We start from the raw sequence: 144,179 nt of genomic DNA, 5'->3' as shown, positions 1-144,179 counted from the left end.
CTCAGGGACGGTCCTGTCGCCCTCTCCGGGGCTGCCCTCTTCAGTGTCAGTCTGCGTGTGTGTGACCTCCAATTCGGAATCTTTGCCACCACTCATCTCCGTCGTCTGTGGGTCAGTGCCCTCTGCCAAAGCTGAAATAGAGAGAAACGCGGTGTGAGTAAGTGCCACACTCACGTACTGAAGGACAACAGATCTAGGATTCCATTACATACATTGTACATGTAGCACACATCCTGCACACATCCCACCCCTACTATCTGCAGACATGTCATGCCATGGGACCACAGACCTCAACGGCATATCCTGGAACCCTCAACTACCAAGCAAGTGGGCTGTCCACCTGGCGGGCATGGATGCCAACGCCTACTCCGCTAATGGCACCAGCATGGTATTTCAGATAAACATACGCACCACGGAAGCACTACTGTGTCTGAGCAGCAATACATGCATTGCAGGTCCAAGTAACATACACATACAATCTGCTCACCGCTAGTTTTCTGTGCCTCCCCACTCAGCTGGGCGGTCAGGTCAGGATGCGTCACAGCAATGATACGGTGCATAAGAGGGGTCATGGTGCGGCGGGCCAGACGTGTAGATTTTTAATCATCCCCAGTGTCATCTCCGCCACATTCTTGCTAAGCCTGGAGATGTCGTCCCAGCGCTTGTGGCAGTGTGTGTGTCGTCTATTGAACCCCTCCACTGCCCGTACATCACGTGCAATCGTCCTCCACATGGCCTTGCGAAGGTGCAGCTTTACCTGCCATGATGGGAGACAAGAGGGTAACGTAAGTGGACACTATGACATGCACAAACATCGTAGTAACACGTTTCAACATGCAGCCATGCTCAGCACTACACATGTAAAGGTCCCACAGCACACCGCCAGGCCTGCAGAAGACAGGAGCCACAGAACACCTCATGACCAACAACATGTACACCACTGTACTTACCACCTGTCCGGGCGCACCGTAGAGCCGTTGGTAGTGGCTGAGCACACCATCCACAAGGACATCCATCTCCGCTGCGGTGAAGGGACGCGACCAGGTCTCTCGCACTCCCTGCATGGCAAGGTCCTGGACTGTGACACAACAGCAGCAGCCGTTGGTCAGCTCAGCAGCAGCAGGTCGAGGTGATGGTCACAGGCAGCAGCCGTTGGCCAGCTCAGCAGCAGCAGGTCGAGGTGATGGTCACAGGCAGCAGCCGTTGGTCAGCTCAGCAGCAGCAGGTCGGGGTGATGGTCACAGGCAGCACTGGATCAAAGCAGTGAATGTGTGCTTGTGTAAGTCACACATATATAGGGCCCAGAGACCATGTCAGTGGCACACGTGGCCAGCTATTGGTTCCCCCTGGATGCCTCATTCGAAAAGGCCCAATGACAGGCCCTGGTGTGGCGGTGCACTGTTTCCGCCATTGTCGATGGCGCATACGTGCCCCGCGTTACCCCTTCCCATTGGCTGCCTGTGCACGTGCCGTCACGGACACACATCGGCAACCGCACGTGCCCACTTCCGCGACGGTTGCATCTTTTGCAACAATGTTCAATCAGTGGCGCCACCATGGCGGTGCACGCCTTCCGCGGGGGAGGTGCAGGCCAACACATACTTGTAATTATGAAAATCGAAATGGCAGGTCATGACCCCCCTTACAGTCACATTGCATCATCCACCGTAGACCGACCGTCCCTGCCCGGTGCACACCCGCCGTGCCAGGCATGTCACCCACCGCCGTGCCAGGCATGTCACCCACCGCTGGCCCAGGCCGGTGCACACCCGCCGTGCCAGGCATGTCACCCACCGCCGTGCCAGGCATGTCACCCACCGCCGGCCCAGGCGGGTGCACACCCGCCGAACCAGGCATGTCACCCACCGCCGTGCCAGGCATGTCACCCACTGCCGGCCCAGGCCCGTGCACACCCGCCGGGCCAGGCATGTCACCCACCGCCGTGCCAGGCATGTCACCCACCGCCGGGCCAGGCCGGTGCACAACTGCCGGGCCAGGCATGTCACCCACCGCCGTGCCAGGCATGTCACCCACCGCCAGGCCAGGCATGTCACCCACCGCCGGCCCAGGCCGGTGCACACCCACCATGCCAGGCATGTCACCCACTGCCGTGCCAGGCATGTCACCCACCGCCGGCCCAGGCCGGTGCACACCCGCCGGGCCAGGCATGTCACCTACCGCCATGCCAGGCATGTTACCCACCGCCAGGCCGCTCACCCACCGCCGGGCCAGGCCGGTGCACAACCGCCGGCCCAGGCCGGTGCACAACCGCCGGGCCAGGCATGTCACCTACCGCCATGCCAGGCATGTCACCCACCGCCAGGCCGCTCACCCACCGCCGGGCCAGGCCGGTGCACAACCGCCGGGCCAGGCATGTCACCCACCGCCGTGCCAGGCATGTCACCCACCGCCGTGCCAGGCATGTCACCCACCGCCGGCCCAGGCCGGTGCACACCCGCCGGGCCAGGCATGTCACCCACCGCCGTGCCAGGCATGTCACCCACTGCCGGGCCAGGCCGGTCACCCACCGCGGCGGTGGGTGACCGGCCTGGCCCGGTGGTGGGTGACATGCCTGGCCCAGCGGGTATGCACCGGGCCAGGCTCGGCAGAGGGTGACATGCCTGGCACGGCGGGTGTGCACCGGCCTGGCCCGGCAGAGGGTAACATGCCTGGCACGGCGGGTGTGCACCGGCCTGGGCCGGCGGTGGGTGACATGCCTGGCACGGCGGTGGGTGACATGCCTGGCCCGGCGGGTGTGCACCGGGCTTGGCCCGGCGGAGGGTGACATGCCTGGCACGGCGGGTGTGCACCGGGCCTGCCACGGACGCTGTACGGTGGATGATGCAATGTGACTGTAAGGGGGGTCATGAACTGCCATGTCCATTGACATCATCAGAAGGATGTGTTGGCCTGCACCTCCCCCGCGGAATGCGTGCACCGCCATGGTGGCGCCAGTGATTGAACATTGTTGCAAGAGAAGCATCCGTCCCGGAAGCTTGCACATGCGGTAGCCGATGTGTGACCGTGACGGTCCGTGCACATGCAGCCAATGGGAAGAGGGAACACGGGCCGCGTATGGCCATTTGAAAAAATCGCGGAAGCAGTGCACCGCCATGGCGGTGCCAATGATGTTATTAATTGGACCGCTGCACCGTGCTGTATAGTCCGTTATTGCGTTATGAGGGTTGTGACCGTGCTGGCGAAACTGCATATGTCATGCACTATATCATGTGTGTTCATACTATGCCCATTGATGTACACTCAATGTGCTACACATGTGCATGTGAACGTGTTGACGTCTTGTATTTCCCTACACACGTTTCAAATTCTTTACATCTACACAGTACATCAGGCCTGTCTCGCCACATTCAGAATCTGTTGACAGTGTGTAGTTAATGTGTGCTAATAACAATGGTGGGGGTACACATGCATTCTGTGTATGCGTATGTGTGTTGCCTGTTGTTTGAGCATGCATGTAATGAGCGGATGCTCACCATTGTCAGTGTTGTCATTGGTGCATGATGACATGGAGTGTGTGTAGCATTATTGTTTTGTGTTTGCACGTGCATGTGTGTCTGTGATGAGGCTTGTACACATTTGGGTCCTTACACATGTCTTGTTGGCAGTAATGTTGACATTAGACTAAGTTGCATTGTACATGTTGACACACTTCATGTTGCTAGTGGCTGCACATTGTTCATAGGGCACTCCGTATTGTCGTAACTTTCTGAGATGTCACACATATGACTATTGTCCACAACATTTATCTTCTTGCTAGTGTTGGCTTACATGTGATGGAGTTGCACAGCCATGCGTTGTTTGTAAGTTGACTTATTTACATCTACTCCCACACAGGAGGGCTCCAAATGTCCATCGCCCATACACTGTGCCGGAGGATATGGTTGACGAGGAGGTGATCAGGAAATTCCGGCTAGATCGACGTAGATTGATGGAGCTTGTAGACCAATTGTCTCCTCATCTGCAGCCACGAAGGACGTATCCTGGTTCCATTACACCCACAGCTAAGGTGATGGCGGCACTACACTTTTTTGCAACTGGCACCTTTCAGTAAACAGTTGGACATGCCGGGGGGATGTCACAGTCCATGTTCAGCATGGTACTTCGGGATGTTCTAAAAGCCATGATGCTGTGCAAGGATGACTACATCCATTTCCCACGGCCGGCAGAGTTGGCAGCAGTCAAAGCAGACTTCTATGCACTGGGCCAGATACCACACGTAGTGGGTTCCATTGATGGCACACATATCGCTCTCATTCCACCACGGGCACGTGAGCCGGTATATAGGAATCGCAAGCACTATAATTCGCTCAACGTGCAGGTGGTGTGCCTGGCCGACACCATCATCTCCCATGTGTGTGCAAGATTTCCAGGCTCCGCACATGACTCCCACATCATGCGGAGAAGCATTGTCCCCCAACTGATGGCAAATCTGCGTCCAGGACACGCGTGGCTTGTTGGTGAGTATGCTGTGGGGACATTTGTGATTTCTGTGTGGCATGGGGTAACCACCAATTCTGATTGTGATATTTGTGTCTGTCATCCCCCTACATAGGCGACTCGGCGTACCCAAACCGGCCCTGGCTCCTGAGTCCCATACGTAATCCTACTACAGTGGGTGAAATGCACTACAATGATGCCCATGGAAGGACACGTAGAGTGGTGGAACGTACTTTTGGACTGCTAAAGTCCAGGTTTCGGTGCCTGAATAAGACCGGAGGGGGCCTGCCTTACTCACCAGGCAAAGTATGCAGGATCGTGATTGCCTGCTGCATGCTCCACAACCTGGCAGTGCGCAATAACATTGAACTGATCTTGGACCCTGAAGACCAACAAGTTCCTCGGCCTCCCATCCCACCCATGTCTACTGATGAGGATAGTGGTAAGGAGGAAGGTGTGGACCAGAGGCATCAGGTCATTGATCGCTATTTCCCTTGAATGTGAGTGACTACCTCTTGTGCCGGGTGACAATGCGTTATGTATGTTTGCTGGTGGTGTGTGGATGTGGTGTTCATCAGCAGCCTGTTCTGGTATGTTATGTTTGCATGTATGTGTGTTTATTTCTCTGGACATGCAAGTCTCCATGATGTGTGTCCTCTCATCCACTGAATTTGTGATGGGTGTGGTTTGTGGAATTTTGCACTGCTGTGTGTTGTGATGGGTGTGATTCACTTTCCTGACGTGTGTTTGCTGTCTCTGATTTTCCCTAGGTCACTCCCACAGCGGCAGGATTCAGTACGACATGGTTCCCTGCACCTGGTCAGGTCTGTTTCTGAGACAATCATGTGAATAAACATGGAGGCAACACATCATTGAGTGTGTAAGTGAAATTTATTTACAGGTTGTGCATTGGTGCTGGTGGATATATGCAAGTAAGTGTTGGGTGGGGGAGTGTGAGCTGAAGGTCATGGTAGATGAAATGTCCGTGCTGACACCCCATTGGGTGATGTCGGGCTAGTCCAGCAGACCTGTGCCAATACTTGGCGTAGTGGGACAGGATAGTTTGCTGGTAGATGGCAGCCTCAGGCAATGTTACAGTCATTGTCGGCCCCTCTTTGAGCGTGTAGATGGAGCATCCCCACTGCTCTCACCTCCATCCAGCCTCGGACGGCCCCTCCGTCTTGGAGCCGGTAAGGAGTCAGCTTGTGGGGCAGGTTGCTCAGAGGCCACATCCGTGTCCAGGGGCACAGGTGGCGGTGGCAGTGGTGTTGCTGACCGTGGCGGCTGGACACTTGGTTGAGGGGGGGTGTTGCGGTCTAACCATTCCCTCCACAGTGATGTGTGCTGGCCCAGGAGGTCCACTATTTGGCCAAGGCGGCTATTAATGGAGCGCAACACATTGGTGTTATCAACCGAGTCCTGGTGGGCACGATCAGCCTGTCCCTGCCCACGCTCATAGGAAGCCTGGACTCTGCCTAGGGCTTCCAGTGTCTCAGCGCCAGGATGGGGGGGTGTCCTTCCCCAGCTCGCCGGTGTGAGGTACTCCTGCTTGGGGGATGTTGCCTCGGCTCTCTCCTTTCCCGTCCACTCTCCCTGCTTGGCTGGGATGTTGATGGCCCTGCGTCTTGCGGTGGGTCAGGCAGGGTGGCACAGGCAGGAGTGGTGGTAATGGTGGTGGTGGAGGTGGTGGTGGTGGGTCTACAGCTCACTGTGGCAGGTGTTGCAGGAGTGACACAGGCCACGGTTGTTGAGGCAGGGATTTCCAGTGAGCCAGATGGCCCTGGCAGTGTGCATTGGCCCGCTCCCTCCTCCGCACCGGAGCTGGCTGTGGCATCGTCCCAAGAGAGTCCTGGATGTGAGTGAGGAGAGTGTTGCGGAGGGTTGCTGGTTTCACCAGTCAAATTGCGATCACCTGAGGGACAAGATTTTAATGATCAATACTTTGGACATGACATGTTTTGTTTGCCATACATTACTTTTCAGTGTCCTCTCTCACACACCCCACCCTCCACCACCTCCCTGTGGACATGGGGGCCTGTTGGGAGTTGTAGTTGTGACCTCTCTCACACACCCCACCCTCCACCACCCTCCCTGTGGACATGGGGGCCTGTTGGGAGTTGTAGTTGTATCCTCTCTCACACACCCCACCCTCCACCACCCTCCCTGTGGACATGGGGGCCTGTTGGGAGTTGTAGTATTATCCTCTCTCACACATCCCACCCTCCACCACCCTCCCTGTGGACATGGGGGCCTGTTGGGAGTTGTAGTTGTGACCTCTCTCACACACCCCACCCTCCACCACCCTCCCTGGGGACATGGGGGCCTGTTGGGAGTTGTAGTTGTGACCTCTCTCACACACCCCACACGCCACCACCCTCCCTGTGGACATGCGGGCCTGTTGGGAGTTGTAGTACTATCCTCTCTCAAACACCCCACATACCACCACCCTCCCTGTGGACATGGGTGCCTGTTGGGAGTTGTAGTTGTGACCTCTCTCACACATCCCACACGCCACCACCCTCCCTGTGGACATGGGGGCCTGTTGGGAGTTGTAGTACTATCCTCTCTCACACACCCCACCCTCCACCACCCTCCCTGTGGACATGGGGGCCTGTTGGGAGTTGTAGTTGTGACCTCTCGCACACACCCCACACACCACCACCCTCCCTGTGGACATGGGGGCCTGTTGGGAGTTGTAGTTGTGACCTCTCTCACACACCCCACCCTCCACCACCCTCCCTGTGGACATGGGGGCCTGTTGGGAGTTGTAGTTGTGACCTCTCTCACACACCCCACACGCCACCACCCTCCCTGTGGACATGCGGGCCTGTTGGGAGTTGTAGTACTATCCTCTCTCAAACACCCCACATACCACCACCCTCCCTGTGGACATGGGTGCCTGTTGGGAGTTGTAGTTGTGACCTCTCTCACACATCCCACACGCCACCACCCTCCCTGTGGACATGGGGGCCTGTTGGGAGTTGTAGTACTATCCTCTCTCACACACCCCACCCTCCACCACCCTCCCTGTGGACATGGGGGCCTGTTGGGAGTTGTAGTTGTGACCTCTCGCACACACCCCACACACCACCACCCTCCCTGTGGACATGGGGGCCTGTTGGGAGATGTAGTTGTGACCTCTCTCACACACCCCACCCTCCACCACCCTCCCTGTGGACATGGGGGGCCTGTTGGGAGTTGTAGTACTATCCTCTCTCACACACCCCACACACCACCACCCTCCCTGTGGACATGGGGGCCTGTTGGGAGTTGTAGTACTATCCTCTCTCACACACCCCACACACCACCACCCTCCCTGTGGACATGGGGGCCTGTTGGGAGTTGTACTACTATCCTTTCTCACACACCCCACCCTCCACCACCCTCCCTGTGGACATGGAGTCTGTTGGGAGTTGTAGTTGTGACCTCTCGCACACACCCCACACACCACCACCCTCCCTGTGGACATGGGGGCCTGTTGGGAGTTGTAGTTGTGACCTCTCTCACACACCCCACCCTCCACCACCCTCCCTGTGGACATGGGGGCCTGTTGGGAGTTGTAGTCCTATCCTCTCTCACACACCCCACACACCACCACCCTCCCTGTGGACATGGGGGCCTGTTGGGAGTTGTACTACTATCCTCTCTCATACACCCCACCCTCCACCACCCTCCCTGTGGACATGGGGGCATGTTGGGAGTTGTAGTTGTGACCTCTCACACACACCCCACACACCACCACCCTCCCTGTGGACATGGGGGTCTGTTGGGAGTCGTTTACATTTTGGTGAGTATGTAGCCCACATGCATGGGTTAGAGCCTGGGAGCTTTTTCTTCTCAGTTGTGTGAGGCAGGCCATGTCTATGTGCTCAAGGTGCTTGGTTTGCACTTACCAGCCTCTTCTCCTTCCTCAATTCCTTCCAGGCTCTCTGGGTGCAGTATGCCCAGCACCTTTTCCTCCCAATCAGTATAGGGTATGGGCTCTGGGGGTGTGCCGCCGCCAGTGTGATGTGCTCGCAGATGGTTTTTAGCACGGATGCCTTTGATCCTGGTTTTTAGGTCATACCACCGCCTCTGGATCTCGTGCTTTGTCCTTGGCACGGTCCCTGACGCATTCACCCGAGTTACTATCCTGTTCCACATGTGATTTTTGTGGGTCACGGTGGTCTGCTGGACTAGTGTCCCGAATAAGTGGGGTTCAACACGGATGATTTCATCCACCATGACCTTCAACTCTGTCTCCGTGAATTTCGGGTTTTTCTTGGGTGCCATGGTGTGTGGTGCTCAAGGTGTGGGTTGATTGGTTTGGGAGGTGCAGGTGTGTGGTGTGTAGGAATGGTGTGGTGGGTGTTTGTGTGGTGGGTGTGTTTGGGTGGTGGTTGTATGTGTGCAATTTGTGTCTGCTGTCCGTCGTCTCGGGCCTCTTGCTAGCAGCTATGCTGTGATGCAAAGGATTGTGGTAGTGGGTGGGAGTAATTTTATAGTCTGTGTCGTGGTTGTGTCCCAATGGTTGTTGGCAGTCAGGTGCTAGGTGGGTGTGTTGACTAGTGTGGATAAGTAGGTGCTTGGGGGGATGTCATTGTGGCTTGTGATTGGTGTGGGTGTTTCAGGTGGGTGGTAGACCTGTTTCGTGTGTTTTCTATTAACATCCGTCAGACATTTTGCCATTGGTTTGATGGTAGGGATGTTGTTCGTGTTGGCCTTCCGCTGGGATGCACAGTTTCTCGTTGCATTGTTTCCGCTGCGGCCGTGGATGGAGGTGCGTACCGGGGAACAGGCGGCGTTATCCTAATCACGCCCATGGAGCCTCCGCTGGTATTGCGGTGGTTGTGGCTGTTCCGGCGGTCATGTTCGTCTGCGGCGGTGGGTGTTTCTTAGGTTCCGTCCGCTTGCGGCGGTCTCCGGTGTACTCCGTTCGCCGCGGACGGAGTTTGATGTGGTCCATCCGCTGCGGTCGGACTTTAGTCCCATTTTCATCCTAATTGCTACGGAGGTTTCTCCGCGGAGCGGTCCGGAGTATCTTGGCCGCTTCCTTGGCGGACGGAACCAGTTTCCGTCCGCAATCCTAAACGGCCCCTTAGTTTGGCCTTCCAGACTATCAATTGTTTATCCATATCATCTGGAAATACTATATTCAGTGCTTCATAGATTTCCACGATTTTAGGAGTGGGCTTTCTACATAGATTCTCTATAGCTTGGCTGGTTTGAAATTTTAACCGACTCCCCCCTTTCTTTAATAAAAAATCCCTGACCTGCAAGAATTAAAAAAAGTCCCTGTGACTAATGTCGTATTCGATGCGTAGCTCCACAAAACTCTTGTGTCCGTTTGGTGTATAAAAACAGCCCAGCTGTCGTATCCCTGCCTCTATCCACCTAACCATACATCCGTCCTGGAAAATCTCAGGAAGATCGTTATTGCAACTCATGGGGGTGTAACATGAGTAGTGACCCAGCCCCAGTAATTTCCATACATTGCTCCACACTTTGTATATACTAGAGATGGTCTTAAATTTGACTTTCTTAAAATAGCTGTCATTAACATGTCGCCATAGGCACCCCTCACACCCCTCCCCCAGGATTATTTCTTGTGGAGTCGGTATAAGATGGTCGCTAGGTTCTTTGGAGATAAGTGTCACACAATATTTCACCACAGTTGCCCAAAATATAGTTTAAAGTTGGGCACTGCTAGTCCCCCTCTTTCTTTAGGCAACACAATCCATTTAAGAGCCCAACGGGGTCTCTTAAATCCCCAAATAAATCTTAAAAACATAGACTCGATAGTTTTAAAATACTGGGGAGAAAACTCCAGACAAACTGCCTGAAAAAAGTACAAAAATCTGGGCAGGAAAAGCATTTTAACTACATTGCATCTGCCACCCATGGTCAAATGTAGATTATCCAATCGAGCAAGCTCTTTTTTTGTATGACAGATCAGTGGGTCTAGGTTGATCCCAACAATGTTTTCAATGTTTGCGCTTATGTTAACACCCAGGTACACTGCATGATCTGTGACCCTGCTATCCCTCATCCTGATTTTACCATTGAGGACAATCTGGGTTTTACCGGAATTTTGCTTGTATCCAGAAACACTTCCGAACCGCTGCGCCTCCTCCTCTATCACATTAATAGCCCTATTAGGATCGCTGGTGACCACTGCGATGTTGTCGGCATATGCTAGGGTTTTGTGTCATGATTATGTACGCAAATAGGTGGTATTAATGCATGATTTTCAAGTCTGCGAATGAATGAGTCAATATAAATTGCGAATAGGAGAGGTGAGCAAGGACACCCCTGTCTTGTCCCCCTTGTGATAGTAAATTTCTCGGACAGGGTCCCATTAATCAAAACGCTGGCGCCTGGATTGATGTATTACCCTTGGGTGGCTTTTATGAACCCCTTGGTGATTCCACAGTGGGACATGGCTGCCCACAGTAATTTCCAGGAGACCCTATTGAACGCTTTCTCCGCGTCAAGCAGAATGAGCGCCATAGGGTCTCCTGTCGTCTCTGCATAGTCAAATTGGGAAATCACTCTTTGCACATGATCTATTGTTAACCTCCCTGGGATAAACCCGTGTTGGGGAGCTGACACAATTTTGCATATAATTGGTGCCAATTGGGCGGCCAAGAGTTTAGAATAAATTTTGGAATCCCCGTTTATTAGTGTTATAGGATGGTAAGATCCCATTTCCAGGGGGTCCTTATTCTTTTTTCGGGAAAACCATGATTTTAGCAACCAACCAAGCGGCAGGTGGACCCCCCCCTGAAATATAGAGCTAAATAGTTCCAGCATGACTGTTTTAAGTTGATCTGCAAATTTAACAAAAAAAACTCTGTTGGAATCCCATCCATACCTGCTGCTTTGCCCATAGCCAGCATATTCATGGAGAGGAGTATATCATCCCAGCAAAGAGGATTATTTAGACAATCTTGATATTCTTTCTCAAAGCAATTACTCACAATTAGATCTAGATATACTTCAGGATCCTCCAGCCCTCTTTCTGGTTCTTTATACAGCTCTTGATAACATTTCTGAAATGATGCTCTCATTTCAGATGATTCCGATCTCAGCCCGCCTTCTAGATCCTTAATTCCCTTTATTACATTAACTGATACCTCCTCCCTGGTGCGAACCGCTAACTGATGGCCGACTTGTTCGCTGAGCTTATATGTTTTTTCCCTATAGATTGTGGCTTTGGCTATGGCTTTTTCTGTAAAGATCTTGGATATGGAATTTCTGGCAATGGCTACCCGTGCCAATTCATCATTCGTTACTCGTCCCTCTTGAGTAGCACTAATCAGATCTTCCTCTGCTTTGCTTAAATTCTGAAGTAGCGTTGACAAATGTTGTTTCCCCTCTCTATTGGCCCTAACTGAAAACTGGAGCATTTCTCCTGTGATACCAGCCTTCAGGGTGTCCCAAACCACCTTAATAGGTGCACTACCCATGTTATACGTTAAGAAAATCGGAATCCACTCCCTCAGATGTTGACAGTATTTGTCATTCTTTAAAAACACCCATTCAAATGTCCAGGTCCTTACTATGGGATTGCTTTTATTGCATGCTAGATCTAATTTTAATGGATTGTGGTCCGATAAAACTCTCTACTGTGCACTTAGCTTTCAGGGAATTGGAGATAAACATGTAATCAAGTCGTGCATGGCGGGAATGTGGATGGGAGTAATATGTAAAGCCAGGATCCCCAGAGTGTTTTAATTGTCGATCAGCCCATGTAGTACACAAACATCTTTAAGAGACCTGAAAACTCTTGGTTTCCCCCCTTGATATTTATATTCTGGGCCCATCGACCAGTCTCCTGGCAAGTGTACGTTAAAAGTCCCCACATACGATTAAGGGCAGGGGCCAATATACTAATTCATTAGCGACACTGACCAAGACATCTGGGTCATCGCTAACGTTGCCATAGATAGTGCATAGTGTCATCTTATTTTCTCCGTTATTATAATGACATTCAGTCATGGCCTATCGTCCAAATTTGTTGGACAATGATCTTATCAATTGGAGCCCCCCCCTTTTGCTAGAATAGCCACCCCTCTTGTTCGTGCCCCCTGCATTGAAGCGATAATGAGTTGGTACCCTAATGTTTTAAGTAGATACTGTTGTGACCCCTCAATGTGTGTCTCCTGTAGGAATACTATATTAGCCTCCATTGCTTGCAGTTCCATAGCCACCTTCTGTCTCTTCTTTGTATCATTAAGACCACATATATTTATCGAAATAATTCTTAACCTTGCCATACTATTATTTGATCAGTCGTCAGTTGTTTGCTATAATAATATTGCTGCCAGCTAAGCACGTTTCCTCCCATTTTCTTAATTTTGTGACCCCTCCACCCAACATCTATTTCCACCCATCTTGTACTTAAATTCCCTCGGTCTTCCACCCCTCCCCTCCCACTACCCTCCACCACTTTTCAAGCCGCCAGGCTCAATCCTGAGCCTGTGTGATAGCGTCAGGCCAACTTCACCCACACTCCACATCCCTCCTTCCCTCCTGCCCTTATATGTAAACAGTGCCCTAGCATGTTGCCTACATTTTCTCATCCCACAGGACAAGAAAACACAGATTCCTGAAAGAAGAGAGAAAGAAGTAAAAGAAAAAAACAGGGTAAGAAATATAGGTCGGATACAGGAATAACTAGATTGACAGGCCGGAGAGTACAGGGTTCGTATTGCTAGCAGGCTAATATGTCAAAGTATTGTATAACAACAAGAGAGAGAGGGAACTGAGGCACTCTTATACCGCCTGTAAATTAATTAACAACAACAAAAGAGTGACTATAGTGTAACCATGAAAAACCTGGTAGAGCACAACAGCAAAGGACAGCCACCCAAGTTTGTAAAAGAACCCTCACTCATCGACCTGGTCGGTGACATGCTTCATCATAGGGTTACACCAGAGAGGCCGAATGCCTCCCTGGTGTGCTTCTACGCCTGGTTTACAGCGGAGCAGGATGCTGAGATACGTGTGTACATGATGGTGAGAAGGGAAGTGAATTTAAAAGATGGCTGGTTCTGGCCTATCAAATAATTTATTAAAGGCTGACCAGTGACCATTAAAAGAAGTGAAACGAATGTCAACTAGTTCAGTAGTGTAGCCAGTAACATCCGATTTAGGTATGTGAAATTGGTCAACATGTTTCTGCTTGTAAATGCAATTAGCTAAGCATTCTTCAGGACCTACTATCAGTTCCACGGCGGTATGCGCACCCTAAGCCGCACCCTAACCTGAGGAACTATATGTGTAGTACAACTCACAGTTATACCGATGTGGTCTCGCTTATAGTCGAAGACCAATAGAACATTAGCTTATGAAGCTGATTGCTTCATGGGTCCAACAGGGAGGGGGAGCAAACACCAGGGTATTTCCCAGATCGTGCCCTCCCGTAGGGGACCTAAGGCGGTCCACCCTGGCCCGGATAATATGTCAAAGTATCAAAAAAAAGAGCTACCTCCGTAGTCCTGCAATAGTCTAGCTTTTATAAAAAAAAAATCAGTGGTTGTTCCCTGATCCCCCCGTATTCCTTGCAATGATATCTTTCAGTGCTTGTTCTGCCTGTATCTCTGAAGTAAAAAACAAAGTGCAACCCTGTGAAACTACTTTCAGTTTGGCCGGGTTTTGGAGAAAGGCAAGAGCCCCTGCCTTCTGGAAGGGTGTAATCAGTTGTCGTAGTCTCCATCGCCTTTCCACCGTGGCATGTGCAAAATCTGGTTTCGCGAAGAATGAAAAGCTCTCCCAGTTACTTTTTTTATTTGGCCGGGCAAGATCATATACTGCCTATCACAATAAGAAATTGCCAAAAAATATCAGAATAACTCTGGGGAAAGTATGATCCGTACGTGGTCGTTTAGGGAGTGAGAGTGGGAATCTATGTACATGTTGGATCCCTGTAAATGATAATTTTTAAATGTATTATTTGTTGTATTTGTTTTTTACTGATTTACTACATTGTTTTAATCTATTTATTTTTAGATATTTTATTTTTTAAATTACATTACATATTTTTACTATAAATTGAAAAAAAGTGTTTTTAAAAATATTGAATATTGTAATATTTTCTTTTTTTCTTTTATATATTTTTTAATTTATATATATTTTATATAGCAGGCAATGATGTCCTATGGAAGGAAATTCAAGTTACTGGGAAGTATGGTTAAAATTACTTTTCAGGATCAGTACTGGGCTGAAAGATGCAGCACTGAGGTCTCTCCTGATAACAGGTGAGTAAATCGGAATTCGTAGTTCGGCTGATTTTAGAGGATTATTTTAAAGCTCCAAAACTCCACACTTAAAAGAATTTCCAAGATAAACCAGCCAATGTTAGCCTATGGAAGGAAATTCAAGTTACTGTAAGTATGGTTAGAATTACTTTTCAGGATCAGTACTGGGCTGAAATATGCAGCACTAAGGTCTCTCCTGATGACAGGTGAGTAAATCAGAATTCGTAGTTTGGCTGATTTTAGAGGATTATTTTAAAGTTCCAAAACTCCACACTTAAAAGAATTTCCAAGTGAAACCAGTCAATGTTAGCCTATGGAAGGAAATTCAAGTTACTGTAAGTACGGTTAGAATTACTTTTCAGGATCTGTAGTGGGCTGAAAGATGCAGCCCTGAGGTCTCTCCTGATAACAGGTGAGTAAATTGGAATTCGTAGTTCGGTGGATTTTAGAGGAATTTTTAAAGTTCCAAAACTCCACAAGAATTTCCAAGTGAAACCAGTCAATGTTAGCCTATGGAAGGAAATTCAAGTTACTGTAAGTACGGTTAGAATTACTTTTCAGGATCAGTACTGGGCTATTTGGCCCTCAGGGACCATCAGTATTGAAAGAAAATTAATTCCCCAACTTAAAACACGCCACGGGCGCGTTTGACCAGTGGTGAAGGAAAGGGGCGTGGCCTCAGGTGACATGTCTGCAGACACGCCCTGCAGCCTCGGCTGGTAGTGGGAGTACCGGCCGGGCTGTGACGTGGGGAGGGCGAGGGGCAGGGTGGGATGTAATAAGGTATGGATTACGGAGTTTAATAGGTAAGTAAACATATAAATAAATAAAACTAATTTTGTTGCGCGCACTGCATCACCAAATGCGATGCAGTGTGCGCAACAAAGTTTGTTTTATTTATTTACATGATAAATAATACTACCCACCCTGACCCTCCCCCTCCCCACGTCAACACGTCAACGCCCAGCCGGTACTCCCACTACCGGCCGTGGCTGACACCCTGGGCGCCTTTTAAGTTGGGGAATTAATTCCTTCCCAGTCCTGAGGGTCCCTGGGGGCCAACTAGCCTGCAGGTATCTCCTGTATGCGCCAGGGGGCTGCCTTGCAAAGAGGTGTTCAGAGGTCACGCCCCTTTTTACAACACTCTGCAACGCAGCTCCGTACGCTTACTGGAGGCACCTAGTGGGCTAGTTGGCCCCCAGGGAACCTCAGTATTGACAAGGAATTAATTCCCAAACTTAAACCACGCCACAGGGTGTGTTTGCAAACATGTGAACTCTGGCCCGCCCCCTCCCTTCACCTGTGTAAACACGCTCTGTGGCACGTTTTAAGTTGGGGGATTATCTCCCCTTGAATCCTGAGGGTGTCTGGGGCGCAACTAGCCCACCAGCTACCTCCAGTAAGCTCCAAAGAGCTGTGTTGCAGAGAGGTGTAAAAAGGGGCGTGTCCTCAGAACACCACTCTGCAACGCACCCCTCTGGCGCATACTGGAGGTTCCTGGTGGGCTGGTTGGCCCCCAGGGACCCCCAGTATTCAAGGGAAATTCATTCCCCCTCTGCAAACGCGCCAGGGGGCATGTTTGCAGAGTGCTGCATGAAGGGGGCGTGGCCTCTGGCACGATGCCGGTGTTTTTTTTTTTTTTAAGAAGGGGGACTATGTAGCCCCCTTCCTTTTCTATTTTTTTTGCCCTGGAGACCCCATCCCCCAGGGCTTGCTCCCTATTTTTTTATAAAAAAAATGGGGAGGGGGCTGCGTGGCCCCCCTCCTGAGGCTTCTTTTAGCCCCGGGGACCCCATCCCCGGGGCTCTGCCTCATTTTTTATTAATCAATCAATCAATCAATGACATTTATATAGCGCGCTACATACCCGTAGGGTCTCAAGGCGCTGGGGGAGGGGGGGTGCCGCTACTGCTCGAACAGCCAGGTCTTCAGCTTCTTCCTGAAGGAGAGGTGGTCTCGGGTCAGGCGCAGGTCGGTCGGGAGGGAGTTCCAGGTCTTGGCGGCCAGGTAGGAGAAGGACCTTCCTCCTGTAGTCGCTCTTCGGATGCGGGGGACGGCGGCGAGGGCGTGGTTGGCTGATCGGAGGTGGCGTTTGGGAGCGTAGAAGTTGATCCGGTTGTTGAGGTAGCTCGGGCCTTGGTCGTGTAGGGCTTTGTGTGCGTGGGTGAGGAGGCGGAAGGTGATTCTTTTGTTGACGGGGGCCAGTGAAGGTCTCTCAGGTGTCCGGAGATGTGGCTGGTTCGTGGGATGTCGAGGATGAGTCTGGCTGAGGCGTTCTGGATCCGCTGGAGTCTCTTCTGGAGCTTGGCGGTGGTACCGGCGTAGAGGGCATTGCCGTAGTCCAGTCGGCTGGTGACGAGGGCCTGGGTGACGGTCTTCCTGGTCTCGGTGGGGATCCACCAGAAGATCTTCCGTAGCATGCGTAGGATGTTGAAGCAAGCCGAGGAGACGTTGTTGACTTGTCTGGTCATGGAGAGGGAGGAGTCCAGGATGAAGCCCAGGTTGCGTGCATGGTCTGTCGGTTTGGGTGCGGTGCCCAGGGCGGGAGGCCACCAGGAGTCGTCCCAGGCGGTGGGTGAAGAGCCCAGGATGAGGACCTCCGTCTTGTCAGAGTTCAGTTTCAGGCGGCTGGTCGTCATCCACTCGGCTACTTCTTTCATCCCTTCGTGCAGGTTGGCTCTGGCGGTGGCGGGGTCGTTGGTCAGGGAGAGGATCAGCTGGGTGTCGTCGGCGTAGGAGATTATGCTGAGGTTGTGTTGGCGTGCGATGGCCGCGAGGGGGCTCATGTAGACGTTGAAGAGGGTGGGGCTCAGCGAGGATCCTTGGGGGACGCCGCAGATGACTTCGGAGGCCTCTGACTTGTACGGTGGTAGGCGGACTCTCTGTGTTCTTCCAGCGAGGAAGGAGATGATCCATTCCAGTGCCTTCTCCTGGATTCCGACGTTCCTGAGGCGTTGCACTAGGGTGCGGTGGCAGACAGTGTCGAATGCTGCGGAGAGGTCTAGGAGGATGAGGGCCGCTGTTTCTCCGTTGTCCATCAGGGCTCGGATGTCATCGGTGGCGGCGAGGAGGGCGGTCTCGGTGCTGTGATTGGCTCGGAAGCCGGACTGTGAGGGGTCGAGGGATCCATTCGTCTCGAGGAAGGCGGTCATCTGCTTGTTGACGGTCTTCTCGATGACTTTGGCGGGAAACGGGAGGAGCGAGATGGGGCGGTAATTCTTGAGTTCGGTGGGGTCCGCTGTGGGTTTCTTGAGTAGAGCGGTGAGTTCGGCGTGCTTCCAGCTCTCGGGGAAGGTGGCGGTGTCGAAGGATGTGTTGATGATGTCTTGCAGGTGGGGTGCGATGACGGCGTCGGCCTTGTTGAAGACGTGGTGGGGGCAGGGGTCGGTCGGTGATCCGGAGTGGATGGAGTTCATCGTGCGGATGGTGTCTTCGGTGCTGATCGGGGTCCAGGCGTGAAGGGTGGTGGTGGGGGGTGGTTGTTCGGTCTTGGTGTGCGTTGTTTGGGTGTTGAAGCTGTTGTGTATGTCCTTGATCTTGTTGTGGAAGTATGAAGCGAGGGAGTTGCAGAGGTCTTGCGATGGGGTGATGTCGTTGTTTCCTGCGCTGGGGTTGGATAGCTCTTTCACGATGTTGAAGAGTTCCTTGCAGTTGTCTGCGTTGTTGTCCAGCCGGTCCTTGAATGCAGTTTTCTTGGCGGCGCGGATCAGCTGGTGGTGCTTCCGGGTGGCCAGCTTGAAGGTGGTCCTGTTGTCTGGTGTAGGATCCCTTTTCCAGACTTTCTCGAGGGCTCGGCAGTTCTTCTTGGAGCTCTTGAGTTCGTCGGTGAACCACGGGGCTTTCTTGCTGCCGGGTCTGCTGGGCGGGGTCCTCATCGGGGCGAGCTCGTCCGCGCAGATGCTGATCCACTTCGTGAGGTTGTCGGCGGCCTGGCTGGGGTTCGCTGAGCTGGCAGGAGGGTGCTGGCTCAGGGAGGTGGTGAGCTGGTCTGCTGTGATCTTGTTCCAGCTTCTGCGGGCTGCCTGTTGCTGGTGGTGGTGGGTCGTTGTTCTCTTGAAGGTGAAGTGGACGCAGCTGTGGTTTAGTTTAGTTTAGTTTAAAGGAGTTTGTAGAGCGCTTGGTAACACCTCCCGGTGTGTCCCCGCGCTATGGAGCGAGAGTGCAACAACAAAGAACAGAAACCAATCACACAGCAAAGAGGCAGGTTTTCAACTTCTTCCTAAACATCATTTCATTACTCTCCAACCTGGTATCTAGAGGCAGGAGGTTCCATTGCTTGGCAGCTAAGGTGCGGAAAGATCTGCCTCCCATTTTGGCTTTTTTGGGGCATGTAGTTTTAAGCAGACCCATTCCTTTGGATCTAAGAGATCTGTTAGGTTCATATACAGACGCCAAATCAGACATATATGCCGGTGCTCTGTGATGAATTATTTTATGGCACCAAAGCATAGCTTTAAAAACAATCCTCTTACTGATCGGTAGCCAGTGGAGGGCTGCTAGAGAGGGGCGTGAAGGAGCTCGGCGGGGAAGCCTTAGCACCAGGCGAGCTGCCGAGTTTTGTAAAACCTGTAGCTTTTTTATGTTTTTCACTGATGTCCCCATGAGCAGCACGTTTCCGTAATCAATACGGGACGTTATCAGTGCCTGCGTCATGGTACGCCTGGAGTTAATGGGTAGCAGGTCGAGGGTACGGTTGAGGGTTTTCATTACCCCAAAACATTTACCAACAGTCTTCTTTACGTGACTGTCAAAGGACAGTTTATTGTCCACCCATACACCTAGATTCTTCGCCTCTCGTGCAGGGGAGGGCAGAGGACCCAGACAGCTAGGCCACCACTCTGACGTCCATTTGACCTCAGTGCCTCCAATAATGAGGACCTCTGTTTTTGTCCCATTGAGTTTCAAACAGTGTTCATTCATCCACATAGCCAGTTTGGACATGCAGGCATTGAAGTTATCAGCTTCCTTAGAAGGGGCTTGAGTCAGAGATATGAGGAGTTGCGTGTCGTCGGCGTAGGAGACAAGCTCCACGCCGAACGACTGCACTACCTCTGCCAGAGGGGCCATGTAGAGATTGAACAGGGTGGGACTCAGGGCAGAGCCCTGAGGAACCCCCTGTTCAAGCATCACCCTATCGGAAAGGAAAGTCCCTTTTTGAACCTGGAAGCTCCTATTAATCAAGAAAGATTTCAGCCACCCCAGTGCCTTGTTGGTAACTCCCGCTTTATTTAGACACTGTAGCAAGATGGAGTGTGCTACAGTGTCAAAAGCGGCACTGAGATCAAGCATGATGAGGGCCATTGTCTTTCCCTCATCTGCTCCCTCACGTAAGGTTTCAGTGGCCCTCAGGAGAGCTGTCTCCGTAGAGAAGCCTGTTCTAAAGCCCGACTGAGATTTATGGAAAACATTATGGGTCTCAAGATGTTCCATGAGTTGACTGTTAGCGATTTTCTCTGCTAACTTGGCCACATAGGGTAGCAGGGATATAGGTCGTAGGTTATCCATTATGTCCATACTGATGTTCGCTTTTTTCTTGATGGGTAATACTATAGCCTGTTTCCATTCCTCCGGAAGGCAGGAGGTTGTAAAGGAGGTTTGTAGTAAGTGCCTGAGATGGGGTTCTAGTACAGGAAAAGCTTCAGCTAAAATTTTCGGGGGTTCCGGGTCCCGGGGAGAGCCCGATTTGATTTTGTTGCTCATTTTGGACAGAATTTCATAAGAGGGAACTACAAAAGAATTGAGACATACAGGTGTATTTACAAATTTATCATTTTCAATGAAGCCGTCCATTGCAGCTCTGTGGCGTGGCTGAAGTCGATGTCTGTGCTGGAGGAGAAGACTGCGTCGAGTGTGTGTCCGGCGAGGTGGGTGGGGGTGGACACCAGCTGCTTGAGTCCAAGATTGGCGAGGTTGTCGAGCAGGGTGCTGGTGTTGCGGTCGTTGTTGTTCTCCAGGTGGAAGTTGAGGTCCCCCAGGAGGATGTAGTCGGCGGAGGGGAGGGCATGCGGGCTGACGAAGTCGGCGATGTCCTCGCAGAATTGTGTGCGTGGTCCCGGGGGTCGGTAGATCAGGGTGCCTCTGAGGGTGGTCTTCGGGTCGGTGTGGATCTGGAAATGCAGGTGTTCCGCAGTGGTCAGGGAGTTGTCGGTGCTGGTCGTGAGACGGATGGTGTTCCTGTGGATGATGGCGATGCCTCCTCCCATCTGGTTGGCGTTGCGGTCCCTGCGGACGATCTTGTAGCCCTCTGGGATGGCGATGGCGATGTCGGGAGCTGAAGAGGCGTTCATCCAGGTCTCCGTGAGGAAGGCAACGTCAGGTGCTGTGGCGTCTAGGAGGTTCCAGAGTTCGACGGCGTGCCTGTGGACGGAGCGGGTGTTGAGCAGGATGCACTTGAGGTGGGTGCTGCTGGAGGTCGACTTGGCGGGTGCAGGAGCGAGGCAGGTCCGGATGCAGGTGAATTTGCAGGCGTGGCAGCAGAAAGGTCCGTGGGTGCGTCGTGGTGTGGCTAGGTGGCAATCTGGGAGTCGGCCGGTGTTGAGAGCGATGAGGGAGGCGGCGGAGTACGTCAGGCGGGTCGGTCGAGGTCTTCGTGGGCCAGGGGTCCTGGCACTGGGCGCGGTCCAGGCGCGGACGGGCGCAGACGGGCTTACCTTTGGCGCGCCTTTGGCGCACAATCGGCGCGCCCGCTGCGCGTCAACGCTGCGCGTTCGCACGGTCGCCATATAAGGCGAAGTGCGCGGGTGGGCGGAGCAGCTGGGAGGTGGGAGCGGGGAGGGAACAGAAGGAAAAAAGGGGCGGGGTCAGCGGTGGTGGCGGGAAGCGGGGGGCGGCGAGGGAGGCGGGAAACAGGCAGAACGGGCAAAATCTGCTAGAAAAACGAGCACAAATGAAGTCAAGAAACGCTAACACGGGCAAAATCTACAAGATAATCAAGCACGAATGAAAGACAAAACAAGTCAAGAAACGCTAACACGGGCAAAATCTACAAGATAAACAAGCACAAATGAAAGACAAAACAAGTCAAGAGACGCTAACACGGGCAAAATCTACAAGATAAACAAGCACAAATGAGAGACAAAACAAGTCAAGACAAACGACAGCAGGGTCAGCCGGCAGCGAGGCAGGCAGCGAGGCAGAGGGCAAAGCGATGGGGCACACGCAGCAGCTGGTGGCCGTGCGGCGCGGGGGTGTCCCACAAGTGGGTTAAACATTTGTTGTGGAGGGGGCCGTGTGACCCCCCTCCCGGGCCACTTCTGGCCCCGGGGACCCCATCCCCCAGGGCCTGGCCTCTCGTTAGGGACTGTGGGAACAAGCACTGCATGACCCATAAGCCTTTGCAGTTATTCACCTGAAAGCAGCCCATTTGAGGGCGGTTAAAAACGAGGTGGGCGTGTCCACTCCACGAACCTCCTGTTGATCTTCTGATGAGGGCATTAGCCCAGAAACGCGTCAGGCTTCATTATGCGACACGAGGACTGTAATTACAGAAGGACAGAGTGTAGCTTTTACCCTTACTATTACTGCGAGGAATATGCTTGTGACAAACTACTGGAGTGTGCAGCCTTGCCTGCGGGCAACTTTGGAGCTTTGAAAATGTACACGGCGGCCCGGCCGTGAAGGCGCGCACCACCCCATGTCACAGGGGGCCACGAGTCTCGGAGACTCCCGAGAACCAAGTGGACCAGCAACAGGGGATTGATGGCTCACCCGCACTTCGAGGCCCATCCAGGGTACCTAATACAGTTTAATTATCGTGGCAGACATGCACTGCATGGCCCATAAGCTTTTGTGGTTATTCACCTGAGAGCAGCCCATTTGAGGGTGGTTAAAAACAAGGTGGGCGTGTCCACTCCACGAATCTCCTGTCTAGCCTCTGATGAGGGCATTAGCCCAGAAACGCGTCAGGCTTCATTATGCGACACAAGGACTGTAATTACAGAAGGACGGAGTGTAGCTTTTGCCCTTACTATTACTGCGAGGAATTTGCTCGTGACAAACTACTGGAGTGTGCAGCCTTGCCTGCGGGCAACTTTGGAGCTTTGAAAATGTACACGGCGGCCCGGCCGTGAAGGCACGCACCACCCCATGTCACAGGGGGCCACGAGTCTCGGAGACTCCCGAGAACCAAGTGGACCAGCAACAGGGGATTGATGGCTCACCCGCACTTCGAGGCCCATCCAGGGTACCTAATACAGTTTAATTATCATGGCAGACATGCACTGCATGGCCCATAAGCCTTTGTGGTTATTCACCTGAAAGCAGCCCATTTGAGGGTGGTTAAAAACAAGGTGGGCGTGTCCACTCCACGAATCTCCTGTCTAGCCTCTGATGAGGGCATTAGCCCAGAAACGCGGCAGGCTTCTTTATGAGACACGAGGACTGTAATTACAGAAGGACGAGTGTAGCTTTTACCCTTACTATTGCTGTGAGGAATATGCTTGTGACAAGCTGCTGGAGTGTGCTGCCTTGCCTGCGGGCAGCTTTGGAGCTTTGAAAATGTACAGGGCGGCCCGGCCGTGAAGGCACGCACCACCCCATGTCACAGGGGCCAAGAGTCTCGGAGACTCCCGAGACCCATGTGGACCAGCAACAGGGGATGGATGGCTCACCCACACTTCGGGCCCATCCAGGGTACCTAATACAGTTTAATTATTGTGGCGGACACGCACTGCATCGCCCATAAGCCTTTGCGGTTATTCACCTGAAAGCAGCCCATTTGAGGGCAGTTAAAAACAAGGTGGGCATGTCCACTCCACGAATCTCCTGTCGAGCCTCTGATGAGGGCATTAGCCCAGAAACGGTTCAGGCTTCATTATGCGACACGAGGACTGTAATTACAGAAGGACGGCGTGTAGCTTTTACCCTTAGAATTGCTACGAGGAATATGCTTGTGACAAGCTGCTGGAGTGTGCTGCCTTGCCTGCGGGCAACTTTGGAGCTTTGAATATATATGTATATATATATATATATATATATATATATATTACCTACTGGCGGTCGCCAGTAGGTATATATAGTTAGGATTTTTTCCCTATGGGATTTTTGAAAATTCTATGTCTAATAACTTTGGCGTTTGTGGACGGAATTGGCTGAAATTTTCAGGAAAATGGAACATTTTGTTTCTGAGCAGCCCCTGAAAATTTTGGGGGGGTTCGTCCAGGGGGGGCCGAGAAAAAAGGGGGGTCCCAAAACGTGTTTTTAACATTGAGTTTTCCATAGGGCGGTTAGCCTCACTTTTAGCCCGAACGGCTGAATGGATTTGCACGAAACTTGGCAAAATTGTAGGGACTGGTAGCCCGATGTGCCTTTTGTAGGTCTCAATATATGTGCTCCAGTGGATTTTGAGAAATTAACGTTTAAAAAAAGATATATATCTGTAAGCGCGCTCTGGGCAGCGCTCCGGTCCGCGGACCTTAAGCGTACCGGAACTTCGCGTAGCTAAGCTGATTGGCTCTCCGGTGTCTGTCAACATTCTAAACAGTCCGGAGCGGCCGCCATCTTGTCTCTCGGTAGGATTGAGAGACAAGAGGAGGCCAAAACAAAGGGGGAAATAACCATAAGGGGGCATACTAGCTCCTCCCTGACCCCCTAGGTTTGATGTGGAGGCTTTAAAGGGGCCCCGCTAAGCAAAAAAAAAAAATTTTTTTTTTATTTTTTTTCGTGGTTAGCGCCCGGTACGCGAACCGGGAAGCGTTCTGGGGAGCGTATCACAATGAAAAATGAATGATAGACTTTTCAAATGCTGTATGTTAATTGATTGTTGGTTTTGTTGATTATTTATTTATTTTTTTTAAGTTTTTTTTATTGTGTTTCATAATTTATTAAACTTTCTAACATTTCATTGTCAGAAATTTCATAATCATGGAATATAGATTGTAGTCTCTGAGGTTGTAAAATGTCCTCATTTGCAAGGAGGTTATCTACTGCTTGTACACATTGCAGTAGTTCTTGGTCCCAAGATTCATCCATAAATTCAATCTCATTTGGATCAATGATTTCTGTGTTGGACTCTGGAAGGACAATTTCAAATGAAATGTTTTGTTCACTTTCCATTTTTCCTGAAATTTGCATAAAAAAATATATATTAGTAGAGGTAGGGCACAGTTGGGATTAATTTTAGATAGGCAGTTTTTAACAGAGAATTTATCTTTGGGCAGTGTATAGTATCAGAGTGGAAGTAGGAATATAAAAAAGTGTATCTAAATTTATAAGTACTACAGAGGGATAGTATATAACTAACAGAAAAAGTTTGCCATATTAACTTAAAGTGCTCAATATACTTCAGTTTTAAAAATAACAACTTACCTTTAAAAAGAAGTTGAAGTTATTAATGAAAATTCTAATAGAAATGTACACCAGGAAGTAGTAGTCAAAATGGCTGTGTTTCCTTCTCTTCCTTTATATATATTCGGGTACATAACCAATTAAATGTCAGGTAAAAAAAGTAGAAAATGAAAGTAACATTTTAATTGGTTGTCAATTCCAACACTTCAGATGTGTTTTGTGAAGTAATTTACCTCACGGTATTTAGTGAGTTCTATAGGCTAAATGGCTAAATGGAATTCCAATCAAATTTGTGAAAATGGTAGGGATTGGTATGTAGTATGAGCTAATCTATATTTGGTGAAATTGTCTCAAGTGGCTTTTGTGTGAACTACTTTCCCACCTTTTTTGATGGTGCGCTTCCCAGGAAGCGACCCGGTACGCGAACCGGTGAGCGCCCTGGTACGCGAACCTTAAGCGTAACGGGAGTCCACCATTTTGTGTTTCGGTCGAATTATGATACAAGATGGAGGGCAAATAATGTTCAGAATAGGTAGAAGGGGGCATGGTAGACTTATCTTGACCCCCTAGGTTTTGTGAGGGTGGCTGAGGAGGCCCATATGTGCGAGAAAAAAAACATTTTTTTTTAAAATTTCGCGAGGTTAGCTCCCGGTACGCGTACCGGGTAGCGCCCCAGGGAGCGTACTTTGTTGAAAATTAGTAAAAAAAGTTAGAGTAAAATAATAATTGTGAGTGATTAGATGTAGGGTAGCTCTGAGAAGAGCTTTTGGGTTTATGGTACATTTTGGTACTTATAAGTAGGTACCAATGCACATTTTTAAATTCAGAGTGAAAACTCTGTTGCCCTCATCTGAGAAGTGAACTCCATCTCCTCTGTAGATATCTTGCATGTAGTAACGCAAGTTATTGTTGTACAGGGAGCCCATTCCATGGTCTCTCATGTAAGCTGAAACAGATTTGTTTACATGCTTCCTCGACTTCTCAATTTGTGGACAAAATTGGTTTGACCACCTCCATTTCTGTCTTTGGCATATATTTGAATATACCAAGGCAGTCTGAGGAAAAAGTGCCATTAATTGCTCAAAGGTGTCCTTTAAAAGCATTTCCAGACCTACACCAGTCAAAGTGCCCAAGTCATTACCTCCACAGTGCACAATTAACAGGTCAGGTTTGGGCAAATGCATAAAGGTTTTCACCAATGGTATCAATTGGTGACATTTTAATCCTCTGTGGCCAAACCACTTAATTTCCACATCTTGTAAATTGAGGTTAGGTAAATTCCTGCTTTCAACGTACCTTTGAGCCCAGTGAATATAACTATGACCAACAATCCAGACAGAAAACATGGTGAGAGAAGGTTCTCCTGCAGTCAGATGAAGTGTGGCAATGAAATGGCAGTTGAAAAAATGTGAGTTTGAAATGAAAAAAACTGTGGAGTTTCTGTGTTCATGAAGTAGTAACAGTGATTGGTGGATTTTGATTGATGAAAACAGAAAGTTAGGGTGTAGAGATGTGTTCTTTGAAAGATGTATTTTGAGTGGTCAATAAAAAATCATTAAATGAAAGAAAGCACTGGATATGCAGGTGCACTGAGAGTTCAGAGTTCAATTGCAACATTGTTGTGTGAATTTGCAAACACCAGAGTTTCTCCAAGAGGTGGTTGCTATGGAAAATAGGCAGAAAGGGCAGAGGGGGAAGGGTTTTCATTTGAAAAAAAGTGAGGGAAGAGTTTTGATTGGGTGACATGAGAAATATGTGTGAAGAATTACACCATTTCTGTGCTTTTCATAGCTGCAGACTCTGGAGTGCATACCTTTTGCTCTGCTGAAGACAAATTGGTGTGTTTCTGAGACTGTTTTCAAACTCAAAGTATTTGCTAAGGTGAGAAAATATTTCTTTACTTTAGATAGAGAATAGTGTGCTTTAAGGAGAAAATTATGATTTATGTGGCGCAAATTGCTTGTAAATATGCTCTCACATGTGCATGGAAAATTTAGATTTTGAATGTTTGTGTTAAATAGCTATGTTAAAAGTGACCAAACCATGCTGGGAAGGCAATCAAAAAACGCTTTCATGTGTTTTAATGACATTTTAAGTCATTTTCTGATGTGCAGTGTTTAGAAATTATGATTTTAAAATCGTTTTTGGGGAAAAGGAATTGTTTATAAAATCATGACAAGGACATAATGGTGTATGGTTCTTTATAAGGCAATTGACTGTTCCTGATGTTATTTTTCTCATTTTAGTGTAAGACCTTTCTCTGTGGCGCAAATTGCTTGTAAATATGCTCTTACATGTGCATGAAAATTTTAATTATCAATGTTTGTGTTACATAGCCATGATAAAAATGAATCAACAATGCAGGAAAACCAATCAAAAAATGCTTTAATGTGTTTCAATGACATTTTAAGTCATTTTCTCATGTGCAGTTTTTTGAAATTATGATTTGAAATTCGTTTTTGGGAAAAAGGAATTGTTTTTAAATGCATGAGAAGGACATAATGGTGTATGGTTTTTTATAAGGCAATTGACTGTCCCTGATGTTATTTTTGCCATTTTAATGTCAGACCTTTCTTTGTGGCGCAAATTGCTTGTAAATATGCTCCCACCTGTACATGGAAAATTTTGATTTTGAATGTTTATGTTACATAGCCATGTTAAAAGTGACCCTACCATGCAGGAAAGCCAATCAAAAAACGCTTTTATGTGTCTTAAGGACAATTTAAGTAAGGTTATGGATACATTTATGATGACTGGTGCAATGAAGTAGAAATCACTTACTTCATTGGTAGGCATTTACAATAAAATGTTCTCCTCTGTTTTGTTCATCAAGCGTAACTTTAATCTGCAATCCTGAGTAGGCCTCACCTTAAACAAACCTCTGGATAGGCCACATATTATTGTCATCCTGATTTAATCATTTATAATGCTAGGGATAGATTTATGATAGGTGTATACCTCTTTTGTGCCACTTAGAAAACATTCTCCATGGGGAAATGACTTAAAATGTCATTAAGACACATGAATGTTTTTTTTTTTTAAACGTTTGCAAATTTTTTGGGTCACTTTCAACATGGCTATGTGTCTGCAACAGTCAAAATCTAAATTTGCAATGTACAGGTGGGAGCATATTTACAAGGAATGTGCTTCATGGGGAAACGTTTGCAATTTTTTTGGGTCACTTTCAACATGGCTATGTGTCTGAAACAGTGAAAATCTAAATTTGCAATGCACAGGTGGGAGCATATTTACAAGGAATGTGCTTCATGGGGAAAGGTCTTATAATGTAATATGGGAAAAATGACATTAGAGATACTGAAATGCTTTATAGAGAAGCATACACCATTATGTAATTGTCATAATTTTGCAAACCATTACTTTTCCCCAAAAACGATTTTCAAATTATATTTTGAAAACACTGCACATGTGGAAATTACTTAAAATGTCATGTACATATGGTGGTTCATCTGTAACAAGATAAGAAGCTTAGGGATACATTTATGATGACTGGTGCAATAAAGTGGACATTACTTACTTCATTGGTAGGCCTTTACATGTATTATCTCCTCTGTATTCTTCATCAAGCGTAACTTTGATCTGCAACCCTGAGTAGGCCTCACCTTAAACAAAGCTCTGCATAGGCCACACCTTATCGTCATCCTGAATTAATCATTTAAAATGCTAGGGACAGATTTATGATAGGTGTATGCATCTTTTGCGCCACTGTGCGTCACTTTTGTGACGCAGTGGCGGTGCAAAAGATTTGCTATGAGGCGAGAAAATTACAAATTGATGCATTTAGGCAGATGTGTCATGGTGTAAAAAAAACGTGCCACATGAAACCGATGCAGCAGTGGATGTGCCAGTCATTTTGCGCCGCTGTTCCGCCACCCATGGTGTGCTGTATTTACAATGCGGCGCAGCATGGGGCAAAAATGGCACAGATGCGTGACGTATCTGTGCTGTAAAGGTGGCGCATTGCTGGAGTTGTATCGTAAGTGCGATGCAGCTCCAGCAAGGATCAGGGGTGCCCCATCTATACAATGCTGCGTCAAGACCTATGCAAGCTTCAAGCAGGCGCAGGGTTTTGAAGCAGCTTTCTCCTATCTGATTGTAAATGCGGCACACCATGGGTGGTAAAACAGTGGTGCACATTAACTGGTGCATGCCTGGGGATCTGCCATTTAATATAAATCTGCACTTTAACATTTGAGTATGTGCAGGGAACACAGAGTCGTTGAGGCTTATCCAAGGTTAAGAACAGATGAGTCCTGTTCAGTGAAAAATTAGACATAGGCTTCACCTGCTCAGCATCGCTGGACATGGTTAAATAATAGCTGCAAAATGTTACTCTTGTTAAATAATTTTACTATTATAATCTGTGAGATTTGTCTCTTACTCTGCAACATCTCATTGTTGTTATCTTTCTTTAAAGATAAAGACAACCTCAACATGAGCGACAATCTGCAATCAGTTGATTTTGACCTCATCATTGAACTTGTAATTGAAACATCAGTGGATGTTGATCCATTGGATGATTTAAATCCTGAGGATGAAGAAGAGCGTGATGAGGATGCAGATTTGTCTGAATTATATGATATCGGATGGGAAGCTGACTTGCTTCAGCCTTTGGAATTATAAACATTTATTTTTAAAATTTATAATCAATAAAAAGTAAAAAGGTAAACCGTTTAATTTAAAAATAAAAACACCTTCAAAAACAGGTTATGTGTAGTGTTTTCAATAAAATATTAAAATATGCTCATAAAATTAGATCAGATTCACATATAAAATAGCATAGGTAACATAAATATAAATGTCATTTCTTTTCTGGTATTTCTGTATTGTAAAAATGGCAATGACTAAAAAATCTTCAAAATAAAATGTCAAGTAGTGTGTTATATTTTTGATCACTATTAATGATTTACTGTTTGATAATAATGTTTAATAACATTTTTTAGTATCTTTTTCCTCAGATTCAACTGCAGATCATTTCAAGATGCCTACAAAAATAAGAGAGATGAAGGCTGCAAAACGTCAAAGACAGCAGGAGAAAAAAAAAATGCAGCAGTCCTCTAACAAAAAGATTTCTCAAGCCATGAAGAAAGCACCGGGTAAGAGCTCTAAATATTTCATAAGAAATATTTGTAATAAAAAAAATATTAGTACAGAAAATGTTTCAATCCATAAAATGACAAGTAAATCAAATGGAAAGAAAAGGACAAATGAAAATGTTACTGCTAGAGCAAGAGATAAATCTGTGCATGATAGTAGAAGGAAACAACAGTTTACGGAGATTCGTAAACGAATGTTCCGTAACAGGATAATTGGCAATTTGTTAAAAAATATTAAGAAAGGTCAACAGAAATTAGTTTTTTATAGGAGAAAAAAAAAAGTTGAGAAAGTTATTGATCAGGCTTTTGAAATTAAACGTAAGTTATTTATTTTGATAATCAATAGAATTAGGAAGCTAAACAAGGCAATTTTTGATTTCAAAAGAAATAGTAGATGGAAGAGAATAGTTAATCGTAGTAATTTTTGTGAAGTTTTTTCTGGAGAATGGATACATAGTTCAAGCTGTGAGGCATTTTTTAATGAAGAGAGTTATTTCCAGGATAATGATTTGGTGCATGCAGTTGACATCAGTGGTCGTGCTTATGAAGTGAAAGATGGTTGTCCAGTTGAAAAAGAAAAACTTGTGACAACAGAGGCAGAAGAGTTGTTAGGTAATGAGGTTTTAGGAAGACGTGCTAAGGGTCCTGTGTACACCTGGAAGTGTAGTAGTATTTGCAGTGTGCGACAGGATTCCATCAATTTGCTTTGTGATTTTGTACGGACATTTAACAAGAAAAGTTTGAAGCAGAAAATAAGGTTGTTGCAAGAATTAGATCCTTGCAGAGTGAGAGAAGTGACAGGTTTGCATGGTCATTCACTGGCTTGTCTTTCCAGGAGAGTATGCCAGAGTGTTTTTCATCATTTCAGGATGCTAGCAGTGCATCATAACAAAGTGAGGAAGTTAGTTAGACTGTTGTATTATGCTAAGAGTCCAGCAATTATGCTGAAACAATTATGCGCTGCTCTTTTGCATGGTTCTGAAATAGATGTGAAGAATATATGTGAAGAAATTGAGTTTTGTTACTTTGGAAGTAAAGAGGAGAATGTTGAAATTGAGCAAGAAGTAGAGGGTCATTTGGAAGATAGTGTACAGGTTTCCAGTACAGATAATTTCCAGAGGGAAATTGCGACGTTTGACATGAAATCAAGTGAGAGGCCTAATTTCACTTGTGTGTGTTGTAGACGCACTTATTATAAGAATCAGACTAAGTTAGTGGATTTATATGCAAAAAGTGAAAGGGAAAATAATAGTGAATGGAAGGATTTTGCAACATACTTGATGGTAGAAAATTGTTTTGATTTGGGATTGGATCAACGTGTGTGTACTTATTGTTGTAACAAATTAAAACAAAACCAGATGCCTGCTAGAGCAGTTCATAATAATCTGGAATTGGTTGAGATTCCTTCTGAATTGAAGGATTTAAATACTTATGAATCTATTTTGATTCAAAGTATCCATCCCTTTCAGGCTATTGTAAGAATGGAGCCAAAGACAGGGAAATTGCCTCCATCAGATTTACAGAGAGGATTAAAGGGAAGAGTTGTTTATTTGCCTCTAGATTTGAAGAAAAACATTAACACAATTGGAGTAGAAAAAGTGGAAGAGGAACCTCTGGTTATCTTAGTTAATGGGGTTCCGACAAAGAATAAGAAAATATGGCAAGATTTAGTAGATGTTAGGAAAGTTAAAAAGGCAACATTGTATTTGAAAAAAAATAATAAATACTATAAGAATGTATATGTTGCAGAAGAGGAAGTAAGTGAGGAAGAGGATAGCGATTTGTGTGCTGGTCAAATTGAGAAAGTAGAACCCTCTACTAGTGAGGAAATATATGAACATTATAGTGTTCATCCTTTGCATTCAAAGGAAGTCATGGGGAATGCTATTGAGTTGTTTCAAATGAAACAAGCCAAAGGGAGTCCCATTAGTGTTTGGGAGGAAAGTTTGGAAGCTCGGTGTTTCCCACAGCTTTTTCCAACAGGTCAGGGAGGAAGATATGATGAGCGACCTCATCAAATTCCTGCTTCTGAATACCGGACTTTGCGATTGTATGCAGGAGATGCTAGGTTTCGACAATGCATTCCTTATTTGTTTCATCTCCTGTTTGAAAGTGATCTGTCTGGACTGTCATATGCAGTGAACCACATCTTGAAAAGTGGTATACACATGCAAAACATCTCAGCAAGTGATTTTATGGATAAAGTGAATGTCCAAGATAGTATTTTGGAATCTCACCTGATTAATCTCATGGCGTGTCAGCGTGGTACTAATGAGTACTGGTACCGTCGTCATGGTGATTTAAAATGTATGCTGAGGAACTTAGGTACTCCCACATGGTTCCTCACTCTGAGTTGTGCCGAGTATGGCTGGGAAGACTTACTTCAATTTCTACGAGAGGCAAATGCTAACGTAGAAAACATCGAATTCAAGACACCCGGAGAACTGTGCTCTTTGGATCCAGTCAATGTATGTAGGTACTTCAATCATAGATTTGAAGCTATGATGTCTTTCATCATGAATAAGAAGAATCCACCTCTTGGAGAGGTGTTGGATTTCTTCTGGAGAAAGGAGTACCAAGCAAGAGGAGCTCCTCATATACATATGTTGCTGTGGATCAAGGATGCACCTAAATTTGGAACGGATCCAGAAGACTCAGTGATGAGTTTCATCCAACAGTATTCTACGTGTGCTGTTCCAAACGCAAAGGAGAAGAAAAGCCTAAGAGAAAAAGTTCTGCGTTTCCAAAGCCATCGATGTGGAAAGTACTGCCGTCGTAAATTCCGAAACAAAGACAAGTTCTACACCAAATGTCGTTTCGGCTTCCCACGACCGGTGATTTCTAAAGGAAGAGTAAACAGTTTGATGTCTTCGCTGCGACATAATGTGATGAAGAAATCACCTAAAAACACTTACAATTTGAAGAGGAACGAAGAGTCCAAGTATATCAACGACTACAACCCGGTGATTTTGTCCATGTGGAATGCTAACATGGATATACAGTTTGTGGCTGATAACTGTATGGCTGTGGCTCGGTATGTGACGTCGTATATCACCAAAAAAGAGAAGACAGAATTGAAGGATATGTGGGAGGACATTTCCCATGAAAAGAGCCTCAGCAAGAAGTTGTACAGTTTCAGTCTGAAGATGTTGTCGCATCGAGAAATCGGAGCGTACGAATGTTCTGACCGGTTGTCTTCAGCAAGTCTCTATGCCAAGTCCAGGAGTATCGTTTGGGCGAGTCTTGGTCTTGCTGCAACGCGTAATCGAGTTCTCAAACCTGTGCGGGAAATTGAGTATTTGGCGGAAAAGGAGCCAAACAGTACCGACATTTTGAAGACAAACATGTTGGATACATATTATCCAAATCGAAGCAGTCACCTAGAGAATGTTTGTCTGTATGAGGTTCTGCAAAATTACATGTTCAAGAGGAACATCAAAGAAGATACTGAGAAAGGAGTGTATGCTGTAATAGGAAGTGAGGGATGTCTGGTCAAGCAAAGAAAATGCCACTTGATAAACCATCGAAAATTGAGTGGCGAATCTCCTGAAAAAAAGGAGTTTTTCTATTTAGCACTTTTGCAACTTTTCAAGCCTTGGCGTGCAGAAGAGGAACTGCTTGGAGATTTCCTCTGTTACGAAGACTCTTTCAATGCCGCCAAGGAGACCATAGAATGTCCTGCTTTTCCCAAATATGTAGAAATGTTGAATGCGGAAATTGAGCAGGAAGCAACGATTGCAGCCGAGATTGCCAGAGACAGTTCTCAGGACAGTCAGAGTTCTGCTTCATTGAGTCAGGATCCACTAGGAGGACCTCTTATTGAAAATGAAGCTGCCACTGCTATGAATGAGGTGGAAAGAGCCATGGCACATGCTCAAGAGGATGCGGTTAACTTAGAAGAGTTGGAAAGGCAACTCAACGTTGAGCAGAGGAAAATATATGACGAAGTTACCATGCAAATTGATCATGGATTAAGTCATGATAAGAAAGAGTGCTCATGTACGTCGTTGAAGCCTGTCCGACTGTACGTTAGTGGAGAAGCGGGAACTGGAAAAAGTTTCCTCATTAAAGCAATTTCATGCTATTTGCAGGAAAGGACAGAGTCATCACTGTCTTGTGTTGTCACTGCTCCAACTGGACTGGCAGCACATAATATTAAAGGGATTACTTTACATCGTTTACTGATGCTGCCAGTGGAGCATGACAACAAATTAGAATATCACAAGCTATCTGGAGATGCTTGTTTTGAAGTTTCAAGAATCTTGAGGAAAATGAAACTTCTTATCATTGACGAAGTAAGCATGGTTTCCAATGTCATGCTTGCCTTTGTGCATTTGAGGATGCAAGAAGTTCTCAAAACAGAGTATGATGTGTTATTCGGTGGCAAACACATCATTGTTTTTGGAGATCTTCTGCAGCTGACACCAGTGAAAGGGCAACCTGTGTTCAAAATGCTCACGCATGAAGATACCAGGAAGTGCCTAGGCAGCATTGGCAACGTCAATATATGGTTAAACTTCAATTATGCTGAACTGCATGAAAATATGCGTCAGGCAAAGGATGAAGTTTACAAGACTATTCTACAAGATGTTAGAATTGGAAAAGTGACCGAGCATGGGAAAGAAGCTTTACATGCACGATTACTGACAAATTTATATCCAGAACAAGATGTTGTGCCTGAGAATATTTTTCAGAAAATTACTGATAAGAAATCTGGAATATGTTTGATGCCAACTCTTGCAGAATGTGCAAAATTTAACAACAAAATGTTGCATTTAGAAAAGCAAGAGATTGTGAAAGTGGAAGCTATTGATAGAGTAGAGCATATGGGATCAACAATTATTTTGTCTGAGAATCTGAAAACAAAATTGGATTCATTAGAGAAGAGTATATCTAAAACTGCAGGTTTTGAAAAGACTCTGAATGTGTGCTTGAACTGCCGTATAATTTTAAGAAGGAATTTACATGTTGAAAGAGGTCTGGTAAATGGATCAATGGGTAATGTTGTTGATTTTGTGAAATACAGAAATAGAGATGGAATTGAATTTTTAAAAATTAAATTTGATGGCATTGAGGAAGTACAGCTAATTGCTCGTTGTTCTGCTAGATTTTTGCTTGTAAAAGACTTATATGTTCGCCGTAAGCAGTTCCCTGTTTGCTTGGCATATGCGGTGACAATTCATAAATCGCAAGGTTTAAGTGTAGACACTGCATTGGTGAATATTGGCAGTTCTGTGTTCAAGGAGGGTATGGCATATGTGGCATTGTCACGAGTTAGAACTTTATCGGGATTGTACTTGATTGACTGTGATGTCAGAAACATTTGTGCAGATCTAGATTGTGTTAAGGAATACAATAGGTTAAGAAGAGAGTATGCGCCACATTTGCCTCAGTTTCCTTTGTTTGAGAAACGTCTGGTAGGCCGGAAACGAAGAAATGAGAACAATACTGGAGAGGTTGTAGCAAAAAGACAAAAAGTGAATGAACCTAAAATTACAAGCAGAAACAAAGAGGATTCTGTTGAAGATGTTGTTGGTTTTCAGTTTGAAAACAGTTCTGGTGTCAACTGCTATGCTAATGTAGTAATTAATGTTTTGTTTTCTCTAAAAAATGTAAAAGAAGAGATTGTGGTCAATTCTGATCAAAGATTTTGCAGTTTGTTAAATTCTGTGTTAGAGAAATGTACCACTGATAGAAGAAACATAGAAAGTGTGTCTGAAATTAGAAATCTGTTAGATAGATGTTCAGGCCAAACACAATTCTCTCAAAATATTCAGCAAGATTGTCAGGAGTTTTTAATGTATATGCTTCATGTATTACATGCTGAAGGTGTAGATGTAGATCAGCTGTTTGGGCTTTCTTATCAATGGCAGCATGACTGCGAGAACTGTATGGTATCAAGTACTACTAGTGTAGACTCAGAAAGATTTGTATATTTAACTTTGCCAGACAGTAAATCAGTCTCCTTTAATAAGCTAGTAAAAGGAGCTAATCACAACATGGAGTGTAGCCAATGTAAATCTGAAATGATGTCCACATTATTTATACGAACATATGGCCAGTACATCATTTTAATGTTCCAACGATGTAGGCCTGATGGAACAAAATTGACAACTTTAATAAAAAATTTTGTAGCTTCGCAGTTGTCAATATCAGGAAGGACTTTTGTAACTACAGCAATTATATATCATGACGGCCCTTCAATATCATCAGGACATTACACAGCTTATTTAAAGTCTAGAAATGGCTGGTCATTCTGTAATGATTCTGTTGTAATTTTCAAAAAAAAATTGCCGTATGACCTTAAAAACTCTTACCTGGTGTTTTTAAAACCAAAATTTTAGGAAAATATTCTCGGGATATGATCTGTGGAATTTCAAGAAGTTCTAATGGCTCCTACACAATTTGGCCTTGAGGATAAGTGTAGTTCAGAGACATAACTTCTAATCATAGGATTGGACATCATGGACATGTATGTGCAGTTTAAATGAGTTCAGAAAAACTGTTTCTTTTCATAAGCTAATTAAAGCAGCCAATCAAAACATGGAGTAGAGGGAATGTAAGTCTGCAATGCTGTATACTGTTTTACATTACTTTGTGATTAAAAGTGATGTAGAGAATTAAATAATTGTAGTACTCATAGAGGTAGTGTAAGTCTGCTTCATATTAAGCAGTATCAGTGTCATACGAAATGTAGAACATGACTGAGCAAGAAGGGGAAGATATTACTATTCCAGGATTGTGAAAATGATCTTCAACATTTTAATTCTGAAAGTTGCGGGAATACCAAATGATGGGATTGGCTAACAAGAAATCCAAGAGTTATACATGGCTCTGACAAAATTTGGCCTTGTGGAATCTTGTGGTAGAGAGCAAGAAGTCATTTATTGTATGTAACATGTTTTTAAAAACGATGGAGATTTTCTTTCAGAAACTGGTGGGCTGAAAGTAATAACAGCACAAAAGAGTATAAGCTATTCATAGGACATCCTTGGACGTCATGGAAAGTAAGTTAACTTTAAGGAGTTCTGATTTTTGATTTCTGATCTTGTATGGGTTTTTTAAACACAATCATTTTGATTGTGTTTTTTTTTCCCCGCTGTTACATGATGAATACCTTCAAGTCACTGTTTTTAGTGAATTTTGATACATTCTGAGAACAGCAAAAATAAACCATTTAACATGTATAATTAATTCTGTAATGTTTCCATTTATGATGTATATGTAGAACTGTGTAGAAGGCATGGAGAAGGTGAGGCTTCTGTAAGTGTCAAAGTTGTTGCATGCAGTGCTGCACTTCTGCGTATTTTTTGATATGCTAGACTACATCTGCACAATGAGATACCTAAGCAAAGGAAACAGAAGTGATGTGATTGTGAAATGAGCAAAATAAATTGCATGTATTTCAATTACATCACCTGTGTTTCCTATCATTACGAATCACATTGTGCAGATCAAGTTTAGGTCTGTCCAGGGAAACATAGGAGGTTTGGACTTTGTTGAACATTGCAGTGGACATGACTCACTTCATTGGTAGACCTTCACATGTATTATGTCTTCTATTCTCTTCAACAACTCGAAATTTCATCTGCAACCCTGAGTAGGCCTCACCTGAAACAAAACTCTGGATAGTAGACATCTTATTGGCATCCTGAAGCAATTATTTTAAATTTTAGTGTCTTGCGACACTTTTCTGAGACAACAGCAATGCAAAAGATGCACCATGTTTTAAGATAGGTCTCACTTCATCTCCATCAAGATAGTGTTACTTTAAAATGTATATCTTTAGGACTGTGTAGCTTCTGTAAGTGTCAAAGGTATTGAAAAACTGTTTGTCCTTCAATCTTTGCCCTTGTCTTTTGTAATTTTTCAATACATGTTTTTATATTTTTCAAATGTTTGTTCTCTCTTTCACAGATTGAAAGTATAAAAATAAAAAGTGAGGAATTTAACGACAATTATAAGGTAAGTATTTTGTACTCTTTTCGTTACATTTCTATCACATTGAACTACTATTAGTTCCACTGCTTCATTTCTTTAATCCTCAGTTTCCTGCCTTTGCTACTTCCCTCATTCCTTTCTCTATTACCTACTTACTCAACTCCTTCCACTTTTTTTCTCAGTCCCTCTCTTCTCATAGTTCCTCACTCTTGTTCACTCACTCCGTCTCTATTACTCTTAGTGTCTTAGACTGATCACTGTATCACTATTTGTTCATAATGCTTTCTCTGTGTAGTTGAAGCACACTAAGGGTCATATTATGAATGCAGCCAATAAAATTATTGCTCTTTTTATTGGCAGAAAACTGGTGCAAAAGCGGCTTTAGCGGCAGTTTTCTGCCGCAAAAGCAGCTTTAGCGACACATTTCTGCCTATAAAAGCTGCAAAACTTTTATTGCCTATGTTGATAATATGCCCCTATGTTATTTACATTAGGGCTATATTGTCCAGTATAACAATCAAAATTGCTCTCCAAAGACACCAGGCAAAGCAGACGCTCCCTCAAACAGATCACCAAGCGCAATTTACCCTACTTACAATCTAGCCTGTTCTCTGTCGAGACTTTAGCAATCTTTAGAGCACAAGATAAGATTTTTTTACATGGAAGAGCCATACGTATTGCAATTCTACTTAAGAAACAAGCATTGGCATAGACAATAGGTCTTGCCTTTGGGACCTTATACGTGTTTAGCCATGCAACAGTTGATGTTGCTGCACCAAGGATATTATGCTGCATAACTAAAGACTTAGAAGGTCCAAAAGTCGATACCTATTGGCTATGCCAATGCTTGTTTTTCTTTCAATTCGTTATCTATTTTGTTTTTCACAATTATACCATCTTCTGTCTGTTCTTTGGTAAATAGATCTATTAAATAGTATCTCTTCTTTACTCCCTATAGCTGTCTTTCTTGAAACATCACTCTCTGTTTACTTTCCTTATACTTACTCTTTTTTTTTAAAAAGTTTTTTTTTTGGTTAGCTCCCGGTACGCGTACCGGGAAGCTAAACCGGAAGCGAACCAAAAGAAATAGAGCTTGCCAGAGTGCTAAACATTCTAGCAATTTTTTTGGAAAGGGAAGGTAGTTCTGAAAAGAACTTTTTTTTTTATATTTTTGTTGTTTTATATTTTTTTTGTATTTTTTGAACATTTTTTGTTTTTTTTTGTATTTTTTGAACGATTTTATATTTTTTTTGGGTTTTTTTGGGGAGGGGGAACAACAAAAAACAGGCGTTGAAAAGGGCTCAACAGGAGCAAAAAAAAATTACTGGGGGCGGTTAGGGCAATTATGATTGTCATAAGCCAGGTTGATGGCATTAATACTCATGTTACCACATGATATCAACGCACCACAGTGCATACAAGTATGTTTCATGTGCCCAAAATTCTCTTGGATGTTTGGCACAGTTTCCCGTGCCTCTGCTGGTGTCAATGATATTGACGATGTTGACCTGGCCACAGGAGTTGCTGTTGGGTTTTGTTCCATATCCCGTATTTCCGCCCGGCTGTAATTAAGTGGATGCTTCCTGGTCATGTGCCGATGCATGGTATAGTTCCCAAAACTATACTTTTTATCAGTCCCTCTTGATAATTTCTCTTTGCAGATGAGGCAGGTCACATACCTCGCATTCACTTTCTTTTGCCCTGGAGGGATTGAATAAAACTGCCAGATGAAACTGGCTTTCCTATGGGAAACCCGGGGCACCTCTTCCAAGAACTGTGGTTCTTCTCTCTCCTCTTCCTCTAGGTCTTCCTCTTCCTCCTCTGTGTTGGTGATCACCTGGGGAGGTGGTCCTCTCTTCCCATGAGGAGGTGGAGGTGGTGGTGGGGGTGCACCAGCTGAAGCAAGTACTGAAGTCATTTCTCAAGTATTAATAAAGGTCTTCCTCTCACAATGATGAAAGTCAGAGTGAGGAAAGAAGGAGGGGTTTTCATCATTTGGAAAAAACAATACTTCTCAACCAATGAAAAGTGTTATTTTTAGGTCACCTGACCTAGCCTTCCATAATTATGAAACTAAAAGTGAAATGAACCAATGAAAAGCTTTATTAACAAGTCACATGACTCTAACTTTCATGTTACGCGCCTCGGTCCGCGCCCGGGGCACTTCCGGGTGCGCTAACGCCGTACGTCATAAGACGCATTACGCGGCAACGCGATACCGTAACTATGTTGATTTGTTACCGGTTCGCGGACCGGATCGCGGAATCGAATTGAGCTAACGGGAAGCTTCCCGGTTCGCGGACCGGGAGCGAAACAAAAAAAATATTAAAAAAAAATTATTAATAAACATATAAAATATATTTTTGGATTTAAAGAAGAATACATTTTACAGCTATAGATATTAGCTTTTAAAAAACCAATGAAATTCACTGAAAAAACCATAGGTTATAGACCATATATAGTTAGGAATTAGCATTTACAAAACCTTGAAAATTCACTGAAAAAACCATAGGTTATAGACCATATATAGTTAGGAATTAGCATTTAAAAAACCTTATTTTACTCACACAAAACCATTGAAATTCCATATATAGTTAGTTGCACTAACTATATATTGCGCACCCGCAATCCACTGCTGATGATGTCACATATTACATCATTCATGACATGGTCAGTGACATCACTGATGACATCACTGATGACATCTCAAATGACATCACTGATGACATCTCACTTGACATCAATGATCACATCACTGATGATATCATTCATGTGACAATACAATGCATCTCCTCACATTTTAATATAACCTCTGTTTCACCCAGTGTTAAAAACAGAGTATAATTTTTGAAACCATTGACACACCAATACTAGTTACTACATACGTACTCACTGATTCCTACGTCTACACACACATTCACTCATTCACCCATACAATCATTCATACATACAATCACTCATGTTTACAACACAATCATATGCACTCATACACCTATACAGACACTCACACTCTGCCACTCATCCATGGAGTTACTCACACACCTAGTCAGTCCTGTAAAGAATCAATCACACTTCCATTTTCTACTCTATACAGTTAAACATAGAGCACCTTACGTTTTCAACCATATACTAACACATACTTACTCTCTTATACAATCATTGATACAAGTACACATTGATCTGTACAGAGTCACACACCTCCCATCCAGCCACACACACACTCAGTCTCCCATGCAAATACTTGGGCAATCAATCAATAACCCATATAGTTACTCATATAGCTACTGATCAACACATGCAGCAGTTTACAGAACAACAGACATAATGATGCACAAATTAAGACAGTTTAGTCACTAACCCATGCACTCAGTGAGACACATTTAATCACTCACTCATACATTCAGTCATGCACCTACTAAATCCTTCGTCCAGACACTTATACATCCACTCATTCTTCAATATGTAAGACATATTTTAACTTTACAGAAACATAGTCACTGGATGTTGTCATCAGTGATGTCATCAGTGATGTCATTTGAGATGTCATCAGTGATGTCATCAGTGATGTCACTGACCATGTCATGAATGATGTAATATGTGACATCATCAGCAGTGGATTGCGGGTGCGCAATATATAGTTAGTGCAACTAACTATATATGGAATTTCAATGGTTTTGTGTGAGTAAAATAAGGTTTTTTAAATGCTAATTCCTAACTATATATGGTCTATAACCTATGGTTTTTTCAGTGAATATATATATATATATATATATATATATATATATATATATATATATATATATATATATATATATATATATATATATATATTACCTACTGGCGGTCGCCAGTAGGTATATATAGTTAGGATTTTTTCTCTATGGGATTTTTGAAAATTCTATGTCTAATAACTTTGGCGTTTGTGGACGGAATTGGCTGAAATTTTCAGGAAAATGGCACATTTTGTTTCTGAGCAGCCCCTGAAAATTGGGGGGGGGGTTCGTCCAGGGGGGGTCGAGAAAAAAGGGGGGTCCCAAAACGTGTTTTTAACATTGAGTTTTCCATAGGGCGGTTGGCCTCACTTTTAGCCCGAACGGCTGAATGGATTTGCATGAAACTTGGCAAAATTGTAGGGACTGGTAGCCCGATGTGCCTTTTGTAGGTCTCAATATATGTGCTACAGTGGATTTTGAGAAATTAACGTTTAAAAAAAGATATATATCTGTAACAGCGGACCGGGCAGCGCTCCAGGACGCGTACTTTTCGCGCAACGGAGCTTTGTGAAGCGAAGCTGATTGGTTCTCCGGCGTCTGTCAACATTCCAAACAGTCCGTAGCGGCCGCCATCTTGTCTCTCGGTAGGATCGAGAGACAAGAGGAGGCGAAAGCGAAGGGGCAAATGACCATAAGGGGGAATAGTAGATCCTCGCTGACCCCCTAGGTTTGATGTGGAGGTTTTAAAAGGGCCCCGCGGGGCAAAAAAAAAAAATAATAATAATCGAACGGCTGAATGGATTTGCACGAAACTTGGTAAAATATTAGGGACTGGTAGCCCGATGTGCCTTTGCTAGGTCTCAATATATGTGCTCCAGTGGATTTTGAGAAATTAACGTTCAAAAAAAGATATATATCTGTAACAGCGCTCCGCTTCGCGTAACGGAGGTTTGCGACGCTGATTGGTCATTCTGTCACTGGGCTATAGTTGGGCTACATCTGGCTGATATTTGGGCTACATTTGGTTTTTTTCGTCTCTGGCGGCCATCTTTGGGCTACATTGGGCTACATTGGGCTTCATTGGGCTTCATTGGGCTACATTGGGCTACATTTGGGTTCCAACATATATATAGGCCAATGTAGCCCAATATATATTTTTCAAAGTTAATTTTCGTAAAAAGCACTGGAGCATATATCTTGAGACATAGCAAAGGCACATCGGGCTACCAGTCCCTACAATTTTGCCAAGTTTCCTGCAAATCCATTCAGCCGTTCGAGCTAAAAGTGAGTCCAACCGCCCTATGGAAATGAAGGAAATGAATGGGTAATTTGTAATTAGCAAATAGCTCATCGCAAACTAGGAATGGTAAAGAATCGCTATTTATTCCTTAAAGTTCGCTATTTAGGAAATGCAAAAAACTTTGATGATACATATGGCGGTTCATCTCTAACAAGATAAGAAGCATAGGGATAGATTTATGATGACTGGCGCATCACCAGGGATGTGTTAGTCATTCTGTGCCGCTGTTCCGTCACCTATGGTGTGCTGCATTTACAATGCGGCGCATCATGGGGCAAAAACAGCACAGATGCGTGATGTATCTGTGCCGTAAAGGTGGCGCATTGCTGGAGTTGTATCGCAAGTGTGATGAAGCTCCAGCAAGGGTCGGGGGTGCCCCTGTCGCAGGGTTTCTGTTCTCACACAGAACTGTGGACAGAGGATTGGAACCTCGGCGAATTAGGGTGTCCCAAAACTCACCTTAGTAATCAAAAACCCCTTAGCAAGCTAGGTACAGTGTCACATTGGATATAACAAACTCTCAATGTTAAGACAATCCAGAATATGAACTTATAGTACCTCAGGATACGTGGAACTCATGAACAGTCGGTCGTTATATATTTCTTAGAAACCAGAACATGGAGTTAAGAAGAACACATGTGTATTTGAAATGTTTATTTACTAATGCCGTCTTCTCAGGCGTAGTATCTTAGATAATACAAGTACACATATTATCAGTAGCAAAATTACCAGCATAGTTACTAGTACATAAAAAGCGAATGGTGACAGTATGTTAACATGCTGTAAATGAATAAGAGTTAGCAACACTTATAAGCAGCCGCGGGCCGAGGAGGGAGTTACGGTGGGGCAGGGAGGCGGGGAGGGGGAGGGGCAGGGTGGAGAGGGCTCCACCCTGCTTCTCCCCCTCCCCGCCTCCCTGCCTCACCGTAACTCCCTCCACGGCCCGCGGCTGCTTATATCTCACCCTCCCTAATACACATATTATATTATTTGCTAAGAAGGTCTCTTTGTGTTGGTTTAGGGCGTGCCCATACTTTAGTGTCTTAGATTTGAAGGAATCACATCAGCATACACCAGCTCTCTCTTCATGTGAACCGCATCAAGTGTTGTGTATGTGTGTTCGGCAAAGCAATATAAAACCCGCCTCATGCCCAGAATTGCCAGAAGTTGCACTTATGTTATGAGTATGAAGTCGTGGAGATCAGACCTCATAACAATTCTGTATCGTGTTGTTCTTGAAACTTTAGCACTCGCTGTACAGATATAGTTTAACAAGCAAAGCAGATAGTAGAGCAATAACATATTATTCTCATGTAAACCACGATGAACTACTAGGTTGAAAGCTAAAGCAACAACTAAGTGTCGTGTGCAGAAGTTGCAAAAAAGGAAAAATGGCGTTTAAACCGGTAATGAGCCCATGCTAACTTAACACGGTGTAAAGATATCCAGGACGTAGATGACACCTCCCCATGATCCGGAAACGAACTGAATAAGATAATAGAAGTGCCATCTCATGAGAGCAGATTGCAAGTTTATATGTGGACGGTCCGCAAGGTAAAGCATTAAAAACTAGGAAAATTTAATGCTAAAGAAAAATAAAACAGCCAAGTACTTTATCGAGTCTTAAGCCAATAGGCAAGGTAAATAATAAAAACTTGACAAATAAGTCAATGAATTGTCAATGAAATGCTAGTACTCAGCATATCAAACATGAAAAAGGTCTATGACATAACTGTGTATGCAAAATAAGCTGCAACAGCCTCCAATAGGAAGTCACCGTCTTCATCCGAAAACAGTTCAGCCATCCAATTTAAAAGCGGAAAAGAACATACGTGCTCTCCCAGCACCGGATCCTCTATCACCATCAGAGGACAGCTCGGTGGGTTTTCAAGAAAGCTCTGTTCCAAGAAAGACTGTGTTGCCGCCAGTAAATTCCAGGGACCAATTAGTCCATGCATCAATGCCACAGCCATAATCCTTTCGCCAGGACAAACCAACTCGTGAGTAATGATAGGAGTCATCAGCTGATTAAAGTCGACGTCAGGAGAAACCGGTCCGCAGAGACACAAATCAATGGCCCAATCGAAATCACAGGTCAGGCAGTGAAATACAGGCTGGACACAGGTGAAGTAGGAGAATCGAAAAGATAATCCATATGCCGTGCTTAATATCGCCAACGGCATTGTGCCATAATATTCTAGCATGCGATTGCGGAACAGTGTCAGCAGCTGCAGGGCGGGAGGTTGCATAGGAGGGACATCCATATTTAAAAATGTAAAAAAGCACAAGAGCGTCCGCTGGTAATGCAAGTAAAAATGGCAATCCACGAAGCAGAGTGGAAAAAATCGAATGAAAGAAAGCAGGGATGACTCCAAAGATTTTCTCAAATGAAGTCACGAGACCACTGGTAACAACTTTAAAAAAGTGCGCCAGGGCCTTTGTGGAGGATGCGTTAGAGATAGTCCGAACCATCTTGCTGAAATGGAAAGGCAAATCTGAATTGAAAAGGGTCTGCACCTCTGTACGGGTGTTCGCTATGTGAAGCACGAAAGTTTCACGGGCCGAACTCAAGGCCACCTCTCTCTGAGACAAAAGAGCTCTTATTCTTGCCATGCCGTTGAAATCTGCTCCCAAGGTTGGTATTTGTGGCGAGATTGAAAACTCCCTATGTTCATGTGTGGGAGGAAATAGAACATTTCTGCAGCAAATAACCCGTTCACTTACTGTTACGATAAAAGGAATACTTTTAATTAACCCAGAACAATCTTCATTATTGAGCATCAAATAACTACCATTTTCCAACAACTTGAACGTGGGGATGATAGCAGGAACTGGCGTGCCTTGCAACACGCAAGCCATATTTGGTCGGTGTTTGTTGCATGAACCGTGTAACTGTATGTGCCTACACATTAGTGAATGATCTGGCGTCTCAGTGCATTCCTCTCCATTCAGATAAACTTCTTGATCATCTTTGAAACATCTGTATGTGTATGGAAGCGACCAGACCTCATGAAGAAAAGCACTACCTAAAGGTTCATAACGACCTATTGGTATATATTTCATACAATTTGAAAACTTATATAAAGCAAAAGGCAGCGTTATTAAACCGTGGATAAGGCACGTTGCCAAAAAACCCGCAATCCTCTGCTGATGATGTCACTGAGCATGTCATGAATGATGTAATATGTGACATCATCAGCAGTGGATTACGGGTAATAGTATCTCTAGTTTACTCCCCTATAGCTGTCTTTCTTTTAACATAAGTGTCTGTTTCCTTCCCTTATACTTACTGTTTTTGGTTCGCTTCCGGTTCGCGTACCGGCGAGCGAACTGGGAAGCGAACTAAGAGAAATAGAGGTTGGCACAGTTCCAAATATTGTACCAATTTTTTAATAACGGGGAGGTAGTTCTGAAAAGAACTTTTTTTTTATTGTTTTTGTTGTTTTATATTTTTTTATTATTTTTCGGAACATTTTTTTACTTTTTTTGAATTTTTCTGAACAGTTTTATATTTTTTTGGGTTTTTCTTGGAGGGGGCAATGAAAACGATTCATTGTAAAGGGCTCAACAGGAGCAACAAAACAAAAAAAGAAGTATTTATTATTTTGGGCGTTTCGTACAAACTTGTATATGATAGTCAATAGCTCTGTTGATCAGAGTGATGCTTCTTTCTCCGTAGGAAATGAATCCATCGCAAAATACGCAGATGTGTTTTACTTCACCAAATTTCATTTGTATATTTGGCACCATCTCCCTGCCCTCTGGTCCCGTTACTTCCGGTACAACAGATCTTCTGGCCATAATAGGGAGATTATCTAGGTCGTTCCGAAACTGTGCAGCACTGTAGTTGTTAGGATGCCACCTAGTCATATGGCGATGCATTGTGTAGTTTCCGAAACTGTATTTTTTCTCGGTTCCTCTGGACAGTCTATCTTGACATATAAGGCAAGTTACGTATCTTGCATTTACTTTTTTCTGACCTTTGGGAATTTTAAAAAATTGCCAAATGAAGTTTTCTTTCCGGTGAGACGTCCTGGGCTGCTCAGGCAAAAACTGCCTCTCTTCGTGCTCGTCGTCCTGTTCCTCTTCTTCCTCTTCTTGTTGAATTATAACTTGAGCAGGTGGTCCACTCTTCCTTGGATGTGGTGGAGGTGGTGGGGAAGCACCAGCTGAAGCTACTAAAGAAGCCATTGCTCAGTGATCACAAAGGGTCTTTCTCTCACAATGATGAAAGTCAGAGTGAGGAAAGAAGGAGGGATTTTCATCATTTGGGAAAAACAAGAGTTCTCAACCAATGAAAAGTGTTCATTTTAGATTATATGACCTAGTCTTACATCATTAGGAAACCAAAAGTGAAATGAACCAATGAAAAGTGTTATTACCAAGTCACATGACCTGCTGTGTTTACGTTAAGCGCTTTGCAGGGCCTCCCGGTTTGCTTCCAGAAACCTGCGCTTTGCGACTCGCTTCGCGTACCAGTTCGCTAACGTAGCACGTCATATGACGTATCACGCGACAACGCGAAACGTCATGCGGACGGGAGGCGTCACGATGTTGTTTTCTAACGCGGCAGTTGCGGTAAAGAAACGTTTACCGGCTCGCGGTCTATTTCGCGGCATCAAGGTCAGCTAACGGGAAGCTTCCCGATTCGCGAAGCGGGAACGAAGAAAAAAAAATATTTAAAAAAAAAATTATTCATAAACATATAAAATATATTTTTGGATTTAAAGAAGAATACATTTTACAGCTACAGATATTAGCTGTTAAAAAACCAATGAAATTCACTGAAAAAACCATAGGTTATAGACCATATATAGTTAGGAATTAGCATTTACAAAACCTTGAAAATTCACTGAAAAAACCATAGGTTATAGACCATATATAGTTAGGAATTAGCATTTACAAAACCTTATTTTACTCACACAAAACCATTGAAATTCCATATATAGTTAGTTGCACTAACTATATATCGCGCACCCGCAATCCACTGCTGATGATGTCACATATTACATCATTCATGACATGGTCAGTGACATCACTGATGACATCACTGATGACATCTCAAATGACATCACTGATGACATCACTGATGACATCTCATTTGACATCAATGACCACATCACTGATGATATCATTCATGTGACAATACAATGCATCTCCTCACATTTTAATATAACCTCTGTTTCACCCAGTGTTAAATACAGAGTATAATTTTTGAAACCATTGACACACCAATACTAGTTACTACATACGCACTCACTGATTCCTACGTCTACACACACCTTCACTCATTCACCCATACAATCATTCATACATACAATCACTCATCTTTACAACACTATCATATGCACTCATACACCTATACAGACAGTCACAGTCTGCCACTCATCCATGGAGTTACTCACTCACCTAGTCAGTCATGTAAAGAATCAATGACACTTCCATTTTCTTGTCTATACAGTTAAACATAGAGCACCTTACATTTTCAAACATATACTAACACATACTTACCTTCTTATACAATCATTGATACAAGTACACATTGATCTGCACAGAGTCACACACCTCCCAGCCAGCCACACACACACTCAGTCTCCCATACAAATACTTGGGCAATCAATCAATAACCCATATAGTTACTCATACAGCTACTGATCAACACATGCAGCAGTTTACAGAACAACAGACATAATGATGCACAAATTAAGACAGTTTAGTCACTAACCCATGCACTCAGTGAGACACATTTAATCACTCACTCATACAGTTAGTCATGCACCTACTAAATCCTTCGTCCAGACACTTACACATCCACTCAATCTTCAATATGTAAGACATATTTAAACTTTACAGAAACAAAAAATCACTGGATGTTGTTATCAGTCATGTCATCAGTGATGTCATTTGAGATGTCATCAGTGATGTCATCAGTGATGTCACTGACCATGTCATGAATGATGTAATATGTGACATCATCAGCAGTGGATTGCGGGTGCGCGATATGGAATTTCAATGGTTTTGTGTGAGTAAAATAAGGTTTTGTAAATGCTAATTCCTAACTATATATGGTCTATAACCTATGGTTTTTTCAGTGAATTTTCAAGGTTTTGTAAATGCTAATTCCTAACTATATATGGTCTATAACCTATGGTTTTTTCAGTGAATATATAGATAGATAGATAGATAGATAGATAGATAGATAGATAGATAGATAGATAGATAGATAGATAGATAGATAGATAGATAGATAGATAAATAGATAGATAGATAGATAGATAGATAGATAGATAGATAGATAGATAGATAGATAGATAGATAGATAGATAGATAGATAGATAGATAGATAGATAGATAGATAGATAGATAGATAGATAGATAGATAGATAGATTGATTGATTGATTTAATAAAAATATTTGTACTTGTATTTAATATACTCACCATTGTAGTAGATATGTTGGACTAAAACATTTTTAAACTTTACATTATAAATAAATAAACTCAGTATTTTTGCGGCTGATGTATTTACTGCAATGTTTTATTATACAATCCCTTTTGGGTGTTTAGTAGTGGGAAAGAAAGAAAGAAAGAAAGAAAGGAAGAAAGAAAGAAAGAAAGAAAGAAAGAAAGAAAGAAAGAAAGAAAGAAAGAAAGAAAGAAAGAAAGAAAGAAAGAAAGAAAGAAAGAAAGAAAGAAAGAAAGAAAGAACGAAACTGTGTGGGCTTGGCTTAAATCTATGCTTGTGACGAACTGGCCTTCGTGACATTTAAGAACAAAGCAGGCCAGTTCATGCTAGCAAAAGCCCGGCCCCCTGCTCATCAAGCCTGATTAGCATTCAATGGTTATGATATACATTGAGCGGAAGGCTATGGGAAGCCTGCTGCGGGAGGGGGGGACGATTGCTTTGCAAATAATGGATGAGTGCAGGGGAGAAACGTTAAGTGTTCACGGTTGTGAGTTAATCCCAAGGTAATATCAGTGGTAGCTGGCAGGAAGCTCTTAATCAATCTAGGAGATGCCCTTGAAAAAAGTTCTGGCTCTAAACTGGGATAATCACGAGAACCTTCCATCACTGGAAATGACAAAGTTGGAAGCCATTTTCTATTTCGATTCCACCAGCGGAATAGGATAACAGATGGCTAATTGCTGCACGTTACGTGTAGGTCACTTGGTAATGAGCTTTCTTGAAGTTCAGGTGTGGCTTTTATCCCCATCTTTAAGAATTCAGAACATCAGGAGTTTAATAAGTAATCTGTTTTATAACCGTATGGCTGTTCAGGGGCATCCTGGCATGTCGACAATATTTATACCTTGCTGAGGGCATTACGCCATGGGCCCGAGATTAGATTTTTCTCCCTGTTATCATTCCAGGCCCTGCTTACGTTCGGAGGGAGGCACGTGAACCCTCATTTCTCTGCCCTTACAACTCGAGCACCAAGGTCGGCGACTTATTGTGTTTTCCCCAGCTGCCTTTCTGTGTGTAATTCCCTTCAATAAAGAGCCGCCGAGACGCCATAAAAGGATTAAATACACTTTAACGGGAATTTGGTCGACATTGAGTTGTGAAGATTGCAACAGCCAAGGTAAATTTAACGCACATTGTTGTTGCAGCTCAGGCAGGCTCCCGATCAATTTCTGCAGCGTATTCCATTTCAGAAACCGCACTGGACAGAAGGCTATTTTGCTCTGTCTATTTAATTTGTATTTATATTATTACGGAGCGGAATCGGATCATGTCATAAAGCACTACAGCCATGAAGGACCGTGCTTCAAACAAGACCAATAAATTGTATTTGTCTCATAACAATGTTGCCTTGTCTTGCTTACTAGTTAGCCATGAAGACATTTACGGTAATACATTTTCTTTGTTGTACGATTTTTATCTAATAATTACTGAGATGATACTAGGAGACTCTGCTGGCGAGATCAATGTAAGCAATATACTCACCAGGACTTTGAGTGGGGTGTGAAAAAAGGGGGAGGATTCTAAAAAGGGTCATGGACTAAGAAGCTTAACTTTGAATGCTTTTAAAGGGGCATGGCCTAAGTAATTACGTATGTCGATTAAACATGTGAAGTAAAATCAGGTGCCTCAGACACCATGCCATCAGACTAATATTTGGATCCCTATATCTAAAGGCGTTCTGGTATTGCATCCAGACACAGGGTACTTAACTGGCAAATGGAATGAGTGCCTGTGCCAAAGCTCTGCTCAGAAGCCCGAGCCCGCTGGGGAACCGAATACCAAGGTTGGTAGTCCTGAATCCACCTCATGCATTTTTTATCCCCAGTAGACACTTCCTGTCCCTCTTTATCTCTGTAATAGGCTTCTGCTTTTTCCCTTCCTGACTGTTTTCCGTCTTTCTCGTATTCTGTATTTCTGCTTTGTTTACTTTTCCATCTCTTGCAGCAAAATAAGTGCTGGTTCTCAAAAATAAATGCCGGCCACCAGCTCATTTTAACCACTGCAGACACATTACACTGTAAAAGGCACGAGACTAAAGAAAGTTGACTCATTGAATCTGCCAAGTGATTAGTAGCAGTATGAGGTAAATGAGAAACAATGATATTGATGTGAAAAATTAGAGCTGGAAATGTTTCATGAGACGGTGAACCAGTGGTCGACGTGCATTAAAAAATGTATGGGAACTGTGATGCTGCACGCAAAGGGGAGGGGTAGGGGGTGGAGTGAGTGAGTGTGTGGGCTTGGCTAAAAAACTAAATATTCTGTAACTATTTTGGTCTTTCACCTTCCGGTAACTACATATAAAACACACAGCTTAAATGAAAATTCATATGTTAATCAGTGGAAAATGCACGATCATAGATTATGGAACCTCTAATAGTTAGTGCACTGCCCCAAATCCTGGTAGGTGCAATGGAGAAGAGTGACTTATGTATGTTTAGTGCTACAAGGTCCCAGTCTGTGACAGAAAGAACTGTGAACATGTAGGCCATTATTTTAAACACACAGTAAAGGCTGCTACAGAATCCAAAAAAGGTTTAAGATAAAAAGTGTTTCCAAAATATGATTTTTTGCACGCACTTCACAGCTTAGCTGGTAGCTCCCTCAAAATATACATAAAAAATAATGAATTTTTGTCATTAGGAAGCACATTTTTTTGGAAACTGTCTTTTTAAAGCATAAATTTCACATCTTAGCTGGTATCTCCCATACAATACCTCTCAAAAAGAATAAATATGTGTCACCAGGAGTATTCAAGTGATTCTATCAATTAAAGCCAATACCGTCTTCCCAACCCCCTTTACCTATCGAGATTGACACGTTGTGCACATTTAAATTTCTTTCAGGCAGCAGTACCCTGGCAAGAAGGCTAGTTTAGCTGCACATGCGGCCAGCACAGTTAAGAGCGATTCGGTGGACGGGAGGGGTGGGGCGGGGCATTGTGGCGTGGGGGGGAAGTCAACACCTGACGGGAAAGGTAAAATTAAATAAAAAAACAAACAAAACCACTTGCCTTGCGCTCACTGCCCGACTCGGCAATGCGGTGAGCACAAAGTAAGTTGTTTTATTTCATTTTACCGTTCTTGTCGTCTGTCGACTCCCCCACCACGCCCCACTTCACTGCTCTTACCTGTGCCAGTGGGGCCTGTTTAGGGGTCTGCCCCTAGCTCGGTTTTCCAGCACAGGAGGATCCCTGTCTTACAATTCAGTTGAAGCATTTCAGCTGTCGGAATTAACTGCCCTGGGACAACTGACTTTTTACCTAATGTAGGGGGTTTGCTTTCTTAAAATTAAAAAAGTATAGGCACGTCATGCCCCTCAGATCCCTCCCACTTTAACCACTGCTAGGAACTAAATATTACTAGGGTGTGTAAAAAGAGGAAGAGGCCTTCAGAGTTTGACAATACCCCTGCTCTTCCCTTCACACCTCTCTCCTGTGTTGCCTCTCTGGGAGAGACTTACACAACTTTTCTCCCCTCGTCTTTCTGAAATCCCCTGTCTGCATTTTGCATACCACATCTCTTTCCTTTCCACACCATTTTTTCTACCGCTCTTTCATTCCACCATACCTCTACACACACTGTGGACAATCACTTCATTTTCTTTTACTTTCACCATGTCAATATTTCAACAGCTGTATAACTCCTTTTCACACTCACTTTCGCTGATCCTCACTCTAATAAGTGGCACGTTTTACTGTTGCTCTGTCACCTCTGCAGAGGGTCCAATGATTGTATGAGCATGTATTTCTAACACTTATATGACCCACTGAGAGTCACTGTGAAAACCTGACTTGAGCCTCAACTCCATAGCTCTCAATCATGGATGATCAGGCTCAGAGTATGCCCAATATAAGATGTTGCATTTTAAAACGAAAAGAACACAGCAACTAAGTTAATTAATACATGTGGCTGGTGATTTACCAACATTTTGTGCTGGGTTTGCGTCATAAAATTGACGAAAACCAGCCGACATTTTTTTTCTTTTTTTTTCCAGCACAAAATTTATTTTGTACTGGAAAGTGACAAAAAGTAAAGCAAATTATCACAACATTTTTGGCTGCTGCGCTAGATGATAGTTCAGTAAATCTGATATGTAAACAGAAGCTGGCCTACGCACAAGGATTACCTAATGTTTTTTACAGTCATTGTTGATATACTGTTATTTGGAAATCGAGCCCTGGTTTTTTTCCTTTAAAGGACATCGATATAGAGTTCATTGGGATCCGTTTGAAAGTCAGTTTTTTTTAAATTAATGGCCGGGCTGAGACCTGAAGTGGAACCCACCGCATTAAGCCTAAATCACACATACAGTAATGTGGCTCCTTATGGCCGGATCACACTAGTAACGGGTTTTACACTAGTGTTGGGCAATTTTGTACCTATACTTGGCTCGTTTACAGCATATCAGTCTTGACCTGGCTTTTGCACCAAAAGTGTAAGTATTGTTTTTGCACTTGTCGAAGGTCCGAATTTCACAGCAAAATTACCTGCCACTGGTGCAAATTTGTCTGAAAGCATTGCCATGAACAGTGTAATTTAAGTGATCTGGCCCCAGTAATATTAACCCCAATCGGGTTCCATTAATTGACTAATACCACCCTGTAGAGACGCCCTATATAAAACTCTCAAAGAAAATAAATAACATGCGATAACAATGAATTAACTGAATACATGCAATATATTTTAGAGTTGCTCATTTTTAAGGAATCTACCTAACAAGCCATTCGGCTGTGTATATGAGTACAAGTAATTAAATCTATTTTTTTCAGTCAACGCAGTGCTCTTTTTCTTTGCGAACATTAACATCAAATGTGCTATAAATCCATCTACAGCTGACTCTAAACTTTAATAGAGTGAAACACTGCACGCTGGGAACCTTGAGTGCCAGGCCTATTAAGGATCCTATTGAGAGGCTGCTGTGAATTAGGACCTGCCTCTAATGGATTCCTGGTCCAATTTGCTGTGGCTTCACCTCTTATGCTCCATTATGAGTATACGGTAGGTGATGCCTGCAACGAAAGCCTTTTAAACCCATAATGTGAATATACACTGACTTGTCTATTAGGAGTCCTAAGTATTCAGGTTATAAATAATGCAGTGTTCTCTTTTCTGTGGAAAGGAAAGTGATGGGTTAGGACATGAGCATAGAATCTGGCTTTAAAATCAGTCGACTAATTTTGCAAGTTTGGAAACAGCTCATTCTGTATTTCTCATGTCTGAACATAACTTAATAGACAACCAGTCCTGATTTAAAGGATACATTTTAAACAGAGAATGCAAAAATTGTTAGAGAAGTTTGTTACAGAGTTCCATATGCATACAACATTCTCAGCTATTTCCACCACACAATTAGAAGAAAAACTACTCATTAGGCAATAAAAGAACACATTAGAAAATGAAAATAGAGCAACAATCACCTGGGGATGCCATCACTGAAAGAATATGTTTTTATAAGGTTAGTTATTGAAAGGGATGACATAATATCAGATTGCCTGGTGATGTTGAAACCCATACAAAGGTCCTAGAAAAGATGTGAGCAATATGCTGCTTTTGAGGTTGTAGGCAATTGGCAACATTTTTTCTTTGTAATCCATCAAAAAGACATTTTGCCTCACTGATTCCATCTCTCTCCATCAGTACCGCTGTGACAATACATCGCTTTTAGTTGGTTATAATAAAACAACAAAAAGCGATGTACTGCACATCCATCAGGGCCAGGTGCTTGTCCTTTTTTCCACTGAGACACCCCAGACAGGTAGTAACCGTATGCAAGCCAATCTTGGTCCTGCGCCAATAGGAGCAGTCCAACCCAAACTGCCTGGCCTCGTCCTGCCCCTCTTAACAGAAAGGTAGGCTATACTACACCAATTTTAGCTTAGTCTCATCATTAGTTCCAGTTTGAATCCCAGGGGTATAAACTCTAGTTGGCCCTCAGTTGCCATGCAAGATGAATATCCTGTGTGGAGTACTCTGCTCAGGATAACAGAGCTGCTAGCGAGATGGCTACTAACTGACATCTGGTAAGCTACGAGTTTGAATCCTGGCAAGGCTAATTCTGTCTTCCATACTCACAAAGCTGATACCTATTTTATTACCCAGAAAGCTATGCTTCCCTAGCTTCACGATAGCTGGATCTGTAACTATGCCAACGATTAATTCAAGCCCAATCAACTAACACTCTCAAAGGGAATTCAGTGACGATCTCCCCCAATAAATAGTTTATTACTCTAACCAAACACTGCATTTAACTAACAAATTAATTTTCAAAGTATGCTGGTTACAAAGTCACGTGCTATTCAACAGTTTTGAATGAGGGCGTATGGAATGATTTAAAACTTCAGGGTCATTCCATACGCCCTCATTCAAAACTGTTGAAGTACACGTGACTTTGTAACCAGCACCAGCATTCCTTTGTAGCTGCTAATAGATTTTTGTGTTCAGCAGGAAAAGGAGTGTCAGGTATAACCTATCTATGCATAAAATATGGATAGTGGTTAACTCATACATTGTGGTCTAGCTCTAAGAAATCTCATAAATACTGTGCTTAGAGAAATGCATTTTATTTTAAACACTGTGCCATAACATATAAGGCTTAATACTGTTCCTGTGACCAACATATATGTCTACCCAGTAATCCTATATGAGAACCAGGGTTTAGAGTAAGCATGAAAGAATAATATCGTTTGGGAATAATAAGTGGAGCATATAAATAGTAATTTGAGCAAAGGCCAAGGGTGCAAGAAATGACAGTTTTTTTTTAATTTCTCGATTTTGAAATTAGAAGGTGACAATACACAATACATGCTGCAGCTGTGCAGTGAACAAGGGTACTAGGGAAATAGTGTATGATAATTATATACAAATAAAAGTACAGAATCACAATCCTACAAAGCAGTCACTGTGGCGCAAATATAGTATGGTTACCTTGAAGTAAAAAAAAATCACTGACCAGTTAGTTGAAGTTTCAACCTTAAAAGTGGAATGGGGGTGTGTGGCCGGCTGCCGAACGTAATGGCCACCGTCTTCTAGAGCTCAGAGCCCTCTGGGGGGAAAAACAATGTAAATCTGTTACATTGATCCGCACCTACCTTCAAAATGACCTGCCGAGGTGTCGGAGCACTGCCTGCACCTGGACGACGACTCGCTTGGCTCCTTGCGCTGTCGCTGCAGTCTGTGGCCGCTTGAAACCCCTTGCGGCCTGCACTCACGGAAAGACAGGGGACTGCTGCTGGGGCGCAACCCAACGTCGCTGTGTGGCAGACGAGGATCCGAATGAACTCCGCCTAAACCCGGGGAGCGTGCTACTTGGAACCAGGTGCCTTCGTTGCTGTGTGCGGTGGTGTGGGACCCTCTTGAGGCCTGCTCTCGTGTGGCAAGTGGGGGACGGCATGGGGAAGATGTGGGCGGTGGGCCCGGTAAAGCTCCCAGCTGTGACGCGAACAGAACTTCTCTCCAGCATTGACGGTTACCATCTGGGGCCTGCCGTAGACGCGGCCACATATCCGGACCCCTATGGTGTGGAGGACCGACCCAACTCCGCGCTTCTCTTCGGATACTGTCATTCCTCTGTACCGTGTTAGCGCCTGCTTGCAGCATTAGGCTCCACGCGGGGCTTATCCCTCGCCACTGGAGAAGAGACCTGAGAGCTCAACCTGGGACTTATTTCCTGGACACACTTGAACTGTGGCTCCTACGAATATTGCACAGCGCTCAAAAATTGAAGTCTTCACAGTTCCTCCAGCCTCTGTTGTTGTTGATTGTGGGAGGCAGAGATCCTAAACTGAGCTTCAACAGGGCACTGGCCTACGCGCTTTACCCTGAACTCTCCAAGATGCCGCCATCTAAACGCACACCATGTGCTAGTCTAGGCCAAGACCTCTGGTGTACGAACTTGCGAACCATCCCGGAAGTGCCATACATTGCACCCAGTACCTGCCGTCGATCAATGGTGTGTCTTTTGCCCACAATCCCATTTTGTGTCCCGGCTCCACTCCTGACCCATCAGACAGCAGGAAATTCGACAGGCTGAGTGCACCATTTGGTGACACAGTCAGGTGGCGATTACTGCCCTCAGTCAATTGGTACCTGTGGAGGTGGTCACAGGAGCGGGGCGAGATGGGTTGCCGGGCCAGCAAGTGAACCAACAGAGCAAAGTGGATAAATACGCTTACACCCAATCTGAGGGGTACACGACCGAACTGAGACAGGCGCACCACCTGTCAACGGGGGCCACACCAGGGAAAGAAATTACACTGCAAAACATTATGTCCAACCTAAATAAAGTCCACGTCTCTTTAGAATTTCGGATTGACACAGTCTCCACTGAACTTACACTTATCCACGCGGACTTTTGGAAATTGAGTTCCCGTGTAACAGAAGTTGAGTCCATAACAGTAATTGTGAATGCAGACACAGCCGCATTTAAAAAGCAAGTGCAACACTTGGAGCTCAACAACAAAACCATGGCGGTGAAGCTGGGGGATCAGGAAGACCGCTCCCGTCACAATAACATGCGCCTGGTGGGGGTGCCGGAGGACGCAGGGGCCCGGCATTGGACCTATTTGTGGAAGATATCGTACAAAATCATCTACAGCCCAGAGGTCTCTCCAATTACTTCTCGGTTGAGCAGGCCCGGCGGGTCCCCGGCGGTAAACCACAACCTGGGGCGCCCCCGCGACATATACTCGCACGGATTTGTAATTTTTGCGACTGGGACATTATCCTCCAGGCAGCAAGAGCACTTCGATTCCAGCAGAGTACAATTTCCTTTTTCCTGGACTATACCGCAGTAGTGGCCAAACAACGGCGGAATTTCCTGGCAGCGAAACAAGAACTCAGAAGCTGTGAGATTAAATACTCTATGTTTTTTCCAGCAAAATTGAGGGTGGAGGCAGATGGAAAGGCATGGTTCTTCACTAACCCGGAAGAGGCACAGGATTGGCTTGAGGGCTGGCGCCCGGTCCAGCATCGGGGGCCTTCTGGTCGGAACAATGAGCGGAATCATTCCACGCAGCGCTCCATGGCTCAGATGACGAATTCTCTGGAAGCAGAACTCTGGTCAGAGGAGGACTGACTCACTCCTGTTAAGCTCTCACACTGGGACAGGTTCTACATAACTCCCTATCTGCGATGGATATTCGCTTCCGACAACATTTAAGGCCGCAAGAACATGACGATGGAACATTGTCGCTAGCACCAAACACAGATCCATCGCCTTGGTGAACCGACGATGAAGGACATTAAAGACGGGCAAGTGACTGCTGATCATTTGTTAAGACTTTCTGTATGCTATGGCATAATGTCCTCTCAATATTTACTAGCGTAATAGTTGCAAAGATCACTAATCCAGTGTTTGACCGCCCCGGAGAAGCACAAAGGGCTCTATCCCCCCCCCCTTACATAGGAAATTGATTATGGGTCTTAGGCACTCTGCAAAGTTGGGGTGGTGGGTAATTCAACAGCCGTCTTTCAGAGAATCAGAGTGGGGGGAGGGTTTTGGGATGTTCTGGGACAGTTCATTTTTCCTTATTGTTTTTGTTCCTATATGTTCTTGGGCACATGACCTAACCATGCTTAATATGCCTACAATTTTTTAACACAATCAACCAACACCTGTACAAGCGACACGAAGACCTGATGCCACAGTCACATGAACCTATACTCCCCATGACATCCTCCAGACAGTATTTACTGCTCATCTCCTGGAATGTTAATGGTCTCCAAGATAAACTAATGAGGGGACTAGTCCTACAATATTTGAACTGTAAGGCACCTGCAATAACCTTACTTCAGGAAACCTACTTGACAGGGACAGTGTGTAAGGCCTTAGACAGATGGGGTTTTAAACTAGCTGTCCATTCAGAATTCACATCCGGTTCACGGGGAGTAGGAATTATCCTAAAGGAACAATACCCGATCATTATTAAGCACACATACAAGGTTGACCAAGGCTGATTTGCGGCGATCTCGTGTCACTGGGAAGGTTGTATAATCAATGTAGTCTCTGTCTATATTCCGTCTGCGCTCCAGTCCTCGGATTTTATAGCAGTCAGTGATTTCCTCCTACGCCTCCCACATGGCTCTTTAATAATAGGCGGCGATTTTAATGCCACTGTGAATGACATTCTAGATCGCACACCCCCACGACAGCAACACCGCTCACACTCGGCACTGACAGATTTTCTGGACGCGATGGGGATGGTGGATGTTTGGCATGCCCAGTTCCCCTCCCTGAAAAAATATACTTATCACTCGGGGGCCCACAATAGCCTCTGTAGAATCGACTATTTACTGGCACCTGCAGCCGACCTAGGGAATTTTCACGCAGTAACTCACTTAGCTAGAGGTATTTCTGACCCTTCCCCAATTAGCGCCCTCTACACTTGGTACTCTAAAGCACAGAACCGTATATTCCCTATATATCCCGGATATTTGAAATCCCCGGAAATAGGGAAGGGGCTGGCTGGCACCACTAAGCACTATTTCACTGAAAATGTCTCCTCCGTTTCTTCCCCTACCATCCTCTGGGAAGCATACAAAACAGTGCTCCGTGGACAAGCCACTTCACTAATCACACATCACAAGAGGGAAAAAGTTAAAACTATAGAGATGTTAGAAAAAGAAGTAGAGGAGTTGGAAAGCTCCCACAGTCAGGACCCATCAGACGCTAATGGCCATCTACTACAGTCCTCCAGGGTGCGTTTCGGAGTACGGGGTGAACTGTCAGAATCTTTTTCTGTAGAGCGCGGCGTCAGGCAGGGATGTTTCCTTGCCCCCTTCCTCTTCTCCCTCTTCACCAACCATGTGAGCTACAAAAATCTCTGAATAGCTACGCAAAATTCATAAGTGACCTAGACCTTCACATAAACATAAAGAAAACATATGTTATGGTAGCAGGCCAGGTCAGGAAACTTGGCAAAAGCATCTTCCTCAATAATGAAAAACTAGAATCTACCTCCCAATACCCCTACTTAGGGATTACGATAGATGGTAACCTCAACTGGCGAGCGGCCATAGAAGCACGTAAGCATCAACTTTTGCGCTCTATTTCTGCTCTTATGAAATTTTCCCAGAAATTAGGGAAAAAGCCTCCGGCTGAACTACTCCAAATCTATAGAGCCAAGTGCCATTCCATCGCACTTTATGGGGCGGGCCTATGGGGTCACAAACATACAAAAGCCCTCCAGGCAGCGGAGAACACTTTCATAAGATTTTTATTGTCAGTCCCTAAAAGAGTCTCCACTTTTGCCTGTCATGCAGAATTGGGACTACCACATATCGAGGACCTGGCCAAAATTGTACCCGTACTTCTCTGGCGCCGAATATGGGTATCAACAAAAAACACTTTCACCAAAGACATTCTTGCGGATTGTATGACTCTAGATCGTGTTGAAAAAATAGACTGGTTAACATACGTAAAAAATCTTCTCACTGACCTAGGAATGGCTGAGTACTACCACAATCCTGAAATGATTGTTGAAATTCCAAAAAAAGAGCTCAAGGCAAAGGCGTTGAGCCACTTTGAAGAGTTACGTATTACTGTGGAGATTAAGAAACCATCTGTACAACACTCTCTAGCGGTCATGACTACCTTGGAAATGGAACCATATTTAACCTATGTTGATTCGCAGTTTGAACGATTCCTATTAGCGAGATTCAGGTTGAATATTTTTCACAGGGCTGTAGCATTTCCTAACAGAAATAGCTGGGAAGAAAGTTTAATGGCGTGTCCATGTGATGAACTATCCGAACAGTCAACAATTCACACCGTACTGTTCTGCAAATATTACTCCGCACACCGCAAGCTTTGGCTAACCCCCCTGTTGAGAACTTTAGGCCTCAGAAAATGTCGTCCCGCCATGTTGTGGCTACAATTTTTAAGTTATGAATATGTATGTAAAGTTGTAAGCACCTTCTTAAAATTTATTTTTAAACATAGGCTAAATCTCCAAAATAATAACTATTAAATTACCCGATCAAGTAACAGTGACATAAATTTTAAATGATCTGAATATGCATTAGTACTGTTAAAACGCATGTAAATGAAATGTATAAATGCTTTTATGGTTTTTCATGTAAAACTGAAACCGAATAAAGATTTTACTACTACAGTTAAAGTAACAAGAATACAAGGAATTTCTCTGGAAAGCAGCGAAAGCACATCTCACCAAAACCCAACATACCATTTACGAGACTGGAGACAAGGCCGGAAAACTCCTAGCCTGGCTCGACAAAAAATAAAAGGCTGACGGATGGGTGGCGGAACTGCGGCTCCCTAAGGGTGGTTTGACTCGAAATCCCGAGTGTATAGTAGACCTATCAGCGGACCACTTAAAACAGGTATATGCCTCCACAATCACACACATATTCCCTATATATCCCGGATATTTGAAATCCCCGGAAATAGGGAAGGGGCTGGCTGACACCACTAAGCACTATTTCACTGAAAATGTCTCCTCTGTTTCTTCCCCTACCATCCTCTGGGAAGCCTACAAAACAGTGCTCCATGGACAAGCCACTTCACTAATCACACATCACAAGAGGGAAAAAGTTAAAACTATAGAGACGTTAGAAAAAGAAGTAGAGGAGTTGGAAAGCCAGGACCCATCAGAGGCTAATGGCCATCTACTACAGTTAAAGTAACAAGAATACAAGGAATTTCTCTGGAAAGCAGCGAAAGCACGTCTCACCAAAACCCAACATACCATTTACGAGACTGGAGACAAGGCCGGAAAACTCCTAGCCTGGCTCGACAAAAAAAGAAAAGGCTGACAGATGGGTGGCGGAACTGCGGCTCCCTAAGGGTGGTTTGACTCGAAATCCCGAGTGTATAGTAGACCTATTAGTGGACCACTTCAAACAGGTATATGCCTCCACAATCACACACACGCATGTTGACGCGGAGGAGTTCCTCCGAGATATCAAACTTCCTAAATTGGAAGACGTGGAGGCCCAGACCGTGGAAGGTGAACTCTCCGCTGAAGAAATTGCGCTGGCAATCAACAAATTACAGTCCGGCAAAGCACTGGGACTGAACAGTATCCCCATCGAGTGGTATAAACGTAATTCGACAGCACTCAAACCATACATGGTGGCAATGTACAAAGACTGTTTAGGAAAAGGGGGGTTACCCCATGATCAGAGAACTGTGACAATAGTGGCCATCCATAAACGCAGAAAACCAGCGGAGGACTGTTCCTCCTACAGTCCTATATCGCTCATCAACGCTGAGGCCAAGATATTGGCTACAGCCTTGGCTAATAGACTCACGCCATACCTAGCAAAACTGATACATCCGGACCAATCCGGGTTTATGCCCGACAGAAATACAGCACTAAAACTTCGGCGCCTACATATTGTGCTTCTACGTAGTCATACTATCCAGGAAGAAGCCGTGGTGCTATCTCTAGATGCTCCTATGGCCTTTGATACAGTCGAGTGGCTGTTCCTCTTTGCTGTTCTCCAGAAATTGGGCTTCGGACTGAAATTTTGCTCCTGGGTCCACTTACTATACACTGACCCAGTGGCCCAAATAGTAGTCAATGGGCGTAGGTCAAGAGAGATTTCATTACACCGCGACAGGGATGCTCGCTATCACCCCTTCTCTTTGCTTTAGTTCTGGAGCCTTTGGCGGCCTGGGTTCGTCAAGACTTGGTTATCTGGGGAGTAAAATGGACTGAAGACCTGGAAGACCGCATTTCATTTCATTGTATGCGGATGATATCCTCTTGTATATGACCTCCCTGCATTGCTCACTATCTTGTCTACTAGATAGTTGTAGCTCTTACGGCCACCACTCAGGGTATACGATAAACTGTGCAAAATCTGTCTTGTATGTCCTGATGGGACCTCCCCCACTTCTCCCCACTGGCTGCGCAGTAAAAGTAGTAGACAATACTTTCAAGTACCTAGGGATCAACATCAATCAAGACCCAGAATTATTTATGACTTTGAATCTCCAAGCCCCTCTAAAATGCCTTCAAAAAGGCACTAAACATTGGCACTCCTTACCAGTACCACTGCTAGGGAAAGCGGCCCTTTTTAAAATGATGCCTCTCCCCCGGTTCTTCTACACCCTCCAAAACACGCCATTTCCAGTCCTGAAAACATACTGCTGGGCCTTCGAGGGACCATAGCCAGCGCGCATAATTATGGTCTAACTGTATCGTTCCTGGTAAATGGTGGCATCACACTCCCTAATATACAATCCTATTATTGGGCCTCCCACATAACAGTCGTGAACCAATGGCTTCATGTCACCTACACAGACCCTGCCTATGCCCTCGACAGCTAGGACCGACTGGACTGCATCGAGCACTCTATAATAAGACCTGTCCACTGCTAGGTCCGACGCACCACACACTCCAAATGTGGAAATCAGTGCATAGAATACTTGGGTGGCACGACACGCTCACACAAGAGACGCCCTTATGGGTTACGGACAAGCTGGGGAGACTAGGAAAAAACAAAGGCTCCCACAACTGGGACCTCAACAGGATATCGAAGGTTGGGGATCTCTGGGTGAAGGGAAAAATGACCCCGTTCACACAGCTCCAAACAAGATACAAGCTGGCACCAACTGAACATTTTCGTTATCAACAGATTAAACATGCCCTTGAGGCGGTACTCCCCCCAAACACCACCCTGCCAGAAGCGTCCCCATTAGGGGACAGATTACTGACAGATTACTTAGATAAATGAGCAATCTCCCTAACATACAAAAAAATTATCAATAATTTGTCAGACCCGATGGAAAGGGTTCAGAAATAGGTGGCCGGCAGAAGTGGGCGAAATGGATGACACAGAATGGCAGGAGGTGCTCTCTTCCCCCAGAGAGGTAGCGATTACATCTAAACTACAACTAATACATCTTAAAAGTCTTCATAGAATTTACTACACCAGAACTACCCTTTTCAAAATTGGTAAAATCGAAAGCCCGCTATGTATGAGAAGTTGTGGGAAGATTGGTACATTCTTCCATACGATCTGGGATTGCCCCATGGTGATGGGATACTGGGAGGCAATCATGTCACTGATCACGAGGGTTAGTGGATGTTCAGTACCAAGAGAGCCCAAATGTTGTTACTTAATATCTGGAACGCAACAGACCTAAACCTAATACAACAGACCTGGGCCACTCTGGGTATCATGATAGCAAAAAGAAACATCGCCCGCAACTAGGGTGGGGTGGCTACCCCTACCCCAGCAATGTGGTGTATAGACATGAACACAGTGATGGTGGCGGAAAACCGGAGTACATACACAGGGGATGCCCCAAAAAATGGATCACAAAATGGGGAAAATGGAATACCTATAGGGGAGGTATTTGCAAATTACCATTAACTATTCGGGAAGAAGACTCAATGGAGGGAGGCAATAATGCTGAAGGTAATGATGTCTAAAAAACACATTGAACGACCTGCTTATAGGTACAGTGTATATAAGATTGCAAACATTACATGTATGTGAATGGAATGGTCATGAGAATGTAACAAGTACAGCGATAACTTGATTGTGCCCTTTATTTCTTTAAATTAAAACAATTTAATAAAAAGTGGAATCGGAAAGGTTATCCTCAAAATCAAAAAATGTAAAGCAAGTCACCAGGACATTTGATTGCATAGACCCCATTGCTGAGTTGCAGTAATTGAAGGCTTTTGTAACCCATGGACCAGCGTAGATCCCCTGTGCTTCCTATACTGCAGTAGCTTTAAGCAAGTAGCTGTGTCTTCAGAACCATACCATAATTTCCATATTTTATAGTTGAGAAGACACCAGAATTCCAGACTAGGTAGGTCATTTAGAGTTTGCTTTTCTTCTGCCTTACTTATAGATGAGTGAAGTTCCAGGTTTCCAGCTGCAGCGCCTTATTTGGTTACACTATTGGAAATCTTTGAGCTTAAGTCCTCTCTGCACACGGTATTCAGGTAATAGTGACACACGGTCATAGTCACAGTCACCCCAACCTATTTAGGATAGGATGATATCAATTTATCTGTCTGCCTGGGGATGACATGTAGATGCCAGTCCCTAAAAGATGATTTAAATATAAACTCCAACATGGAGCAGAAATTCTCAGTCCGCCTTAGGGTAATTTTTTGGTGTTTCCTAAAAAAATAATCACAGTTTGTGAACTTGAAATTGAAAATCTAAGAAATGTTTGTTAAGAAGGGCTAAAACTAGAACATGTCTCCTTGCCAAACTCTTTTGAAGTGAGATTGACTCTAGGCAGATGGAGATCTTCAACTGGTGGTCCTCCCTGAGGGAGAAGTGGCCATGGCCTACACTGACCTGGCAGGCTGGTAGGCTGCCAGCCAGACTCTAATTCACCTATAAACAATGGCTTACTATGTCCACTGCTATCTTCCTGAACAGCTACACTTTTTCTGTGTCCAGTCCCTCACATTTCAGAAGTTAAACAAACAGAGTAAGATAGGTCATTCCAGGGGGACAGGCGATTAAAACAAGTAAGTCGAAAGCACAATATAGTATGTGCACGACACCAGACTGATTCAATACCTGACTTTATATTAACCTATTGATAACTAGTCAATGATAAAGGCATAGATGATAAAAAAGCAGGCCACTTGTGGAGTTCGTATACAGTATATTTGCCAAAAACCGCCGAGCCTGTGGTTCTCCCTCCTTCTTCAGAGACAGGGTAGCTACTTGCCTCAGTTGGCTCTGCATTGGGAAACCTGTTGCTGGTATTTCATTCACCACAGAGCCGGCAACTATACTGCATTGGAGGGACTGTCCTATTTAGGACGAACCTTCTGGTGTATTTTTTAAATATTTGACACCACTATGTAAATCATTGTGTCCCAGCAGAATTGCAGACCTTCCGCTTTGGTCTAAACGACCATTCTAAGTCATTAATAACACTGATGTCTCTGAAGTGCCAATATGTAGGTATTATCAGTAGGCAAGGAAATTATTATTTGCTTGTTAGAGGCATATCATTTCTTCATTAAACTCTGGAAAAATGATGTGTGCCATTGTGTCCAGTTTTTTGGTGTTATACTTAACACTGTTATTTGCTTCCTGTATATTTTCGGGGCCACTCAAGGCATGACTGGCTGTAGCAGGCACTAGCATTTCCCCGGTGGGCCACCAGGGTGGGGGCCGATTTTGTTACCGGGGCCAGTTTTGTAGCATAGCTGGCTGCAGTGTTTTACACACGTGCCCCAGCCAGCCCCACCCCGCGGCTGGCCAGACTCAATTGCCCGCACCGGTTTGCATTTCAACTCAATATCTAAGCCAGGGACAAATGTTACTAGTGACAGTAATTAATCTGGAACTGTTTGAGCACCTGTCAAGGCTCTGTAAAAAGGATTATAAAAGGAGCTATAACTGGATACAGTGCTCTTAATGTTCCGGCTTAAGCCAAATTAGAACATTGGAATGTTGGGAGGTCCATTGAAGACAATGGAGTGCTCCATGCTTTTACGGGCCGGTAAAGGCCCGCAAAGCAACATTCCAATGTTGTTTTCCAAGGCATCTTGGAGCCAGAGGGGATTTAAACCCCTCGAACTCTGAGAGGCTTTTGTTTTATTTGTCGGAACATTCTGCCCTTTAGTGGCAGAATTTTCTAACAGCCTTATAGCCCTTCGTAGCTGGGCTATACCGGCTATTAACGTCCCGCTCCCTTGATAAAGTCCCCTGCCTTCGGCTCGAGCCTTTAACGCTGGAGCGAGCCTTTAATAGCCGGTATATTTCACTATGGTGGGCTATAAGGCTATAATAAAGCTATTTGAAATGAAATAAGATACAGTGCTCACCTCTAGACAAAGGGTGAGACGTGAGGACACTTTTTCAAATGCAGAGCAAGATGACCCACTTCTTATGCAATCATTGGCATTGTGGGGCACTCACAATGAACGGAATTGCTCTGGGGTATCTGACAAAGCCAACTTTTAATGGACAGGAGGTGGATATCGAGGCATACAGTGATGAACGTCAAAGGATAGAGGGTGCAAATACAGGCGGCATGAAGATGATACTAAAATATCTTCCTGGCAGCAGCTGTTACCTTTGTGATCAAGACTCATATAAGATAGTGATTTCCTAAATGTTTTTAAGAACAAGAATGATAATAGCATGAAGCAGAAACTCAAGGCAACTCCAAACAAGAGATAAAGAATATCCATTCCGGTTATGGAGACAATTTTGCAATTGCTTTATGTTTGCTCTATGTGGGGCACTCACAATGAACGGAATTGCTCTGGGGTATCTGACAAAGCCAACTTTTAATGGACAGGAGGTGGATATCGAGGCATACAGTGATGAACGTCAAAGGATAGAGGGTGCAAATACAGGCGGCATGAAGATGATACTAAAATATCTTCCTGGCAGCAGCTGCTACCTTTGTGATCAAGACTCATATAAGATAGTGATTTCCTAAATGTTTTTAAGAACAAGAATGATAATAGCATGAAGCAGAAACTCAAGGCAACTCCAAACAAGAGATAAAGAATATCCATTCCGGTTATGGAGACAATTTTGCAATTGCTTTATGTTTGCTCTATCGACTACCACCAAAATCTTTTTAGTGTACAAATTTTACTGATAAAATCATTGAGCACATCACTGATTATTTTCTCTGGTGTGGTTGTGGGTGTGGTGTGGTTTCTCTGGTGTGGTCACTGCTTGCATTTGTAGCCAATGGGAACAGTGCTCTACCAATATGGCATTGCTACTAACAAAAATTATAACAGCATACATTTATACCTAAAGTGCCATTTGCTAAACATTCTGACTTTCTTGGATGTCATTTAAACTTGGATGTGAAAAAATGCCCAAAGTGTATTCCTTACTGTTGATAGAGACATAGGCTTTTTTCTTGGCCACCTCATGAGTGACTGTGGTCAGTTAAATGCCGGAGGCTAGTATCACTGATAATTCTTGAAACTGCATCCATGGCAGGTATAATGAGGTCAGATATGTTGATGTTGCAGCCCACTGCAGGCTTCAACTTCCCAGAATAAAGCCCTTAGTGGGAAAACTGATAGGATGAAAGCACAGCAGATGCATCATTTCTAGGAAGGCTTTGCACTTTGTCCCATCCGTCCATGATGAAAATGTTTTGATACCTAACTTTGCTGTAAATGCCCCCACAACACTGATACCTTGAGAAAAAGGCCTAAACTTAGTCTCCAGTTTCCAGTTACAAGATAGGATCCCTACAACTCCCGCTTGAGTTCTACAGCCCATATGTCGAGGTACATTTGTCCTTGGGAACTTTCTCTTGCTGTGTGACGTTCTATGTCCTCCAGTCTGTGAAAGGAAGTTCCACTGGAGCAAGTAGGAGAAATCCAGTTGTAACTGATCTTCTGGAATTCTTCTGGGCATGCATTAGTTTACTCTTCATCACAACCTTCTACTCAATCATGCCTCAGGAGGAACGTTTCACGGGAGCAAAAAGGCTTCACATAGACGACCTGGATTTCTCTTTTGGTATTCTTCCAGGGATGTCAGAGGTTCCTCTGTGTCACCTTCTTCAGTCTCATTCCATAAGGGGAACATTCAACAGGATCACAAAAGTTACACAGAGAAGACCTAGACTTCCATAGTCATTTGTGTCTGCAGGAGAAAAGTATATACAGAATTTAGAAGATATCAAAAAGTTTCATTTAAAATACATTAAAAGTTCATTTAAAACAAGGGATAAGTAATGTCCGATATGGGTGAGAATGACAGGTGAAGCTTGCCAAGACATTATGCCAACGAGTGACCACAGACTGTGGGCCCCTCACAAAGTTTTTAAGAATCAGAGTCCTTTTTAGTGTGAACCACTAGAGTCATTAAATAAAGCTTTTGATAACCCTTTGATAGCTTTACAATAAGCAGTTTGTCTTAACTTGGAGGCAGTGTTTGAGAAAAATCCCAAACCAATTTAGAAAAATAGAGACTATTATATTAAGCACAATGCTGCCAAATCAACAAAAACCCAATAAGTGGAACTTGAGATGTGCACTTTTAAAAGTTTGGATAGGAAATAGAGCCAAAAAGCACAAAACACCAAACACAGTTATCTGATCACACTAGACTGGGTCAAAGTCAAAAGTTAAGGCCAACCGTGATGGAGCGCAGGCAGGATACAAGGATCAGGTTAATTCCGGTGGAAAGCTTACTGTCTAAGTTAGAAACTTTTACGGGAAAAAATCATTGTCGAATAGTAGTCAGAGGAGCAAGCATTAAACTGGAGCTGACAGCAAGTTGCTGAAGATTGGGGTCCATTGCGGCCGTTGACAAAGGTTGGAACGTTTTCAGCAGACAAAGTCTGAAGTCCATGCCTGAGAATACCTTGACACCATTTGGATCCTGCTCAGCATCAGATCCTATGAAGACGGCTATGTTCAGACTTTTCTGGAAATCATATTTCCTTCAGCTGGGCAAACTAGCATGCTGAGGCTGACTTGCAATTTGATGTCAATGACTGTAGCTTCAGAGGCGCTTCCGGCCTCTGATTTTCTCGTCAGAAAGTTGGCAAAAAGTTTCTAAGTCCTAATTCTTGCAGTTTGTGGACAGAAGGAGTACACTCTAACACCAGCCACAGGTCCAGAACCTTAGGGGCACCCCTTAGGGATTAAGACTCACTCCAACAGAGCCCAGCAGCAGGATCCATTGCAGGGCAGTTGCAGGCAGAGAAGCCACTATAAGCTTGCTCTGTCCCTGTAGCTCAAACATTGCTGTTCAGCGGTAGGATTCAGTACCTGTGGGTTTGCCATTCGACTCTGTGCAAAAATTAAATTATCCCCTGTTATACTCTGACATCAAAATGTATTTTTGATTGTTAAATTCTGCTTTATTTTTTATTTGGCTTTTTTTTCTAACTTTTTGATAAATTTTACTCCTATCATCATATTTTGCACCTGTGATTATTGCAAAAATGAAGGTGGATGTCAGCAACACTGAAAGCTTCACTTTGGCAGAGCTGAAAAAGATGTGTAAGGAAGGGGGCTGAAGCTAACAAAAAACTCCAAAAAACTGGAGAAGATGTCAACATGTTGCCGGATGCATCAAAAGGGCAGAGGGGGATTGTGCAGAGGATGAGAGAAGAAACATGGGAGGAAGAAAATTACTTAGTAATGGCTTCTAAAGAGAAGGGCATACGGGAGTGTTGTCCCCTGGTTTTCCAGGGCCAACAGTAGTGTGTACTCCCATAACCTGTCCCTTCAGGATTAGAGGACAGGCAAGCTGTGAGAAAGGTGAGGCTGCAACTGGCCACCTGGCCATGAAGGACAAAAAAGCTGACCAGGGAATTGAGGAAAGCTGAAGCAGCTGCTCCATGGGCCTTGGAGGAGAAAAAGGCAGAACCCGAGAGAGCCTTAAAGGAAAAGAGGAACTAGAGGAGAAAATAAAAATTCTGACACATAATATGAGCCAGAAAGAACTGGACCTAAAAGCCAGAAGGATCACAGAGTCAACTGAAGATGGTGATAGCCATACAGGGGTGCCTACTGGATTTAAAGGGTCCACATCGACAAATATCTGTTGCCTAGCTTTGTGATGGGCGATGACATCGACAAGTGGTTTGAAGCCTGTGAGGTAGCATGCCCAGTATCCCAGAGGAGGATTGGGGTCTAGTCGTGGAAAACATATGCCATTCACTGAGAGGGATGCCCTACTGGCCCAAGATGAATCTAACAGCATGAGGTATGCCTGCATAAAAAAGCACTTGTTTTAAGCCAATTAGTCAAATATTCTTTATTCGGTTTCTGCAACCCTATAAGTAATATACAAATCACATTAAAATTACAACAAATTGAAATTAAGTGCCAGTGTGCAACCTAAAAATGCAATCTTAGTACAGCCTCACATTTTCATAGGTCTCAATCAGTATATACAAGATCTAAATTCATGAGAATTACATTTAAATCTATATAAAATATTAAATGTAGACTGAGTAAAATAGTCCATATATTTAAAGGCGATTGCATACAAATTATTAAAAATTTTAAATTAAAAGTGCCATTGTGCAACCTAAAATTGCAATCTTAATAAGATCCTCACAGAATTTCATCTTACCAATTACATCTTACATCTCATCAATGCTAATAGACTTTAAAAAGTTATTGTCATAGAATGCCATACAGTGTAATATAAATAATGTAAATAATCATTTCATTGTACAACCTAGAAGTGCGTTCTTAGTAACCTCCTCACAGAGTTTCATCTTTACCAAATGCATCTTACATCTAAATCAATGTTAAAAAGGGTTTCCAAAAGATATTATCATAGAATATCATACAGTGTAATATAAATAAAAAGTTCTTACTATATTCCTTAATCACACTGCAGTATAAATACATTTTACATCATTTAACATATGTACTGTTTTAAGAAGCTGGAGGTAATACTAAGCCGGCCTGCATTTTCTATTATTCAAAACTCTTAATAATGGAATAATAAATTATTTCTGTGGTTTAAAATATAGCTGACAGAAAAAAAAAAGTGTAGCATATTCTGGAATGAATTAGAGTCACATGGACAAGGATCAAGAAGGGAGTCACAATATACTTTACTAGGGTGGGAGACCAATAGATGAGCAATACTGAACCTTTATCAAATAAGATAACACCTCTTGGAATGACAAAAAAGGAACAACGGGTATGGCTCTAAAAATTCAGTGCTGATAAGGTGAAAATACTCAACTACTCTCTTCTTGCTCAACTCCATACATTCCCTGTGCTTCCTTAAAACAATTTAAAGATCTTGCTTTAACAGAGAATTTGAAACAGTTGCAGATTACAGAAACAGTCCACTCTCCTCATAAGTGTAAGCTGTGTTTTGACATAACAAAGCCATGGTATTTTAAGAATGTGGTCAAGATATTGCTTGATTAAGTGCAAGTTAATTTAATTTTTTGACCAAATAGAATGCCATACCATAATTGGGGCAATTAGGATACAATATATTATAGATACCAAACTAAATTCCATTTGGCATAGTATAATCAGAAAGCTGGTGGGGACTGCCAGGAGTCTTCTGAGAAAGGAGTTTTCTGTTGTCTGCAGAGGTGAAGCATTACAAAAGCCCCAGACTACTGCCCCATACATTATAACAGAACAAAAGCACACAACAATTAGTGCGTTTAGATCTCAATTTCCTTACAAACCCAAATAATGCCTCAAGAGTTTGGGCAAAACACCTTTTCATAACCTCAATAAAGTGGTGCCAAGTGCCTCTTTGATCGAGTGGGACACCTAAATAGGAAAAGGTTGGTACATGGAGCAGCTTATCGTTAAAGGGAGTGAGTTTTCCCAACTACTATGACGTATGATGCAGCTGTATTTGTCTTTAGGCCCAGATCACTCATAAAATCATTAAATCTATTTAGAAGTATTTGAAGGCCAATACCAGTTCTAGAGATCAATGCACAGTCATCTGCATAGAGCAGACCTGGGAGATCTCTAGCACTTACCCTCGGTACTTTGTCAGCCCCCTGATCACAGCTGCCGACAGCCTCCTCATAAAGATGACTCTTGAGATAATTGATATATAAGCAGAACAAAAAGGGAGGTAATGCGCACTCTAGCTTACTCCAAACCTCATTTTAATAGGTGCAGTAGGTTCACCATCTGCCCCATATCTGACTCTCCCAGTCACATCTTGATGGATCTGTGCTAAGAAATGGACCAAGGATATCTAGATGCCCATTACCAGTCAAAAGCGGATGTTAAATCCATAAATCCTAAATGGAGAGTGACATTTTTTACCAGCGTATACATGCTTATGACCAGGTGGAGATTGAGACACTGCTCAACGGTGCCCAATCCTCTCCAGAAGCCCTATTGGATGTCTGCAATTGCCCACTATCTGCCCTTGTTGTCAAGTGTGGTCTCACCCCAGAGAAATACAGCTTAAAGTTTAGGGATAGCCAGAAACTGTCTCGTCAGTCCAGTGTGAATTTTGCAGATTTTTTCTGTTAGAAGGCACTAAATGTTTGATTGAAGGGCAGTAAATTGAGAGGGCTGATGGACTGTACAATCTATTCATGAGTGAGCACTTGTTCAGTAATTGCCTTGCAGATCTGCACAACATCTGAATGATTTAAAGCACACTCGCCCAAGAGAGTTTGCAGAGGAGGCTGATCTCTGGGCTGGTAGCAGAGTGTCAAATATGGTACTTGGGATGGACGCCAAAAAAAAAGGACAGGGAACCCACCAACACAAGGAGGGGGAAACATAGAAAACCTTTATGAGTTCTCTAAAGTCCCCAAAAGAGTTTTTTGGGGAAGGAATCCCAGCCAATCCGGAGCAGAGACGGGACAGTTCAGGTTTTTTTTCAATCCAAGTGCTGTGAGTGTTACCTGCTCGTACACAGAAAGGGGGATGACATCTGTCCTACAGGAAGCAGGGCCCCACTGGTGCGCCTACTCCAGGAATGGTCAGTGTAGTGCTGTGAGTTAGTTTTGGGGGGAGTGTAGAGGTTACCCTAGTGTTCGTGGGTGCCAAAAAGTTGATGTCTAAGGTGCACATGCCTGACAATATAGAAAGTATAGGCAGTGCCTTACCATCAATAGACAGAGGATGGAGGCTCTGAGAGAAACAGGACCCAGAATGGCTGCTGTTAGGTGTTATCTAGTGTCCTCAGAACAGGTGGTCACTGATATAGTCCACTAGGTTGTGACAACAGACAAACCCCTGAGTCACTAACCAGTGGCTCTGGTTCCCTTCAAATAGGGGGATGGTCACAGGATCCTTAAAGGAAGATGTGATTCCAGCCATACCTGCTGACTGTCTGTAAAGGGATGACCAAGAGCATGCCATTTAGAAAGATGGATGACTTAGAGATGTTGGCTTTTTCTGATTATGTGTGTCTGACCACAGGGTCCATGGCAGCCCATCTGGAGAGTCAGAAGGACATGGAGCCTAAAAGGGTGGCCAAGGCCAGAGATGTCTGACCAATTAATTGCATTTACAATGAAGGCATTATAACAACAACGTCTTTACAACACAAGTTTTACAAAGATGTATTTTTTTTACGAGTATTTCTTTACCATGGATGCCTGTACAACATTCACAAAAGTTACACATATTATGCATGAAAAAGATGCAGTATTGCCAAATCTGACTCCAGCTCATTGTTAGTGCCAGTTTTCATTTGGTTTCCATACACTGGCAGGCCATACACCTTTCCAGACCTTACTTGATGTGGCATTGCGTGTAATCCTAGAAATGTTTGGGCTGTTCTTGTCCTATTACACCCCCTTGCATAACATATTACGGGCTTGGTGCTGTGTGATGAATCACCTTTAGCACTGAGCTCTCATAAAATTTTTGTGAAATATAGACACATACAAAATTTGATCAGCTCTAGGGGGTGCCCCTCTTTGCCTTATGCGAGCGCATAGACTAAAGATTAATAAATATTTGACTAAATTTTGTTTGTGTAGGATATGAATGGGTCCTTGACTCTGTAATTAACTTCTCCTGGGTCTTGGAGTAAAAATAGCATTTCCTCTTTCAGAATGAATGTAAAAACAGGCTCTATTCGTCTTTTTCAAAGCATTATATTGCATTGATCAACGCCATTTTTATAGTCTTTAATTGGCCAGATTAATCAAGGTTTTGCATCACCCTTGCGACACGCAAGGGGGCCTAAGTGTGAAGACTAAACCTAAGTGAGATTTATCAAGGCATGCAAGCCCACCTTATGTGGCCGGGCATGGCTTGATAAATCTAGAGTAACAAAAGGCACCACAAATCTGTGCCTTGAGTCACTATGCGGCTGGGAGGTGTTCCACAGGTGGAGCTTGGGTATTTGCACGCATCCAACCATTGATTTTGGTGCATTCCCAGATTTACCGTTAGTGGTAGACCTTGGAGTGAGTCTAAATTCTATGCCTCATCAGGTGAGGCATACCAAAGAGTAATATCTTTATTTCTTCTCCTTTTTTCCTCTTTTTCATATGTGCTGCATTCTGTAGCACACATAGAAGGAGGAAATGCCTCACATAATTGTTTTTGTGCAGGAAAAACAATCCTGCATGCAACACAAGCACCCTTGCACCATGACACATGAGTGCCTGCATTAGCACTAGGCAGCCAAAAGTGCACCAGTGCTAGGAAAGGAAAGGAATGCACATTCCTGCCCTTTCCTTTTCACTACTCGAGCTGCAGCAAGGTGGCTTGCTGTGCTGCACTGCGTTAAAGAATGATACATCTAGCCCTTAATGTGTACACACACTCATGTGAGGAGCTCAACCGTAGATTTCGCAGATTATTGGTGTCTTTAGAGTCAGAGGCAATAATTTCTTCTGCAAACCTGCACATGTTAAATAATAAAAGACATTCTAATCCAGCACATGAATCACATTATAGTACAATAATAAAACAAATGAAAGTGAATGATTTCAATTTATGTTGTTTTTTTAAAGTAAAACTAGTTGGGTAGAAATGACCAGCGAAACGACAATAAATGTTTCGGGAATTTAAATTACCTTGCAATAGTCTCTATTATGGCATATGTACATTCCAATCTGTATTGTTTTTGGGATACATTGAGCACCTCGGTCTTCTAGGCAACTTATTTTGCCGGTGGTTCAAAATGCATTGATGCTAAAGGATGCAGCAATTCAAAATCACAAAACAAGAAAACATTCAGACACAAGTGCACTGAAAGCATGAGCGCTGAAGAGGAGATAATTGCTAACGTGTAATCTGTTTAGGCTTGTTTTCTCCAGTGTAGCGGAAAATATCCATTTGGCACACGCTTATTTTGCTACATTTTACAGCTTACTAAATTGCAAAATTATGAAAATGTGTGCAGACAAAAAAGGGTCTGCCTGCCTCCCTGTCGTCTTAGTCCCGTGATCCAATGGGAAAGTCAAATGGTCTGCCTAATGGTTTCAGGTGCTGCACATTGCTCAGTCATTGCTTCCGATTACTGTCAGTAATTACGTACAAACACTGGACTGATTGCGCAACCTGATGCTGACATCGCGATGCATAAATCAATTCCAGCAGGTGCCCTATTGCATGAAACGGAGATCATTCTGAAAAATCTGATTCCAAAGGAGAGATTACTTACTGCCAAAAGCAGAGCCACATTTCATATTAGTTTGACGGCAACCAATATTCTGGACGCTATCAGAAACTATTCGTATGTACCCCACACGTCCCCGCATGAAGCTACCATGCAAAAAATATAATTATACTCTGTGAGGTATCTTTCATATTCGGCAAGTCCCCGAGTCCTCAAATGGCGGCTGCAACATGTACTTCCCAGTCGTGTGGAAACATCCAGTAACAGTACTTTGGTGCTCCCTCGGTAGTACAGTGTTGCTAGCTATCTAAACATTTTGAAGTTTAATTTCTCTGAAACAGCTGAATTGATTTTCAGCACATCAAAAAAATCTTTCTTTCTGGAAGCTTTTTCACCCATTCGATAATTTGGTCTCACATCATGCATGTGAGAACGATTTGTTTGGAAGCCCCATTGTGGGGACCCATTCTCTGAAGTTAAAGTAAAAAATAAAAAATCTAAGGGGGCATGGTAGGGGTACTATGACCATAAGGATTTCTGGCGGGGATGCAGAGAAACCCTCTCAGAAGCCAAAATGTTGTATTTCTCTTTTCTGTGCTGTGAGTACCATGGTTCTCCAGTGGGACCCAGTGCCGCCCTCCCATGAGATACCACAAACCCAGAAATCTGGGCGTCATATTTGACGCCGAATTATCCTTCGATCAGCATGTCAGGAATGTTGCAGGAAGGTGCTTCAACATCATTAAGTCCTTAAAAAAAGTTTTTTGACTTTCTTCCCACCGACTCAAGAAAGGCGGTGGCAGTGGCCTTAATTCTTGCACGCCTTGACTATTGCAACGGATTAATGGCAGGCGCCAAAAAAGCCACACTGAAAAAACTCCAAGGTGTACAACATGCAGCAGCTAGACTTGTACTCAAGTTACCCAGGAGATTGTCAGCCTCGGCCGCCTTGAAGATTCTTCATTGGCTGCCACTACATAAGAGGATACTATTTAAAATCCTAATCATAGCCTTTCATGCATTCAATTGCACAGGCCCAAGGTACCTCATCCGGCGATACCCTCAGTACAATCCCCTTAGGACCTTAAGATCCTCATGCCAAAACCTGATTAAGTTGCCGAAATTCAATTATAAAACTAAAGGAGGCAAGACCCTTTCAATTTTATCCTCCAAAGCCTGGAATGCTATACCCAAGAACCTTAGATCCTTAAGTCACGAAAGCCAGTTTAGGAAGCAACTCAAAACATGGATTTTTACCCTCCCAGATGATTATGTATTGGCTGCTATCTAGCTTCCTAATTATAACACTTGCGCACTGTTTATCTAGCGCCAGGATGCTCCTTTCGGAGCGATAGCCGCGCTTTACAAATACACAATACAAAATACAAATACAAATACAAGCCTCCTGTGGGAGCCGCCGTGCATGAGTCACTTCTGGTACCACTTGACTGTGCAATCTTCAATACTTGATGCTTGAACTGTCCTGTGGCATGGTAATGCTGCAGCAGCTGCATAGGTGGAGTACATAAAATAAACATAAAAAATGTGGAGCGGGTGGTTGGCAGACCATGGTGGGTTAGCAGCCAATAGAGGGCGGGTACAGGGTGTGGCTGAATGAAGGCCATTCATAGTGGTGGGATTGGCTGGCTGTGAGGTTGAAGGGCAGCTGGTTTAGTACCTATGAAAGTTGGGCGAAGAGCCTGGCCACTTGCTAAGCCCAGCAGCCAATCCCTAGACGCCCATGTTCAAAGGCCATGAGCAGCAGGGTTTTGTCATCTATGGGGTGTTTGGCTTGGGGACAGGCCAGAGGTTGTGCCGTGCACTCAACAACTGGTGAGCACAGCTGCGCTCAGCAGGGCAGTTGTGTGTATATGATTTAAAAAAACAGCAATTCTCACACACACAGACACACACATGCATAAAAACCCAAATGGTCCCCCTCATACCTGGGGTAGTCTGCCATAAGATTGCTCATGGGTTACTACACATATGCATTTTCCCCACTTCCTGTAATGATTCTTTCAATTTGAAAACAAATACGGTCCAATATGAAACAAAAAAAGTGAAATATCTGAGGCAGTGTTAGAGTTGGATGCAGATTAACTTATAGGCAATGAGTAGATTTTACGAATGTTCTTTTCTTTCAAAACTCTGCAATATCTTCTGACAATTCCAGGGTTTGCGACTGTAAGAAAGGCTAGAGAATTTTCAATAAGTTCTAGCTGAATTGCTACCAAACCATTGATAAGTCAGATCACCAGGCAAACAAGATTTCCTCAACTCGGATATGTGCAAAGATTTGAAGATTTTCCCTCAGTAATGTTTGTAAACTTCAAGTACCTTGTGCATAGTCTAGTACTAGGGGAAGTTGGTGCGAGAATCACCAAATTTGAAATGCTGTTCCCATTTTCACATGGAATAGGAGGTATTTACCACACCCAGCAAATATTGCATCTTTCAGTGTTCTGAATTTTTTTTCGGTCTACCCACAATCAATGATTATGATGGAATTGTTTGAATTACGCAAAATAAGGTTAACTGCACAAATTGATATGATATAGTGTGAATGGAATGTCAATGTGTTTAAAGAGATAGGTCCTTTAGGCAACAGCAATCTTCCACCCTAATATGCAGTCTTACCTCCAGTGCTATACCCAGAAACCTCAGGTGATCACTGGGAGCAAATATGAGGGCTGCATCACCTCAAAGCAAAGAGTGTTCTGAGTATAGAGATTTTTTTATTGTAGTTGTGTGGGCATACCAAATCGCACAATTGCACCAAAGAGATTCACACACATGCAATGCAACAAGCATAGTATTTCATTGAGTAAGCTTGGTTCCCCTTGCACGATTCAGAAAAGGGGGTGGTGATGAACAGAGTGTCTGAATTAAGCAGACCACTCTTACCCAGTCCAAAGATCAGGGCTTGATCCATCACCGTTATTTAGCTCACTGCCCCATCCCAGCTCAGAACCTGGCTATATGCAAATTAATCTGTCCCTGGCCCAGTGCATCATGGGAACAGGGCAGACCAAACTACCAAGCCAATTCTTCACCAGAAAGGAGACAAGCTACCGGGGACCGGTTTCTGGCATTTCAGCCTCGTCGGCCCGGCTTGCTTGAATCCTGATGGAGCAGTGAGCAAGGGACTCATGTCTGAGTATACCCTGCCACACCTTTAGTGGCCAAAAACGATTCAGAAAAGGGGGTGGTGATGAACAGAGTGTCTGAATTAAGCAGACCACTCTTACCCAGTCCAAAGATCAGGGCTTGATCCATCACCGTTATTTAGCTCACTGCCCCATCCCAGCTCAGAACCTGGCTATATGCAAATTAGTCTGTCCCTGGCCCAGTGCATCATGGGAACAGGGCAGACCAAACTACCAAGCCAATTCTTCACCAGAAAGGAGACAAGCTACCGGGGACCGGTTTCTGGCATTTCAGCCTCGTTGGCCCGGCTTGCTTGAATCCTGATGGAGCAGTGAGCAAGGGACTCATGTCTGAGTATACCCTGCCACACCTATAGTGGCCAAAAACGATTCAGAAAAGGGGGTGGTGATGAACAGAGTGTCTGAATTAAGCAGACCACTCTTACCCAGTCCAAAGATCAGGGCTTGATCCATCACCGTTATTTAGCTCACTGCCCCATCCCAGCTCAGAACCTGGCTATATGCAAATTAGTCTGTCCCTGGCCCAGTGCATCATGGGAACAGGGCAGACCAAACTACCAAGCCAATTCTTCACCAGAAAGGAGACAAGCTACCGGGGACCGGTTTCTGGCATTTCAGCCTCGTCGGCCCGGCTTGCTTGAATCCTGATGGAGCAGTGAGCAAGGGACTCATGTCTGAGTATACCCTGCCACACCTATAGTGGCCAAAAACGATTCAGAAAAGGGGGTGGTGATGAACAGAGTGTCTGAATTAAGCAGACCACTCTTACCCAGTCCAAAGATCAGGGCTTGATCCATCACCGTTATTTAGCTCACTGCCCCATCCCAGCTCAGAACCTGGCTATATGCAAATTAGTCTGTCCCTGGCCCAGTGCATCATGGGAACAGGGCAGACCAAACTACCAAGCCAATTCTTCACCAGAAAGGAGACAAGCTACCGGGGACCGGTTTCTGGCATTTCAGCCTCGTCGGCCCGGCTTGCTTGAATCCTGATGGAGCAGTGAGCAAGGGACTCATGTCTGAGTATACCCTGCCACACCTATAGTGGCCAAAAACGATTCAGAAAAGGGGGTGGTGATGAACAGAGTGTCTGAATTAAGCAGACCACTCTTACCCAGTCCAAAGATCAGGGCTTGATCCATCACCGTTATTTAGCTCACTGCCCCATCCCAGCTCAGAACCTGGCTATATGCAAATTAGTCTGTCCCTGGCCCAGTGCATCATGGGAACAGGGCAGACCAAACTACCAAGCCAATTCTTCACCAGAAAGGAGACAAGCTACCGGGGACCGGTTTCTGGCATTTCAGCCTCGTCGGCCCGGCTTGCTTGAATCCTGATGGAGCAGTGAGCAAGGGACTCATGTCTGAGTATACCCTGCCACACCTATAGTGGCCAAAAACGATTCAGAAAAGGGGGTGGTGATGAACAGAGTGTCTGAATTAAGCAGACCACTCTTACCCAGTCCAAAGATCAGGGCTTGATCCATCACCGTTATTTAGCTCACTGCCCCATACCAGCTCAGAACCTGGCTATATGCAAATTAGTCTGTCCCTGGCCCAGTGCATCATGGGAACAGGGCAGACCAAACTACCAAGCCAATTCTTCACCAGAAAGGAGACAAGCTACCGGGGACCGGTTTCTGGCATTTCAGCCTCGTCGGCCCGGCTTGCTTGAATCCTGATGGAGCAGTGAGCAAGGGACTCATGTCTGAGTATACCCTGCCACACCTATAGTGGCCAAAAACGATTCAGAAAAGGGGGTGGTGATGAACAGAGTGTCTGAATTAAGCAGACCACTCTTACCCAGTCCAAAGATCAGGGCTTGATCCATCACCGTTATTTAGCTCACTGCCCCATCCCAGCTCAGAACCTGGCTATATGCAAATTAGTCTGTCCCTGGCCCAGTGCATCATGGGAACAGGGCAGACCAAACTACCAAGCCAATTCTTCACCAGAAAGGAGACAAGCTACCGGGGACCGGTTTCTGGCATTTCAGCCTCGTCGGCCCGGCTTGCTTGAATCCTGATGGAGCAGTGAGCAAGGGACTCATGTCTGAGTATACCCTGCCACACCTATAGTGGCCAAAAACGATTCAGAAAAGGGGGTGGTGATGAACAGAGTGTCTGAATTAAGCAGACCACTCTTACCCAGTCCAAAGATCAGGGCTTGATCCATCACCGTTATTTAGCTCACTGCCCCATCCCAGCTCAGAACCTGGCTATATGCAAATTAGTCTGTCCCTGGCCCAGTGCATCATGGGAACAGGGCAGACCAAACTACCAAGCCAATTCTTCACCAGAAAGGAGACAAGCTACCGGGGACCGGTTTCTGGCATTTCAGCCTCGTCGGCCCGGCTTGCTTGAATCCTGATGGAGCAGTGAGCAAGGGACTCATGTCTGAGTATACCCTGCCACACCTATAGTGGCCAAAAACGATTCAGAAAAGGGGGTGGTGATGAACAGAGTGTCTGAATTAAGCAGACCACTCTTACCCAGTCCAAAGATCAGGGCTTGATCCATCACCGTTATTTAGCTCACTGCCCCATCCCAGTTCAGAACCTGGCTATATGCAAATTAGTCTGTCCTTGGCCCAGTGCATCATGGGAACAGGGCAGACCAAACTACCAAGCCAATTCTTCACCAGAAAGGAGACAAGCTACCGGGGACCGGTTTCTGGCATTTCAGCCTCGTCGGCCCGGCTTGCTTGAATCCTGATCGAGCAGTGAGCAAGGGACTCATGTCTGAGTATACCCTGCCACACCTATAGTGGCCAAAAACGATTCAGAAAAGGGGGTGGTGATGAACAGAGTGTCTGAATTAAGCAGACCACTCTTACCCAGTCCAAAGATCAGGGCTTGATCCATCACCGTTATTTAGCTCACTGCCCCATCCCAGCAGCTCAGAACCTGGCTATATGCAAATTAGTCTGTCCCTGGCCCAGTGCATCATGGGAACAGGGCAGACCAAACTACCAAGCCAATTCTTCACCAGAAAGGAGACAAGCTACCGGGGACCGGTTTCTGGCATTTCAGCCTCGTCGGCCCGGCTTGCTTGAATCCTGATGGAGCAGTGAGCAAGGGACTCATGTCTGAGTATACCCTGCCACACCTATAGTGGCCAAAAACGATTCAGAAAAGGGGGTGGTGATGAACAGAGTGTCTGAATTAAGCAGACCACTCTTACCCAGTCCAAAGATCAGGGCTTGATCCATCACCGTTATTTAGCTCACTGCCCCATCCCAGCTCAGAACCTGGCTATATGCAAATTAGTCTGTCCCTGGCCCAGTGCATCATGGGAACAGGGCAGACCAAACTACCAAGCCAATTCTTCACCAGAAAGGAGACAAGCTACCGGGGACCGGTTTCTGGCATTTCAGCCTCGTCGGCCCGGCTTGCTTGAATCCTGATGGAGCAGTGAGCAAGGGACTCATGTCTGAGTATACCCTGCCACACCTATAGTGGCCAAAAACGATTCAGAAAAGGGGGTGGTGATGAACAGAGTGTCTGAATTAAGCAGACCACTCTTACCCAGTCCAAAGATCAGGGCTTGCTCCATCACCGTTATTTAGCTCACTGCCCCATCCCAGCTCAGAACCTGGCTATATGCAAATTAGTCTGTCCCTGGCCCAGTGCATCATGGGAACAGGGCAGACCAAACTACCAAGCCAATTCTTCACCAGAAAGGAGACAAGCTACCGGGGACCGGTTTCTGGCATTTCAGCCTCGTCGGCCCGGCTTGCTTGAATCCTGATGGAGCAGTGAGCAAGGGACTCATGTCTGAGTATACCCTGCCACACCTATAGTGGCCAAAAACGATTCAGAAAAGGGGGTGGTGATGAACAGAGTGTCTGAATTAAGCAGACCACTCTTACCCAGTCCAAAGATCAGGGCTTGATCCATCACCGTTTGGTTCCCCTTGCAGACATGATAGCAACTAAAAGGAGTAAGTACTGAATAAAAGTGTTTTAGAATCCTTACTGGATGAAATATAGGGCCAGCTAAAAGTCAGAGGAAGGAGTGATACAAACTGGATGAGGAGCTGATGATCTGAGGTGTCTTCTAGGAGAGAATACATTCTCTACTATCTTGTATGGCCAGCATTTTTATATAATGTCTCAAGTGCAGACCTCAACCCAGGTAATTCCAAAGGAATGCATTTAGGGCCTAATTAAGAGTCTGGTGGTCCACGGACCGCTAGACTCATAGGAGCGCGGTGGTAGTTGTGCTCTATTGCAATTAGGGTGGTCTGACTGCCATTGCCCCACCACAGCTGCCAGGGAGCCACCGTTCCCTGGCACTGTTGCAGCAGTCAGGAGGCCGCAATATGCTTGGCAGGACTGCTGCGGTCCAGAAACGCAGGGCCCACATTTACACAGAAGTATTGCAACATCTTACCCTTTCCAGGATCAGAGACTGAAGCTCACAAGGGCCAGTGTCAAAACCGGACAAGTACTTTCATCATAGAATGATCAAGGTTATTCACAAGACGCTGAGCAGTCATTGTTTCGTCCCCATCTTAAGTTCTGGGCTTGATCTTACAGGTCAGTGGGAAGGGTGGGTACCCATCAAGTCTATACAACGGTATACCAAAACTTACCCCATCAAAAGGATCCTATTCAATTTTGACAACTATCCTATTTCTTTAACAACTGAATTTCTACCCAAGTTCCCCTATGCAGTCCTCATGAGTGCTGACATCCCTCAGGTTTGTTGATTTGTTTTGTAAGCCCTCCCAATCAGAGGCATGGTCATGTGAAGTTCTCTTGTCACTCACATCCTTGATGAAGGTTCAATTCAAGAACAGAAAAGCTGTTGGGCATGGCCGAACCACCCGCAAGATGGCTGCGGTTCCATGAAGTTCCGCTCGTCAACGGAGTCTCTCCTACATTATGGGCAGCCGTTCATGAGGCAAAGCACTAAGCCTTGAAGAATCAGGTGTGCAAACGCGGGAGAGCAGGTATTTTTCTTTTTTGGCTTTTTTAAAGCCGTTTACCCCGCTACCGCTGCTTTATGGTGTTATCGGCATCCAAGCAAAAGAAACACATGTTATGGTCTAGTCAGAGAGTATTTTATCTCCCAAGATGTAGCACGTACAACTGCTGCTTGGTGGAAGGAGTTTTTATCCTTCCGTCCTACTCTAAGATCCATGAATGCAAGATATGTTCTTGTGCACCCATGCTTCCTTAAAGTCACGTACAAAGAACAAAGGGCCATATGTATCAAGCAGAATTGCATTCACAAACGCCAAAATTCTGCGAATGTTGGCGTTTGCGATCGCAATTTTGCCAAATGGTATGTATGAGGCAAATCTACATGCAAAATAAGGAACCGCAAAACTTGCGATTCCTTTTTTTTGCAATTGCATTTAAGGAATCGCAAATTTTGCGATTCCTTAAATGCAATGTAAGAAGCACCAAAAAAGTGCAATTTGGCCGTAAGGAATCGCAAATTACCACCAACTTCAAGTTGGTGGTAATTTCGATTTCTTTGAGAAATGCACTTTTGTGCATTTTTCAAAGTGCAATGTGAAGCACATACATGCCCCTAGGGCATGTATGTGCGCCACATGTGCACCCATGCTTATTGCAGGGGGTGCAACATGGTGTCCTTTTGACACCCCTGCACCCTTGAAATTGCATTCTCAATTTGCGATTCGCTAATTGCTAATCTCAAATTGAGAATGTCTTCCCATTCATTTCCATGGGCCTCTAGGCCCATAGGAATAAATAGGGAGGCATTCCTTAATTGCGAATCGCAATTTGAGATTCGCAATTAAGGAATATGTAGGATTCGCAAAATTTATTGAAAATCCTACATACATAGCATTTTGTGATTCTCAAATAGCGATACGCAAAAAATCGCTATTTGAGATTTGCAAATGGAGATGTTGATACATATGGCCCAAACTTTCTTATTTGACTGTCCTGAAGACCTGAGGATACGTATTTGTTAACACAAGGGTGAAGCAATGGATCTTGGAAAAGAATGAACTTTCTTCTTAGAGTTTCTTAACCTGTTACATGCTTGTACTTTTGGTTTCTTTTCTTTGTTTGAATGTATTTATTACTCAGGGAGTTAACTAACAATATTAAGTGTACCATGTTTATTGGTAATGGTGCTTGTGATATTGTTGATGTTTTTAATTAATTTGTCCACTTATTTAACTTTCCTGTTTATTTATTCCCATTTGCATCTGTTTGTTGTCTAGTCTGGATTCCCTCCTCGGGTGTGTTGTCTCCCAAGTACCTCCCTTCCTAGATCTGCTGTTTCCAAGTTATCCTCATGTCTTGGTAAGTGGTATTTATTGGTCATTTATGTGCTTGCATTCCTATTTGTTGATATATTTGTATTGGTTTTATTCATATGAATAATTGTTGACTTTTTCTTTATATTTTCTGTTTATGTTTCTATTATAATGATTGTCTCCGTGATTATTGTTCTCCAATCTAATTTGATTTTGGCCTGTTGTCCATCTTCAGTTTTGCGCTTCTCCACCCCTCCATAATATACTCCTCCCACTGGCTGTGTCCTACTCTCTTCATGACTGAAGCTTCTTGGCTTTTTGTCATCTCCATCATCTCTACCACATTCATTGTTCCTTTTCTCACTTTCATTTCTTTGGCCTCTTTTTCTTCTCTATCTTGTTTCTTTTTTCCTTTCTTTTTCCTTGGTGTCATTATGCTTTCTAGATCGTCATTGAATATGAATGTTTGGTCATTTCTCGAGGTATTTATATTCATGCGGTTTGCTGTTTTGGTTCCATTTTATGGATATAATAGTTCAATATGTATGTTATTGTATTGCAATGGTAAATTTTGTTAAAGTTATTTCTTGGAATGTCAAGGGCTTGCGTAATGCTATAAAAAAAAACTGTTCTCACTCACTTACCACGTCTTAAATGTACTATTGCCCTTCCACAGGAGACACATTTACTTGAAAAAAATTCAAACTCATTGTGTACAAATTGGGTTGGTCAGCTTTTTTGTTCTCCAGCCCTTGACCACAAAAATGGAGTTATTATACTGGTTATTATACTGGTTCACCAATCCCTTCACTTGGTGATAGAGAAAGAGGAAAGAGATGTGGAGGGGCGATGGGTATTAATACATGCCACTATTCATTAAACACCTATTTCCATTCTCAATATTTATGGTCCTACTGGTATTGATGTGCAATTTTGGGAACCAATGTCAGATATATCACGCCCATGGTTGAATGCAAATCTAATAGTAGGCGGTCATTTTAACCAAATTGTAGACCCTTTTTGGGATAGAAAATCCCAAGGTAAATATGTTCCTAACAAAATGCAGAAAGCATTTACACGATTTATTCACTCCAGAGGCTTAGTTGATGCCTGGAGGCTATACTCTCCGGACACACTGGAAAACACCCTTTAATCACCTGCTCATAATTCCCAATTGATTATTTATTTATTTTGCCCCCCCCAGTTGCTATGCTTACCCATGCTAAAATTGTGTCAATATTCATTTCTGATCATGCTCCAGTTATCATTGATTTGGATGTATTACCTGGTGTCTCTAAACTGAATAGTTTATTGAAAGATAAAGAATTTGTGCAGAATTTTGAATGTTTTCTACAAGAGTTTATTCTACATAATAGTACACCTGATATTCCATTTCATATAGTCTGTGATGCCTTTAAAGCTTCTGCCTGAGGACATGTAATTAATTATGTCATGGCTGAAAAGAAAAAAAAGCTCCTAAAGAATCCTCACTACTAATTCAATCTATTAAACAATTAGAGCATGAGTTTTCCGCCACCAAGAAAGATGAGGTATTACAACGTTTAATGAATGCCAAATTTGAATAAAAAAAAAAAGTCAACAGAGTAGGCAGCCAGGTTTATGGTGGACGAAATAAGGCACAAAAATTACTTGCTAATTACCATAAGGTACAATCTCAAAAGCCCAAAATATCAAATTTGATAGATGAAAGCAGGACCCCTCATGTTAAAAACAATGAAATTCTGAAGTGTTTTTCTGATTATTTTATAAATCTTTACACTCCAGATCACTTTCCCACAGACAAGACATTAGATTCCTATTTTCACTCTCTCCCACCAAGACAGAAGCAGGTACAGGATCTTTCTTTTCTAGAAGAGCCTATTTTAATTTCTGAATTAATATCAGCTCTTAATGCACTACCCAAAGATAAAGCACCGGGTCTGGATGTTTTTTCTGTTGAATGTTATTCCTGTTTTTCGCATCTTTTACTCCCGCACTTACTCACCTTATATCAGTGTTTTCTCTCACAGGACGAAGCTAAGGGTAATTTTGTAGAGTCTATGATTTGTTTAATTCCTAAAAAGGATAAAGACCTTTCCTCAGGTGCCAATTATAGACTCATTTCTCTTATTAACTTAGACTGCAAACCTTTTGCCAAGATTTTATCTATTAGGGTTTCTCCTCTTATTTCAGATATGGTTGGATTTGAGCAGACTGGTTTTGTAAAAGGAAGAAAACTGACTGATAATTCTAGGGTATTTCTGGATATTTTACATATGGCTTTTGCTAATAAAAATACCTATAGCTCCTGTAACTTTGGAAGCCGAAAAGGCTTTTGACCATGTCAATTCGAAATTTATGATGCAGGCCCTTAAATGGCATACTTTTCTCAAATATATAGCTATATCATATTCTTCACCAATGAGATCTGTTTTTTTTTTGGCATTCAGCCCGCATATTTTTCTCTCATACAGGGTACCAAACAGGGATGTCCTCAATCTCCTTTGCTTTTTATTTGATCCCAAGAACTTTTTTGCATACACTACAACATTCCTCATCATTTCATGGCTTACGACATAAAGACTCTGATATTAAATTCACACCATGCATCGATTATGTGATCCTCTATGTTTCTGAACCGGATGTATCAATACTGGCTTTTTCTAATCTTTTATCTTTCAATTCCAAGTTATCTGGATATTAATTGAATGTTTCAAAGTCTGAGGTACTTCCCCTTAATAAGTACTGTCTTAGGACATGTTTGATGGCACTGGGCCCAAATGGTCTCTGAATTGTATTAAATGTTTGGGAATTAAATATTCTACCTCTATGGCAAAGACAATTCAGATAAACTTAGATGATGTCTAACATAAATTCCTTCAAATGACGGGTAAATGGTCTTCTTTATATTTGTCTAGGTGGGACAGGTTAGCCACTATAAAGATGATGCTTTTACCTATCATTAATTTGTACCTGTCCATGCTGCCTATTAAACTTCCTTTAAAAATGTTTAAGTTACTAAATTAATCCCTTGCCGTATTTTTATGGAATGGGAGAAAAACAAACATTTCTTTAACATCTCTCTGTAAACGCAACGAGTTGGGCGGCATACGTTTTCCGAACTTTCAACAATACCAAACCGCTTTTGTTCTAAAGCAAGTCCTACCCTGTATTAGAGACACTGATTCTCCATCTAACAATATTTGGCATAGCCTGAAAGATTCACTCATGTCACCTTTTCCTTTTTATTCTTTAGAACATTTTTTGAATTACTCTATTTATTGGGAGCAATAGGTTCTTATAGGCATAATTCAAATCAAACAATTATTGTGTGATAGAACTCCTCTTTCGTTTTTGGAAATTCAAACTAAATTTGATCTTTCCTCTGCCTATGCCATCAAACATAAGTCTCTCAAAGGTGCTCTTTTGCAAGCTATTTCCATGCTCAATCAATCGCAATCTTCTACTTGTTCCTCACCTCCTGACCTGATTATACTTTTGTCATTGCTTAAAGCATTATATAAATATAAATATTTACATTACATTACCCCTTCCCGTCCCAAATCTAAACCTGAATTAATGTGGGAGTCTTACCTTCAGCATTCCTTTTCTTTAAAGGTTTGGGGTTCAATTTGAAGCAAGATACACCACATCTCAATTAAGGCCAGCACTATACAAACCCTTATTATTTTTATAACAGGTTATATATTACCCCACTCTCTTTGCATAAGTACAACCCAAATCTTTCAAATATGTACTGGTCTTGTAACACCCTCTCTGACACATATCTACATATGTTTTTTCAATGTTCGCCAATTACAGCTTTTTGGCTGCAGGTTTGTTGAACTATTTCCATGTTTTCCTCCATTAACTTCCCTTTTGATATCCAATGCATGTTTCTGGGAAGTTCCTCAAACCCTTGGTCAGTTCACTCTAAATTAGGTACATCACCGGACCTGTGACTTGCCATTGCTTTTCAAGTTATTATCTCCAACTGGAAGAATGCCAAGAATGTTAATGTTACTAGTTGGTGGAATCGTCTTTGGACTTGATATTGCATTGGCTAAATATACATTAAAGATGATTAAAAAAGCTTCTTTTGGTCTCCGCTCATTGGTTATTTAAACAAAAAGTCTAAACCCTCCAAAGAATCTATAATGGTTTTTACGTCCCCTCAGACATAGTTATTTTACCATTGTTATTATATGAAATACGTTGTTATATGCCATGAAGTTGCTATATGGAATAAGCCATTATATGACATAACATTTATTATGTGATACATGTACAGATGTGTACTACATATTTTCCATTTTTTATTTTCCTTTCTTTTTCTCTTCCCTTTTCTTCTCTTCTCTATGTTCTACTGTTTTTCCTTTTTCCTTTTCATTTAAATACAAAACACAAAAATGCAATTTTTTAACTGCAGAATTATGATATTATGTTAACAAGTTTATTATACAGTTTATCTCTTCTGTATTTTAAATATTCTTTCCTGCAAGTACTTCATAACCTGGATTTTCATTCTATACAAAAGATAGTTCTGCACATTTGTATTACACTTTAATAATGTTTTTATTAAACAAAAGAAAGAACAGAAAAGCTGAAAATCAATAAAAATGAGAACATCTCTTTTGCAATACTGTTCTAAATACATAATTTCAACTTTTCTCTAACACTATGTGAATGTACAAGCAGCAAACTGTTTCAGCCTCTATTTCAGGACCATTTTCATGTAGCTTATTGTATAAGTAGCCTGAAAGAAATTGCCTTATCATGTGTCATGCTACTAGTTACTATTACTGATTTATGCATGTACATTTCTACCACCTTTTTGTTTGGACTTAATACAGAACTCCTTACAAGAAGTAGCATGTTGTGACATTCAACATTGTTGAATTCATATTTTGACTCTTGCTAAGCAGTTCATGCAGTAAGTACAGGCATCCTTTGGCTTGAGAGAGCTTGGTTCTTTCTCAAAATTAAGATACAGAGGAGGAAGTGGCTCACAAGGCTCATTATTTTACCTTTACTGGATTAATCAACAACATTTTGCAAATTGGCAATCAATATTCACATCAATTGAAAAGAGAAAAAAACCTTTGAATGGCATCGAAACAGTTCTAGTCTGTTGATTCCTTCTCTTCCTCCAATTTATTGAAAGGCAGATTGGTGATGTCACCAACTGTTTTTGCATTGTGCACTGCACTGTGGTGAGTTATTATTCAGTAGGCATTTGGTCGTTCTCTGAAAGTCCTTGTGTTCCTACATTCAGGACCCATTAGCATGTACAGTGATCAGTTTAGGTGAAAATGTGTGAACAACTAGTGAACTTTACAGTGTTAGCTCCTGGGTAAGTTTGGATTCAAGCAAAGCAATGGTGTGTTATTTTTGAGGACAACAATAAAGTTGACCCAATTGACCATTTGCTCTTTCCAGATGTTATTTGACATTCAAAATAGCTTCTGTGTAATAATATGCACAGATCAGATGAAACAATTCATGCCTTATAGTTGTGATAACTGATTTGCTCACATCTGATCACTTGTGGCAGCTTTTACTAATAAAGTATTGAAGACAGTGCAACAAGCAATTTTGCTGTGGTTTGTTCCATGAAGAGAAGTGATCAGAGAAGTGCTATATGTTATGTTAATAATGTTATGTTAAGAACATTTTTAAAACGCTCTGCTACCCGGAGGTGTCCTGGCGCTGTGCACTACCGTCCGAGACAAAGCTGTGACCAACATAATGTGCAGGAGCGGTTTATCTGAAAGGCCAGGTTTTCAGTCCCTTGCGAAACAAAAGCAGTTCTGTCGAGCTCCTTAAGGAAAAAGGGAGACTATTCCATGCCTTAGCAGCACAGTAGCCAAAACTCCTTCCACCCCAGCTCTGTTTCGCCACACGGGGGAGAGAGACTAGTTTGGCTCGCGTGGACCGAAGGGCCCTTCGAGGAACATACCATTGAAAAGTATGCTTTCGGAAATCAGGGCCAATACCGTTTAGGGATTTAAATACCAGGCACAAAGCCTTAAACTGAATCCGGGAGTCAACAGGGAGCCAGTGAAGGGCTCTAAGTTCTGCCCTAACCGAGGCGAATTTGGGAATTCCAGCAAGCAGTCTAGCTGCCGCATTCTGCACCATCTGGAGTCTTGCCAGCTGCCCTTTCTGGATGTTAATAAAAAGAGCATTGCAATAATCCAGATGCAAGAGAATGAGTGCAGTGACTGCTATTTTCATGCTATCTTCCGGAAGGAGAGATTTGATCTTACGCAGAATGCGCAGAACAAAAAAAAACAGGAGGAAACAACCCCACTGACTTGATCGCAATACGCCAGCTTCGAGTCAACAATCACTCCAAGATTCTTCGCCGTGTCCACCGGAATTGGAAGTGTGCCCATTGTATCTGGCCACCAATCAGGTGTCCACAAATGGGCAGAATTCTCAAAGATAATAACCTCGGTCTTCGCTGCATTAAGCTTAAGGCAGTTTGCCGTCATCCATGCGGCAATGGCCTGCATGCAGTTTTGGCAGTTTACACCAGACTCTACCTGGATAACATAATTTGTTTATCATCGGCATATGAGGTTAGCTGGGAGCCAAATGATCTGATTAATGGTGCCAATGGAGCGACATACACATTAAACGGTGTCGGGCTGAGCGAGGAGCCCTGCGGGATTCCACAGGGAAACAAAAAAGGCTTGGAACTATCCCTGCCCAGATCCACTGTTTGTGTTCTGTTTGTCAAATACGACTTCAGAAGGGCCCAGGCCTTGCCATGGACTTCGACCGCTGATAAACGATCCATCAACACTTTGTGATGGACCGTATCAAAAGCGGCCGAGAGGTCCAGCATGATGAGTATGGCTGCCCCACCCTGATCCAAGGCCTGTCTGATCTCGTCGGTAGATTTTATTAGCGCCAGCTCAGTGCTGTGCTCCGAACGGAAACCAAACTGCGTGTTGTCAAGCAAGACATTGGACTGAAGAAAGCGACTAAGTTGACCGTTCATGGCCCTCTCAATAACCTTGCCTGGGAAGGGAAGACGAGAGATAAGTCTATCATTACTCGGGTCTATGGGGTTCAGGTTAGATTTTTTTAATAACGGCAAAATAGAAGCTATCTTCCAAGGGCCAGGAAAATGACCTGAGTAAAAGATAGAAGCAAACAGTGGAGTAAGAGCTTCCCCCACAATTTCTGGTACTGCTTTCAGTACCGAGGCTGGGCAAGGGTCCAAAGGAGAACCAGACTGGATCTCAGAGATCAATTTAATTACTCCCTGCTGTTCCAGTGGAGTAAAATGATCGAATCTGGGGAAGCAACCCCTCTGGACAACACTTGCTGAAGACCACACCTCATTGGGGGTGAGAGTGAATAAGGAAAAGATATGTTCCACCTTTTGAGAGAAGAAAGTAGCCAGGGTCTCGCACAGTTCAGTTCTTAGGGATGGGGGCCATTGTAAGCAAAGAAATTGTTTTAAACAAGGCTTTAGACGATGAACTAGCCATTCTAATTTGTTCACCAAAATAGGCCTTTTTTGATTCACTGATAGCTTTCTTATAACCAGCGAGAACCTGTTTATATACCTCTCTGTCGGAGATCTTATACTCGCTCCGCCAGGCTCTCCCCAATTTTTTGCACTCAAGTTTATAATTTTTTTAGCGCTTCGTAGAACCAGGGGGCTGAAGGCACCGATCGCTTAGAAATACACCGCTTGTTTGGTGCCAATGCCTTACAAGCAGAGTCCACCCACTCTGTGTAATTATTTGTGGCAGTTTCTACCTCATAGGTGTGTGTGGGTAGAGAATTTTTTAGCGTGTTATTTAAAGCAGCATAGTCGATGTTCTTCCAAACCCTAAACATAAGAGCTGCCCTGGTAAAGGGTGGAGATGGACCATGCTTAGCATAATTGAGCTGAAATAATACCGCAAGATGATCCGTCCAAATGTGTTTTTTTGCCTCGATGTACGTTACATTTGGATTATTAGAAAATATGCCATCCAGCGTGTGACCAGCAGAGTGAGTAGGATCATGAACTAACTGCCTAAGATCACCACTATTAAAAATCTGCTGAAGTTTCACATTATCTGAATCCAGCAGGTCTTCGAGGTAAATATTAAAATCACCCAAAACAGTAAAATGTTTGTTACATAGTCCGTCCTCTAATAAGAGCCCCAGAGAGTCTAGAAACGCACCCATAGCTCCAGGAGGGCGATACAGGAGGATCCCATGAAAAGAGTCATGATCCGAAATTTGGATGTTAATTGCCAATGCCTCACAGGAAAGATTGAAGACTTTAGTGAAAGAGGGCTTTAAAGAGTGATGGTAAATTACTGCCAACCCTCCACCTCTTTTATGGGGTCTATCCTGAGTAACAGAAATATCCTGGCGGCGTGGCTTTAACCAGCTCGGGCCCTGATGCGTCATCCAACCAGGACTCAGTTATGCAGGCCAGTTTGATGTCATGCTCTTCTAAAAACATAGCACATTCAGCGCTATGTTTAATAAGAGGCCTAGCATTGAGCAAAAGACAATTGAGGGGGGGTAGTTAACATGGGTGGGCCTAAGGCCCAACGTGCTCCCAATATCAGAGTTAGCAAGTGAGCAGGAAAGCAACGAGCCACAGTTGGTACAGCAGGTAGCACATGCTTCCTGAAAGGCGAGTAGATTGAGCCTAGGACAGCTGTCCCTATCTCCTTAGGGCCCCAAGTTAAGAGTTGGTCTCTTGAATAAGTTCGTATAGCAGCCGATTTTTGGCCAGGTGGACAGGCCCTGGACCCGGCTCGGGCACAGATGGGCGCAGACGGGCTTGCCTTTGTCGCGGTCGCGTCACCGTGAGCATTTATAGGCTCCCCAAATATCTCCCAGAGGCTAGAATGCTAACCGCCAAGATGGTGGCGTGCCGACCAGGCTCTCGGCTTCCTGGATCTGTCCCCGAGTGGCAGGCGAGCAGCGCAGGTTGCCGAAAAAAGGTACCAAATGCGTGCCCCGTGCCTTAACACGGCGGACCCTCCCAAATTTTAAAAAGCAACACAAAATATGCGCAATTATTAAAACAGAACGAGAGAATATTCTAAACCACCATCCTGGCGAGCATTGAACACAGCTTCGCCTCAGGTTGTAGCGCTGCGCGGTCGCGACAGGGTGAGCATTTATAGGCTCTCCAAATATCTCCCAGAGGCTTGAATGCTAACCGCCAAGATGGCGGCATACCGACCAGGCGCCCAGCTTCCTGGATCTGGCCCCAAGTGGCAGGCGAGCAGCGCAGGGTGCCGAAAAATGGTACCAAATGCTTGCCCCGTGCCTTAACACGGCGGACCCTCCCAAATTTTAAAAACCAATGCAAAATATGCACAATTATTAAAACAGAACGAGAGAATATTCTAAACCACCAACCTGGTGAGCATTGAACACAGCTTCGCCTCAGGTTGTAGCGCTATATCTACAGAGAATGTGTGCTTCTGCTCTCTTCTAGAGCTCTGGCACAATAAAGAGGCTGTCTAGCTCCATAAACACATTTCTTTACTATTACACCAACCTCTAGGAAGTAGAATTTTTGGATGCAAATCCCTATCTACAAATGTTAGTACATAGGGATTTACATAAAAACAATGGGTGAATGATTGAAAACCATCATGTACCACACATTGGATACCTCGCAAGGGAAAGGAGCATGTTTTGTTACTTTTAGGCACCTTTCCAGCATAAAACAAGGTTTGCACAAGAAAGTAAATCCCAAGACAAGACTGTACCAGTGTGCATCACTTTTGGTGACAGAAAAGCAGCTCAAAGCCTTAATAAATTGGGGCCTTTATGCCTACTTAAATAGTTAAGAGAGATGGTTTAAGATCTGAAAGTTCTCAAAAGTGTCTTCTGTGAGTATCACTTCAGGCTTTGCTAAACTATTATCAGTCACTTGGTACAAACATCATTATTTCATGTCTTTTATACACAACAATATCGTATTGTTGTGGTTGCTGTTATGCTACTGATCTAGAACCTACGGATGCTGTTTCATTTGACATACCATACCTCTTCTCAGTGTATAGTGGAGAAGCCAGTAATAAAGCATGGTGTATCTATATAGCTTACAGAGAACTGAATAGATTCCCTGCAAAGGATTTACCCTTTGTGTGGCATAGTTTTCAATCTCCTTGAGGTTCTCAAGCATTCCATAATTTAGATATTTGTGGAGGCTACTGTTTCTGGGCACTGTGGACGCAGATAAGTGTAAAATGCTATTTAGAACTTAATGTAGTCATCTCAAGTCCTTCTTCCAATGAATTGTGACTCAAGCAATCACAGTATGAATAGCCCAATGATCAAAATAAATAAAAACTATAATTTATCATGAATGTGATGTTATTAACAAACAATGAAAACAAATGGCATGGTTCGTTTGTGTCTGGATCCCTGACTTAGAATGATAGCCCTAATGTCATAACCTTATTTATATTCTTATTCTCCAAGTCCTATTTTTATTGTCTTAATTTAGTTATGTGTAATGTGGATGCAAGCTTCAAAATGCTCTAAAAGCTAAATTATAGTTAGGCACCTGAGCTGCTCTGATGGCTGGATAGTCTTTATATGCATTGGCTCTTCCAGTATTATAAATGTGAATTGAAGAGCGAGAACTAGAAAAACAATTTTACGTTTTATATATTCTTTACACATGCTTTCCCATAATTTTCCAGATTATTGTAGTTGAAGCTAATATTTCTGAAGGGGCAACAATTCACAAGGACTGATGACTGTTAGAATAACAGGCTAAAATATTTCTATTACAGTTTGAAATTACTGTATTGCACAAATAATTAAAGGGAAGTTGTGGTGGATGATACATGGATGTACTCTCACTGCTTTCTTAAATACTGGTCTGTTAAATAATTAAGGCAGTTCAATTAAGAAAAAACAAAACACACTCAAATCCCAAATGAGATCATACATTTATGGTTGGCATTGCCGCAGTAGTAGCAAAGCGTAATATAGCGAGGTGCTGGGGAGTGAACTCTCCACCAGTGGTGGCTGACTAGGAAACTAATTTGTATTGGTGTTGGCAAGCTGGACATACAATATATTTGAGCTGGGTGTGCCCACATAAATGGGAAATGGTATGGGAAGATTGGTAGACTTATTAGGGTTTATAAGAAGATATATTTAGTTACAGGAAGGAGAGATTGTTACAACATGTTTATGATGATTCAGTCAAGTGATATTTGATTTGACCATTGTCCAATGACTTACTGATTGATGATCCACTGTGTGATGTAGCCTCTACGTATTGTTTACTGAGCACTGTGAAATAAAAAGATGTTTCAGAAAAACAAAATCATATAATTTGAAGGACAAAAGATGCTATGCCTATGGTGTTGCTAATTACTTTATTGAATGTGTATCCTCTGTTAAATGATGGGAATACTATGACATGTTTTTCTCTACAGCAGTCTAAGAGGTATTGTGTTCTTACAGTAGTGGGGTAAATGGATCTAACTGAGCATAAGCATGAGGCAAAAGGGAAGCTATGAAATGGAGAATGTAACTAATAGTACACAATGAATATCAGCACCATCTATATAGAACTATAGCATCTAGCAAAGGTGTAATAAGGGGCTAATCAGACTGTCATCGTAAAAAAATAAGTCCCAAGAAACGTGACTACCGCCATAAAAAAAGATTGTGTGTTAAACAAGAATCAATGTAGGATTCTAGACTCCACACCACCTTGTGACACCTTTAGCAGAACGCTGGTGTGGAGTGAAGGTTTTATAGAATGTTTATTGAGGCAGTTGGGACAGGCTGAGCCTGGCGGTGCCTGTGTATCCCGCAGCTCCAGATGGTTTTCTCCTACATTACATGCTCTTTGTTCAAGACTGGCTTTGTGAGAGTTCTTACTACACTCGACCTAAAAATCACATTGGGAAATTACATCACCTAAATCAAAGACTGATGCGATACCACCAAGGCTTGAGGGCCTAAATTAAATATCAATAAACGGAACAAGAAATGCCAATACTGATCACCATTCACTCATACTTCTTCCAGAGATCACACAAACCAATTGCTATGATCCACAAAATTATACTTTAATTTCTTAGTTTCAAATTTTTGTTTTGTTTAGATGCAAATACTTATAAAAACGTTAAGGTTGTTTTGATACATAGAAAACTTTTTTAGATATTTAAACATACACTGAAATCACAAAAAAGAAATGCCATACAAATCACATTACAAAATACATTACCAAAAACAAGAAAGAAGAATGGCATACAAAACAATTATAGCTCGGGTTCTGTACAGTTTTTAACTTCAATAATAACCTAATCCCCTGACTATTATCTTACTAGATAACGTTTTTAATTCTTCTCTGAGGCAGCGGCCAAATAGTGACCATACTGGGATCACTCTTATCAATTAACAAGAAAAACCCTGGTTGTGAGCCAAAGTGGTAGCACATAATCTTGAACACTTATTTGGCCAACAAAAAAAACCGTTGATGCATTTCGAACCCCAATACGTTTCTTGAAGGGTTCTCCTCAGGACACAGAACATTTAGAGAGCTCCATCATTAACTGACACTTAAATGTGATGTTATTAACAAACAATGAAAACAAATGGCATGGTTCGTTTGTGTCTGGATCCCTGACTTAGAATGATAGCCCTAATGTCATAACCTTATTTATATTCTTATTCTCCAAGTCCTATTTTTATTGTCTTAATTTAGTTATGTGTAATGTGGATGCAAGCTTCAAAATGCTCTAAAAGCTAAATTATAGTTAGGCACCTGAGCTGCTCTGATGGCTGGATAGTCTTTATATGCATTGGCTCTTCCAGTATTATAAATGTGAATTGAAGAGCGAGAACTAGAAAAACAATTTTACGTTTTATATATTCTTTACACATGCTTTCCCATAATTTTCCAGATTATTGTAGTTGAAGCTAATATTTCTGAAGGGGCAACAATTCACAAGGACTGATGACTGTTAGAATAACAGGCTAAAATATTTCTATTACAGTTTGAAATTACTGTATTGCACAAATAATTAAAGGGAAGTTGTGGTGGATGATACATGGATGTACTCTCACTGCTTTCTTAAATACTGGTCTGTTAAATAATGAAGGCAGTTCAATTAAGAAAACACAAAACACACTCAAATCCCAAATGAGATCATTCATTTATGGTTGGCATTGCCGCAGTAGTAGCAAAGCGTAATATAGCGAGGTGCTGGGGAGTGAACTCTCCACCAGTGGTGGCTGACTAGGAAACTAATTTGTATTGGTGTTGGCAAGCTGGACATACAATATATTTGAGCTGGGTGTGCCCACATAAATGGGAAATGGTATGGGAAGATTGGTAGACTTATTAGGGTTTATAAGAAGATATATTTAGTTACAGGAAGGAGAGATTGTTACAACATGTTTATGATGATTCAGTCAAGTGATATTTGATTTGACCATTGTCCAATGACTTACTGATTGATGATCCACTGTGTGATGTAGCCTCTACGTATTGTTTACTGAGCACTGTGAAATAAAAAGATGTTTCAGAAAAACAAAATCATATAATTTGAAGGACAAAAGATGCTATGCCTATGGTGTTGCTAATTACTTTATTGAATGTGTATCCTCTGTTAAATGATGGGAATACTATGACATGTTTTTCTCTACAGCAGTCTAAGAGGTATTGTGTTTTTACAGTAGTGGGGTAAATGGATCTAACTGAGCATAAGCATGAGGCAAAAGGGAAGCTATGAAATGGAGAATGTAACTAATAGTACACAATGAATATCAGCACCATCTATATAGAACTATAGCATCTAGCAAAGGTGTAATAAGGGGCTAATCAGACTGTCATCGTAAAAAAATAAGTCCCAAGAAACGTGACTACCGCCATAAAAAAAGATTGTGTGTTAAACAAGAATCAATGTAGGATTCTAGACTCCACACCACCTTGTGACACCTTTAGCAGAACGCTGGTGTGGAGTGAAGGTTTTATAGAATGTTTATTGAGGCAGTTGGGACAGGCTGAGCCTGGCGGTGCCTGTGTATCCCGCAGCTCCAGATGGTTTTCTCCTACATTACATGCTCTTTGTTCAAGACTGGCTTTGTGAGAGTTCTTACTACACTCGACCTAAAAATCACATTGGGAAATTACATCACCTAAATCAAAGACTGATGCGATACCACCAAGGCTTGAGGGCCTAAATTAAATATCAATAAACGGAACAAGAAATGCCAATACTGATCACCATTCACTCATACTTCTTCCAGAGATCACACAAACCAATTGCTATGATCCACAAAATTATACTTTAATTTCTTAGTTTCAAATTTTTGTTTTGTTTAGATGCAAATACTTATAAAAACGTTAAGGTTGTTTTGATACATAGAAAACTTTTTTAGATATTTAAACATACACTGAAATCACAAAAAAGAAATGCCATACAAATCACATTACAAAATACATTACCAAAAACAAGAAAGAAGAATGGCATACAAAACAATTATAGCTTGGGTTCTGTACAGTTTTTAACTTCAGTAATAACCTAATCCCCTGACTATTATCTTACTAGATAACGTTTTTAATTCTTCTCTGAGGCAGCGGCCAAATAGTGACCATACTGGGATCACTCTTATCAATTAACAAGAAAAACCCTGGTTGTGAGCCAAAGTGGTAGCACATAATCTTGAACACTTATTTGGCCAACAAAAAAAACCGTTGATGCATTTCGAACCCCAATACGTTTCTTGAAGGGTTCTCCTCAGGACACAGAACATTTAGAGAGCTCCATCATTAACTGACACTTAAATGTGATTTCTTTAAACATCAACCATTTATCGACAAATGGAGACTGCCACCAATGGCACCAATTTTGGGGGAAGTCCCAGTCACTGAACTCGCACCTCTTCTTATTTAGAAACTTTGGGGTATATTATCAAGGGGTTTATCTCCGCTTTTTTGGCTTTAAAAGCCAAGAAAGCGGAGATAAAATTATCTCCCTATTACCAAGCTGTCGCTAACACCAGTTAGTGACAGCTAATAGGAGATAGCGACCATCTTGGGCCCCGCTTTGCATGTCAGTGATATTTATCACTAATGACATGCAAAGTGGGCGTGCCAAGATGTTAGCGACTGGAAACAGTCGCTAACATCGCTATCTCCTATTACCAACTTTTGGAGATATTCGCGCTAAGCGCGAATATCTCCAAAAGCTAACACCTGCCCTGAGCAGTTCTTCACCATGTTATCCAATGGGAGGTGGATAACATGGCTAAGAGCATTTGCTCGATAATGCATGAATATCGCTGACTTTTCAGCGATATTCATGCATTGCGGCCGTTTTTTATCGCATTTGCGATAAACCTTGCTAATAGCAAGGTTTATCTGCGATAAAAATCGCCGATGTGCGGCGATAATTTTTGTCTCTAAACAAGTTAGAGACAAAAATTATCGCTAGTTGTTGGTAATATACCCCTTTGTTCTTTGGGAGTTTTTTATCGACTTGCTGGGATCTAAGTATCAAGCCATGGCTTCCATGCTTCCCGGGGTGCGGGACTCGCAAGACGGTAAAAAACTCCCAAAGAATAAAGTTGCCAAATAAGAAGCCTGGCTGGTATGGCCATAAAGAAAAAAGGTGTGATACACACTTAATGGGTGGCGTGCTACGCCAGCCTTCCACAACTGTATGATATTCAAATTTTGAAAGAGGAATGCATCTTTTGGCATATTCTAACTACAGGAGCCTTTAAATGGGGTCTAAACGGCATGTAGTTCTAAATCACGTTGCTTGTTATGCCTCATTGTCCCACTACTGTGAACTGGTGGACAGGACACTCACTACTCCGTGGAAAAGATTTCAGCACTGGCCCTAGAGTTACTGTCCAATGGTGATCTCCCATGCGCCTCAGAGTTTGTGCAGCAGACCTCCTGCACTGCTGTTGGGGTGTCGAAGAGTTGAGATTTGGCTTTCACAATGACATGCAGGTGGGCCGGGTACCACATACCGTAGCCAAGGCCCAGATTCTGCAGCATGGCCTTGACTCGGGTGTATTTGCACCAGACATCCTGAACCATCAAGGTGAAGCCTGGAGATAGGGAAATCTAGGAGCCTTGCCATGAAAGCAGGCCTTTTTCCTGTCAAGCTGTAAAGCAGTGTCTCTGTACCGGAAATTTAACAACCAAGCGATGAGCGATCTTAGCAGGCAGTCTGGGTTAGGACGCGGTCCCATGGTTCGGTTGGCCCTCTGTTCATGATAAATGTGGTTGTGAAGGATTCTTAGCTGAATAAGTTGGTAAGTAGTTGCTTTACAAAGAGATTCAGGTGACTAGTGTTTATGGTTTCTAGAACACCCAGGAGGTGTATATTATTGCACCTACTTCTCGCCTCTAAGTCTTCGTTCTTCATTGAGACGGTTTTGAGAAGTTTTTCCATATGGTTGGCTCCAACGCATCCAGAACGCTCCGCACGCCTGATCCCCGACATCCCTCGCCGCAGCCACATCACACCCCACCTGACAGACCTGCATTGGCTCCCTGTCAACAAGAGGATAACCTTCAAGCTGCTCACCTACGCACACAAGGCACTCCACAACACCGGACTAGCGTACCTCAACAGCTGACAGCTTCTACACCCCCACCCGCCAGCTCTGCTCCGCAGACCTCACCCTCGCCACTGTCCCCCACATCTAAAGAGTGACCACCGGCAGCAGATCATTCTCCCACCTCGCCGCCAAGACATGGAACACCCCCCCCCATCCGCCTACGGCAAATCCAAGACCTACTGACCTTCAGAAGACTCCTCAAGACCTGGCTGTTCGAACAGTAGCAGCACTCCCCCCCTCACCTCCTTGAGACCCTCACGTTATGTAGTGCTCTTTACAAATGCTTGATTGATTGATGGTCCAAATTCTTGACTAACTGTGTGGCACCGTCGTCAAGGTCTGAAACCCCACCCTCCACTGTGTTCTGCCTTTTGTCATGAATGTCTATATGCACCCCAGTGTGTCCAACCACTTGTCCAATGAGTCAAAGCGGCCATCTAGGGCCTTGAAGCCAGCCCTAAGTTCCAGTATGAGGGTGTCCATTCCCATTGGTTCCATATTTTTGGGGCCCTTCGCTCCACCTCTCTTAGCCATCGGCGCATTGGGGTTCTCTTCAGGGCCTTTAGTTTTGCTGAATTGTGGGCGCCGTTGTTTGTGGTCACTTTGGACGATTGCCTGTGCTGCTGCAGAGCTGTGTATACGTCCGGCATGAGCTGGGGAAGCGGCTTGAACTGAGGCCTGTGTGTGGGATTTGACCACATCGGGTCATCCCGCGATCAGGGCCCAAGTGCATGGGGCAGCTTCGCCGTGCTGTGTTCCATCTGTGGGTTAGGCGGAGGTAGCAGTAAACACCCAAGCTTTTTGTGCTTCAAGAGCAGCACTAACCAAGGGACTTCAATGCCCTATGCCCATCAGGAAATGTCAGGTGCTGCAGACCGGCTCCAATTTCGGCCCCCACTCAGCAGCGGAGCACTGTCTGGAGGGCTGGCAGCACAGAGGGCCCCAGGTTTTCAGTGAGTTTTTGTTGGAGCAGGGGAGGGGGTTGAGGAGACCAGAGGCCACAATCTGTCCCCGGCCGGCCCGACTCAGCCGGGTGGCCAGCCACCAGGTTAATGCAGGCTGGCTTACCTGTGGTTCAGCTTGGTCTCCTAGTATAGCAGCTCATCTCCGGTCCTGGCCTCCACAGCCCTGCTGCCTCCAAGGGCACCCCATGCATCGGTCGCCTCGAGCTGACAACAGGACGTGGAGGGCCCCATCTGAACACCCACAGGAACCTAGGCAGGCAGCCTTGGGGTCTCCGCCTCCATGCAGCAGGGCCATGTGTCCAGGCCAAGCCTGGTTGGCCGTAGCTCTTGTCAGCAGGTCGCCTGGCAGGTTCAGGCAGTACAGGATCATTTTCTCTGCTCCTTCTCCCCAGAGTCTATGCCCATCACAGCCACCTAACTAGCGAGCTGTGCCTGCTGGCAGGTTGGCATTAAAAGGATTGGAATATGGCATGGATTACGGGATTTAAAGAAAAGGGGTGACCCGGTGTCCCTCAGAACCTGGGTAATTAATGGTTAAACAAAAAGGTGGTTCTGTTGAGTAAGACAAAATTACTTTGACAATGCTATTAATGCAATCTGGGGTGAACGCTCTCTGAAATACACAGCTTACAGAAATTAATGCTTAACAAATAAGTCATAAGATCAACTGGTTTTATTGTTTCTTTTTATCAGAATTACGTCATTCAATGATATCATACAATACATGGGTAGACTGTCAGAATAAGTGTTAAAGTGCAATTGACTGACATTTGTGTATAGAGCTTAAAATGGGAAAGATATACACAGTGGAACCAATTTCATATATACAGATGTATACAAGTGTTTCAGTGGCCAGCTACTGATTTATAGCTAAGGATCCCTATTCTTCCTGGAGGAATCCTGGTGATGCTGGACCTAAAACAAGTGTCAACGTTTCGTCACTAAGGTGCCCCAATCGGTGGTCACGGCGGGTCTTTCTCAAGACAGGAGTGAGGGGTTGGGGTAATTTAGCAGTCTGAAATTTAAACAAGATGCTGTGTATCAGAGAGACTGTAGCAGCACTGAAAGTTGCACCTAAATTAGAAGGAAGCATGTGTACTCACTCTGTGTACAAGGCCAGAGACCCTCAGCCTGAGTCGGTACAGTACAATGGCCAATGTATCTGTAGGAGAGAAGTGAGTATGTCAGGACTTATGCATGTAAGGCTGACAAAGGAGTAGCACATTTTGATGTAGTTTGGTGCGTATGTAGCTGACTGAGGAGGCAGCTGACAGTGCTTGCATGCATAGAGAACCAATAGTACGTCGTTTATCGTCTATTGGGTGCAGTTAGCAGTGCAAGTTAGCATAACGGGCTGCAAATGGAGTGGTACACCTATATATGGTTTAGGTGACTGAGAAGCACATGGGGCTTACATACATTTCAAATAAAAGACGCATCATTTATCGTCTATTCGGTGCAGTGCTTGTAAAATCTTACTGGTGAATTCTGCACGTGTCGGCAGGGGCGGGCGGATTGCTCAATTGAGTTGGTCGCACTGCAAATACCGTGCCCGTTTGCGTTAAGGACTAGGCGGTGAATGTATAATCCGTTACTCCCTTTGTGGGTGGTAGCGAAACTGTGAGATTACGTGTGGGGGCTCCCGACCGGTGAGGCACTGTGGGAGCCCGTAGTTATATAATTGGATGAATTACCATCATGCTAAGGGGTTGGAGTGGTGTGGGATGGCACCATTACCGAGTGCCCGCATTGGAGGAGGGAAAGTGAGGTATCCGCAACGATCGCATAGTTACAAGGACCTCGCGCTTACCCGTAGTGTTGAATTAATCTGGTCAACATATTAGACGGTGGTACAGCTTCCCATCCATCTGCTGCATGAAATCAATGCAGCCGACTCCTCCTCTCTCTATAGTTATATGCTTAATCAATGACGCTGGCGCAAGGACGCGTGCACGCCAGGCGTGACGGTTGCATTGGAACGGCGTTACGTCATTTAATGTACCACGCAGCGCGCGTGAGATGACGTTTGTGTACTGCCTGTCAGGGAACTAGCGGGTAAAAAGAACCGCTTCCTCGGCATAACAATGTGGGGCAGATTCCTTGTTAATGTTGCAAGTGGTGCATTTAAGGGATGAGTTGAGGGCATAGCGCTGGGCGAACCTAACAGACAATTAGATTTGAGTGGCAGCAATATTTGTTCAAACCTGACAAACCATGAGTCAGGTGGGCTATGCCACGATTGCAGCAACATCCTTTCTTTTGGTTTAGCCAATAAACTTGGGGTGGTCATGTTATTGCTTTACAAGAGATATCATGTAGTTCGATACACTTCTATGCAGGTTGTGGAAAGTGACAATCACATGATAATCAAACATTTAACCAGCTAACAAAGTGCAGTATTTATGGCAATGTTATACTTCATGTATCAAAAGGGTATGTACAGTTTGACACAAAACGTGCTTGAAGGCATGTACAGTATGACAAATCACGTGTATGAATGACAGGCATGGTGTTATCATGATAATCTAATATTTAACCAGTTAAAAAAGTGCAGTATTTATGGCAATGTTATACTTCATGTATCAAGGGGGCATATACAGTTTGACACAAAACATGCATGAAGGACTATACAGTGTGACAAATCACATGCTTGAATGACGGGCATGCTGTTATACAAATGGATACGATGTTAAATTACGCATAATTAGTGAATAAGGAAGTACAACGGAGGTATCAAACGTGTTTTGGGTGTGTCAAAAGCAGTCCTCGGCACATCTATATGTTATGCTCAGTAAAGGGAAAGCAGAGCTGAGAAAGGTTGTTACATGTTGATGGACAAAGATCCATTACAAGCTGGGAACTATTCGTATATGTTTAAGGGACAACGTTCCATTACAACAGACCCATCTGTTTAGCTATCTCTTCATGTTCATTTAGGCCAGAAGCCACAGAATTTAGAATATGTATCCATTTGTATTTTTTCCGATGTAGGGCCGCTGCCATGGATCCTCCTCTCGGGTTTGCATTGATCTTTTCCAAAACCCTCCAACTTATGCTCTCTGGTGGATGATTAATACTAGTGAAGTGCTCTACCAAAGGTGCACCCTGAACCTTACATCTGATTTTGCTCATGTGTTGCAAGATTCTCATTTTGACCTTCTGGGTGGTCTGACCAATGTATGGCATGTTTCACGGACATAGGATGATATAGATAACATTTGTTGTGTTGCAGTTTGTCAAAGATGGTAATGTGTAGGTTTTGTTGTGGTACACCAGGGTGGGACCCTCCATGCAAAGAGAACAGGTTTTGCATGTACCACATTTAAAGTGTCGCAGAATAGGTGGTAGTCCCAGTTGGTCACAAATGTCAGGTAGTTTCAGAGGTTCAAGGTAGGCTTTGACAACACTGTCTTTCACATTGCGACCTCTCTTAAAGGCAAACAGGGGGTTTCCCTCTGTGTTCAGCTCTGATGCGACCAGACTCCAATATTTCATGACAATTTTCTTTACGGTATTGCTTTTTGAGTGAAAGGTAGTTATGCACACTATAGAAACCACCGCAATGGAGCGCACACCGCTAGCCACTCCTCCGGATCGCCCCTCGGGATTCTGGTACTTGTAGTTCAATAGTGGATCACCCAGGTGGGTGCAAGTCGGTACTTGTTGGACTGATGAATCTCTAGACCCGATACATGTCCCGGGTTTTTGGGTATCGCCCGAGACATGGCTCGGGTTTCGGGATAACTTCCCTCATCAGTAGAGAAATGGTTAGGGGTGGAGGAGAAGGCCGCCAAACAACCGTCAATGGCCTCGATGCCCGAATCGGCACGCAGGGCAGCATCCAGGAGCCCGTCGGCTCAAAGCTCAAGGGAGCCAATTAATAGAAACCACCGCAATGGAGCGCACACCGCTAGCCACTCCTCCGGATCGCCCCTCGGGATTCTGGTACTTGTAGTTCAATAGTGGATCACCCAGGTGGGTGCAAGTCGGTACTTGTTGGACTGATGAATCTCTAGACCCGATACATGTCCCGGGTTTTTGGGTATCGCCCGAGACATGGCTCGGGTTTCGGGATAACTTCCCTCATCAGTAGAGAAATGGTTAGGGGTGGAGGAGAAGGCCGCCAAACAACCGTCAATGGCCTCGATGCCCGAATCGGCACGCAGGGCAGCATCCAGGAGCCCGTCGGCTCAAAGCTCAAGGGAGCCAATTAATAGAAACCACCGCAATGGAGCGCACACCGCTAGCCACTCCTCCGGATCGCCCCTCGGGATTCTGGTACTTGTAGTTCAATAGTGGATCACCCAGGTGGGTGCAAGTCGGTACTTGTTGGACTGATGAATCTCTAGACCCGATACATGTCCCGGGTTTTTGGGTATCGCCAGAGACATGGCTCGGGTTTCGGGATAACTTCCCTCATCAGTAGAGAAATGGTTAGGGGTGGAGGAGAAGGCCGCCAAACAACCGTCAATGGCCTCGATGCCCGAATCGGCACGCAGGGCAGCATCCAGGAGCCCGTCGGCTCAAAGCTCAAGGGAGCCAATTAATAGAAACCACCGCAATGGAGCGCACACCGCTAGCCACTCCTCCGGATCGCCCCTCGGGATTCTGGTACTTGTAGTTCAATAGTGGATCACCCAGGTGGGTGCAAGTCGGTACTTGTTGGACTGATGAATCTCTAGACCCGATACATGTCCCGGGTTTTTGGGTATCGCCCGAGACATGGCTCGGGTTTCGGGATAACTTCCCTCATCAGTAGAGAAATGGTTAGGGGTGGAGGAGAAGGCCGCCAAACAACCGTCAATGGCCTCGATGCCCGAATCGGCACGCAGGGCAGCATCCAGGAGCCCGTCGGCTCAAAGCTCAAGGGAGCCAATTAATAGAAACCACCGCAATGGAGCGCACACCGCTAGCCACTCCTCCGGATCGCCCCTCGGGATTCTGGTACTTGTAGTTCAATAGTGGATCACCCAGGTGGGTGCAAGTCGGTACTTGTTGGACTGATGAATCTCTAGACCCGATACATGTCCCGGGTTTTTGGGTATCGCCCGAGACATGGCTCGGGTTTCGGGATAACCTCCCTCATCAGTAGAGAAATGGTTAGGGGTGGAGGAGAAGGCCGCCAAACAACCGTCAATGGCCTCGATGCCCGAATCGGCACGCAGGGCAGCATCCAGGAGCCCGTCGGCTCAAAGCTCAAGGGAGCCAATTAATAGAAACCACCGCAATGGAGCGCACACCGCTAGCCACTCCTCCGGATCGCCCCTCGGGATTCTGGTACCTGTAGTTCAATAGTGGATCACCCAGGTGGGTGCAAGTCGGTACTTGTTGGACTGATGAATCTCTAGACCCGATACATGTCCCGGGTTTTTGGGTATCGCCCGAGACATGGCTCGGGTTTCGGGATAACTTCCCTCATCAGTAGAGAAATGGTTAGGGGTGGAGGAGAAGGCCGCCAAACAACCGTCAATGGCCTCGATGCCCGAATCGGCACGCAGGGCAGCATCCAGGAGCCCGTCGGCTCAAAGCTCAAGGGAGCCAATTAATAGAAACCACCGCAATGGAGCGCACACCGCTAGCCACTCCTCCGGATCGCCCCTCGGGATTCTGGTACTTGTAGTTCAATAGTGGATCACCCAGGTGGGTGCAAGTCGGTACTTGTTGGACTGATGAATCTCTAGACCCGATACATGTCCCGGGTTTTTGGGTATCGCCCGAGACATGGCTCGGGTTTCGGGATAACTTCCCTCATCAGTAGAGAAATGGTTAGGGGTGGAGGAGAAGGCCGCCAAACAACCGTCAATGGCCTCGATGCCCGAATCGGCACGCAGGGCAGCATCCAGGAGCCCGTCGGCTCAAAGCTCAAGGGAGCCAATTAATAGAAACCACCGCAATGGAGCGCACACCGCTAGCCACTCCTCCGGATCGCCCCTCGGGATTCTGGTACTTGTAGTTCAATAGTGGATCACCCAGGTGGGTGCAAGTCGGTACTTGTTGTACTGATGAATCTCTAGACCCGATACATGTCCCGGGTTTTTGGGTATCGCCCGAGACATGGCTCGGGTTGTGGGATAACTTCCCTCATCAGTAGAGAAATGGTTAGGGGTGGAGGAGAAGGCCGCCAAACAACCGTCAATGGCCTCGATGCCCGAATCGGCACGCAGGGCAGCATCCAGGAGCCCGTCGGCTCAAAGCTCAAGGGAGCCAATTAATAGAAACCACCGCAATGGAGCGCACACCGCTAGCCACTCCTCCGGATCGCCCCTCGGGATTCTGGTACTTGTAGTTCAATAGTGGATCACCCAGGTGGGTGCAAGTCGGTACTTGTTGGACTGATGAATCTCTAGACTCGATACATGTCCCGGGTTTTTGGGTATCGCCCGAGACATGGCTCGGGTTTCGGGATAACTTCCCTCATCAGTAGAGAAATGGTTAGGGGTGGAGGAGAAGGCCGCCAAACAACCGTCAATGGCCTCGATGCCCGAATCGGCACGCAGGGCAGCATCCAGGAGCCCGTCGGCTCAAAGCTCAAGGGAGCCAATTAATAGAAACCACCGCAATGGAGCGCACACCGCTAGCCACTCCTCCGGATCGCCCCTCGGGATTCTGGTACTTGTAGTTCAATAGTGGATCACCCAGGTGGGTGCAAGTCGGTACTTGTTGGACTGATGAATCTCTAGACCCGATACATGTCCCGGGTTTTTGGGTATCGCCCGAGACATGGCTCGGGTTTCGGGATAACTTCCCTCATCAGTAGAGAAATGGTTAGGGGTGGAGGAGAAGGCCGCCAAACAACCGTCAATGGCCTCGATGCCCGAATCGGCACGCAGGGCAGCATCCAGGAGCCCGTCGGCTCAAAGCTCAAGGGAGCCAATTAATAGAAACCACCGCAATGGAGCGCACACCGCTAGCCACTCCTCCGGATCGCCCCTCGGGATTCTGGTACTTGTAGTTCAATAGTGGATCACCCAGGTGGGTGCAAGTCGGTACTTGTTGGACTGATGAATCTCTAGACCCGATACATGTCCCGGGTTTTTGGGTATCGCCCGAGACATGGCTCGGGTTTCGGGATAACTTCCCTCATCAGTAGAGAAATGGTTAGGGGTGGAGGAGAAGGCCGCCAAACAACCGTCAATGGCCTCGATGCCCGAATCGGCATGCAGGGCAGCATCCAGGAGCCCGTCGGCTCAAAGCTCAAGGGAGCCAATTAATAGAAACCACCGCAATGGAGCGCACACCGCTAGCCACTCCTCCGGATCGCCCCTCAGGATTCTGGTACTTGTAGTTCAATAGTGGATCACCCAGGTGGGTGCAAGTCGGTACTTGTTGGACTGATGAATCTCTAGACCCGATACATGTCCCGGGTTTTTGGGTATCGCCCGAGACATGGCTCGGGTTTCGGGATAACTTCCCTCATCAGTAGAGAAATGGTATGGGGTGGAGGAGAAGGCCGCCAAACAACCATCAATGGCCTCGATGCCCGAATCGGCACGCAGGGCAGCATCCAGGAGCCCGTCGGCTCAAAGCTCAAGGGAGCCAATTAATAGAAACCACCGCAATGGAGCGCACACCGCTAGCCACTCCTCCGGATCGCCCCTCGGGATTCTGGTACTTGTAGTTCAATAGTGGATCACCCAGGTGGGTGCAAGTCGGTACTTGTTGGACTGATGAATCTCTAGACCCGATACATGTCCCGGGTTTTTGGGTATCGCCCGAGACATGGCTCTGGTTTCGGGATAACTTCCCTCATCAGTAGAGAAATGGTTAGGGGTGGAGGAGAAGGCCGCCAAACAACCGTCAATGGCCTCGATGCCCGAATCGGCACGCAGGGCAGCATCCAGGAGCCCGTCGGCTCAAAGCTCAAGGGAGCCAATTAATAGAAACCACCGCAATGGAGCGCACACCGCTAGCCACTCCTCCGGATCGCCCCTCGGGATTCTGGTACTTGTAGTTCAATAGTGGATCACCCAGGTGGGTGCAAGTCGGTACTTGTTGGACTGATGAATCTCTAGACCCGATACATGTCCCGGGTTTTTGGGTATCGCCCGAGACATGGCTCCCTTGAGCGTTGAGCCAACGGGCTCCTGGATGCTGCCCTGTGTGCCGGTTCGGGCATCGAAGCCATTGACGGTTGTTTGGCGGCCTTCTCCTCCACCCCTAACCATTTTCTCTACTGATGAGGGAAGTTATCCCGAAACCCGAGCCATGTCTCGGGCGATACCCAAAAACCCGGGACATGTATCGGGTCTAGAGATTCATCAGTCCAACAAGTACCGACTTGCACCCACCTGGGCGATCCACTATTGAACTACAAGTACCAGAGTCCCGAGGGGCGATCCGGAGGAGGGGCTAGCGGTATGCGCTCCATTGCTGTGGTTTCTACTAATTGGCTCCCTTGAGCGTTGAGCCGACGGGCTCCTGGATGCTGCCCTGCGTGCCGGTTCGGGCATCGAAGCCATTGACGGTTGTTTGGCGGCCTTCTCCTCCACCCCTAACCATTTTCTCTACTGATGAGGGAAGTTATCCCGAAACCCGAGCCATGTCTCGGGCGATACCCAAAAACCCGGGACATGTATCGGGTCTAGAGATTCATCAGTCCAACAAGTACCGACTTGCACCCACCTGGGTGATCCACTATTGAACTACAAGTACCAGAGTCCCGAGGGGCGATCCGGAGGAGGGGCTAGCGGTGTGCGCTCCATTGCTGTGGTTTCTACTAATTGGCTCCCTTGAGCGTTGAGCCGACGGGCTCCTGGATGCTGCCCTGCGTGCCGGTTCGGGCATCGAAGCCATTGACGGTTGTTTGGCGGCCTTCTCCTCCACCCCTAACCATTTTCTCTACTGATGAGGGAAGTTATCCCGAAACCCGAGCCATGTCTCGGGCGATACCCAAAAACCCGGGACATGTATCGGGTCTAGAGATTCATCAGTCCAGCAAGTACCGACTTGCACCCACCTGGGTGATCCACTATTGAACTACAAGTACCAGAGTCCCGAGGGGCGATCCGGAGGAGGGGCTAGCGGTGTGCGCTCCATTGCTGTGGTTTCTACTAATTGGCTCCCTTGAGCGTTGAGCCGACGGGCTCCTGGATGCTGCCCTGCGTGCCGGTTCGGGCATCGAAGCCATTGACGGTTGTTTGGCGGCCTTCTCCTCCACCCCTAACCATTTTCTCTACTGATGAGGGAAGTTATCCCGAACCCCGAGCCATGTCTCGGGCGATACCCAAAAACCCGGGACATGTATCGGGTCTAGAGATTCATCAGTCCAACAAGTACCGACTTGCACCCACCTGGGTGATCCACTATTGAACTACAAGTACCAGAGTCCCGAGGGGCGATCCGGAGGAGGGGCTAGCGGTGTGCGCTCCATTGCTGTGGTTTCTAGTTATGCACACTATGTTGTCAGTGTCAGGTTTTTTCTCCTTGGGTGTCAAGAGTTGCTCTCTAGGGAAATACCAAGCTCTTTTCTTTGCTTGTTTCAGTAGCCCCAATGAGTATCCGCGCTCACGTAGACGTTTAGTAAGTACCTCCGTCTCTCTGAAGAAATCATCCCTTTTGGTGCAGTTTCTCCTCATTCTCAGTTACTGCCCGTAGGGCAGATTGTCTCGTAGATTACGAGGATGGTGTGATTCATATTTTAACAGAGTGTTCCTCTCTATTGGCTTCCTGTAGAGGTCACAGTAGATCAAGCCATTGTCTACTTGAAATGTTAGATCCAGGAAGTCTATGATGTGGCGGTTATAGGTTATAGTAAATTGGATGTCACAGCTTCTTTCATTAAGCCATCTGAAGAAGCTTGGCAAATGGGAGTAACGGATTATACATTCACCGCCTAGTCCTTAACGCAAACGGGCACAGGTTTTATCCTTATTTGCAGAGCGACCAACTCAATTGAGCAATCTGCCCGCCCCTGCCGACACGTGCAGAAGTCACCCATATGATTTTACAAGCACTGCACCGAATAGGCGATAAATGATGCGTCTTTTATTTGAAATGCATATAAGCCCCATGTGCTTCTCAGTCACCTAAACCATATAGAGGTGTACCACTCCATTTGCAGCCCGTTATGCTAACTAGCACCGCTAACTGCTCCCAATAGACGATAAATAACGTACTATTGGTTCTCCATGCATGCAAGCACTGTGTGCTGCCTCATCAGCTATATGTGCACCAAACTACATCAAAATGTGCTACCCATTGTCAGCCTTAACTGCGTAAGTCCTGACATACTCACTTCTCTCCTACAGATACATTGGCCATTGTACTGTACCGACTCAGGCTGAGAGTCTCCGGCCTTGAACACCGAGTGAGTACACATGCTTCCTTCTAATTTAGGTGCAATTTTCAGTGCTCCTACAGACTCTCTGATACACAGCATTTTGTTAAAATTTCGGACTGCCAAATTACCCCCCCATCACTTCTGTCTTGAGAAAGACCCGCTATGACCACCGATTGGGGCACCTTAGGGTCGAAACATCAACGATTGTCTTAGGTCCAGCATCACCAGGATTCCACCAGGAAGAATAGGGATTCTTGTCTATAAATCAGTAGCTGGCCACTGAAACACTTGTATATATCTGTATATATGAAATTGGTTCCACTGTATATATCTTTCACCTTTTGAGCACTACACACAAATGTCACTAAATTACACTTTAACACTTATTCTGACAGTCTACCCATGTATTATATGATATCATTGAATGACATAATTCTGATAAAAAGAAACAATACCGCCAGTTGATCTTATGACTTATTTGTTAAGCATTAATTTCTGTAAGCTGTGTATTTCAGAGAGCGTTCACACCAGATTGCATTAATAGCAGTGTCAAAGTAATTTTGTCTTACCCAACAGAACCACCTTATTGTTTAACCAGGGATTACGGGATGGCTGTTGGACCTTTAATGCTATGCAGCCATCTTGGTTGGAAATTTGGCCATGCACCCTAGGATTACCATAGTTCACGCCCCACACACCCTCAGCCCTTAGACTCAAAAGTAGTGTGGGCAGAGAGTTTGACCATGTTGAAATGCCCAACGTGGGTTAGGTTAGTCTTGAGAACCTTTGGACATTGCTTAGGGTGTTTCAAGGGGTCATGCTCAACCGCTAGTTCATGTTCCCACTTCAGAACACTCCTGGACCAGTGGAACACCAGAGGAGGATTGACCCTGCTCTCTGTAACCTGAAACAAGCAGTTGAAGACTTTACCTGCTCTCTCTCTTTTACCCAGGACAAACAAGTGGACTCCAAGGTCCATAAGTCTGACTCCCTCTTAAAGCAACTGGGACATTACACACTATAATAGGCCTTTCCTGAAACTGCCCAGTGGATCATTGGCAACTGGACATAGATTGGGTCTTCTTATTGGCCTCTGTCTGCCACCCTGTAAGTTTCTAAATGCCTCCTCTGCGGCCTGGGGGAATTTTGATGTGCACTCCTGTGGTAGATTAGGACTTAAAGGACTAAAGTCAGAAGGTAAAATTCTTGATCTTGATGAACCTGCTTATTGCGGTCAGTGTCAAATTGCACCTAGGTCATGTTCTGCCATGATCATTGCCTACCATAGGCACTTTGTGCTGCTTGGTGCTATTTCTACTTAAAATCTCTGGGTCCCACTTTTGGAATTTTGTTATTTAGGTATCATTTGTTTAATACATTTTACTCTATTTTTTTCTATTTTCTTTTGGGATGTTTTATTGTTTTGCATTTCTACATTATAACTGTTTTAGTACAGCATCAATACTTCTCACATTGCCTCTAAGTTAAGCCAGTCTCCTCTGTGCCATAGCTATCAGGATGTTTATCTCATGTTTATTTAGTGACTTTAACCCTTTAACTGCTGCCGCCGGCCATTGGCCGTCTCAAGCACTACCTCGCTGGTGCTGCGAACGTCCAACGGCCGACGCGGCCCGCCTACTCCACGGAACCACCGCACTGCCGCAAGAAAACGGCTACGGCTATAGTGCTAATCGTTCACCTTGACAGGATTTGTTATTTTTACTTGAATTGTGGTACTTACCCCCCCCTCAAATATGGTAAGAACTCCAGAAGGGGGTCAAAACCCCTGCAAGAAGCTTTCTACTGGAACCAAGCAGGATTTATCCGAAGCAGGAACCTTACATATAACATACGAACAGTTCTTGGCACCTTGCAGCATGTTAAGCAGGACACGAAGGCGGTCGCAGTGTTCCTAGACATGGAGAAAGCCTTCGACTCTATGGAGTGGCCCTTTATGCGGCAGGTGTTAACGAGGATGGGGCTGGGGGTATCATTCTTGCAGATGATAGGCACCCTGTACAACAGGCCCACAGTGAGGGTACGTCTAAGTAACCTGGTCACAGATTCTTTTCCTATAGGCAGAGGGACTCGCTAGGGATAGCCGCTATCCCCCCTGCTATACGCCCTGGTTGCCGAACCATTAGCCTGTGCACTGCGGGAATACCACGGACGCGAGGTTTCCCGGCGTACAAGATAGTAGTATCAATGTACGCGGAGGATACCTTGTTGTATGTCCGCGACCCGGAAAATAATGTATCTGCGGTGCTCCGTGAAGTGGTACATTTCGGTGCACTTTCTGGTCTAAAGGTAAACTGGGCGAAGTCCCTGGCCTTTCCCCTGACCCCGGTCACGCAGGAATTCGAAATGGAGTTTCCACTGCAATGGACCACAAACTCGATACGGTACCTAGGTATACGCCTCCATACCGATTCCGAGATAATGATCAGAGAGAATTACGGCGTGGCCGGCCCGTTAGTAAGTTGGAGGATGATGTTGAAGCCTGGTGCAGACTCCCGCTCTCTCTTCTGGGCCGCATATCCGTCACGAAGATGGTAGTGTTCCAGAGGAATGACTGAAAAGAGAGCTGGTGGGAGGTGCACAGCACGGATTGTTGTAGTTTAGATGATAGTTAAAGTGCGGTTGGGTGCACTCCAGGGAGGCGGTCCCGCTAGGCGCCTGAAGATATGAGATTAATATGTGTATGCAAGAATTTGCAAATACATCCCCTGTATGAGGCACTCCTTAAATGTTCATCGAAATGATTACAAAAGTTCAGTGATGAAATGTAGATTTATTCATCCATGGTATTTCATAAGGTTAAAGATTCAATGATATTACAATCATATCACTGCCGGTAAGTTGATGATGCAAACTAGTACATGTTCTCCAATGCATTTCGGGCTGCACGCCCTTTGTCAAGGAGAGCTGGAAAAAGAAGAAATAAGCCCAAATGAGGGGAGGCAAAAAATGTGAACATTGATGACAAAAGAGTGGTATTAAAGGTATCGATCAAAGGCGTGGTGTGCTCGTGTCTAGAGAGAAGAGGAAAGAGCTGAGAGGGTAACCGTGCAAGGTGTTACAAAAGAGGGTTTGGTGTGCGGGATCGGGGAAGGTTAGTAATCAAGTTATGGGTGAAGAGGATATTAGAGGGTAATCGTGCTCGATGGCGGTGAGCGTCGTCGGTCGGTTAGGTGAGCGGCGTGACGGTCGGGTAGTAGGTTGTGGGGACGTGGTTTACGGGTGTGAGTCGGCGTGCATTAGCGGCGCTTACTTCATGGCAGAAAGCCGTGTCGGTGTCTGGTTCAGTCGTCCGAGGCGGTGAAATCGATGTGTGTGGTGATGAGGGAAATGTATAAGTCGGGGAGGTGGAAAACGGACTGCGTGCGGAATGCGCGCGGGGGCCATCTTGGGGTGGGTTAGAGGAATAGGGTGTGGGGGCCATGTTGAGATAGGTTGGGGTGGTGGGTTAGAGAAACAAGATGCGAAATGTGTCTGGAGTGGTGGATAAGATGATGATGATAAGAATAAAGATAAAAATAAAAATAAAGATAGCAATGAAGATAGAAATAAAAATAAAAATAAAAATAAATATGAATAAAAATGGAAGTAAAGGATAGGTGGAAGGAAGTGAAAAACTGGAGATAAGGATTGAAGATAAAGAGCAATGCTTATATAAATGGCGTTTAAAGGTAACAACTGTATTCAACACGGTCGTTCAATCCGTGGGGCTTAAATGTCTGTAGACGATATATCCATTCTAATTCTTTTTTTAGAAGGAATTTGCGATTGTCAGTGCCTTCAATGCGGGCAATCGTTTCCAGTACAGTGAATTGGAGTTGTGCTACGGTGTGACGAAACTCAAGAAAGTGCATAGCAACGTTGGATTTCTCTTGTTTGGTACAAATGTTGGATTTATGTTCGTTGATGCGAACTTTGATTTTTCTTTCGGTCTTGCCGACGTACATTTTTCCGCAGGGGCATTTCAGAGCGTAGATAAGATTCATAGAATCGCATGTGGCGTTGACATGTAATTTGATGCTATGGCCTTTCATTGGGTGTTTGATTTGTTTTCCTTTTATGATGCAATTACAGTTACTACAGTTTAAGCATGGTTGAGTTCCTTTGTAGTTCTGACTGGTGGGCGTTTGGGTGGAGAGAATTTCTTTGATGTTCTTTCCTCTTGTATGGGCAAACAGTGGAGGTGTGTCAAAAATGCCCCAAAAATCAGGTTCTAGTTGTAAAATGGGCCAGTGAGTGAGGATGATTTTCTTGAATTTGTTGCTGGCGGTAGAGAATTTAGATACAAGGACCATGCGTTCCTGTGGCTGTTTGTTGCTTTTGGAGAGGCTTTGATGTCGGGTGATTTTGGCTACTTGTGTTTGAGCTTCATTCAGGATGTTTTCAGGGTAACCTCTGTCTAGAAACCGTTGATGCATTTCCTTAATGCGGGAGTTATAGGTCTGTTCATCTGATACAATTCTTTTGACCCGGAGCATTTGCAAGAAAGGCAAATGCCTCTTAAGCGATCCCTGATGGAAGCTATTGAAATGCAGGGTGTTATTGCGATGAGTATTTTTGCGGTGTAAGTCAGTTGAAATGCCATTTTCGGTGATCTTAATCAGAACGTCAAGAAATGAGATTTCTTTGTCGCCTATTTGCCATGTGAGGCTAATCCGTTCGTCTTTGGAGTTGAGTTCAGTCAAAGCGTTGTTCAACGATTCTTGTGAATCGGTCCACATGATGAATAGATCGTCTATATATCTCACATATAGTTTTATTTTGCCTTGGAAGTTGTGGTTGGAGTATATGTGATTTTTTTCAAAGTTCTCCATATAGATGTTGGCATATATGGGAGCTGCACAATTTCCCATCGCCATTCCGGATAGTTGCAAGTACCATTTGTCGTTCTCTTGGAAGTAGCTATGGTATAGCGTGTATACCATAAGTTCCATGATGAAAGTTTGCATTAGAGGGTCAATATTGCTCTCAAGGAGAGCACGTTCGACAGCTTCAATGCCACCCTGGTGGGGTATAGAGGTGTATAGCGAGTTAACGTCCGCTGTACATAGTGTCAATGATTCGTTAGTATCAATTTGGATGTTGGCCAATTTTTTGAGAAATTCAGTGGTGTCTTTTATGTAGCTGATGGATTGGGTTACCAAAGGTTGAAGGTATTTGTCTATGTATTTACCCGTGGGTTCATGTATAGATCCTTTGGTAGATACGATTGGTCGAAAAGGTGGATCAAGGAGATTTTTGTGTATCTTGGGGCTCATTTGGATTCTAGGGCTCCTGGGGTTGTCTTTGAGTAGATAGTTTTTGGTGCGATCCTCAATAATGCCCGCAGAGTGAGCTTTGATAACTATATGTTGTAGGATGCTTTGAAACTCCTTCGTGGGGTTATTGTCAAGTTGCATGTAGGTGTTGGGATCCTGTATGTGTTCATTTAACCGTTGGGTGTACATGGTACTGTTTAGGATTACAAGAGCGCCTCCTTTATCAGCTTTTATACACCTTATGTTAGGGTTATTGGCCAAGGCTTTAACGGTATCTCGATCCTTTTGTGTCATGTTCCGATGTTTGTTGGAGTTTTTTAAATTGAGTTTGGATAAATCATTCCATACAAGATTTTCAAAAAGATCAATGCATTTGTGGCTGTTAAGAGCGTGGTAGGTACTGGCTGGTCGTAAGCCCTTGAGTTTGTCGCATTTGGCGGCAGTGTTGCGGGGTAGTATGTTATCGAAGAAATGTCGTAGTCTGAGTTTTCTAGTGAGTTTAAAAGTGCTCACTTCGAGTTCCAAGAGATTAGTTTGAGTCACGGGGACAAACGATGTGCCTCTCTCGAGGAGATTAAGTTGATGTTTTGAAATGTTAGTATCTGAGATGTTAATGACTAGGTTGGTTTTTTGGGTTTGAGGTCCTTCTTGGTGACAGTGCTCCGCGTTTGTGGAGGACTTGATTCCTGATTTTTTCTTCTTGCTCCTCCGGGGTCTACGATTGTTTCTGGGTCTAATCCTAAAAAATTAGCAATAGATGCTTGATCTTGGCTGGTTGTGGATGAGGATGCTTGATCACTAGTAGGTGTTGGACTGGAAGAAGTTGTGATGATTGCTTTTTGTGAAGGACGATGGGACGTATCGCTACCTGAGGATGAAGTGTCAGTTTGTGTATTATAGGGTCTGTTGCGTCGGCGTTGGGCGTACACATCGGCCCATGTGTACACTTCATCTAGCTTGTAGTCAAGCGTGTCTCTTCGATATTTTCGGATTTTGCGTTCATTGATTTCTCTTTGGTGTTTATCGAGGATGGTTTTGACGTCCTCTAGAGTCTTAGTGAGTTCTTCTGGTGTCAGCGCATCTTTAAGTTCACTGTGGATTTCTTTGATTTCTTGTTCCAAGTCGTTGAGGATACCAGCAAGTTCTTCTACGATCAGAAGGATCAAGTCTAGACTGCACTTGTTGAGAATTCCGTTCCATTTTTCTTTGAAGGACTTAGAGTTTTTGCAAAGGGACGGCTTCAGTGCTATCCGTAAGCCGCGTGGAATTCTGAGGGCTCGATGGTATTTTAATAGCGTGCTCGCGTGAAGCTTTTGATTGATATGGCGTTTGGAGAGATACAAGAGTTGTTTGAGGCATTGCTCTTTATTGCGGGATGATGAGGTGGGGCTGATGTCTTCTTCAATCAGTGCATATATTCGTTGGCGTTCATCTTCGTTGTATGCGAGGGTGTGAGCCCTGGCTTCTGTGCTTTTGTTAATTTCTTCAAATTGCATGTTTAGTGGCGTGCTACCTGCCCGCTGGCGGAAGAGAGTAATGACTGAAAAGGGAGCTGGTGGGAGGTGCACAACACGGATTGTTGTAGTTTAGATGATAGTTAAAGTGCGGTTGGGTGCACTCCAGGGAGGCGGTCCCGCTAGGCGCCTGAAGATATGAGATTAATATGTGTATGCAAGAATTTGCAAATACATCCCCTGTATGAGGCACTCCTTAAATGTTCATCGAAATGATGAGATGAAATCGCAAATTCCTTCTAAAAAAAGAATTAGAATGGATATATCGTCTACAGACACTTAAGCCCCACGGATTGAACGACCGTGTTGAATACAGTTGTTACCTTTAAACACCATTTATATAAGCATTGCTCTTTATCTTCAATCCTTATCTCCAGTTTTTCACTTCCTTCCACCTATCCTTCACTTCCATTTTTATTCATATTTATTTTTATTTTTATTTTTATTTCTATCTTCATTGCTATCTTTATTTTTATTTTTATCTTTATTCTTATCATCATCATCTTATCCACCACTCCTGACACATTTCGCATCTTGTTTCTCTAACCCACCACCCCAACCTATCTCAACATGGCCCCCACACCCTATTCCTCTAACCCACCCCAAGATGGCCCCCGCGCGCATTCCGCACGCAGTCCGTTTTCCACCTCCCCGACTTATACATTTCCCTCATCACCACACACATCGATTTCACCGCCTCGGACGACTGAACCAGACACCGACACGGCTTTCCGCCATGAAGTAAGCGCCGCTAATGCACGCCGACTCACACCCGTAAACCACGTCCCCACAACCTTCTACCCGACCGTCACGCCGCTCACCCAACCGACCGACGACGCTCACCGCCATCGAGCACGATTACCCTCTAATATCCTCTTCACCCATAACTTGATTACTAACCTTCCCCGATCCAGCACACCAAACCCTCTTTTGTAACACCTTGCACGGTTACCCTCTCAGCTCTTTCCTCTTCTCTCTAGACACGAGCACACCACGCCTTTGATCGATACCTTTAATACCACTCCTTTGTCATCAATGTTCACATTTTTTGCCTCCCCTCATTTGGGCTTATTTCTTCTTTTTCCAGCTCTCATTGACAAAGGGCGTGCAGCCCGAAATGCATTGGAGAACATGTACTAGTTTGCATCATCAACTTACAGGCAGTGATATGATTGTAATATCATTGAATTTTTAACCTTATGAAATACCATGGATGAATAAATCTACATTTCATCACTGAACTTTTGTAATCATTTCGATGAACATTTAAGGAGTGCCTCATACAGGGGATGTATTTGCAAATTCTTGCATACACATATTAATCTCATATCTTCAGGCGCCTAGCGGGACCGCCTCCCTGGAGTGCACCCAACCGCACTTTAACTATCATCTAAACTACAACAATCCGTGTTGTGCACCTCCCACCAGCTCTCTTTTCAGTCATTACTCTCTTCCGCCAGCGGGCAGGTAGCACGCCACTAAACATGCAATTTGAAGAAATTAACAAAAGCACAGATGCCAGTGCTCACACCCTCGCATACAACGAAGATGAACGCCAACGAATATATGCACTGATCAAAGAAGACATCAGCCCCACCTCATCATCCCGCAATAAAGAGCAATGCCTCAAACAACTCTTGTATCTCTCCAAACGCCATATCAATCAAAAGCTTCACGCGAGCACGCTATTAAAATACCATCGAGCCCTCAGAATTCCACGCGGCTTACGGATAGCACTGAAGCCGTCCCTTTGCAAAAACTCTAAGTCCTTCAAAGAAAAATGGAACGGAATTCTCAACAAGTGCAGTCTAGACTTGATCCTTCTGATCGTAGAAGAACTTGCTGGTATCCTCAACGACTTGGAACAAGAAATCAAAGAAATCCACAGTGAACTTAAAGATGCGCTGACACCAGAAGAACTCACTAAGACTCTAGAGGACGTCAAAACCATCCTCGATAAACACCAAAGAGAAATCAATGAACGCAAAATCCGAAAATATCGAAGAGACACGCTTGACTACAAGCTAGATGAAGTGTACACATGGGCCGATGTGTACGCCCAACGCCGACGCAACAGACCCTATAATACACAAACTGACACTTCATCCTCAGGTAGCGATACGTCCCATCGTCCTTCACAAAAAGCAATCATCACAACTTCTTCCAGTCCAACACCTACTAGTGATCAAGCATCCTCATCCACAGCCAGCCAAGATCAAGCATCTAATGCTCATTTTTTAGGATTAGGCCCAGAAACAATCGTAGACCCCGGAGGAGCAAGAAGAAAAAATCAGGAATCAAGTCCTCCACAAACGCGGAGCACTGTCACCAAGAAGGACCTCAAACCCAAAAAACCAACCTAGTCATTAACATCTCAGATACTAACATTTCAAAACATCAACTTAATCTCCTCGAGAGAGGCACATCGTTTGTCCCCGTGACTCAAACTAATCTCTTGGAACTCGAAGTGAGCACTTTTAAACTCACTAGAAAACTCAGACTACGACATTTCTTCGATAACATACTACCCCCCAACACTGCCGCCAAAAGCGACCAACTCAAGGGCTTACGACCAGCCAGTACCTACCAGGCTCCCAACAGCCACAAATGCATTGATCTTTTTGAAAATCTTGTATGGAATGATTTATCCAAACTCAATTTAAAAAACTCCAACAAACATCGGAACATGACACAAAAGGATCGAGATACCGTTAAAGCCTTGGCCAATAACCCTAACATAAGGTGTATAAAAGCTGATAAAGGAGGCGCTCTTGTAATCCTAAACAGTACCATGTACACCCAACGGTTAAATGAACACATACAGGATCCCAACACCTACATGCAACTTGACAATAACCCCACGAAGGAGTTTCAAAGCATCCTACAACATATAGTTATTAAAGCTCACTCTGCGGGCATTATTGAGGATCGCACCAAAAACGATCTACTCAAAGACAACCCCAGGAGCCCTAGAATCCAAATGAGCCCCAAGATACACAAAAATCTCCTTGATCCACCTTTTCGACCAATCGTATCTACCAAAGGATCTATACATGAACCCACGGGTAAATACATAGACAAATACCTTCAACCTTTGGTAACCCAATCCATCAGCTACATAAAAGACACCACTGAATTTCTCAAAAAATTGGCCAACATCCAAATTGATACTAACGAATCATTGACACTATGTACAGCGGACGTTAACTCGCTATACACCTCTATACCCCACCAGGGTGGCATTGAAGCTGTCGAACGTGCTCTCCTTGAGAGCAATATTGACCCTCTAATGCAAACTTTCATCATGGAACTTATGGTATACACGCTATACCACAGCTACTTCCAAGAGAACGACAAATGGTACTTGCAACTATCCGGAATGGCGATGGGAAATTGTGCGGCTCCCACATATGCCAACATCTATATGGAGAACTTTGAAAAAAATCACATATACTCCAACCACAACTTCCAAGGCAAAATAAAACTATATGTGAGATATATAGATGATCTATTCATCATGTGGACCGATTCACAAGAATCGTTGAACAACGCTTTGACTGAACTCAACTCCAAAGACGAACGGATTAGCCTCACATGGCAAATAAGCGACAAAGAAATCTCATTTCTTGACGTTCTGATTAGGATCACCGAAAATGGCATTTCAACTGACTTACACCGCAAAAATACTGATCGCAATAACACCCTGCATTTCAATAGCTTCCATCAGGGAACGCTTAAGAGGCATTTGCCTTTCTCGCAAATGCTCCGGGTCAAAAGAATTGTATCAGATGAACAGACCTATAACTCCCGCATTAAGGAAATGCATCAACGGTTTCTAGACAGAGGTTACCCTGAAAACATCCTGAATGAAGCTCAAACACGAGTAGCCAAAATCACCCGACATCAAAGCCTCTCCAAAAGCAACAAACAGCCACAGGAACGCATGGTCCTTGTATCTAAATTCTCTACCGCCAGCAACAAATTCAAGAAAATCATCCTCACTCACTGGCCCATTTTACAACTAGAACCTGATTTTCGGGGCATTTTTGACACACCTCCACTGTTTGCCCATACAAGAGGAAAGAACATCAAAGAAATTCTCTCCACCCAAACGCCCACCAGTCAGAACTACAAAGGGACTCAACCATGCTTAAACTGTAGTAACTGTAATTGCATCATAAAAGGAAAACAAATCAAACACCCAATGAAAGGCCATAGCATCAAATTACATGTCAACGCCACATGCGATTCTATGAATATTATCTACGCTCTGAAATGCCCCTGCGGAAAAATGTACGTCGGCAAGACCGAAAGAAAAATCAAAGTTCGCATCAACGAACATAAATCCAACATTCGTACCAAACAAGAGAAATCCAACGTTGCTATGCACTTTCTTGAGTTTCGTCACACCGTAGCACAACTCCAATTCACTGTACTGGAAACGATTGCCCGCATTGAAGGCACTGACAATCGCAAATTCCTTCTAAAAAATGAATTAGAATGGATATATCGTCTACAGACACTTAAGCCCCACGGATTGAACGACCGTGTTGAATACAGTTGTTACCTTTAAACGCCATTTATATAAGCATTGCTCTTTATCTTCAATCCTTATCTCCATTTTTTCACTTCCTTCCACCTATCCTTCACTTCCATTTTTATTCATATTTATTTTTATTTTTATTTTTATTTCTATCTTCATTGCTATCTTTATTTTTATTTTTATCTTTATTCTTATCATCATCATCTTATCCACCACTCCTGACACATTTCGCATCTTGTTTCTCTAACCCACCACCCCAACCTATCTCAACATGGCCCCCACACCCTATTCCTCTAACCCACCCCAAGATGGCCCCCGCGCGCATTCCGCACGCAGTCCGTTTTCCACCTCCCCGACTTATACATTTCCTCATCACCACACACATCGATTTCACCGCCTCGGACGACTGAACCAGACACCGACACGGCTTTCCGCCATGAAGTAAGCGCCGCTAATGCACGCCGACTCACACCCGTAAACCACGTCCCCACAACCTTCTACCCGACCGTCACGCCGCTCACCTAACCGACCGACGACGCTCACCGGCATCGAGCACGATTACCCTCTAATATCCTCTTCACCCATAACTTGATTACTAACCTTCCCCGATCCCGCACACCAAACCCTCTTTTGTAACACCTTGCACGGTTACCCTCTCAGCTCTTTCCTCTTCTCTCTAGACACGAGCACACCACGCCTTTGATCGATACCTTTAATACCACTCCTCTGTCATCAATGTTCAAATTTTTTGCTTCCCCTCATTTGGGCTTATTTCTTCTTTTTCCAGCTCTCCTTGACAAAGGGCGTGCAGCCCGAAATGCATTGGATAACATGTACTAGTTTGCATCATCAACTTACCGGCAGTGATATGATTGTAATATCATTGAATCTTTAACCTTATGAAATACCATGGATGAATAAATCTACATTTCATCACTGAACTTTTGTAATCATTTCGATGAACATTTAAGGAGTGCCTCATACAGGGGATGTATTTGCAAATTCTTGCATACACATATTAATCTCAGTGTTCCAGAGGATGCTGTTCTTGTTCGCAAATCTGCCGATGGTGCTACCCCGTGTGTTCTTCAAAAGAATAACCCAAATAATGATAAAGCTAGCGTGGGCGGGCAAACAACTGAGGGTGCGGTGGAGGATCCTTACGTTGCCGTACAGTATGGGGGCCTGGAACCTCCGGACATGGAGCTGTACTACAGGGTGGCGCAGGCGTCGCACATGTACACATGGGTGCACGGAGACGTACATATCCCGCATGTTCGAATGGAGAAGCTGTTCGCGGACCCGCTACCCCTATCGGCGACTATGTTTAAGTCTGTTGACTGGAGAACTGGAATAATTGACTCCATCACAGCCACCAACCACGCTTGGCACAGTCTCCTGCAGCACCAGGAAGGGGTCTTGTTGTATTCACCAGGTATGCCGGTGGAATGGACCCAGTGTCTGGCCCCATGCAGAGACAAGGGAGTGATAAGTGCCCTACACCAGCTGAGCATTATGCAAGCAGGGGACCTATTCCGGGAAGAGAAGGTGAAGACCTGGGACCAGGTCAGTGAGACAGGGGGAGCGAGCACACTTCTACATTGTTTCCAATTCCATAGGGTACGAAGGGCCCTTTTGGAACTGCTAGGGGAGGACCTAGCGGAACCGCCAGAGGTACCAGAACTTACCTATGTAATCAAGGCCGAGTCTCCAAGGAAACTGGTGACGAACCTCTACATAATAGCAGTGTTCCACAGGGAAAACCAATACACAGCCACTAGACTGGCATGGCAAAGGGACTTGCAGACTACGCTTGACGATGACATGTGGCGCTACTGCTGCACCCGGCGGATCTCACTAAATGGCAAACATAGGTTGGTGTACTTTAAATTCATTAATAGGGTGTACTACACCCCCAAACATTTGCACAGATATGGCCTTCAGGAAGACGCAGAGTGCAAAAGGTGCCATGCACTGGCAGCTGATTTTTTGCACCTGGCATTGTTGTGCCCGAGAATACAGTCTTACTGGGAGGAGGTCTTCAGGGAACTGAGCAAGATAGTGGAAGTTGAGATGACCCCGAACCCCGCGCTGGCACTCCTGGGTTATTCGAGAAAGCTGCCCAGGGCCGTGCGTAGGCTAGTAGACATTGGCATGCTTATAGCTAAAAGGGTGGTGGCCCTGTGTTGGATGAGGGGACCAATGCCCACGGTTAAACGCTGGATACAAGACATGTTGTACTGCTGCACACAATCTGAAAATTACAGTGAGTCACTGCCTCCTCGGAGCCGTCCGAAGAACTTCTAGGGACTATTTCAAACACATATGGTAGGCAGGGGGCGGAAAAGGAGGCAGAGGAATTGAGCTACAGCGGGTTGGGGGGAGGAAGCACTATACAAAGTGGGCTGAGAAAATGTTGATCACAGTCTGAAGTACCCGCGCGGAATAACTTCTATGGGAGGACGATGGTGGGAAGGATCCTTATTCAGCTTGGGGTTTATTTCCATTTTTCTTTTGGGGGCGTGTGAGGGATGATTTCTTGAGGGGGGCATGTTCCAATAGGCTGATAAGGCAACGATAAGACCATTGTACACCGCCTGCCCACTGTTGGGTTGTTGGCTGAAAGGCTGTGTAACGTTCAAAAGGCGGACATGGGTCCTACAGCACTGACGCGCTGCCCTGTGTATGTTTAATCGGGGAGAGTTTTTTTTTAGGATCGTTGTGATTATGACTTGCAAAATATAATAAATAATGTATTTAAAAAAAAGAAATAGCCATAAAGGAAAATCAATGGGTAGAACATTTTTCCACAATCTTTAGTATTCTCGATCCTGGAAATCAGACAGAAACTACAGATAAGGAAGGGGATAAGTCTAAACCCTCACAGCTAACACATATAAATAACCTTCAAATTACACTAGAAGAGGGTAACATGGCAATACTGGCAAGCAAGGGGAGGCAAGGCACCCGGCCCTGGTTGGATCCCTCTAGATCTGTACAGGGCAAATGTAGATTTTTGGGGCCCTATACTTACACAAACACTAAGGGCTAGTTGCTCCTCAAAGTATATTGAGACTTGGACTGAATCAATCTTAATCCCAATATTTAAAAAGGGTAGTAGACATGTTATTGCCCAATATCTTTATTGGATTCCTCCGTGAAAATTGCAGGGTGTATTATATTAGGTAGACTTCAAGAATGGGGAGAGGAAAAACAAATCCTTTCAGATCTGCAATACGGTTTCCGTAAAGGTTTGGGAACCGTTGAACAAAGCCTTAATTTGAGCATTCTAAAAAAAGGAAGGCTATTTTTAGCCTTCATAGACCCAACCGCAGCCTTCGACTGTGTGGAACATAAGAGGCTGTGGGGGATACTCCATGAACTAGGGGTGAGTGATACCATCATAGATTTTTTTAAAGAAACTTATCAGAATGCCAAGGCAAAAGTACGTTATAGCAAAGACGGAGAATGTACAAGATTTTTTCCAATAAGGAAGGGGGTCAGGCAAGGTTGTGTCCTGGCCCCCTATCTTTTTATTCTTTACACAAATGGCTTAGAAAAAGCTTTGCTCCAAGCAGGTCAAGATTTCCCAGTAATTTATGCCCGGGCGATTCCATCTTTAATGTCTGCGGACTACGCAGTATTAATGTGCCATACTCAAGTGGGGTTGTAAAGATTATTAGACGGTTATGTGATATTCATGCGCGAGCTGGGATTGAGAGTAAACACGTCAAAAACGTTTATTATGAGATGCGGTAGAGGGAGCAAAAATGCAGAGACATCTTAATAGATAAACACAAAATTAACTTTGTGAATACTTTCAGTTACCTAGGTATTTTATTTGACCACAATTCTACATGGGTGCAAGCGGTACAAATGAGAAGACTTGCTTTTATAAAAACAACTGCTGCTCTATTTAACTTCTCAAAAAAACTAGGCACAAGGCCCGCGCAAATATTGCTACAAATTTACAGAGCTAAATGTATATCTACAGCTACGTACGGCTCTGGATTATGGGGGCACTGTAACGTTCAACCGCTTCAGCTGATAGAAAATCAATTTTTAAGATATATACTGGCACTTCCTAGAAGCACATCATCATATGTATGCCATGCAGAATTGGGTGTTCCTTTTTTAACAAATATAATTAGAACAGAGCCAGTGATGCTGTTGCACAGGCTGTGGACAAATGAGGAAACTAATGTAAATCAAGAAGTTTTTAAGGACGTAATGGGAATGACCAATGTAATGAATTTGAAGTGGTTAAGATATGTTCGGGATTTTCTGAATGATCTAGGTTATCCTAACTTTTATAATGACCTGTGTACCATGAGAGTGATATCTAGGTAAGAGTTTAAAAGAAATTGTATGGCACTATTAGAAACACGACGGTTATCGAATGAATTAGTAAAGCCCACTGTAGCGCACCACCAATTGACAATGATTACATACAGTTTGCAACCCTACCTCATACTAGTACCCAGCCAATATGAAAGATTACTGTTAGCTAGAATTTGATTAGACATCTTCCATCGTATGATAAGCTTCTCAAAAGTGAAGGAATGGACGAGAGAGATGCAATTATGCCCCTGTGATGACATTACAGAGCAGTCCACAATCCATACTGTATTTTTCTGTAAATGTTATACTTTGCTAAGAAAAAAAATGGCTAATAACAATTTTAAAGAAACTAGATTTTAAAAAATGCCGACCAGCATTTTTAGTATTACAATATTTAAACAATGAATTTGTCATATGGTGTCTGGCAAATTTTCTGAAAAATGTGATAAAATGCAGGAAATCTATAATAAATTGACTGAGAAAGATTTCTAAAATAGCTGTATTTTTTTATTTTTATAACGTGACTTCTTATTAACTGTACAAACTGTGTATATTAACATATTATTTGTTATGTCCTTTTATGGTTCTCATTTGTAGTAATCGAATAAAGCTTTTCATTCATTCATTCAAGTCACTGATATATGCACTCTCACATTTTTGCTTAAACGGTTTTATGAAATTCGAACAAACTAAGGCAAGGTACTATTGACAGAAAGATCACCAATTAATTTCAATTTGATAGTATTTATTCAGTGCTTTCTGAGGTATTCATTGACAAAGCTACCTGGGCTAAAATCCATATTCACTGGTGTAGCTTCAGAGGGAGTGTTATGTATTATTTCATAAATAGTTGGGTACAGGAGCTTTCAGTCTGGTATGATAAGTAGTCTGTTGGATTTCACTTTAAAGTTTTAAATACTCACTCAGACAAAAATATACACACATACACTCTTGTCTTTGTTTTAAAGGTCTTAAAACATGGTTATTTTACAGAATACTGTGTTTTATGTACCCCTCGCAATTTGGCTCCCTTTGCTTTCCACTGACCCATAAGCCCACCTTATGCGCTGCTTCTGATATAATGATTGAGATGATATGGCAGCATGATTATTGCAAAATCTGAAGCTCACACTTCCCATGTCTTACTGACCAAGCTACACTCTGACCCATATTTATGAAAAAGTGATATACCTAAGAAAACCCTTAAAAATATTTAACAGTTTGTCCAATCTCAACTGAATTTGGAAAGGTCAAGTGCTGAATATTTTAAATACTGGTAACCCCAAATTCAATAAGAAATTTGCCAGAGTGGTGAAGGGAATCAATGTTATTACAGGAGCAAACGTGTTTTCCCTTTGTGGTGAATGTGTTGTGTGTCAACAACATACATTGTTAAGACACAGTGGGGGTTGGAGTAATCCCCATAAAAAGGGGAAGAACAATCCACCATCAATGTACCAGAAGACCAAGGGAACAAAAATTCAGAAGAGGTTTCTGGAGCACAGGGAGAAGAAAGTGAAAGAAGGTGAAAATATTTCCAACATGCATGGAAATGAATCTGCAAACAGTGAATTCACTGAAATAGATTAGGCAATATGTTGCAATGCAGAAGAAGAACGTCCGAAAGATAACAGAGTCCAGTCAGGATAATAAAAATTTGGCAATAAAAGAAGAGTGACATACTCAGAAAAATGACGCAAAGAGTAAGGGAATAGGTCTAGTAGTAGGAAGAAAAGACAGAAAAAGAAAGCGACAGGCATAATACCCCCTGAGTAAGTCAATGCAGTTGTTACTTTGAACAAAAACATATGCTTTTTGAGGTTAGAAATGTCATACAGAGGGACAGTCTAAGATCAGACTCTCCGAAGCGGGCACCGAGCGTTTCCTTGGTGGGCTGGAGGGGTGGGCGCGGTTTTGTGGACTTGGAGGTCGGGGTTGTCACTCGGGGAAAGTTTTGCAGCAGTGCTGTAGTATCAGCCCCTTGTTACAAAGACTGGAGCAGTGCTTCTTACTAGCACACCCTCTCATAATCTGCCTGGGCTGGTTGCTGTACCCAGTCCGGCCCTGAGCACAGCACTACCTGTATTCTTCTGATCACTTAGACAACACCTGTCTCAAATAATGAATTCTATATCCCACCTGTTAGACCCGGGATCCCTGATTGGCTGAGTTAGGTACCTTAGGCCAAATAGGGACCCGTGTTTCCTCGTCAGGGAAAGGAAGGTCACCTTCTGAGATAGCCCCCGCTCACCCCCTTGGTAGCTTGGCACGAGAGGCCAGGTTTTTCTACAAGGCAAATGTGTAAAGCATTTGCAACCATGCTCACAGCAACCCAATGATGCCGGAAAGAGAGAGAGGCTGAGAGCGTCCCCCTCCGAGCCCACACCCCGCCCCAGGAGTCGACACACGTTACCTGGGGTGGCGCGAGCTCACTCTCCTCTCCTCATCCAGCGGCTTGGGCCTTCGAATGCAATCTTTGTGAATTGACAACCGTGGGCTCGGGCCTGCGGCTCAGCTCCTCCGGTGCTGCAGGTCCAGGCCGCTACTGCTATGATGATCTTAGGCTGCCACAGGGCACAAGCACACAGCGTAACTGAGAATCACTTGAATTTCTGCTGCACGATCACCGGGCACTCCACAGGAAGGTCTCAGGTTGCACAAAGCAAACGCACACAGCGTGGCTGAGACTCACTTGGACTCCAGGTGCACGATAACAAGGCAATCCTCACAATGGTCTCACGCTGCACAAAGAACACGCACACAGTGTCGATGAGACTCACTTGGATTCCGGGTGTGCACGATTACAAGGCAACCCTCCTGATGGTCTTACGTTAAACAAAGCGATACAAAAGGGGATGATGGACGGAGCGTTTCATCACCACCCCCTTTTTGTACCGCTTTGGCTGCCATAAGTGTGGCAGGGTATGCTCAGACGTGAGTCCCTTGCTCACTTTGCCACTGGATTCAAGCAAGCCGGGCTGAAGAAGGCTGTAATGCCAGAAACCGGTCCTCTGAAGCTTGTTTCCGGTCCAGGGAAGGCATGGCTTGGCAGTTCGGGCTGGGCTGTTCCCATGAGGCACGGGGTCAGACTGATTTGCATATAGCCATGTCTGAACTGGGGTGGCAGAGTGGGCTAAAGAACGGTGATGGATTAAACCCAGATCTTTTGACTGGGTGTGAGTGTTTGATTGGTTCAGATGCTCCGTCCATCACCACCCCCTTTTTGTCACGCTGAACAAAGCACAGGCACACAGCGTCGAGGAGACTCACTTGGATTCTGGGTGTGCACGATAACAAGGCAATCCTCACAAAGGTCTCACGCTGCACAAAGCACACGCACACAGCGTCGATGAGACTCACTTTGATTCCAGTGCACACGATAACTGGAAAATCCTCACAAAGGGTTCAGGCTGCAAATAGCTCATGCACACAGTGTTGCTGATCCATGCATGGAATCCAGGTGCCCACAATCACAGGGCATGGCCTACAAGACTCTCAGGCTGCCACAAGCACATGCACACAGCGTCGCTGAGACTCTCCTGGAAACTTTTGTGTTTCTGAGTTTCCGCAACAGTGAGCCAGCTCACCTTGGGCCCTTGGGGATAAGTTACTTCAGGACACAGCACAGCAAAGTCCCTTTAGCCTTTCCTTGGTTAAAACAGCAAACTGCAGGCCAGCCCCAGAATACACAGCAAGGGTCAGTCCTTTCCTTCAGTCTCTTCAGTTGTTTCTTCCTTGGCAAAGGTTCCTCTTGACCACGAAGTAGCTCCAGTCTTCTTCAATCTTTATCAAGCCATTCTCTAAAGTCCAGGTGCTTCAGCTCGCATAGGTATAACCCTCAATGGCTTTGAAGTCTTTGTGTTGAGAGGGGCACTGACCCCTGTTCAAAACAGTTCTGGGTGCCTCCCTGCCAGTGACACCTTCTTCCTTTGATTGGTGGGGGTGTGGATTCTCAATCACTCAGCAGGAGCTGGGACAATTGTTTTATAGCAGCAGCCCAGGCCTCTTCACCTCTAGGGGCTACTCCTCCCCCTACACTCCAGATGCAGGTCAGCCTGTTGCTGTCTCACCTCCTCCCTTGGGGCAAGACATTCCCCAGATCCAAACACTTTCAAATCCAGACAGTCAATCCACAACCAGGCAGAGACACACAGAAATGTTAGAGCACAAAAACTCAGCCACTTCTAAAACAATGGCTTCTAAACACACAATGCAAAAACCACCTGCATAAAAAGATGTGTTATTACATTTTGAGTTCAGGCATACTAAACTTCACCTCTCCCTCTTAAGCCTTTGGGAAGATAGGCTGGGAAACATATTACACTGCCTTCCCATTCTATCATATAGGCAAGATGGCCTTTCAACAGTGAAAAACGAAATGGAAATTATTTCACTGTCAGGAAATGGTACACACCTTGGTACATGTCCTACCTTTCACATGCACTGCACCCTGCCCAGGGGGTACCCTGGACCTACCATAGGGGTGTTTGATGTGCATTGAAAAGAAAGGGTAAGGTCTGGCAAGTGGGTATACTTTGTCATAACAACATGGCAGTTTAACAAACTGCGCGCAGGCACTGCAATGGCAGGCCTGAGTTCCCTCTTTAAGGCTACTTGTGTGGGTGGCACAATTAGTGCTGCAGGCTCACTAGTAGCATTTGCATTACTAGCCTGGCACACATAGTGCACTTTACTATGGACTTTACTAGTAAGGCATACATACCAATCATTGACAACCAATTGCCATTACACTTTATACAGAGAGAATTTGCACGTTTACACAGTTTAGCAGTGGCAAAGTGTCCAAAGAATCTAAGTTGACAACACCATGTCAGAAAAAAGGTCTGGGGGAGGGAAAGCAAAACGTTTAGGGAACTTTAGCCAAAAAGGGCCAAGTCCTACACCACCATACTTATGGTTGACTCAAGCATAAATCAGGATTCCTCATAATATACAACACATTAATTAAGGCAGTTCCAAGTCTTTTAATTTCTAAGTGCATGGGTATCCACAGGTTAAAACAACTATCAGGATCAGAAATGTCAACACATTTGTAAACATTATATGTTTTTTTTTTCTCCCAAATAATTATTTCTGTACTGCCAACAGGGATCAAATTGAAAACAATAGGTGACTGTTTCTTTTGTGCTTTTATTTACAGCATCGTGTAGACGAGAAGTAAATTGTACACCTGGAAAGGAATAGGAAGTGTTTTTATAACTCAATTACTTTTGTACATAAAAGTAAAAAACAATTCTATAAATTGTGTTTATGTTATTTCATTTGTTTTTCATTTTGTTCATGCATTGCCCCAAGTTAAAAGCCTTCGGTAAAGTGTTTGTTCAAAACGGGAATGAGAGTATGTTGTTTTCAGATTGTTATGGAAGATAGTGCTAAAAGAGGTGGAAATACAACTCGAGTCCAGTTTAGCACTACTGTATGAATCTTAATGACGATCCTTATTCTTCGAAGAGGCGTGATATGATGATGCATGTTTGCATTTTATAAAAAAAAAAATCTTTGAATCCTTGCTCAATAACAATGTGGAACAGCAGTTCAGGCACCCACGGTGCATAAGTCATATTTATGAGTCATGGATAGTACAGAACGTGGTTCAAACTAAATTAAACATATTTATCCCCATCCATCTATCAATCTTCTCACATGAACGTAGCTAGTCCTACCCACAGAGATTACTCACCCACACACACACACCACACACGTGCGCACAACACTCATTTTGCAGTTATACAGTAGGATGGATGAGGGATCAGAGAATTGTTATAGATGGATTGATGAACAATTAGCTAGATAGCACATTGCATAGCAAATGGGGAAAAAAGACATGGAGAGAGATGATATGAAATAAAGAGCAAGGACAGAAAGACTAAAAAGATAAATATTAAAGTATTGCCGATCAATTAGGAGGGAGAAATAGGTGTAAACAAATAGCAAGCATTGGCAAAGTCAATTGATCTGTTTTAGAAATGGGATTTCTGGTTGGCAGAGGTGTGCACCCTGGCAAAGCAGGAACTACCACTCTAGTCAGTTAACCTAGATACACTCTAAATGATAACCTGTGCTCACCCTCTGTTTGCTTGGCACAGAGCAATCAGGTTTATCTAAAAAAGCAACGTGTAAAGCATTGATGCAACACACACACACACACACACAAACATACACACACAATAATACAATAAAAAAACACAAAAATACTTTACACAGAGTTAGAATAATGAACAATATTTTTATGAGTGAACCAAGACCAAAATGACAAACATTCAATAAGTAGAACTGGAATTATTAATTTTTAAAGATTAAATCAAAATATAGTGCTTAGAGTCAACTTGGGACATCTGCTTGCCCTAGACCGGAGTAAATCCAAAGTTTAGGCTGACCACAATGGAGGGTAGGCTAGGTACAGGATTGACGCAGGTCCTGCTGAAAATGTAACTTGGATGGGGGAAGTGTTGACGTCCCAAGACGAGGAGCAGAGGAGACGATGCGTGGTTGTCGATCCCCTGGATGCAGGCGATGCTTCAGTTTCAATCTGTGCAGTCAGTCAAGCCTTGTCAATTAACCCCTGTGCAATGCAGGTGATGCATCCTTGCTGAGCCGCACAGTCCGATGTCATCAAGTCACGCAGTCTGTTGAAGCGATGTAGTGGGCAACAGCTGAATTGTTCACTGGCAATGCATCAGTTCTGATCCACGCAAAGTCGTTGATGCATGGATTCACCTGGATCAGCACAGAAACCAGTACTTCCAAGGGCCCAGGACTAGATTGGCACCATATGGCAAGGCAGAACTCACAGATGGCAGAGTGCAGGTGCTGTTACATGGGTTTGAGGAAGTGTTCAATGGCGCTGAGACTTCAGAACAGGGGGCAAGCCAGCAAGCCCTTGGAGTCACTTTGAGTTCAAGTGAGATGGATTCAGTCCTTTTCCTCAGCAGGGCAGAGGGTAGTAAGCTGCTGGCAACAGGCAGCAAATCAAAGCAGAAAAACAGTTCTTCAGGGGAGCAGTCCAGCAGAGTTTCAGTTCTTGTAGCAGCACAGCAGTCATTCTTCTGTTCTTCACAGGTCCAGTAGTATACTTTCTTGTTAGGGTCAGAGACCAAATATCCAGTTGTACCCTTGAGGTGGGGATGACTTCAAAGAAGGGTCTTTGAAGTGCACACAGGTTCTTTTCTTCTCAGCCCTGGCTCCAGACTAGCAGTAGGGGGTAATTAGCCTTTGTGTGGGAAAGAATACACTGCCTATTCAGGTGTGTCAGCTCCCCCCTTGCTTTCTGCTCAAGGAGAGCCACCAGAATGCAGACTAGTATGCAGACACACCCGACCTTCTTGTGATTGTGGCTGTCTAGTGTGAATGCACAAAGTGTAGTTTTCACCCACCCCAGGCGTGTATTGGAGAATGACTGCATGCACACAGAGCAGTATGAGTAAAAGAGGCATTTGTAAAACAGTACGGTTAAATCCAACTTTACCAGTAAACTTGATTTATCATTACCAGTCCAAAGGTATAAAACATGATGCAGCTGCTCCTTTCTAATCAGGAATTACAGCATAAAAGTGTATTAGGAATTTCTAATGTTACCCTATGACAGGATTAGGCCCCACAAATTTGTCACTACCAGGACATGCAAACTTAACAGTACATTTTCTGCATTTAACTTACACCGCATTCTGCCCTTCGGTCTACCTAGGGCCTACCCTAGGGGTGACATATTTGTAACTAAAGGGGAGTTTAAGGATTGGCAAGTAGTTTTGAATGTCTGGTTGAAATGTCAGTAAACTGCACACACAGGCCCTGCAATGTCAAGTCTGCGACAGGTTTGAAAGGCTATTTGTGTAGGTGGTACAATCATTGCTGCAGGTCCACTAGCAGCATTTAGGTTACAGGACCTAGATATATGACATACTATTTTACAATGGACTTAAAAGTAAACTAAATATATCATTTGTCTATACACCAATGTTACCATCTTTAGATGAGAGAGCACATGCACTTCAGCACTGGTCAACAATGGTAAAGCGCTCAGAGTCCTAAGGTGAACAAAATGAATCAGCAAAAAGAGGAGGTAAGAATGCAAACAGTTTGGGAAAAGACCACCCTAAGGATGATAGGTCTAACAGTCTGCCTTTAACAAGCTGGTGCAATTTTCATTTCTTGTTTGGCTTTACAGTATGCTACTGTGGGCAGAAAAAATCTCTGAGTCGTAGTAGGAAAGTTCAATGGGTGTAGATGGCTGACAAAAATCCCCTTTCTTCCTGTATATAGAATAATAATAATAAAAGATATTTATAGAGCGCACAGCTACCCCAATTGGGGTGTCCCGGCGCTATCACGGACAAACTAAAGTTGGTCTAAAATCTGAAAATTGAGAAAATATTAGACATTAGGTCTGTGTAGGTGGACCACCAGACCATGAGGTGAGCAGACGCTATGGCCTCCATTCTGCTAGCTGAGACTGCCCACTAACTTTAGAGATCCCTGCCCAGCAGGCAGAGATTTGTGTGCCTTCAGTGAAGCTGGCAGGGCAGCCACTAAACTAAACTGTTCTGTTTCTTGCTCTCTGTTGGCATTCAGTTTTTGTTTTCAAGAAACAAACTCCTCTAAAATGAGACTTTATTTCTTGATAAGAAGAAAATCAATTACTCTGATATGCAGGGAGTTTTATACCTGTGTCTCGGGAATTGTTTAATTTCCCTATCTTGTGCAGGTAAATCTAATGACAGTTTTCCCAAACTAAATAGGGTGGTGTGACCATGACTAGGAATTTGTGGCCCAGTGGCAGGTTTATGCTAGTGTAGCTAGCTGTGGCTCTGCTAATGCAGCCCTGGTGCTTCACCTATGTGTAAATGAGGCAGAGAAGCTACAACTTTACCAGGGTCGTGCTGGATGATGGCAAAACTCTAAATGATACCTAAAGTATCAAGAGAAGGTGAAAGAGATGACTCAGAATGAGAAATAGACACTGAGAAAAACTGTGAGCAAGGTGATGTGAGAGCTATGACAGCAAATCATACTGATGAGAGAGGTATTAAAAGAATTTGGAAGTTAGCAATAGTTTGTTAGAGATTACTTCAATTTCACCGTGAAAAAGAGATAGCCTGACTACATGAGAAAATAACACTATTCTTGTTGTTAAAGGGATCCATAGGAGAAGAAAGAGGTAAGCGAAGGCCAGACTTCATGATATCTTTTGATACGACACCCTTTAGCACTTTCAAAGCTCCCAAGTATGGAAAAAACATAAATATTAGGGTGACAGAGCTGCTCAACTAAACAAGTTCGTGGTAGAAAAGCTGATTTATTGATTAAAAAGGATTCTCTCTAATAAGCTGATATTGCTTAATGAAGAGCCTCTTCCTTCTAGGTAAATACTTTTGGCTGCTTTTGCAGAAAGAGCTGTATTTCAAATTCATTTTGCATTCGTAATAGCGCTGCTATGGTGCATTGAGGACATGAATAGAGCTCTGAATTGATTGACTTTGGTCCAATATGCCTATGGATTTTAGGAATGTCTTCCAACACAATGAAAACGGAGCGTGTGCTGAGAAGTGACATAAAAATGCACAGCACTAGATGCTTCGACAATGTTCTTTTGTAGGTTATTTGCCCTGTGTGAAGAGCGTTTAACCCTATACAGAGTAGGCTATATATATATGGCTCCTGCAGTATTCCAAACTTTTGTCCTCTTTGAAGGATGGAACCGATACCTCCCCTTAGTCAGATTACAGAAATTGACATTTAACTCCTCTTTTGGGCAGTGGAGCACACCCACCCCAAATTATCTTTCTCCTTGAAAGTGAAAATTGCCCACCTGGGTATCTTTTGAATGGCTTCTGTCCAGGCTGACCTGCTGCCTATAATGGCCTCCCCAGAGACACCACTAACAGCCATTCCAATTGAATTGAGCGAGGCACAGCGTGGAGAGGCCAATTGCTTTTACTTGAGCAGACTTCACTAAATCCTTTTGATATCCTCTTGAAATGAATTTTTCTCTCATATGGCGCCAGCAGGACAATTTCTCCAGTGGAGACGTAACCACCGTGGATTTTAACATCAAAGCTGAGACCGCGAAATAGAAATTAATTTCAGGGGGATATCGATAGGATTTAGAGAGGTCTGCTCGAGCAACAGCTGCCGGGATCAATAGAAATGAACTGCGAAAGGTAAAAAAGTTCACAGAAAAATCTGGATCACACTTTGTCAGTCACTGTGGTGCAATGTGGCACGCGCTATGGAATATTGAGCAATCCAGTGCACATTTGGCCTCTGAAGATGGGTGAACAAATGCATTGCAACACCAAACGTAGCTGTTTTCATATATACCTCAGATTTAACACACCTAACGTAGGTGATTTTTATATAGCATTTTACCAAACCATAAAATACCAAATCCTTCAGCTATTCACTTTCTGAGCCAAGAATTTCATATCAGTCGTGTAATTCCCAGTTTAATTTACGGAAAAACACATTCTGCCTGGATGTTGTAGGCCTTGCTCCTGAGGACCAGTGCTTGACTTAGAAAACAGTGTGTTACTTTCATTATGGATATGCTTATGAAAAATGTTAGTTTTCAGTTCTCGGAAAGAGCATGGTACTCTCAATTTTAGACACATACTTCTATACAGCTGGTATCACTAATTATTCAGAAGAGCAATCGAGTGTTTAGGTACAGTCTGAAGCTCCCCAGCCCATGACACTAGGCGCAAAGCAACCCTAGCTCTTTTCTCACTAAGTATAGATTGTCTCTGACCTTCATAATTGGAATTTCTTCCTTGGGCATGCATTTCTTCCTCTACTTTTGGGATTTATTTATAGCCGTGCCCATAATTCCTGCCCCAGCTCGAGGCAGCTAGTTCTGGGAATGGTGCAGGATGGTGACGGTGCTTGTCTTGCAGAGTAAGAGTGCCCAAGGTATGGAGTAATGGGTTGGGATTCTGGAACCCGGATCTACTACCTTGGAAGAACACCTGAGCAAGAGAAAAGAGTCTCCTCCCTCTTGTATGCACATGGTTGATTTGGAAATTAGGCCCGTTTAATTATAATGAATAGGTAGCAGTGGAGTTATCAGACCTGCTGAATAAACGTATGACGTGGTAGGAGGCATGCAGATGCCCTCAGGAGTTGGTACTTGAGTTTACTGAGCTAACCTGCCCAAAGACAATTGTGGCTCTATGTTTGCCTCTGAATCGAGATAAAAACAGAGGATCATCTAATAATTGCTCCTGAGTCTAACAGCATCAAGGTAAGTGGAAGAGATATTTGCAGATGGGTAACAGAGTCCAGTACTAAAGACGAGGCATCCTTACCTACATTGGGTCGACAAAAAGAAAAACCAACGACATCTAGTGGAGTATAGGGTAGTCCCCTTAGGTCAGTACCAGAGATTTTTCAGTGAAGAGAGGAGACTTACAGCAGAGGAGAATAACATGAAAAGGGGGTCCTCCTTTTGCAGCATCCTTTTTTCAAACCCATGGAGGATATAGTGGATCAACAAAGCTGCTCACATAGGAGGTGGATGAATAGTGGCACAGTAGAGCACAGTAGAGGGAGGTCATACATTTTGATCTCCCACCGAAGCCTCCATCTCATATGATCAATATTCATTGCTGGAAAGCCCATCAGTGGCGGCAGGCACAGGTAAAGAGTGGTGAGGCGGTAGGTTGCGGCGGGTAAGTCGACATAGCACGAGAGATGTGAAATTAAATTTAAAAAAACAAAACCACATACTTTGCGCTCTCTGCATCAATGTGGTTTTGTTTTTTTTTATTTAACTTTACTCCTATCGTATGTCGACTTTCCCGACCTCGACCTGACCCTCCCTGTCCCCCCACACCACTCCACCACTCTTACCTGTGCTAGCCTCTACTGAAACTCGTAGGGACCAGATGACTCCTGAAGACCGATTGAAGGCCTCAGCAGATTCAATTATTCCTCAATCACCTCTAAGAAAGATAATCCAACTAGTCCATTATCCATGATCAAAAATAAACATTGTTGTGTCTATTCCACAGAAAAACTGAATTGACATGAAATAGATCCAGTTATCTGGTTCTCCCTAGTCCGCCCTTTAGCTAATAGCAATACTGTTAGAGCCCTCAAGAGAACTGATTCAAAAGCAGGTAGGCAAAGGGCAAGTCAGCCTATTTCCAGACGTCGAGCATTATTAGAACCATAGACTTTTCGGGGTTTTAGAAGTAAAACATGGAATTATTGCTAAAACTCCGAAGGATAAGATTGTGGCTAAATTTGTTTTGACTGAAAAACACTATAGGAAATTCACACTGATTAACATGGGCTGGAAAAGAAAAGCAAATGCCTTTCACTATATACCCAGGCCTTGGAAAGGGCATCAGATAAAGCTCAAGATGACATCTGTGGGAACTCTAAACCTACAGTGCAGTTGTAGAAAGGAAGCAACTAGTCTTAGAAAGGCTTGAATATTTGAACAAGAGGGCTAGGCATGCTAACATTGGTCTTAATAACTTGTCAAAACAATGGAAGAGAGTGCTTTTAAGGCCCTTGTCATGAATGTCCTGAGATGGTAGCAGAAAATGAGCAGGCGTGGGATTGACAATTGTTGCAGATACCTAACATGTAGCATTTGTGCTGTGAGTTGTAGCACTCTCTTTGCGGCACAGCGTATGTGTTTTAAAGGCATAGCTTTACATTATTTATGACAAAGCAATACAATAAAACAGCTAAAGACATTTGCGGACAGAGGCCACAAGCCACAGGAATACTGAGCGGGCGAGAGATATGTTTCAATCAGCAGAAAAAAAGGGAAAAGGGAACTGGGGAGGGTGCATAACCGCTTATGGGAAAAGCCAATCAAAAATGTGTTACTGCATGGTGAAGCAAAGAAAACAACTTTGGTTGAAGCATCGAAAAGGAGTTTCTAGTACTGCGTTTGTATGGGGGGGCACAATGGTTGGGGATATAAGAGATAGGATGTAGAAATGATAATAAATGACAAAATCAGGTACTAATTTCAGATGGGATTCTGCATAATGAGACATAGAAGAGCCCAGCAAATACTGCAAAAACAAGCAGTGTCAAAGCCAATTGGTCTTGACTCTTAAATTCTGAGCTATTGGCTTTGTAAATACTTTTTTGAATGTTAAGTGTACGCAAATGCATGTGTCGGGACACATGAACACACATTGCTGCCAATCTTATCGGGAGTTTTATATTAAACAATAAAACATTCCAGGTTGGTACATTGATGCGTACACATTTCTTGTGACACATTTGCAAGCGTATGTCGTGACACAAGCGCAAATGTACATCAGGACATTGTATGTGATGCACAGCTGATTTTTTTATTTTGCTGTTTTAACACGGTAGACGGCTATTTTAGAACACTCCATTAAAAAGTAGGAAAAACGTAAAGTGCGTGACAGTGCAACAAGAGTGTTCTAACGGCCTTCTAGTACTTTGCAACTGCCATGCCCGCATACATAAATAAAAAATAGTATGGGGAGCGGGATGTGGATCTTAGAGGAACATCAATGAGTGAAGTAAAACGAGGGCATGTGTAGGGAGGCAAAGCACAACAATAGCAAATAAATATTTCACATGGGGAGCGAGACTGGAATGGGGACCCGAAGCATGGAGGGTAGCATCGAGGAGCATCAGAAGGGGAAGCAAAAAGAGACGCATCAGGGCAGAAGAAGAAAGCTTAGGGAAAGAGCAAGGAAACACATGCACTCACATGGAGTGCTAAATACAAAAGAAAAGTGTTTCCTCAAGTCAGCAGTAGAAGAATCTGAGGGGTAAGTTCACAAGCCCCTATGGCCACCGACGTTGTGGTGGCGATAGGGGCCTCACCTTATTCACAAGGCAGCATTAAGCCACTTAACGTGGCTTAATGTTGCCTTGTGATTAGGCCCCCTTTCACGCTGTGTTTAGCTTGAAAGGGGCGTGCAGTGGGTGTTGTGGTGGGTGTTCCACCGCAACACCCATTGATATTTACACTTATTCACAAGGGCAGCTTAAATAGGAGCTAAAGCCAAATTTAAGACCAAGAAAACTCTGTCTTAAGTTGGCGATACGAGGAGAAATGCTTTATTTCATCTCGTTTTTGCATTTTCCATGTGTGCTGCCTTGTGCAGCACACATGGAAAATGCTAAACGCCATGGTTTGTTTATGTACAGGAAGATGTCCCTTCCTGTACATAAACAAATCGGGTTTTTTTAAATGCTGTTTTGTAACTTACATGTGTGCTGCATGAAACAGCACACATGTAAGTTACAAAGTGGCATTTTAGTTTTGTTTATGGGCAGGAAGGGACACCTTCCTGTACATAAACAAACCTCCCTGCTTGCAGACACCCTTGCACTCTGGTGCAAGGGTGCCTGCGTTGGCGCTAAGTTGTGAAATTTAGCGCCATCTCAGGGGGAAAAGCAAGGATGCACCATGTCCTTGTAAATATGGTGCAGCTTTGCTTTTCCAAAGTGGCAGAGAGAGGCGTTAAGTCAAGAAGGCTAACGCCACTCTCTGCCATTTCCTTGTGAATATCCCCCTAAATCTTTCTATCATAGCACTATGCAGCCAAAATGGTTCTGGGCGGGAGAAATAGAAGGAGATTTAGGAAAGACATTGAATAAAAAGCAGACACTAGCGATAGACAACTGAGCCATTCAATCATGAGCGATGAGCTAACCCAAAGCCCACTCTGAGAAAATGCACTGTATTGGAAACAATAGGCCTGCCAACAGAGAGCTACAGCTTT

The sequence above is a fragment of the Lissotriton helveticus genome, chromosome 11, assembly GCF_964261635.1.
Source record: "Lissotriton helveticus chromosome 11, aLisHel1.1, whole genome shotgun sequence".
NCBI lineage: Eukaryota > Metazoa > Chordata > Amphibia > Caudata > Salamandridae > Lissotriton > Lissotriton helveticus.
This window is presented reverse-complemented; position numbering follows the sequence as displayed.